The sequence below is a fragment of the Telopea speciosissima genome, chromosome 8 (genome assembly GCF_018873765.1).
Source record: "Telopea speciosissima isolate NSW1024214 ecotype Mountain lineage chromosome 8, Tspe_v1, whole genome shotgun sequence".
In the NCBI taxonomy this organism is placed as follows: Eukaryota; Viridiplantae; Streptophyta; class Magnoliopsida; order Proteales; family Proteaceae; genus Telopea; species Telopea speciosissima.
In genome coordinates this window covers 22,070,173-22,214,351 of record NC_057923.1, presented here as the reverse complement: position 1 = coordinate 22,214,351, position 144,179 = coordinate 22,070,173, and the positions used below count along the sequence as shown (strand labels likewise).

The window sequence follows — 144,179 nt, the reverse complement described above, 5'->3', positions numbered from 1 at the left end:
AATAGACATATGGAGCTGGTTGCTTATTCTGATGCTGATTGGGCAGGTTCTACTAGTGACCGTCGATCTACTACGGGATATTGTACTTTTATTGGGGGAAATCTAGTTACGTGGCGGAGCAAGAAACAAACCACGATTGCCAGATCCAGTGCTGAAGCTGAGTATAGAGCCAGGGCCCATACCACTGCAAAGCTGATGTGGGTTAGGTCCCTCCTTGAGATGGGGTTTTCTATTCCAACCCCAATGAAGATGTTTTGTGACAACCAGGCAACCATCTATATTGCTAGTAATCCCGTTTTTCATGAGAGAACTAAGCATATAGAAGTGGATTGTCACTTTGTTCGCAGTGCCGTTTTGAAGAAGCTGGTTCAGACACGTTTTGTCTCTTCATCTAATCAGATTGCTGATGTGTTCACAAAGTCCTTATTTGCTCCTACTTTTCGATCTTGTTGTAACAAGCTGAGCATGGGTGATATATATGCTCCAACTTGAGGGGGAGTGTTGAAGTCGATAGTTATATGGGCAAATAGGTCTTTGTGTCTTTATGTTATTTCTGGGTTTTTAGTATTTCAGCATATGTAAGGGCAGTTTGGTCCAAGTTATTTTATTTTATAAATAAACATTAAGTAACCTGCGAGAGAACATTCTGTTCTCCCACAGGTCTCCTCTTCCACGAGATTTGCTCTCCTCTTCTCCTCTTCTTTCTTCTTATTCCCTCTTCTCTTCTACTTTCTCTAATCTGATTTTCTAACTTCTGATATTATAACAGCCTGCAAGGTTCTGCAAGTTCTGCAATGGAATTGTATGCAATCTCCCCCTCACGTGTAGTAGTACATGGGGACAAATAATGGAGATGATGTAAAGGATAATGGCAAAAGTTGCAATTTTCCAGAATCTTCCAAAGGTGCTATGGGTAATTAAAAAGGAAGGAATGGCAAAATTATAATTTACCAAAAATTTCAAAGAGTTGTTATGGGTCAATAACAAGCAATGCAGATCTAAGGTTCCTAAAAGCCGACTCGAATCGCTTAGGGGCACACCCAATTAACAAATAGATCAGATTTAAGTAATAGTGGCAAACTGGTAAATAACCCGAATTTTCAAGAGGGCTATGGGTAATTGAAGAAGCAGTGGGACTTGATGGGAATTAAAATAATTGTAAGGGAAAAAACTAGGAAGGGCTGTAAATTATAGGCTAAGTGGAATAAAAAGAGAAATGAGGCATAATATAGGAAACCAGAATAAAAGAAAAGAAAGCCACTCACGTTACGAAGGTTGTCTTCAACCTTCAGTCACGAACAAACGCCCAGCAGAAAGAAGAAACTCAGATCAAGAGAAAATCCACTACAGATCTTTGTTTGGCCTAAAATTTCAGAGGTAGAGTCGCACTCCCAGGCCCTATTAAACCCAGGTGGTAGTTCCTACAAACAGCAAGCTCCACTCAAGTATTTAGAGCCCTGAAATTAGATCTGGCGGTAAAACAGGGAAGCAGGTCACGGCTTTGACTTAATCTTCAAAACAGAGGTTGGTTTGGGTGATGAAACCCTTGGATTAGGATCGCCTATGTGGGTACTGTCCTCAATTAGGATCTCAGCCCAAAACCAAAGAGCAGCAACGGAAATAATTGAAGAACCGATGAACCATCCAAAATCAAATAAATGGGGTTTCAATAACAGAAAAGCTCCAACATTAATCGACTCCAGCATGAACCAGCCGGAAACCAAATTCGAAAAAGGGGATGCGATAACCAAAGGCAGAAATATTGTCTTCAACCTCTGGACTCAACGAAACACCATCAAGCATAAAAAAATCATCAAAAGTTCAAAAGGAGAGCATGATTGTCTGTAGATCGATCAGCAAAATTTCTTCGATCAAACCAGAAGAAAACTTAGTTTGATCAATAGAAAGTAATAGCAGCCGAGGTATAAAAGCAAATCAGAGGCAGCGAGACCACGTCTCTCAAACAGAGGCAGCATACGATCGAGAACAACCCTCTTTCGATCACCAACATACTAAACCCTTACGAAACCTTAGTTCTTCTTCTTCTATGAACTAGGGTTTCCTTCTTCAAACGGGAAACCCAAGACGACTCTCAAAACGGCAATCTTGGAGAGAATCAATCACTGGTTGTGTTGAGAAGTGTACCACAATAGGGACACTTCTCAACAGGTTGTCTAGCTCTGATACTATGTAGAAAACCTTGGACTTGTAACCAGTAACTTTAGAGAGGAGAAAAGAGAGAAGAGAAGATGGAGAGAGTGGATGCAAGGGGAGGAGCTGTATGTGTTACTTTTCTTTCTTCCTCAAGTATCTTATTTATAATAAAACCATTACAACCATAAAAGGAAAAGGAAACTAAACCTAGTCTGAAATAGGTAACTAACTTAGACTAGGAAACTGACTCCTAACTCCTAACAATTAAGGAAACCATAATGGACTCAACCACAATAGGGACACTCCCCCTATTGTGGTACACTTCTCAACACTTCCCAACCATTTTTTATTGCTTTTCTTTTTCTTTAGGATAAACTCCCCCCCCCTCCCCTCATGGAGCCAAGGTTTTGCTTGCTTTGATAAAAGTGATAATAACTATTATTGTGGGCCTTGGCCTATGAAGGAATGTCAATGTGATGCATAGGGAAGCCATACTTTTTCTAGGGAAATTTAAGGAAATTCATCACAGCACCTCAGGGGGTGTTGTCATCCACTTTCCTTTCCCATTCCAAGTAAGAATATTGCACTGGATTCTACAAGTGATGGGGGTAAATGAAGTAATTTAATTTCTCATTCAATATTCATGCCAAATAAAAATCAGAGGAAAAAGGTAATCCTTGTCCCATCATCGTGAAGCCTAGCCATATCTGCTGGCCCGACCCTGTTTTAAGTTATACTTTAAAATATATATTGATATAGTATATATATTATAAACTTTAAATGTCACCCAAATTTTGTTATATAATATATTATATATGAAGATAATAAGTGATATAAACATTTTATTATAGTGTTATTTTAAGTAAACTTGATAATTTTCTCCCTGGCCCACTCCAGCCCATGCATCTCCCTTCTCCCTCCCCATGATCAGGGCCAATCAGGGTCAGCCCGGCCCGACCCTGAGGGCGGGTCAGGGTTGGATTTTTCAGGCCCTGAGTCAGGGTCGGGTTGGGCCTGGGCCCAGCTAAGGAGACTCAGGGTTGGGCTAGGGTTTTATAAAGCCCAACCCAACCCGACGCACTTGCACCCCTACTTGAAAGGGTGATACAGACTGGGATTGAGTTGAGATTGATTTGCTGGAGCTACAAATGGTGATCCCACTGTTGAAGAAGAATGGGCTTCCTGCCAACATAACAAGGAACACCTTTGAGGCCGTGAAGCTTATCTTCTTTAGAGAAGAATTTGAAGATGAAAAAGTCGTTATCTAGCAAGTAACTCTCTGTTGTCTTGCCTAATTTCCATTGTTTGGTTGATGGAAGGGACAGGGCGAGGGGAAGAGGTGAGAGATGGAGGGACTAGGTGGTGATGGCACCACCCCAGAGCTTCCATCCATGGCGGCTGGAAGGAGTGAGTGGGGCACTCATGGGAAAGAAGGGGGGGCATCCTCATGAAAGAAACGTTTTACCGAAATGTCATACATCCAACCTATGCTACATTTTTTTTAGTGAATAAAAAATTCATTACCAAAACCCCAGAGGGGAAAGGAATACACAGGGAAAGAGGGGGGGAGCTATACAAGCCTTAAGGCCTAGGAAGCCGGGCTAGGAGATTGCAAAAGAGAAGAATCTAGGCCCCAAGTAACAACAATGTGCCTGTTCCTTGGGGAATCTGTAAGAGAGCCATGGGGGAGCATATAAAGTCTAGAGCTGACATCAAAGAAGATGGTTTTCCAAATCAAGTCAATAATGTCCATCTTTGAAGATTCCGTTCCATCCAAATATGAGAGATAGCAGCCCCGAACACAAGCTTGCCGGCGGTGTCACATATAGAGCTACCTGAAAAGGACATATCCAGCTATACCCATTACTTGGAAGGATAGGGGACGCTTACTACGGGGCCAAATGGAATCTAAGACTTTCTTCCAAATAGTGAAGGCTAGTGGGCAAGAAAAGAAGAGGTGATCGATGTCCTCAACACCAGTCCAGCAAAGGATACAGGAAGGAGAGACAGGGATGTGGCGGAGAAGGAGAAATGATTGGGTGGGGAGGCAAAGGTTAAGGGTTCTCCAGATATTGAAAGAGTGTCGTGGAATGTGGCCTTTAAACCAAACTAATTTGTGCCAAGGGACTAAGGGGCCATTCGGTCTAACGAAATTCTAAGCAGAGCTAGAACTAAAAATACCATTAGGGGAGGGGAGCCAAATGACTTTGTTCGAATGAGAGGTCCAGGAGGGGTCTGCAGGCTGGGGAGCAGTCCAGATGGAGTGATCACAGAGGAGGTGGCACTATGCTGCATTTTATCAATTGTTCCCAGCAACATTATGCTGTTATCAGCAGTTCGCAAAAACTTATGCTATATTTTTACCAATAGTTCAGAATGACCTATGCTGCAACTTTTATCTGTCTTCTTTGTGAAGATTACTACTTGCCTTCCTTGAGAAGGACTTGTGATGTTTGCTGTTGCTGCTATGATACTTTGGATTGCAGTTGATATTCTCTACCGCTTATCTTGTTTGTTGTTGTCTGGATTTGCTCGACATAAAGATTTTTTCTCTACTATTGTTGTTGATGATTGGTGTGCTTGAATTGGTATTGCTACCGGAATCAAATTCTCTTTGTGCTCACTGTTCGAGTTATGTATTAAAGGTACTTTGGGAACTAGTTTAATTACTTTTTGTCTTACATTGTATTTAGGAGTTGTATGTAATTCTATATGTTATGTTAGTGAAGTAATATAGGTGTGGTAGAGATCATTTCTCTAACACAACATTCTACCATCATCTATCTTCTTCTCCAACCTTCCATTCTCATCTCTTTCCTTGTTCTACTCACAATCTGTTACTTCCAACTTGGTATCAAAGCACACTTTGTTGGTTTGAGAGTTGTGTTGCCTTCTTGTCCTCTTTTTTTCCTCTCTTTGGAACCCTAAGTTACAAGGAGGTTCCAAGGAAGGGACTATTATGTGAAAGGTTTGAAAAAATCTTGCAAGGAGCATGAATGAAGGCCATAGAGACATCAAAAGAAGGTCCCATTTGAAGGAATAAACATTTGGAGCTTATATCAAGCAAAACATTCATGCCCTAAGTTACCGTCAGTTTTTGGTATTGTCTCTCTCTCTCTCTCTCTCTCTCTTCCGGCAAGTATTGGAGCTGGTGTTGGGCTCTCTTGGATTGCCCTAGGGTATGTTTCATTCCCCCATGCTCTCGTTCCATTATCTTCAGAGTTGTTGCTTCACAACTCAACTTTTCCTTGAAAAAATGATACCGCTAGCTCTGTTTTTTCTCTAGTTTGCCTGTGATGGGGGTATGTGATGCTTCCAGTTGCTTTGTGGTTGTGAGGTAAACCATAATGTGGTTGTGAGGTAAACCACATTATATTTTGAATAATGTGGTTGAGTTGAGTTTCTTTGAGTTGTATGCCTTGTATACTTGCTGGATTTTGTTTTCCAGTGTTGAAAATGGATTTTTTGGGTTGAGAATATACTCTTCACTTGACTTTGGGTGTTACCCTACCTTGTAAGTATGTTTCTTCATCATGTCTGGGATCAGTGAATCGATAAAGGTTGTTTCGAGTAGTGCTCCTCCTACTCACGTGGTTTTTGAAAACCCAAATACCCATATTTCCATTGTGAAGTTGGACAATACCAACTACTTAGATTGGGCACATTCTGTGAAGCTTTCCCTCCGGAGTAGGGGAAGCTAGGGTATGTTACATGCACCATCAAAGCCCCCAATCCAAATAACCCAACGTTTCCAAAATGGGAGATTAAGAACTCTATGGTTATGACTTGGCTTATATTCTCTTTGAAGCTTGAGATTGGGAAGAGATTTATGAGAAAGGAAACCGCCAAGGACATCTGGGATTGTGTTTCCAAAACTTTTAACTGAGTTGGTGACTAGGCTAAGATGTATCAACTTCTCCAGAAGATCATAACATTGAAGCAAGGGGATAGATCTATTTCTGAATTTTATAATACTATCATTGGTCTGTGGGAAGAGTATGATCATTATAAGGATCTTCAACTATCCAACCCAGAAGATGAAGCTAAGGTTTACCGAACCCTTGAGAAGGAATGTGTTCTTATTCTTCTTGGTGGCTTGAACCCGGAGTATGAGCCATTCGTATATAAATCTTGGGCTGGTGTCCTCTTCCATCCTTAGATGAGGTGTGTAGTTATTTGCAAAGTGAGGAGACTCGTAGGGTAGCCATGCAACCTACTTCCTCCCTTGAGCTATCTACTCTTTCTTCGAGCTTCCACAGAGATTAGCGTGGTGGTGGCAGAGGCCAAGGGCCACCCCGTGGAGATGACATAGATAGGCCCAGATGTAACCATTGTGGGAAACTTGGGTACACTAGAGAGCATAGTTGTCAAGGCGTCGCCTAGGCGTCCAAGCGGATCTCTAGGGGCCTAGGCAATTACCGCCAAAGTGCAGGGCACCTTGCGCTGATTTAATTGGTATCGGACCAGGGTCTGGCACTTATTTATGCCAAATATCATTTTCATTTACTTAAGATATTATTCATAAATAAGCAAACACCCCCTATTTGAATCCAATAAAAATAGTTAAAAAATAAATTCGAAAAGGATAAAAAATCAACCTCCTAATTCAAGAACAAAAACTGGATTTTTTGCGGTAGGAGAAATTTTTAACTTTCTAATGCTGAGTTTTTTCTCAAATTTAAAAATTCCATAAAGCTTAATATGGCAACATGTTGCTAAAAACCCAAAGTGCGGTAAAATATTTATTTGTTTTGATATTTAAAAAAATATTTTCATTCAGAGTGATTGTGATAGCATTCACACAAACCAAATAAGGTTTGACCGGAACATAACTCCTTCAATATAAATCAAATTTAAACAATCTTGGATCTGTTGGAAAGCTGGTTTTGTGTTCTACCTAATACAAGAAGTCTCATGTAAAAATAAAATCATTTGATCAGTCAAACTTCTTAGAGAACAAGAGCATTTCTCTAATCGAGAGCAGTTTAATTACTTATTGATAAGATCATATTTCTAAGAACAGTATAAACCAAATTTATGTTTTGATTGTTTCAAACTTCCAATAGCATGCTTCTTCAGTTCTGCTGTCTTCTAGTTCCATGTTGATTTTTTATGACTTTATGTGGCTTAATATTGATTTTTTATTACTTAATGTGACTTAATATTGATTTGACTTGATGTTGCTTAGTATTGATTTTTTTATGACTTGATGTGGCTTAATGTTGATTTTTGATGATATAAGGTACATATTGTAGCATACTAAATAATGTTAGAAAAGAGGGGAAGTAAAAAATAACACTTAGGCACCTAGGCAACGCCTAGGCGGGCGCCTTGTCGCCTAAGCCCTTAGGCACCCCTCCACCGCCTTAGGTCGATGTGCCACTTTGACAACTATGCTAGAGAGAGGTGTTGGGTTCTTTATGGCCGTCCCATGGTACACGTGGTGGATCTACTGGTACGCGTGGTGGCCGTAGAGGGGGAGCTAGAGCACATTCCATGATGACTAATACTGATAATATGGAGTACCCACCTAGCATACAAGCTGATTCTAGCTCCCTCACTAGGCACGATATTGTAGCATTCTGCAGGTCATGTAATAGATGGGTAGCTCACCTTCTACACCTACAATGCCAGATTCCTCGTCTTTCGCTTTGCAGGCCTCCATATCCGCTCCTACCACAACCCCATCTTGGTTCATTGACTCTGGTGTTCACTGACCACATAACTGGTACACCCCACTATTATGATTCTTACTCCATTTGTTCTGGTAGGGATAAAGGTCAAGGTCGTTGATGGCTCCCTTTCCTCCATTTTTGGTAAGGGTAGTATTCCTATTACATCTTCCATTTCCTTTGATTCCGTTCTTCATGTTCCTAACTTTGCCACTAATCTTTTATCTGTGAGTCACTTAACTGAATCCTTGAATTGTTGTTGTTTTTATTTTTTTTTTCCTTCCCACTATCTTTTTTAGGATTTAGTGACGAAGAGGATTATTGGCAGTGGACGTGAGGAGAAAGGGCTCTATCTTCTTGAAACTCAACCACATTTTTTGCGCACAACTCAATCTTATGTGTGTGGACGTAGTGATAGTAGTTCTGTGGATTTTGTAATGCTATGGGATCAACGCCTTGACCATCCATCTTTTGTTGTAATGAGGAAACAGTTACCTCATTTATTTATTCATTTTCTTCTTCCCTATGTCTTTCAATGTGAACTATGTATTGCCAAACGTTGTCATTCGTCTTATCCATGTTATGGTAATAGATCTATTGTTACTTTTCATATTGTGCATGCTGATGTTTGGGGACCCTCTCCCACTACCTATTTATTTGGCTATCTCTACTTTGTTTCATTTGTTGATGATTATTCCCATACTACTTAGACTATTCTGATGAAACATAAGAGTAATGTCTGTGATACATTCAAGAATTTTTATCAAATGATTCTACTCAGTTTGAAACTAAAATCAAAATTGTTCGTTCTGATAAAGGAGGGGAGTACATGTTTGGTGGCCTCCAAAACTTCTTTACTAATAATGGCATTATCCATCAGCAAGCTTGTATTGACACACCCCAACAGAATGAGGTAGCTGAGAGGAAAAATCGCCATTTATTGGAGGTTACTCGGAGTCTTTTATTGAGCTGCATGTTCCTAAAACTTTTTGGTATGATGCTCTTCTTACTGCTACTTTTCTAATCAACCGCATGCCTACAAAACTCCTTGGTTCCAAATCTCCTTTGGAAACCTTGTCTCCTCAGGTTTCTACTTTCTCCCTTCTTCCCAAGGTCTTTGGGTTTATTTGTTATGTTCATGTTAACAAATCTTCTCGGACTAAACTTGGCCCCAAGGCTCTCAAATGCCTCTTCCTTGGGTATTCCTCTGCTACCAAAGGCTACAAGTGCTACCATCCTTCCTCCCGCAGTCGTCTCCTCTCCAAAGATGTCACATTTCTTGAATCTGTGCCCTTCTTTGATCCACATCAGCATCCTCTTCAGTGGGAGAATAGTGGGATTGAAAAACTTGTTGATGATATTCCCCTTCTTTCACCTCTACCCATTTCTCCTTTTATGCTTGACATTGGGAAACACAAAAAAGTAGATGTGGTTGATATTGGTGATCATTCAAGTGGTGGTTCTGTTAATAAGGAGCTAATTATGTACAAGAGAAAGAAAAAACAAAAAAAAAGACTTGCCAAGAGCCTTCCTTGGATCCACATCCTGAGATACATCATCCTCAGTCAGGTGACACCCCTGCTCTTCTTTCTGATTTAGAGCTTCCTATTGCTGTTAGAAAGGGAAAGACAGTTTGCAATCCTATAGCCTAATTTGTTTCCCATGTTTCTCTCTCTCCCACTCTCTCTCTCCTATAGGTGTTGCTTTTATTGTTGCCCTCTCTTCGGTTCTCATTCCCAAGAATGTCACTGAAGCTATGTCTGACCCCAAGCAGAAGCAATTCATGTCTAAGAAGAACTATACTTGGAAACTGGTAGATCTCCCCAAGGGAAGAGTTCCAGCTGGCTGCAGGTGGGTCTACGCAATCAAGTACCTATCAGATAGTACAGTTGAGAGGTATAAGGAAAGGTTGGTGGCTAAAGGGTATAGTCAAGTATATGAGATTGACTATTATGAGACATTTTCTCCTGTGGCTAAGCATAATTCTATAAGGGTCCTCTTATCATTGGCGGCCAATAGAGATTGGCCATTATATCAGTTAGATGGGAAAAATGCCTTCCTCCATGGTGACTTGGAAGAGGAAGTGTACTTACAGACTCCACTCGGCTTCAAGCTTCTTTCAACTAAAGAGAAAGTGTGTCTTCTCAAGAAGGCACTATATGGTCTCAAACATACTCAAAGGCATCGTTTGAGCGGCTCAGGAAGGCTATTCTGAAGAATGGGTATTCCCAGAGTCAAGGTGACCACACCTTATTTACTAGGCAAGGTAATGGCACCATTACAACCCTAATTGTCCATGTTGATGACAGGGTAGAGATAGCTAGGTTGAAGACCTATTTGGCCCAACAGTTTGAAATCAAATATCTGGGACCCTTGAAGTATTTCTTAGGATTTGAATTGTCAAGGTCCAAGAAGGGATTCAATATATGTTAAAGGAAGTTTGTTTTAGACTTGTTGAAAGAAACATGGATTTTGGGTTGCAAACCAGCAAGTTCTCCTATTGAGCAGAACCACAGGCTAGGAGAAGACTGTGACCCTTCTCTTGTTGATGCAGGAAAATACCAAAGGCTGGTAGGGAAGCTGATCTATCTCTCTTTGACTCGCCCAAATATCACCTATGGAGTTGGGGTGGTTAGTCAGTTTATGCATGCCCCAAGAGTGGGCACTTGGATGCTGTGTATCGTATCCTCAGGTACTTGAAGTTCACCCCAAGAAAAGGACTATTATATGGCAGGCACAATCATTTGAGGGTAGAGGGCTACACTGATGTAGATTGGGCTGGTTCAGTTTTTGACAAACGGTCTACATCAGGATATTGTACATTTGTGGGAGGTACCTGGTTACATGGAGGAGTAAAAAACAGCTGGTTGTAGCTCGATCAAATGCAGAGACAGAATTTAGAGTCATGGCTCATGGAGTATGTGAACTTCTATGGTTGAGGAGGCTAGTCCAAGAGTTGGGGTTTGATACTGAGGTACCCATGCGTCTCTATTTTGACAACAAGGCTGCTATTAGCTTTGCTCACAATCTAGTGCAACATGATCAGACGAAGCACATAGAGGTGGACAGACACTTCATCAAGGAGAAGATTGACTCTAGCTGCATATGCACCTCTCTTGTAAGGACTGGTGATCAGTTGACAGATTTCTTTACAAATAGGCTCATTCATCATCTGTTCAGTACCCTGTCGTGCAAGCTGGAAATGTATGACATTTATTCTCCAGTTTGAGGGGGGCGTGTTAGAGTTATGTATTAAGGATACTTTGGGAACTTGTTTAGTTACTTATTGTCTTACATTGTATTTATCCTTTTTTACCTTTTTACCTCCCTAGGGAGTTGTATGTAATTTTATATGTTATGTTAGTGAAGTAATATAGGTGTGGTAGAGATCATTTCTCTAACACACAACATTCTACCATCATCTCTCTTCTTCTCCAACCTTCCATTCTCATCTCTTTCCTTGTTCTCTCACAATCTTTAACTTCCAACTCCCACTGGCATCTACAACTACTATATATGTTCAAGACTAGTTCTGCTGTTAATATCTATTGTTCCAAGCTGGAGCCTTTTGATATATATACACACACACACACTCCAGCTTGAGGGGGAGTGTCTTGTGTTGAGTTGTAGAGTTTAGGTTTATGTCTATGTTTCCCTTTAGTTATTTATTTTATAGTTGTTTACTTTAAGTGTAATTGTATAATTGGACATTGACTCTTACTAGGTTTCCTACTAAGAGCCCATTACTGAAATACATTATAAAGGGTAAGGCTGGACCACGATAGGACAATCTGAGTCATATTGTGTTCCAGCATTCTTTTTGTTCTTTTTCCTTGATCCTGGTATTCTAGATCAAGTTTTTGTCATGCCCCTCTTTGTGGGGCTGTCTTCTTGGGTTTTCGATGGCCCCTATCGAATTGAGTTTCCCCTGTTTTCCATGAATTTAAAAAGGGCACTCTAATGACACAAGTATAAATTAGATTTGCCTAAAATTCAGTCCATGGCTAGATGTGGACAACATGTTCACCAAATTTGGGGCTAATTGAATTGCCACAGGTCCATATGGCAGTTATGAAGATAGAAGCTTGTGGTGACGGCATGTCGGAACCCTGCTCTCTTTTTCTTCCCTCCGGCGGTAGTTTTGATTTCCTTATTAATCATAGTTATTGCTTTTTTTCGTACAGTGCTTTTCTTTTGCAAACTTTTCTTTTTCTCTTACCTAGTCAAGGCCTTCTACTATTTGTGAGGTTGTGATCTTTTACAATTGTTCACAGAAGCTTAAACAATGATTATTCCCTATTATCTTTAACAGTTAACAATCTCCTTGTTGCATGCGTTATATCTATTGTTGTAGTAATGGTATGCTCTGTTATCAGATATGGCTCAATAATAGTTGGGGCAATTCGTTCTAAATTTTCTGGTAGAAAGGAAGAAAATGGGGCAAGGAGAAATTCTTCAGGGAAAAGGAAGGGTCAGCGTGGCTCATTTTCATTTCAGGGAGGGATGCAGGTATAGAGAATTATTATTCATTTAACAGAGACGCTTTGATGATTTGGCCAGGGTTTAATGTATTCAAGGCTTTGTACGGGTGTGTGGAACTTCTTTAGTATTTCTTATTTAGATTTTGGCCTCTTAGTTAGAAGATGTGGCTGTCAGTTGTAGTATTTTGCATTTTGGTGATTAAATTTGGAGTGAACCTTTGATAATAGGGCAATGAATTATTATGCCTTCTCCTTGTGCTTACCTTACACTAATTATTTGGTGGAGATGCTCAGTTAGGGTGCTTTTCCCATAAAAAATTATATGATCAGCAACTTTTTCCCTTCAGAACAGGATAAAATGTGCTCGATTGGGTTCTTGAATTTTAGTTTTTGGTGGAATGAGAACCAAAGGAGTCTGAAAAGGCAACTTGTGGACTGAATATAATATATCACAGACGTGTGCCAATGACTGATCTTTTTAGTCGATGGGGTATGCGTGCAGGTTCAGGGAATCACAGAAGGAAATTCACTGAAACCTAATTCTGGAAGCATAAAACCCTTTGCATTAATGGATTTTTTGTTTATTGATTTAAATACTCTTGAAGCTACTTTATATGCTGGTTCAGCTTGGTACTTAAAGACCCTGCTGTTCCATTTACAGTATAGGGGGCCTTTTCTTTTATTCTAATTAGTTTCCTAAAAAAAAAATCCCTTTTTTCCCTTTTTCATATCGAGGTTTGTATTTATTTATTTCTCTATTTCTGCAGACACTCACTGACACCTTATGCAATGTGCTTGGTGAAGATAGTCTGAAACTGAAGTCAAAAGTACTGTCATTGTCTTACAACCACGATGTGAACTCCGCCTCCAACAACTGGTCAATTTCTTATGCTACAAAACATAGTCAGACCTCACAACATCAGTCTTTCGATGCAGTCATTGTCACGGTGAGTTGTTGTGTTCTGCATGTAACTGCTAGCATGATAATGAAAATGACACAACCATGATGGAACTCTTCCTTGGACACTTGGAGGAGTTACTCATGCTGCAAAACACAATTCAATCCTTGTAACTTTCTAATCTGGTTAGTTTACAGTTTTGTTATTCATTCCTTGCTAGAACCCTACCTGTGTTTCAATTCCCACCAGATTCCTTTCAAGAGTTGTTTGTGTTGCTTTTGATATTCAGTGTTCATTTTTTAATCTCTGCAGTTTGTACAAACTTGTTTGAGTCAAGAATTTCTTCTTTTTATATTTTGGGTTAGGTTTCAAACCCCTATTTCTGTTTGGATTTATGAATCCAGTTCTAGAGTTGGAATTCCTCTGCACCAGCATCAAATGAAGAATCTATACATACTCTGGACCAGTATAAAGTGAAGAATTTCTTTCTTCTGGATTAGGTTCCAATCCTCATATTTTCAGTTGGGTTCAAGAATTCAGTCTTGCAGATGGCATTCATTTCTGGTCACAGTTTTTAGCCTGATTTTGATTCCAAATCTGTTAAACTTTTTCCCTTGCAGAAATAATTGTTTCTTGAATTACTATTCATTGTGGGTCCATACCAACAGGTCTATTATGTGTATTTCTGGTCCTAAATCCATGTCACTATGTGGGATATGGCTTGCTACTGCGCCATATTTTTATTGCTCTGCTTTTTTTTTTTCAAAAATTTTTAAAAAATTTTTCATATTGGCGATAAGAAAAAAGTTTTCATTGCTTTCTTATTAAAGATTAGCATTGTTCAAGTATATAATCCATTGTAAATATTTCAGCCATATAAACAGAGGGAAGTTTTTATTGCCTCCTGGATTTTGGTGTCACTCGGTCACTGTTAAATTTTAGATTAGGACTCAAAGTGCTGGGAAATTGGGAATCCCATATGTAGGGCTACCATTATTATTTTTTATATATAATAAACAAAGAGTAAGTGCTTTTGCTGGTGTTGAGAGAACAACTAGTTGATTAATGCTTAAGTGATTAATCCTATCACTTAGCCCTTTATTTATAGTAATAGAATCAAAGAGTACAACTCCTAATCAAAGTAGGAATGCTAATAACAGAAATAGAAACAACTAAGAATACACACTCCTAGTCAAACTAGGAGTGCTCCCCTTGTCTATTCTAATAGAGATCGACAAGGGGAAAAATACAGAAATAAAAGGCAAATTACAGAATAATAAAAACAGAAAATAAAGAGGGAGAAAGTGGGAGATAAAGACCAGAATACCCCTACGGTATTCTGGCCCATATATTCTAACACTCCCCCTCAAGTTGGTGCAAAGATGTCGCACATGCCCCACTTGGCTAGAAAAGGACGAAACACTTTGCCACTCAGACCCTTTGTGAACACATCAGCCAGTTGATCAGTAGACTTCACATAGGGAACACAGATTAGTCCAGCTTCAAGTTTCTCCTTGATGAAATGTCGGTCTACCTCCACATGTTTTGTACGATCATGTTGGACAGGATTATGAGCGATGCTTATGGCAGCCTTATTGTCACAATATAACATCATTGGAAGTTGGACAGCAACCCCAATATCTTGCAACAACCCTTTAAGCCACAACAATTCACAGATGCCATGCGCCATTGCACGGAATTCAGCCTCAGCACTGGACCTAGCCACCACATTCTGTTTCTTACTACGCCAGGTGACGAGGTTACCTCCTACAAAAGAGCAATATCCAGAGATGGACTTCCGATCACATAAATCAGCCCAATCTGCATCAGTGTATGCTTCAACCTTCATATGACCATTGGAAGATAAAAGAATTCCTTGTCCCGGAGCAGACTTCAAGTATCGTAAGATGCGAAGAACCACCTCCATATGAGAAGAATAAGGGTCATGCATAAACTGGCTGACCATACTAACTGCAATGGCAATGTCTGGCCGAGTGTGAGATAGGTAGATAAGTTTGCCGACCAACCGCTGATAACGACCTTTGTCAACTGGTGTGCCTTCTTTCTCCTTGAGTCTTGTCGTAGCTTCTATGGGAATGTCTGAAGGATGACACCCTAGCAGCCCAGTTTCAGATAGTAGATCCAGGACATACTTTCTCTGAGACAGAAATATGCCCTTTGAAGAGCGAGCAACCTCTATCCCTAGAAAATATTTTAGAGTCCCCAGATCCTTAATTTCAAACTCACGGCTAAGAAACAGCTTCAACCTTTTTATCTCATCACCATCATTGCCGGTCACTACAATATCATCAACATAAACTATGAGGAGAGTAACCCTATCACCCATACGTTTGATGAACAAGGTATGATCAGCATTGCTTTGCTGGTAGCCCACTGAAAGCATAGCCCTGTGAAATCTACCGAACCAAGCTCTTGGTGACTGCTTCAAGCCATAGAGTGTACGCTTCAGTTGACAAACCTTACCCTTGGTAGCAGGACTTGAAAAACCTGGAGGAATGTCCATATATACCTCTTCTCTTAGTTCACCATGGAGGAAGGCATTCTTCACATCCAACTGCTGAAGATCCCATCCAAGGTTCACAACACAGGATAGCAATACCCTGACAGTATTGAGTTTTGCTACTGGTGCGAAAGTCTCCTGGTAGTCAATGCCATATGTCTGAGTGAAGCCTTTAGCAACTAGACGTGCCTTGTACCGATCCACTGTACCATCTGCCTTCTGCTTGACCACAAACACCCATTTACAACCCACTGGTTTTTTCCCTGGAGGAAGAACTACAAGATCCCACGTATTGTTTTTGTTCAATGCTCTCATTTCTTCTAACATTGCTGCATTCCACTTCCCATCTGCAGATGCTTCCTACCAATTTTTAGGAATGGAAACAGAAGAAAGGGAAGAAACAAAAGTACGAAAAGAAGGAGAAAGAGAACTATAAGAAACAAAACGGGAAATAGGATGTAAACTGTAGGTCCTGGTACCTTTGCGATGTGCGATGGGTAGATCAGAAGAGGAGGGCTCACTAGGAGGAGGATCTGGATCCGAGGCGGCAACGGATGGGTATCGGTGCTGCAGAGAGGCTGATTCTGCCCTCTGTTAGAACATCTCCGGTTATAAGTGAGAATGGTGGAATTGTCAATGGTCCTCGAAAGTTACGAATGGTCCTCAGTCTGAGTCGGCTCCCCCTGAGTAGGAACATTACCACCACCTATTTCCAAGGTCTCCCCTTGTATTGGAATCCCCCCAGGTGAAGGGACAACAGCCTCGGGAGGCTGGACAGCAGCCACTGGAGGCTGGGCAACAGCCATGGGAGGCTGGGCAGCAGCCATGGGAGGCTGGACAGCAACCTCGGGAGGCTGGACAGCAGTTATGGGAGGCTGGTTGGTGGCTATAGGTGATGCTGGGAAGGGAAACCCAAGAGGATGAACCACATCTTCACTAGAGTGCTCCCCCTGAAGAGGCGGGGAAGAATAATAGGAAAGGGTTTCATGGAAAACCACATCCATACTGACCATAGTATGGCGGGTAGGAGGGTGGTAACACTTGTAACCTTTCTGGGTTGGAGAATAACCCAAAAAAATACACCTCAACCCCCGGGGTTCAAGTTTGCCAGGGGAATGAGTATCCCTAGCATAACAGACACAACCAAAGACCTTGGGAGGGACCACAAAAGAGGAATCACCAAGTAAAAGGTCAGCGGGGCTACGGGAATCCAGAACCCGTGAAGGTAACTTATTAATAAGGTAAGCTGCAGTGAGAACAGCATCACCCCAATATTGGGATGGAACATGGCGAGCAAACATTAAAGCCCGGGCCACTTCCAACAAGTGGCGATTCTTTCTTTCAGCCACGCCATTTTGGGCTGGGGTATCAACACAACTAGTCTGATGTATAATCCCATGATCAGCAAGGTACTGTTGAAATTGGGATTCTTTATATTCAGTGCCATTATCACTCCGTAAAACCTTAAGAGTGGCCTGGAATTGGGTCTGGATGTGGTATTAGAGCTGTTGTAACCAGTGATTGATTCTCTCCAAGATCTGCAATTTTGAGAGTCGTTTCAAGGTTCTCTGATTTATTGAGAAACCCTAGTTCATAGAAAGAAAAGAAGAACTAGGGTTTCCTGCTTGTTTCATCCTTGTAATTTTATTTATTTGGAAATCATAGGGTTATACATTGAAGGCTTGTGGTTTCCAGTTTTGGAAAATTTTCTGCAGTTATGTTGCTGTTTTTTCCTTTCAATGAAGGTTGGAGATCATCATCTGCTGCCTCTGTTTGAGAGTCGTGATCTACATTGAAGATCAATTCTTCCCTTTTGAGGAGATTAAAAGCTGCATCAATTCTTTCTTTTTTTCCAGATTCAATCTGAATTTTTTTCATTGAAGACAAAGGATCTGTTTATTGCAGATCTATTTCTGATTGGAGACTTATTTATCTGCTGGCCAGCCAATATGAAGATCGATGAACGCAAGTTTTTTGAAGATTATTCTGCCTTATCAAGAATCGATTCTTCCCTCTAGAATATCGACTTCTGCAGATCATCTCAAGTTGCTGATCATGGTTGTTCAGATTTAAAGTTTTTTTTCAGTTTGTGGAGATCGATTCTGGTCATCATTCTACAGATCAGATTTTTTATCTTCGATTGCAGAAATCGATGGTGCCTCTCTTTATTTTTTGAAGCCCGCCCTTGGCCTACGATCCTATAAAGTCCTTCCCTAGTATCAATCAACCTCAAGGAGGAGATGCTGTTTCCGCCTCTGGTTCTACATCTCCGGCTGCCGCTGCTATGGCTCTGGTATTTCCTGGCTTGAAGGATTGGTTGATGGCTTATTTGGTTTCAAGGGTTGATTCTTGTTGGCTTCGATTCCCTCAACACTTACTACTTTGGTTACCGCCCCCAATCTTACTGCCGTGGTGTTCAAGCCTCTGTTCCAGCAAAGTGTTTGGGTTTGCCTTGGGTGTTATGTCGTGGAGAAGAAGGGTACTTCAGCATAATGACAAGTATGCCCATATTCACTATGAGTAGAGTCCTATTCACCCTCTTATGGTATTAAATTTACGTAGTTAACCACTAGTCCTTTAGTTATTTGGTTTCCCCTTTACTGTTTGGTTAATTACAACTATGCCATCCCTTTTTAACTGTGCTATTTACAATTCTGCCATCTTCCCTTATCCTCCCTTGTCCTTATTTTACTTTTCATTCCCAGTTTACCCTTTTTCCTAGTTGGGTTTATAATTAGATTTCAATTTAATTGCAATTCTGCCATTCCCCAACCAATAAATGTTAATTCCCTTCATGTCCCCTTGCTTCATTATTTTCCAATAACCCCTTGAAAATTCTGGTTATTTACCAGATTGCCACTCTCCATAGCCATTATTTTACTTATTGCATCCCATTGCTTTTTGTTTACCAAAAAGGCCCTTGCAAAATTCTGGAACTGCCATACATTCCCCTATTTGACTACCCAATTGACCCTTGAAAATTCTGGTTTATTACCAGTTTACCCTTTGGCTTGGATTGTATTTAAAAATGGATTTCCACCGAATTACAGCCATGCCATCCTTTTTTTTTCCCAACACCGTTCCCTTTTAATAATTCTAATTCCTTCCATATCCCATACCTTTGGCATATACCCATAACTACTTTGGACGATAATGGTATTCTCTAATTTGCCATTTCTTCCTTTTTCATTACCCTTAGCACCTCTTGGAAAATTTTGGAATATTATGTTTTTGCCCTATCTCTTACATCATCTCTGTTATGTCCACGTGTACTACACGTGAGGGGGGATTATGTACAATACACCTGCAGACATTGCAGAACGCAAAACTTGCAGGAACATTGGTGCAAAACATAGAAGATCAGTTTTCTCCACCATTGCCATTGGGTATCCTTCGTTTTTGGATTGAGTTTGCCGTAAGGGGGAGATTGAAGTATTGAAGAGTATTAAAGATATTGGTTGCTGCCTATTTGAGGACTTTCAGTTGGGTTGATACAGTGTTTTTCCGCTGCCTAATTCAGCTCGTTTCCGCTACTTATTGCTCTAGTTATTTAACTTCAAGATTTTATGTCATTATGACAATCTGAGATTCATCACTGGTTAGCTATTGAAGATCGTTAAAAGCTGCCTTTTTTTGGAAGAAATTCTAGTCCCGGTTTGCTGATCATGTCTGTCTAGGCTTTGAAGATCAATTATTTCAAGTTCTTGAAGGTTTATTTGGGAGCTACATTCATTTATCAAGCTGGATTCTGCTGCAACTTAGTTTCTTCTCATTTTGTTCAAGTTGGGCATTAATACCTTGTATGCGCCAACTTGAGGGGGAGTGTTTGCATTATTATGGAGTTTTTTTTTTTTCCTTTTAGTTCAAGCTGGATCTTCTTTCTTTACTTATTTGTATTATCCAGCTTGAGGGGGAGTATTGAAGTACGATTCATGTGACACTGTTCACATGAACAGTGATTTGGTTGATATGTGTATCTTCTATTTTCCTAGTCCTAGTTGGAGTCCTAGTTTCTAATTATGTTAAGTCCTAATTCTACTGTGAGTTGTTAGTCTTAGATACCATGTTGGATGAACCGTGGGTCAGAGAGAGGGAATAAAATAATGGAATTGCTTGTATTAATGAGAGAAAGGCCCCTCTATTTATAATAGAGGGGAAGTTACAAATAATAGAAGCTAGGCGATGTGGGACTAAAACCCACATAGCCGACATAAGCTAATAACACTTAATAACATAAAATTAACCTTAAAAGGACCAGAATACCCCCACGGTATTCTGGAGTACATATATTCCAACACTCCCCCTCACGCTGGATTATACAAATATGAAAGAAGGAAGATCCAGCGTGGACTAAAGAAAAAAACTCTCTCCATAACAATGCTAACACTCCCCCTCAAGTTGGCGCATACAAGGTAATAATGCCCAACTTGAATAAAATGGGAAAAATAAGTTGTAACAGATTCCAGCTTCAAAATGAATGCAGCTCCCAAATAGACCTTCAAGAACTTGAAAAAAATAGACCTTCAAACTTGGACAGACTTGATCAGCAAAAAGGCATCTCTCACCAATCTTTGTCCAATAATGAATCTCTGTATTATAATCTTGAAGATAAGTAACTAGGGTAGTTGTCAGATGAGTCAAGCAGCTTTTTGGTAATGGTGAAACCTCTGACCTTCTATGTTTTGCACCAAGTAAGTGTCCCTGCATGTTCTGCTCTCTGCAATGGCTGTAGGTATACCGTATATAATCCCCCCTCACGTGTAGTGCACATGGACATAAGAGAGATGATTGCAAAACATAACATTCCAGAGTTTGGCAATGGCTGCCAAGTGTAATGGAAAAAGAAGAAAAGGCAAACAAGAGAATACCATGATCTTCCAAAGTGTTTATGGGGAATGCCAAGGTATGTTTCGGGAGGTGATGAAGGAAAAATAGCAGTGAGATACTGAAGTAGGAGCAAATGATGCAATATATAAAGTTCCAACCATCTTCCATCGATCAAACAAACACTTTTGATGGAAACCCCTGCAGGGGAGAAACTCCTAACTCCAATGGTCAAATCTGAGAAGTATACAGATCTGATTTGAAGTAAGGAAATGCTCCATCTTTCAAGGCTTGATCAATCTTCAAACAAGGAGGAGCAATTGTGCGAAAAACTCCAAGGTAGAAACTCCCACATGCTAAACAGTACTAATGAAGATATCCGGACAGCGTGGACTAAAGAAAAAAGCCAAGGAATTGGCAGTAGCAGCGGAAGACTTGAGTACACGCAGGAAAGCCTGTAGATCATCTTGGGATAGACCAATGTCCGTAGCTGGGGCTGGAGCAACAGATTCAGATTGATGTGCCTTGCTCTTAGGTTTTTTCTTGGTAGCCCGCTTGGCTTCAAAGTCAGCCGGTTTCCCATGAAGCTTCCAGCATTTGTCCTTGGTGTGATAAGGCTTGTGACAGTGGTCACATGTAATAGGACTGGAAGTAGAACTACCAACAGATAATGTACCAATAGGGGCAGCAGTCTGGAGAGCTGATCTGTCCGAAACAGGAAGATGTAACATAGCAGCCCTGCGGTTTTCTTCTGAAGAGACCAGGGCATAGGATTGTTCAAGTGTGGGAAAAGGTGAATGGCCCAACACCTGAACACGTATCTGGTCATTTTCAACATTCAACCCAGCCAAGAAGTCATAAACCCAAATCTTGTCAACATGCTTCTTATATGCAACTATGTTGGCAGCGGTATCAGGGTGATAATCTGAAAAATGGTCCAATTGCTGCCAAAGGCTGCGGAGAGTGGCATAATATTTAGACACAGTGAGGTCCCCTTGAGTAGTATGAAGAACCTTCTTGCGAAGCTCATAAACCTGAGCATCATTACCAAGCTGCCCATATGTCTCCTTACATGCTGCCCAAATCTGAGAAGCCGTATCAAGTAAAAGAAAACCCTGTGCAAGATCCGAAGTCATAGAACCAACCAAATAGGACATAAGAAGACCATTGTGGGCTAGCCATTTAGTCCGGGCAGCACCAGGGGTAGTCGTCATTGGAATAATCCCATCAATATAATCAGTGAGGCCACGACCAGCAATAGGAAAAGAGGCTGATCGAGACCATAGAAGATAGTTGCTGCCGTCTAACTTGATAGGGTTAGGGTGGAGATCACGAAAATCAGACTTGTCATTGGTAACCTGATCAGATGTGGCAGTGGAGATATCAGTGGAGTCACCCATAGTGCAGAGAGGAGCTGATCAGCAGAGAAAGCCACTGAAGAAGCCAAACAAGGGATGGAAAACACACCACCCAAAAAAGCAGCAGCAAACAAGGAGCCCTCCCCAATATTGATTAAGTTAGGGTTTGGAAAAAACCCAAAAAAAAGCAATCGATGGGGGGAGAGGAAACCAAAACTATGCTGCAGATGAAGCCAGGTGAATCAGTCCAAGAGCCTGCAGGGTATGCCTTTGATGAAGAATAAAACCAAAAACAAACAGCAACTGTAATCAGCCCTAATCCCAATATCGATAAGGCTCAGGGTTTTGTTGTAGGAAAACCCTGAAAATAAGAGATCGAGTGGGAGAAGGGGTCTTCAGTACCAATATGAGGCTGGAAAACAGCAGTCCAGTGTCGCAGAAGTGCTCCAATATAGGGAGAAGCAGTCCCAATAAACTCAGGCCTGATCTGCAATAAAATAGGGAAGCTCCAATTTCCGCAAGAGGGAACCAGCAGCAGCCATCGAACTGGAAAATTAGGTCATGAATTAGGAAAAAAAAGAGGTGAGAAGGGGCAGCAACTAGATCATAAGATCACCTCTGTAGTGCTGCCCTTAGAAAAGGAGAAGAAGCAAGGAGAAGGAAGAGAAAAGAGATCGAGAGAGAGGGGAAAGAGAAGAGAACACAATGGGAGGGTGGGAAAAAAAAAAATTTAGGTTAGATCAATTCGTAGCTGTGATACCATGTTGAGAGAACAACTAGTTGATTAATGCTTAAGTGATTAATCCTATCACTTAGCCCTTTATTTATAGTAATAGAATCAAAGAGTACAACTCCTAATCAAAGTAGGAATGCTAATAACAGAAATAGAAACAACTAGGAATGCACACTCCTAGTCAAACTAGGAGTGCTCCCCTTGTCTATTCTAATAGAGATCGACAAGGGGAAAAATACAGAAATAAAAGGCAAATTACAGAATAATAAAAACAGAAAATAAAGAGGGAGAAAGTGGGAGATAAAGTGGGAAAAAAGACCAGAATACCCCTACGGTATTCTGGCCCATATATTCTAACAGCTGGTTTTGGTGTTCCTTTAAAATATGTGGATGTATGATGCTGTTTTATCTTCTTCTAGTGAAATTCCTTGAAAACCTTTTCCCGTAATACTTGCATACTTATTCCCTTTACTTCTCTTGTTTTTCCCTATTTAATTTCCATATTATTTGCTGATAATTTTCTTATCCACTTTCAAATTCCTACCTCCAACCATAGTTTCATGCTAAACCTTCATAAGCCTCCACTAACCAGCCTTCAATTTCATTTTCTGACAACGTTTTTATAAATAGACCACCCATCAGACTGCAAAGGCAAAAAATTGGTAATCCAGCGGTCCAAATGATCCTAGTTAGTTAGTTTTGTGTTTAAATAATAATCTTTACATTGTTGCAATACCAAATCAACAGTGACCAATCAACAACAAGCCATATATATTAAAAAAAAAATCTTACGTGAAATTACAGTAAAACCCAAGAACTTAATTGACAACTTATAATAATACCCTATATGCCCATGGAACATAAAACAATGACAACTAAACCCCAAGCCCATGCAGTATAATAAAAGGAATATTAACACTCGCCCTCAAGTTAGAGCATAAATATCACCCATGCTAGCTTGGAACAACCGTCAAGAAAAGCAGGTCGAAATAAGGCTCTGGTGAACATATTACCCAGCTGGTCACCAGAACGAACAAAGGGATTAGAGATCAACTTTCTCATTACAACATTTCTCACAAAATGGTAGTCAGCCTCAATATGCTTAGTCCATTCATAGAAGACCGGATTACTAGCAATATAGATAGCAGTCTGGTTATCACAGTAAATGTTCATAAGCTTATTAACCAACAAAACTGAGCTCCTGAACAAGAGATTTTAGCCTCATTAATTCAGTTGCAGTATGTTCCATAGCCCTATATCAGCCTCAACATTAGACCGAGCCACTGTAGTCTACTTCTTACTCTTCCATGTAACAAGACTACCACAACAAATGCATGACACTTGGTAGCAGACCTTCGATCAACATCGGCACCAGTTCAGTTAGCATCAGAATAACCGGTAACATTAGTATGACTATGATGATGACATCCCCTCCCTGCTTGTGCAGGCCCACTCGCACTCACACACACAGCTCTGCACGTGACACATTCACGTGGCACCAAGGTGGTACAACGCGTAGGGGCAGAACAATACATAACACAAACCCTTGCACTTACTAGGGGTCGAACACCCGACCTCCTGGCTCTGATACCATGTTGCAATACCAGATCAACAGTGACCAACAACCAGAATAATAATAAGAAGAGAAACCGTAGAGAAAAAAATATCTATCAAAATAGGGAGAATACTAACGCTATCATCAGCAAGCCATATATATATAACAATCTTAAGTGAAATTACAATGAAATCCAACAACTTATGATAATACCTATATTCCCATGGAACATAAAAACAATGACTACTAAACCCCAAACCCCAAACCCCTGCGGTAATAAAAGGAACATTAACAATCATCACAATGGTAAAGCTGTTCTTGTGATGAGAAGGGTCTTAGGTTTGAGTCTTCCTGCCATCACATTTTTGTTGAATGCATTAAAAATATCATTATGTGATCCACCGACTTATTGACGGTCTGAATTGGCTGACTGACGCTCCCTGACTAATCAATGCTTATGGAGAAAGTCTGGTCAGGTCAATGGATAATTCATCCAAGATGGTCGACAGTCCGAATAATCTGCCTGCCCAGTCCAAGTATCCTTAGAAACAGTGTTTCCTAGCCTATTTATTCCATCTACCATGCAATCCTCCATTTACTTTTTGTCCATCAAACCCTATTGTCCTATGCAACCTTCACTCTTCTTGATTGCTCCTGCTGCCATATTTTTGGCTATCAGTTGGTTATCCACTTTCAAAGAAATGCACCATGTGTTTGATAAAGCGAGGACTTCATCTGTTCCTGGGCGGTTAATCACAAAGACTTTTATGGTCTAGCAATGTGACATTAGAATGAGGTAGAACTGTCTATTCAACAGCCTGCAGGCTTTCATTTATGGACATTTCTTTAGCTTTTATTGGAGGGCCAATCCTTGGTATTGTCATGGTAGTAGCAGGAGTACTAGTATTAATGTTAAAGATGATCATTTTGGTTAGTTTCATTGCGCTGCTTTTATTTCTTAAAATTGTCCTGCTATTAAATTTCAGTGCCGGTTAAGAAGCATAAACAAAGCATTTGTGTTTTATAGGCTCCCCTATGTGACGTTAAAGAAATGGAGATTAAAAGAATAGGAAATCCATTTCTGCTTGATTTTCTCCCAGTGGTATGTGCTCTTGGTTCTTAATTAGCAAAATTTTTTCTACCTGCTTATTTACATTGTTAAGTGATCATGTTGACCTTCAACATAAAAGACATTCAATTCTGGACATGAGTAAACACATTTGGATGGACATACTAATAGCATTCATCCTAACTAAGCAGTAAGGAAAAGCAGTTCCTAATATGGCATGCACAAACAATTTGTTCTTCCGCAGAAGCTTACTGTCACACATATTGCATGGGTTTCAGGTGCTGGTTGGGGGGAGGGGGTTGTGGGTTTGTATCTAGGATTTTGATCCATACAATAGAGACTCAGGTAATATGGATCTTTCAACCGGGCATTTGCACATGAGTACATCATACATTAACTTCTCAGTTAGTGAGTTAATAAATGTGAGCAGTTGGGGAAAACATGCAATTTTATAAGTCTACAGCCTATACGTGCAGACAGGCATAAATTTGTTACAATAAAATCCTTAGTTTACCTCCCCTCCGTCCCACAAAGACTGTCAATTTTGACAAATCTCACTTTTCAAGGAGAGTTTGTTATTGCAATTGCCTATATATCTTTCACTATTCCAAATTACCCTTCATAGATCTACTACCACTACATTAAATTCTACATTATTGGGACAGAAAAATTCCAAAACAGATAGACAGAGGGTATATTCTGGACTGTTTCTCTATCCTCTGATGCCTCCTGGGTCTGACGGAAGATCTTAGCTGCTCGCTCCCTAGTCCAAGGTTCTATCTGCTCCCGTATTGGCAATGGCTCATCTACCTCCTTCTGGCTTGATTATTGGCACCCTTTGGGCATCCTTCTCCACCTAGGTTTCCACCAGAGATTTTTATAGATTGGGCCTCACTAGACAATCCAAGGTTGCAAATATCCTTGGCAGCAATGGTTGGACTCCGCCACCTTCTTCTCATCAGTCACTTAACAGCATTTGGGCGGCCCTCCCCTCTATCCCTAGAAGTCCTCCAGGGAGAAACGATTATGTTATTTGGGTTCATTCTTCCTCCGGCTGCTTTAGTGCAAAAGCTGCCTGGGATCATATCCGCTCCAAAAGTGCCTGGGCTCCTTGGAGAAATCTCCTTTGGTTCAAGCATCACATCCCCTGTCACTGCTTCATGGCCTGGAGAACCCTATCAAACTGCCTCCCAACGTAGTCCTTCCTCCGTCATCGTCACATACAAGCCCCTCCCTCATGCTGCCTTTGTTGGAACAATACTAAAGACATTGAGCATCTTTTCTTCACATGTCCTTTCTCTTCGGCTATCTGGAAGGGAGCTCTAGCAAAATGCTGGCCTTCCCCTAGAAGAATTCTTCCTTTCAGTAGAGAGTGGCTATGGATTGACATGACCTTTGCGGGTTCCTCTATTTGCGACACTGTTGGAAAGTTAGTTTTTTGTGCCACGATCAACCACATCTAGATGAAGCGTAATCTAAGGAAATGGACCTCCAAATCATGAACTCATCAGCAAATTTGGGATGCCATTTCCTTCGAGATTAATGCTAAGCTATCTTTGGCTCCCCCCTCTTTTTGTAATGACACCCCAAGGAACAGGCTTATTGTTGTCTCCTGGGGCCTCTCCTCTACCTCCCTCTGATCCTCCTCCTCCTGAGGATTCGGGTCCTCTCCTTGTTCTTCTTTGCTCCCTAAGGGAGCTGCTGTATTTTTTTTTACTCTTTGGTAATGATTTTTTCTATTCACCCAAAAAAAAAAAAAAAACCATTACCTGGCCTTTTAGAACTTGGAAAACTTAGGAGTGGAATGGGAGACAGCTTTTCTTGTTTTATCCGTTAGTTTGAGCTATAAGTTATAGTGTTAAATTTTTTTTCCTATGCCTGAAATTCTTGACAGTTGGTTTTTTCACATTTACATTGCTTTGATTAAAGTATCATTGATCCGTAAATGTCAGCTTGAAAGTAGTAATGATAAGAGTGTTAGAGTTGTTAGAATATCTTGTATAGGGGTAGTTCTGTCATTGTCTAGTTATAAGACATGACTAAGTTGTATTTTTATTTTATTGTCTTATTTCTCCTTACCTCCCTAGGGAGGCTTGTGTAATTTGGAAGACTTAATGAATGAAGCTAATATGTGTGTTGAGAATCACTCTCAACACACATAATCGATTCTCCCATTCTCTCCTTCTTCTTCTTCTTCTTCTTCTTGCTGTAAACTTCTTCTCTTACCAGATTCGATCTACCTTTGAGTTTCAACTTGGTATCAGAGCCAACATCTCTGGTTTGAGAGTCGGCTGAGCTCAGTCCTCATCTTCTCCTCTCTTTGGAACCCTATAAATGTAAAGGGGGTTCCATTGGAGGCTGTATATGTGAAACCTATACTCCTTACAGTCTTGGGAGTGGTATTCCCTAAGTTGGAGAGAGTTTCAGAGCTGCTGAAGGTGACTTGAAGCTATGGAGGAAGACTGGCAAGTTACCGCCAGCTTGTGAAGCTTCTTCTTGGTTCTCCTTCTCTTCTCCACATCTTGGCATGAGACCTATTGGAGTTGCATCGCCTAGGGGTGTTGTTTCAGACCCCAAAGCTCTTGTTTGTTGAAAAAGAAATGGTGCCTTGCTGCTAGATGTTTTGAAGACTTGAAACCAGGCTCTGTTTTTCCGCCAGCCTAGGAGTGTCTCAGTTTCGATTCTGCCTTTGGCAGCTTGGATGACCTTGGAACTTGTCCCATTTGTGTCGTATGGGAGTGCTTTTTGAAGCCCTAAGAGCCTGCCCTTGAAGGTGGAGAGTCGAGGACTCATTCTTTTTTTCTCTTGCTACAGGTATCGGCTACTCTGTTTTTTTGTCTTCTCTGAGGTCTGCTGTATTGGATGGCTGAATGTGATAGTATTACATCTTGATACACTTATTGGGTGTTATGGACTAAAGGTTCTTGGCTACTAGCAGAATTTGGTTTGAGTTATACAAGTTTTTGCTCTTCATATGCTTGCTGTTTTTTAGGCTTGGCCTCAGCCTTGTGGTTTGGTTGATTTGGGACTTTTTTTTGTATTGGTCTGTCTCCTTGTTTTGGGTTGAGTATACTCCCCACTTGCGCAAACAATTTATATTGATTGTTGAAGTATTTGCCTATTATGTCCACTGTGTCTGGACATGATTCTGAGGTCAGTGGACCAATTACAGCCGGCAGCCCAAGTGGTGGTTTCCCAACCATGGCTTCCTTTGATAACCCCAACACCCAGATCTCAGTTGTGAAGTTGGACAATACCAACTATTTGGATTGGTCCCGTTCCGTGAAGTTGTCCCTACGTAGTAGGGGGAAGTTGGGGTACATTACTGGGTCTATCACAGCTCCTGCTACTACTGATGCAGGCTATCTCAAGTGGGAGACTGAAAACTCCACTGTCATGACTTGGCTGATCTTTTCCATGAAACCTGAGATAGGTCGGAGATTTATGAGTAAGGAGACTGCTAAAGATATTTGGGACGGTGTATCCAGAATTTTTGATAGAGTTGGAGATTCCACGAAAGTGTATCAAATTCTCCAAAAAATCATTCATATGAAACAAGGGTGATAGGAGTATATCTGAGTACTACAACTCGTTATTAGCTTGTGGGAGGAGTATGATCATTATACCAATCTCCAGTTGTCCAATGCTGAGGATCAGGCAAAAGTCTACAGGAGCCAAGAAAAGGAAAGGATCCTTATTTTGCTTGGTGGTCTTAACTCTGAATATGAACCCCTTCGCCTGCAAATCTTAGGGAGGTCTCCATTTCCATCTCTGGATGATGTGTGCAGTTATTTGCAAAGTGAGGAAACCCGGAGGACCACTATGGATATTGTACCCTCAATAGAGAGGTCTGCTCTTGTTTCCAGTTCCCAAAAAGACTGGAAAAGTGGGGGGAAAGGCCGTGAGAGATACAAATGTGACCATTGTGGCAAGCTTGGACATACCAAGGACCGGTGCTGGGATCTTCATGGGCAGCCCCCTGGGATGCGTGGTAGTTCATCTCATGCCCGTGGAGGCAAGCGAGGGGGAGCTAAGGCTCATTCTGTGACATCTCGAGTCCGAGCCACTGGACCGCACTGCTCCCGATTCCCTCTCACAGAAGATATTGCAGCCCTACGTCGGTTGATGTCTCACCTTGGAGGGTCGCCATCGGTTCTAGCTCGGAGGGTTGACTACTTCGCCTCGCTCTGCAGGTCTCATCTCGCTACCCCTACGCATCCACTGGATCATTGACTCGGAGCCTCCGATCACATGACTGGTATGTCCCAGTACTATGATTCCTATTCCATTTGTTCTGGCCGGGACAAGGTAAGGGTTGCTGATGGTTCCCTTTCCTCTGTCTCTGGTAAGGGTAATGTGCGGGTTACTCCTTCTATTTCCCTTGAGTCTGTCCTTCATGTTCCTGACTTTGCTACTAACCTATTATCAGTGAGTCACCTAACCAAATCCTTACATTGTTGTGTCACTTTCTTTCCTTCTTATTGTGTCTTTCAGGATTTGGAGACAAAGAGGGTTATTGGCAGTGGGACTGAGAAAGGAGGACTCTATCTTCTTGAGCCACAGTCACCTGCTCAATCTACTGCTGCAGCTTATGTTTGTGGTCGGCATGACCGGAGTGCTTTGAGTCCGTTATGCTTTGGCATCAACGTTTGGGTCATCCCTCTTTTGTTGTTATGAGGAGACACTTACCCCACTTGTTTACTTCCTTTCCTGCATCTTATGTTTTTCAGTGTGAATCTTGTATTTTTGCTAAACATTGTCGCACATCTTATCCTTATCGTGGTAATAGATCTACTGCACCTTTTTCCCTTGTTCATACTGATGTTTGGGGGCCTTCTCCTACTACTTCCTTATCTGGTTTTCGTTATTTTGTTTCATTTGTGGATGACTATTCTCGGTCTACTTGGACTGTTTTGTTAAAACAAAAGAGTGATGTTTGTGATGCTTTTAAGGAGTTTTATCACTTTATCAGTACTCAATTTGGTACTCACATCAAAATTGTTAGATCTGATAAGGGGGGTGAGTACATGTATGGGGGGCTCCAACATTTCTTTTCTGATAAGGGCATCATCCATCAACTGGCTTGTGTTGACACCCCACAGCAAAATGGGGTGGCTGAACGCAAAAACCGCCATTTGCTGGAAATCACCAGGAGTCTTCTCTTTGGTATGCACGTGCCTAAGACCTTCTGGTCTGATGCCCTTCTTACCGCTGCCTTTCTTATTAACCGGATGCCAAGTCCACTCCTTGGCTCCAAATCCCCCTTGGCTCTTCTTTCTCTTCAATCCTCAGTTTTTTCCTTATCTCCACGCGTCTTTGGTTGTGTTTGTTATGTACATGTCAACAAATCAGCCCGCACCAAGCTTGATCCCAAAGCTCTCAAGTGCATCTTCTTAGGCTACTCTGATTCCACTAAAGGGTATAAGTGCTACCATCCTTCTTCCCGAAGGCGATTTCTCTCCAAAGATGTCACCTTCTTTGAGTCTATTCCTTTTTTTTCTTCTTCCCCTCGCCATTCTGTTCAGGGGGAGAGTATTAGCAGTGAACAGAATGCGGATGTCATTCCCTTCCTATCCCCTTTGCCTACCTCCACTTCCCCATTTCTATTTGATATTGGAAAGTACAAAGAAGTGGATGTTGTGGATGATGTTGATGTTGATGGTATTGGTGATGGTGATGCTAGCAGACAAAAGGAATACAAGGGGATAAGATTCAAAGAAGATGGTGTATTCACAAGAGGTGAATGCTTGTTGAAGGAAAAAGGGAAGCAACCATGGTACAAGCGACCCTGCCAAAACCCCTCTTTGGATCCACATCCTCAGCCTCATCCTCTTCAGTCAGGTAATCCCTCTCCTTCTGAATTAGATCTTCCCATTGCTATTAGAAAGGGGAAGAGAACCTGTACTAATCCCATAGCCCAGTTTGTTTCCTATGACTCCATTTCTCCTACAGGTGTTGCTTTTTCCACTGCCCTTGAGTCTTCTTCTATTCCCAAAAATGTCACAGAGGCCTTATCCAATCCAAAATGGATGCAAGCAATGACTGAGGAAATGGTGGCTCTAGAGAAGAACAATACTTGGACACTTGTTGATCTTCCCAGGGGGAGAACTCCAGTTGGATGTAGATGGGTTTATACAATCAAGTATAGATCCGATGGTACAGTGGAAAGGTACAAAGCTCGGTTGGTTGCAAAAGGGTATAGTCAGGTGTATGGCATTGACTACCAGGAGACTTTTGCCCCTGTAGCCAAGCATAACTCCATCAGGGTTCTTCTTTCAGTAGCAGCCAATAAAGATTGGCTTGTGTACCAATTAGATGTGAAGAATGCATTTCTTCATGGAGATTTAGCGTGTTGTGTACATGCAGCCTCCACTTGGTTTTAAGTGTCCCTCACCAAGGGAAAGTGTGTTTGTTGAAGAAAGCTCTTTATGGCCTAAAGCAGTCTCCTAAGGCCTGGTTTGAGAGATTTAGACAAGCCATTCGAAGAATGGGTATTCCCAGAGTCACGCTGACCACACCTTGTTTATCAGGAGAGGTAATGGTACAGTTACAGCTCTCATTGTCTATGTTGATGACATTGTGGTGACTGGGAATGATGTTGCTGAGATAGATAGATTGAAGTCTTATCTGGCTAAACAGTTTGAGATCAAAGACCTTGGAATCTTAAAATACTTCTTGGGTATTGAGGTATCTAGATCAAGGAAAGGGATCAACATTTGCCAAAGGAAATTTGTCTTGGATCTTCTGAAAGAGACAGGGGATGATGGGGGTGCAAACCAGCCACTTCCCCCATTGATCCGAATCATAAACTTGGTGATGAATGTGGTTCTTCTCTTATAGATGCAAGCAAGTACCAGAGGTTAGTTGGGAAACTAATCTATCTCTCCCTAACTCGACCAGACATATCTTATGCAGTTGGAGTGGTGAGTCAATTCATGCATGCTCCCAGGGGTGGACATCTGGATGCAGTATATCGCATCATCAAATACTTGAAATCCTGTCCAGGAAAGGGCCTTCTATTTGCCAGGCATGACCATTTGCAGATTGAAGGCTACACAGATGCTGATTGGGCTGGTTCAGTCTCTGACAGGAGATCTACTTCTGGGTATTGTACCTTCTTGGGTGGTAATCTAGTTACCTGGAGGAGCAAGAAACAACCAGTTGTTGCTCGATCTAGTGCTGAGGCCGAGTTTAGGGCCATGGCCCATGGAGTATGTGAGCTTATATGGCTAAAACGACTTCTTCACGATTTGAGCTTTGAAACTGAAGGGCCAATGAGACTTTATTGTGACAACAAAGCTGCCATAAGCATTGCCCATAATCCGGTTCAACATGATCGAACCAAGCATATTGAGGTCGATCGTCACTTCATTAAAGAAAAGTTGGATTCTGGGTGCATTTGTACTCCCTTTGTGAAAACAGGTGATCAAGTAGCAGATATCTTCACCAAGGGTCTCTCTTCTAGTCTATTTAGTACTCTATTGTACAAGCTGGGAATGTATGACATTTATTCTCCAGCTTGAGGGGGAGTGTTAGAGTTGTTAGAATATCTTGTATAGGGGTAGTTCTGTCATTGTCTAGTTATAAGACATGACTAAGTTGTATTTTTATTTTATTGTCTTATTTCTCCTTACCTCCCTAGGGAGGCTTGTGTAATTTGGAAGACTTAATGAATGAAGCTAATATGTGTGTTGAGAATCACTCTCAACACACATAATCGATTCTCCCATTCTCTCCTTCTTCTTCTTCTTCTTCTTCTTGCTGTAAACTTCTTCTCTTACCAGATTCGATCTACCTTTGAGTTTCAACTAAGAGGTCATGACTTTTCCAATGTATGAAATTTTCTATTACTACATTCATATTTTTTTTATTTTTTTTTGATTACCAGTCGAATGACAATAGGCAAGATGATAGAGCTTCTTGGTGGCAAAGCCGGGGTTTCAAGTGGTAGATTTCATTATGGAAGTGCCTTTGGTGAACCTAGTGGCCATGCAGACAGAGTTGAAACCATAAGGTACTCTGTTCCTTCTTCCCTAGTAAACATCCCCAATAATTCTTCATTAATCTATGCTTGACACGTTTTATTCATTTGTGTTTTGACAGTGAAACACTTGTGAACCATGGCTTTAGCTACAATGGCAAAGACTTCTTCTATTCAGGTTTGCTACTTCTCTGAAAGTTTTAAGACATCAAGTACTGTGTTAAGGAATGATAATTTCTGTTTTCAAAGATGAAAACCTCAAATTAGACACATAGGTCTCCAATGGCCTACCAATGACATAAAGCTTCAGGCACTAAGCAAATCACATGGCCCGCAACTTTCCCCTAGAAGAAAAACAAATAAGTACTAAAACCCACCTAATAATGCAGGCCCAAGTGTTGATCTGCTATGGTGGGCTTCACATAGGGAACAATAGAAGAATGAGAAGAATGAGAAAGAGGGTAAAGGGAAGAGCGAACTCACTCTCACACACATTCACACTGAGCTTCACAAATAAACTTCATTAATCAAATCTTCAAGTTGCTCTCCTACAATTCCAATGAATAAATAGAAAATAGCTTTGCATAGGAATAGAAACCTAACTAAAATAGAAATAACTCAAAAAGGAAACTACCTGTTGAATTATGTACACCAGAATACCCCCACCCCCACGGTATTCTGGTCTTTTTACCTCTTTATTGCTCTTCATTATTCATTCTAGTATGTAAGGGCAATTCTGTCCATGTAATGTTTTGGATTATTATAAATATAGAGTTTGGGGTCTGTCTTCTACATCCAAGCATTCACTTTTCCTAATTCTAATCTCTCAACATGGCATCAGAGCTGGTTTGAATTAGGGAGTTTTTTTCCATTCTCGATTTTCCCCCTCCTCCCTTTCACTCTCGATCTCTTCTTCCCAGCCCCCTCTTCTGTTTTGATCTTCTCTCTCCATCATTCTCCCACTAGGGCAGCACTGATGAGGTGATCGACAGATCCAGTTGCTGCCCTCCTTTACCTCATCCTATGATAAGGTTTTTTGAGTGATAGGGACAAGTTCTTGCTGCCTGCGATATTTGCTTCTTCAGTTTTTTTTGAATTGCTTCCACTTCTTTCCAAGGGACCAATCTACCTCATTGAAGACTCAAGAACTGCGGCAGTGTTTACTTCTTTGGATCAGTTCCTATCTCCAACAAGATTGAAGACCTCCTAGATCGATTTCTTTTCATCAAATCAGGGTTTTCTCAAAACCTTGACAAATATCGATTTAGGAGTTTCAGGTTTCCATTGGGGCTGGTTTTTGGAGGAGTACTTCAGTCCTATTAGGAGCACACTCGATCCAAGTTTCAGCTCTATCAGGTTTTTTTTGTCAGCAATCAGCCCTCCATCGATTTCACCAAAATCAGGGTTTTTTTCAAAACCCTGAAAAAAGTCGATCTCAAGGATTTCTCTGTCCAATGCTGCTGGTTTTTTGAGACATCGCTTCCTATATTTAAAGAGGTCCCCCCTCCAATTTTCAGCCATTATCTTGGAGTTTTTATTGGGTTTCTCATCACCTCAATCCATCTCTGCGAATTGTTTTTGCTGCTGCATAATGGGTGACTCTGAAGTCTCTACTGGTACTTCTGCTGCTGATATGTACAGTAGGAATGAACCCCGTGATCTTCTTCCCAATCCTATCAAACTGGATGGGAGCAATTACCTGATATGGTCTCGCTCTGCCTACTTTGCCATTGCTGGCCATGGGCTTACTGGCCATATTGATGGTACTACTGTTATGCCAACTGAAGCTGGCCCTTCTCTGACCAGGTGGATCTCTAATAATGGTATTCTTATGTCTTATCTGATTGGCTCCATGCAATCAGACCTTGCGGGTGGATTTCTTCTTCTTGATAATGCTCCCCAGATATGGTCTGCCTGCAAGGAAACTTATGGACAGCTTGGCAATGATGCCCAGGTTTATGAACTCCGGAAGAAGGTCCTTCATACCATCCAAGGGGAATTGACTGTCTCCAAGTACTATGCTACTCTTCACAGTCTTTGGCTACAGTTGGACCATTTTTCTGATTTCCATCCTTCCACTCCTGGTGATATTGCCTCTTACAAGAAGCATGTTGACAACATACGAGTTTATGACTTCTTGGTTGGATTAAATGTGGATTATGATCAGATTAGAGTTCAAGTGTTGGGTCACTCTCCTTTTCCCACACTTGAACAGTCTTATGCCTTGGTCTCCTCTGAAGAGAACCGTAGGGCTGCCATGCTCCATCCTCCCTCTACTGAGAGATCAACTCTCCAGACTGCTTCCACGGCTGTTCTTATGACTGTTGGTTCTCCCCCTTCTGGTGTGAGCATTGTAATAGGCCCTCCCACACCAAGGACAAATGTTGGAAACTTCACGGGAAACCAGCTGACTTTGAAGCCAAACGGGCTGCCAAGAAGAATCCAAACAAGAAGGCCCATCACTCTGAGTCTGTTGCTACAGCCCTTACTACTGACACTGGCTTATCTCAGGAGGATCTACAGGCATTTCTACGTGTGCTCAAGTCTTCCGCTGTTGTTGCCTCTACTACATCAGCTACTGCCAATTAACCTACCCCTTCAGGTTCAAACTTTGCTCGGTCAGGTATTTCATTTGGTGGTCATTGTGCTTTAATAGCTTCCCATCCTTGGATCATTGATCTAGAGCTACCGATTACATGACCGGGTCCTCTAGTCTTTTCCATCGTTATTATCCTACTTCTGGGAAAGCCAAAGTCAAAGTACCTGATGGTTTCCTTTCTTCCATCTCTGGAAAAGGAATCATCAACTGCGCTTCCTCTCTTCCTTTGTCTTCTGTTTTGCATATTCCTAATTTTACTACTAACCTTCTTTCTATTAGTAGTATTACTCGTGATCTTAATTGTAAAGTAACTTTTTTTCCTTCCCATTGTGTTTTTCAGGATCTGACCTCTGGGAAGACGATTGGATTGGGTAAAGTGCATGGTGGCTTGTACCTGCTTGATGATGGTCGTCTCACTCCACCCCCATTACCATCTCCACATCATAACTCCTTAGTCTCTTCTTAAATTTACCAGTGGCACTCTAGACTAGGTCATCCTCCATTAGAAATTTTAGCATCTTTATTTCCTACTTTGGTAAAAAACTGTGATAAGACCAACTTTTTTTGTGAGGCTTGTGTTCTGGCCAAACAGACACGTTCAACTTATTCCATTTTTAATAAAAGGAGTTCTTCACTTTTCCATTTGGTGCATTCTGATGTTTGGGGCCCGAGTCGTAAGACTTCCCTTTCTGGTAATCGGTGGTTTGTTTCATTTATTGGTTGTCACTCTATACACACATGGGTTTACCTTATGCATACCAAAAACCTAGTGTTTTCATGTTTTCAGCATTTTCATAAAATGGTTCAAACTCAGTTCCAGGCTACTCTCAAAATTTTGAGAAGTGATAATGGAACCAAGTATACAGAAAAACAATTTCAAAAGTATTTTGCTGATCATGGGATCATTTACCAGACCAGTTGTGTTGATACCCCAGCCCAAAATGGTGTCGTTGAACGGAAGAACCGTCATTTATTGGAAGTGGCCCGAGCTTCGATGTTTGCTCGACATGTTCCGTCCCAATATTGGGGGAATGTTGTCCTCACTACAACCTATCTCATTAACCGGTTACGTTCTCGTGTCCTTGACTCCCGCAGTCCTACTGAGATTTTACATGGGCATTCCTCCTTTGTGGTTCCCCCCAAGGTATTTGGTTGTGTGTGTTATGCTAGGGATACACGATCTCCAGGCAAACTCGAACCTCGTGGGTTGAGGTGCATCTTTTTGGGTTATTCTCCAACCCTGAAGGGTTATAAGTGTTACCATCGACCTTCCCGTCGTACTCTGGTCAGTATGGATGTCGTTTTTCATGAGGGTCTTTCATATTATTCTTCACCACCTCTTCAGGGGGAGAGCTCTAGTGAAGATGTGTTTCCTCTATTAGATGTCCCTTCATTTCCTCCTCCATCTCTTGCTGCCCCATCTCCTTTAGTTGCTGCCCCATCTCCTTTAGCTGCTGCCCATCTCCAATGATTGCTGGCCCATCTCCATTGGCTGCTACCCCTTCATCCGAAGGGAATCCTTTACAGGGGGAGCTCGTAGGGAATAATGGTGGTAATGTTCCTAGTCAGGGGGAGCTGACTCCAGTCCAGAAAACCATCAGTGAATTTCAGAAGAGAATTGACAACTCTAACATCATCACCTATACAAAGGGATGTACCAAAAGAGGGCAGCATCAATCCACTGTGGCTCCAATACCTATCTAGTTGCCGGCTCAGGAACCAGATCCTCCTCCTCCTGGTAAGACCTCTCCTTCTGATCTACCTATTGCTCATCGCAAGGGTACTAGAACTTGCACCCAACATCCTATTTCTCGTTTTGTTTCTTATAGTTCTCTTTCTCCATCTTTCGTGCATTTGTGTCCTCTCTTTCTTCTGTTTCCATTCCTAAAAATTGGCAAGAAGCTTACACAGATGGAAAGTGGAAGGCAACAATGTTGGAAGAAATGAGCGCTTTGAAGAAAAATAATACTTGGGATCTTGTAGCCCTTCCTCCATGAAAAAAAACAGTGGGATGTGAGTGTTTGTGGTCAAACAAAAGGCTGATGGGTCTGTGGATCGATATAAGGCACGTCTAGTTGCAAAAGGCTTCACACATACATATGGGATCGACTACCTGGAGACCTTTGCTCCTGTTGCAAAGTTAAATACAATTCGGGTTTTTCTATCTTGTGCAGTCAATCTTGGATGGGATGTACAACAACTGGATGTGAAGAATGCCTTCTTAAATGGAGAACTTGGTGAGGAGGTGTACATGGATATTCCACCAGGTTTTTCTTGTAACAGTAATAAAGGTAAAGTGTGCAAACTGAAACGAGCAATTTACGGGTTGAAGCAGTCACCTCGAGCATGGTTTGGGCGATTCACAAGGCTATGATCTCTGTGGGCTATAAGCAGAGTAATACTGATCATACTCTCTTTGTAAAGAGGGCTGGTGAAAAACTCACTGTTCGTATAGTCTATGTGGATGACATTGTGGTTACTGGTAACAATGGTAATGAGATCAACCGGTTGAAGCAGTTTCTTGGCCAAGAGTTTGAGATTAAAGATCTAGGGAAGCTACGGTACTTTCTTGGGATTGAAGTTGCCAGATCTTCTAAAGGCATCTTTCTTTCCCAAAGGAAGTATGTCCCAGACTTGTTGGCTGAAACTGGTTTGTTAGGGTGTCAACCATCCGATACTCCTATGGAGGCTATTGTCCATCTTAAAGAAAAGGAGGGTGAACCTGTTGATAAAGGCCGGTACCAAAGACTAGTGGGGAAGCTAATTGATCTCTCACATACACATCCAGACATTGGTGTTGTTGTGAGTACTGTGAGTCAATTCATGCATGACTCTTATTCTTCTCATATGGCGGCTGTTCTTCGGACTCTTCACTACTTGAAGTCAGCTCCTGGAAAAGGCATTCTTTTGTCTCCTAATGGTCACCTACAGATAGAGGCATATACCGATGCTGACTGGGCTGGTTCTAACTGATCGGAAGTCTATCTCTGGGTATTGCTCTTTTGTAGGAGGCAATCTTGTCACTTGGCGTAGCAAGAAGCAAAATGTGGTTGCTCGTCCTAGTGCTGAAGCATAGTTTTGTGCTATGACACAGGGCATTTGTGAGTTACTTTGGCTGAAAGGCTTGCTACAAGACCTTGGTGTTCCTGTTCATCTTCCTATGATGTTGTACTGTGACAACAAAGCTGCAATCAGCATTGCACACAACCCGGTACAGTATGATCGCACCAAACATGTTGAAGTGGACAGGCATTTCATCAAGGAGAAATTGGAAGAAGGGTTGATTTGTGTTCCCTTTGTGAAGTCTACTGATCAGGTTGCTGATATTTTCACCAAAGGATTGTCTGGGAAGCTGTTCTATCCTATTCTAGTCAAGTTGGGCATGATTGACATATTTGCTCCAACTTGAAGAGGAGTGTTGAATTATGTACACCAGAATACTGTGGGGGTATTCTGGTCTTTTTACCTCTTTATTGCTCTTCATTATTCATTCTAGTATGTAAGGGCAATTCTGTCCATGTAATGTTTTGGATTATTATAAATATAGAGCTTGGGGTCTATCTTAGACATCCAAGCATTCACTTTTCCTAATTCTAATCTCTCAACACTACCTAAGAAGCTCCTAAGTAATCCACCCATGAAATAAAATAAACTAAACTAAATATTGCAGCCTAAGTGAACTACTAGCCCTTGCCAGACCAGAAAACAGGTTTAGGACCAGTTTTTGGTTAGGGCCTCCAAAGCAGGTCATGTTGGTCCAGCCAGGCTAAGGCAACTGCATCATATAGATTCTGGTTTGTGTTCTCTTTGGATTTGTCATATATATATATATATATATATATATATAAATATAATAGAAAAAAAAAACATGCAGTAAGGCGTCCGCCCCAGCCACAAGGTGTCCAAGGTGTCACCCAGGACATCAAATGAATCGTGTTGTCGCCTTCAACCCATGACCGTGCCTGGACCCCTAGGCGATGCCTTGACAATAAAGCTATCAATCATCACCCTTCAGTCAATTTAGGCAGCTCATTTGTCTTTCAGCAATGGCTGCATTTCTCAAGATGATTCTTCTTTTACCGAGGGCTCTCAGTGCTCAAAACCAAATACTAATCATTCATTAATTGGGAACTGCAATCACTTAATACAACTTAAAAGATATTATAATTGCAAAAATATGCACCACATAACTTGGTATTAGTTGCAGTACACCATAACAGTTAATGGTTTTAACTATAAGCAATTAGAATCAGGGGGGAAAATTCAATCCCTCTGCACTTAAAAGATCATTAATGTTAACGAGGCCTCCTCCTGCACCTGAATGCCATGCCTCTTCCACCTGTGACAATATGGAATATTTTATGATGACATATGTTTATGAGCAGTATCATAAGGACATAGAGGAAGAACAAATACAGAAGAAAATATGTAGGAGTCAAATTGGTGTAGAACCAGGAGATGATAGGATGAATGGGAGCTGAACAACTTCCACCTAAATTTACAAAGGAGTTCATGTAGAAGTCCACAAGGAAAGATCAGTTTTCATTTCTTTGTGTCATAGCAGAACTGTTACGTAAATGTAGAGTTGTTCTGCCGGATCGGTCGCTCAAGATCTTTGGTCTCTACCCGGACCCAATGAAAAAAATTGGATGACTTCTTATGGATTCGTTGAGAATGATTTTGATCTAGTTTATGGCCTATCAGAAGTAGAAGGCATTCTGGTGGGATCCTCAGGGACAGAAAAAGATTGCTGTTGGTTTAATAATGATCGAGTGACATTGCTTCTTCGGTCCGAACCAAGGAATCCCTTCCAAATGGGATAAGAGAATTCCTACTATTACTATTCTCTTTCTTTCTCTTAATTGAAGAAATACTTGGAAAATAAAACTGCAAGTACAAAAATGAGTAATGACCCCCAGTAGAGACTGGTACGATTTAATTCAACATTTTGTTCGTTCGGATTTTGTTGTGTCATAGCTCTATAATTCAGATTTATAGGTAATTTGAGTTATAACTTATAAGGGGATTTTTAAGTGGAATCTCTGAAAACACCTGAGATTACTAGCTGCTTCCATTGTCCCAAGGCACAAAAAAAAAATTTAGAGAGGACTAAAGAAAAATTCATAGAAAGGCACCAATTACTTGGGTGTTTCCTCCAAACCAATCTCTTGAATCTTCATTTTTTTTATTTTTTTTATTTATTTATGGGAAAGAGAATGCCACCCAGTCGTGCAGCACACGCCACCCCTGCACCATGACACAGTGGAGAGCAAAAAGACCGCCGGGTGCGGCGGTCATTTTATGCGTCCCTGTGTCAGGGTGCAGGGGCGGTGTGTCTGGCGCGACAGGGTGGCGTTCTTTCTCCCAATAATTATTTGTTTCTTTGTTTTCTTTCTCCAGTTGCTCCCATAATCTGTATTCTCATGTGTCATCCTTCTTTTCCCCCTTACGATTTGATTTTCCAGGCATCAAAGGGTGTCCACTGCAAACCTATATATTCATGGGGCCAATCTACTACCAGAAATTAAAACACATGGTAAAACTTTAATCCTCTAAATTTCAGACCATGCATGTGTTTTTCCCTTTGACAAAGTAAAGGTTCCCAAGATCCTTTCGGTTTAGCTTGTGAAATTGCTTTGATAATGTTGTATGAGTAACAACTTACAGTGTAATGCTCAGGGCAATTATCACAGAGTAATTACTATCTTTTTTTTCAATGAATCAGACCGCTTAATAAAACTTCTATCTTTAAGACATGCTTTGTACAATCTGAATGACTTTATTGTCCAATTCCAATATCCTTTTATTTTTCTGAGTAGAATGTTGGAGTTGAGTTCTTATTGTTTATCATTGTCAGGATTTCTTTGACCCCCCAGCCATTGCTCTCTAAAGTCACCACTTTTTTAGACAATAGGATAAAAGTTTTATCTTTAAGACATGGTTTGTACAATCTGAATGACTTTATTTTCCAATTTCAATGTTCTTTTATTTTTCTTAGAATGTTGGAGTTGAGTTTTTATTGTTTATCATTGTCAAGATTCCTTTGACCACCAGCCATTGCTCTCTAAAGTCACCACTCTGAGAGCTGGTTTAAGTACCCCACAAGCCAATACAGATTACAGCATTTTATCTATATGCTCATATCTATCTTGACGGTAGAAACATGTGACCAGTGAACCAAAAATTTTGGGGTCAGAAGATTGAAGAATGGAGGTGAAAATAATGCCCTGGTGATACAACACTACATGCTAGATAATGTCACATAACATGAGCATGGACATGTGTCAGTGTTGACCCAGATTAGAGGTGTCTGACATGGCAAACCAAAAAACTTGACATGGAGGCACTTCCATTAGTGTATTTTTTAGTTCTGTTTTTTCAGGAGGAAATTTATTAGGTACAAATACAGTTTTGTATATGCAACATACGAAGTATTCATAGCATAGTTGTCATGGCAACTAGGTGACCCAAGGCATTGAGGGGCGACAAGGTACCCGCCTAGGCGTCGTCTAGGCGCCCTAGACGTGCAATAGATGACTGTCTGTAATATAAAACAATGATAATTTTATATAATTATGGAGGGCAGGCACGGTAAAGGTTGCTCCATTGTGACCAAGTGGTCACGGGTTCGAATCTGGAAACAGCCTCTCTGCGAAAGCAGGGGGAAGGCTGCGTACATTATGACCCTCCCTAAACCCGGCAGTGGCGGGAGCCTTGTGCACTGGGTACACCCTTTTTTTTAATTTTATATAATTATGCTTATATGCAACATAGAAACCATATCAATGCATTGCAATATGATATAATTATACTAGTAATGACCCTATATGAGAAAAACTAACATATAATAAACAAAGCATAGGATATAATATAAGCATTTTCATTATAAAAAAAACAAAATAATAAACATAAATCAACATAAACTCATAAAGTGTCAACAAGTCGTGCATCGCCTTGGACCCAAGAAAGAGCCTGGTCGCTTAGGCAATGCCGTGACAGCTATCATTCATAGTTAAGTTTATTTTTCCAGGCGAACTTTCCCTCCCTTCCCTCATTCCCTCTTCCATTCATTTTTTATTTCATCTTAGAATTTAACATATGAAGTGGCCAGCGGCATCAACATGTAGTCCTCATTGAACAGTGGTCATTTGCCAAATTTGCAACCATATTGTATGTGATTCATGGACTCGGATTCCCTCTGGTACCTCCTTGGAATTTCTTAGCACTACTATTGTTATTCTTTTGTTGGGTTTATCATTCTCATTGCCAGTACCATCTTTGTGAAAACTGACATTGTTATCCTCCCCCATCTTTTAGGTCTTATAAATTGGGTAGATGTCCATTTCTTTCTCATAATGTATCATCTCATTGCCTTTCCATTCCCACCTCCCCTAGTTCTCTGCATTATGTGATTTGCGTTATTTATGTTAATATCCTCTTCTTTAACTGATATTAAATGATGCAGTATCACTTCTGTGGACCAGTCCGAACCCATTTGGGAGTCCAGACGTGGTCCAATCTGGGTTTTTTGGGGGGAGATAGTTACATAGTTGTTTTAAGTTTCCTAGATTGAGTTAGTTTACATTTTCTGTTGGGAGTCTTTCTTATTTATATGGAAGTAACCAACACAATTTGTAGTAGATTGAATGTGAAATACTGAGTTTTGTTGAGTGTGCCTGTGCGCTCTCTCTCTTCCCCTTCTTCCCTGCATTTCAGAACCTCCTATCACAGGAGTGTTCTTCATCCCTGCTTCCTTCTTCCTCCTTTCTCTCCTTCCTTTTCCTTTTATTTTCCTTATTTTTTTCCTCCTGCTTTCTTCTTTATTTCTTCTGTCCTTGTTCCCTTCTTCTATTTTCTGTTACTGTTACCTTTACCTTGTTCTGGGTGATAGTTGCAGTCCCTATGCAATTGACTGATCCCCTTTGTACACGATCTATTTGGCCTAATATTTTGGGAGTAAGTCCCACTATCCTAGATGGTCTTAATCCTTGGGTCTCACCTTCTACAAACCCTCCTACCACGAGAAACAAGCTTTGCATCACTGCTGAAACTGTAACTACCGCCTGGTAGTATTTGCAGGGCTTGGACCAGTCTCATCCCCCTCAGTCTAGGTTAGTGTTGGTGTTCAATCATACGGTCTACTCATTGTAGACCCTCCCTTGCAATCTCAATGACATGCCCTTTGAAGTGTGGTTGTTTTCCGCCTCCTGCTTTGGCTGGAGGTAGAAGACGACCCCCCCCCTCTTTTTTTCCTCATGCTAATTTATCCTTATTCATTTTATATTCCAGCATTACACCTCCACCTTTGTAACTATTTCCATTTAAATCTTCATCTTATTTTTTGTAGCCTTAACTTCTATTTAATTACAGAACTGCCATTCCCTCTACTATTTGGGTTGTGTAGCATCCTAATGGGCCCATAGCGATTCCGAATACGCTTTTCGAATCCGGGGTCGCATCATGCTTTTCATGCTCGCTAAACCATATGATGTTCATCATATCCCTTTGTTTTCTTTGGAATTAGGTTCTCGATAAGATGCATGCCCGTGCTAGGGGACCCCGTGTCATGCTAACCAGACAACCTACTGAAGGAAGAAGCCGTGATGGAGGTACTGCATACTTAAATATAATATTTCCGTTTTTACTCTTTTACTATTAAACAAGTGCTCTTGTGTTTTAATTTTTGAAAATTTTCAGGACTACGACTTGGAGAAATGGAACGTGATTGCTTGATTGCTTATGGTGCTAGTATGTTGATTTTTGAACGCTTAATGATCTCTAGTGATCCATTTGAAGTTCAGGTATTAAGACAACTATGAAATCTTTGCCTATTCTAGTATATATGCGTATAGGCTAGATCACACTCAGAGTGCTACAGTATTATTGAATCAATAAGAGCTCAACTGATGTTCTGTTTTTACAAGCATGTTTATAGGCTACTAAACAGTCTAATCTCAAGTAAGTTGAATTAGATATATTGATTTGGCCTTTAATACCTTCTTTTATCTTCTTAACCTGTTCCCGCCTTTGATCTGTTTTCTGGAAAAACATAACATATCTGCTTTGTATGATAAAAGCTATGGTTAAGAGGATAAGGACCAGATCACCAGTAAGGATAAAATTCATTTTTTCTTGATATATGAATACGTGAATTTATCATCTAGCTTTTGAGTGCAAGTTAATTAAAACAGTCCAACAGAATCCACTGAATTGGATAATCATGCTTGGTTGATACTAGGAGCTTAAATCAGCTGGGTCAATTGGTTGATCATACCTAGAAGTATTGGGTTGTTGTAATCAATCTAGTGGTATCCTTGACCATTTACTGGCTGACCCTTGTGGCAATACAATGGTCATAACTTTCTTGTTAATATCCAAATTAGCACAATCTTATGTTTTGTTGGAATGCCTATTCACAGACCTTTCAATTTGCATGTATAACTATTTAGTGCTCAAAAGGAGGTTTTAGTTAATTTGTAGTACTCAGCCTAAAGGTTAATGTGGTTTTGGGCATTGATTTCAATTCATGGGTAATTCCTACGTGTTTATTGTTCTCAGAATCCCCTTCCCAGTGATACTTGGTTCATGTGACAATGACTCTCCTTGGCAAAGGTTATTGCTATTTAAGTGTAGCACGATGATTTTGGAAGAATACTTAAATTATGCCATGTTGGGATGGTAAAACAAAGTGCCTACAAAAATACATGCCCATCGTTGACCTGGAACATCCATCCCAAAGGAGAAGTGCTCCATAGCCATTAGATGAAATTTTGTATTGGCCTGAAAAAGGGGATTTTTACAGTGTAAACTAAATTGTCAATGGAAAGTACCATGTTTTTTCCTTTGTTTGGGGAGTGGTAAGGGGAAAAATGTATAATAAGGTACGGTTGTCTTTCCCCCCTGAGTCTGTTTCATCTTAAATGTGGGTCCTACGAGGGGACGATGAGTCATAACCTCTTCCCAACAACAGCCTTGAATACTGTAAAAACTGTACAATAGATCCGAAGTGCAATGCAAAAAGACGAGAGAAAGGGGGGTGGGAGAGGGAGGTGTTTATCTTGGAATTGGTGGGAAGAAGGAACTGAGTAGATGAGTGAGAGAGAGAGAGAGATTTGGAGAGTCAATTCACCTTGAGCTCGCTCCAGAAACCGTTAAGGTTTGTCCCATGATCCCACACTCTGACCTGTTTCTGACTCCTGCTCGGCCTCTATGGTTAAGTACTAGCTGTACATGTGCTATTTGTGTTTTGAAATGCAGTTACCATAATACGTCCACATATCGACATGCATCTTGACAATGCCACAAAAGCAGAAAAAATGAAATATAAAAACTGTTTCCAAAAGTTACGTTGTTCTGCTTAAAAAATTTCTTGTTTTTCTAATTTTTTGTCATCAGAATGTCTAAAGATGGATCTATAATCAAACGTTGTTTTTTGCATCCCTCCCATTTTTCTGCTTTTAAAAATACGAAAAAAAAAATGGTTTTCAAAAAGTGTAACCAAAAGTTGCCTAAGCAGCTGATTACCGCCAAGGTTTAAAGTATCTGTACCAGGTATCGCATCGGAAGGGTGATTTTGAGAGATGTATCATATCGATCCAAGAGACGCTAGATATGTATGGAAATGGTCAAGAAGCATATGGAAATGCTTAGGATATATGCAAAATACAATTTTGAACCATAAAATACTATAAATAAGTAATATGTAAAATAACTCATGTATAATCGTATCAAAATAATAAATCATGTATAAAACAAGTGCATTCAATTGATTTTATATGAAGGATGAGATTTCTTACATGTACTAATACGTATTGGTTAGTATCGGCAGATGCGGATGGATACTTAAAACCTTGTATTTACTGCCTTAGAAATTAGAATATGTAAAGCTCTCCAAAAAACAGACAGAAAATTTACTCAACTATGCAGCGAGGACTTTAACTGAAGAATAAGCATTACTAAGCTGTTCTCAAATCAATGTAAATGCATAAACTGCTCCTATTTCCCATGAAATTAATAAGGACCTGTGCCCCCTAAATTGGGGACATGTTGCATTTTTTAAACAGAGTTCACAAACAAAGGTTGTTCTCTTCAAATAGACTGTAGCACCTAGCTGAGTTGACTCGCGTTTGTGAATGAAAATTTTCAAATATGGTGTTATATTTTCTTAGCACATAAATACTCTCCCTCTGGTTCACAGGTTTGCAGGGTTTGTGGATTGCTGGGTTATTACAACCATAAGCTGAGAACTGGCATCTGTTCCACTTGCAAAAATGGAGATAATATCTCTACCATGAAACTGCCTTACGCTTGCAAACTCTTATTCCAGGTTAGTTTTGACAGTTCTTGAGCTAAGTGTCTATACATAACTAATCACATTTTTTGTAGACATGCATAGAGGATGGTTACTCATGCATATCCCCAACATCTACCGTTCCTTCTTCTTAGTATATCCAATGAATACTTTAGTTTCAATTTATTTTGGTTGCTACTACCGTATATGTTGTGCTTAAGTGGCAATATTCACCTGCAGAGGCTTTGAATAATATAAAGTCAATTAAAGAACTTGCTGATGCATATCAGTAACCTTTAGATAGATGGCAAGTTCAATTGTCTTTCTTGATTTCTCAATAGGTCATTGTCATCTTTCATCAATCATTGCTTTCTATTTTTCTTTTCTTTTATCAGTAACATTTCTCACTATATAAGAATAGAAAAAGATCTATAGAAGTTGAAATGAGATAAGTATTCGAAAATGGGATAGGAAACCCTCCCCAGACCCCCCCCCCCCCAAAAAAAATATGGAAACTAAATACTAAAAATGATACAAAAACATAGTTGTTAATAGAAAAGGAATTATTGAAGGGTGTTGCTGCCAAAGAGGAACAAACCCAGGTTTGGCAAAGTTTGTTTTCTGTCCAATGGGGCATAGCTAACAGGGCGGGTAGGGTGAGATTTGCAAATGCCATGACCGACTATTAAATATTTTTCAACCCTAACCTGCCCCACCTTATGAAACGTGCATTGGGTTCATCAATGCATCCTTGTAGTATGACTTTTCAAGGGGTCATGTCTCCGTCTGGAAAAGTATGAACATATTAAAAGCATCCTTTGAGTGACAGGTTGTCAAGGAGTGAAGCCCTCGGATGCTTGCCCCTAAACTGAAGGCCCATCATTGTTACACTCTTCGCCTGGTGATCCCCTTTAGAGCTAGGTTGTAATGTCTTTTGTTGAGCAACTGGATCATGGGTTGTAATTGTTGGCAACTTGTCTGGCAGTGTTTGGTGATGTTCCGATGATATTTGGATGATGCACATGGGTTGTGGCAGCTCAGGTAATGACTGGACAATGCAGACAGGTCAGATTCAGTGTATACAGTGTTGGGCAGGTTCCAGAGGCTTCCAGGCACATGGAAGGTTATATCAGTGTATATTGATGACTTCGCAGACTTGGAATGGTCAGAATATGAGTTGGCAGACCTGGAATAGTTAGAATGTGACGTGGTAATGTTACAGGGTCAAATGGCAGTTTGGCACACATTCTGAGGCTTCTGGGCATGAGGGAAAGCTTTGGAAGGCTTATTATAGCCTTACACAATGTTTGGCTGAAGCTCGAAGCAGCAGGTGAAGGGCCCGTATATTAAAAGTGTTCAATTCATAGATTCATGCATTGGCAGTGTGTTCAGAGCTAATTTCAGAGGGCTTAATGGCAGAATTGGGCAAAGTGATCTACATGAAACTTGTAGTTCGTTGAGTCTTGGTTCCAACGTAATTGGTTAAGCGTCGTTTGATACCAGATGAGAAAGTTAGTGTTTTTCGTATCGTAGCATGAAACGGAGCAAATTGGGAGAGTTGACGAATTTTTACGAAGCATTCTCTGGGTTTGTCCTGCGATATGATATGTGGAATTAACGTCCTCCTCGTCATGAGCCTGGTGCCTCAAACTACCCTCAAAACTTCTTTATATCAAGGGAGATATAGCCAAGATACCGTTCTGGCTTTCTGGTAGGTCAGGTGTACCAAGTTCTGGTACATGAGCATTACATAGAATTTTGAACTGCCAGGAATAATGTAGAGCCAACTAAAAGAGCTCGTCCACTTATAAGAGCCCTTTTGAGATTGGTATTGGTCAACAACCACTTTCACTTGTGCCCTACATGTCAGCCGTTGATTACAAAGGGTACAGCCCCACAGCTTACAGATCTTAGCGATGTGTGAAGACCAGCATGAAAATGCTGAAGTTTTAAGGCCTACCTTGAGAAGGCCACTAAGCACATGAAGAATTGGACCAATCAGAAAAGGAGACCGACAAGTTCAACATCCACCTTGTGAAGCTACTTTCGGAGTGATTGAAGCTTCTTCGTGGGACACATGAGAAGCTAGTTAATCAATATAAAGGACCTTTCCTACTATCGGTCGAGTTTCCTACAAGGTGAACTCCCTATTTGGCTCAAGCACCTTCGCCCTGTTTTTCATACCAGTTCCTTGAAGCCTTACCATGCAAATCCGGATGATCCCACTTGAAACATCTCATAGTGTCTGCCTGCTATTATGAAGTCCCCACTAGCAAGAGAAGTCAAATATGTATTACAGTCGAGTGCTGAATGCAAGCATTACACAACAAGCCGAAGCAACGTGGGAACCCGCATTTTCCATACTTCCATTCCTCGACAAGATTGAAGAGTGCCTACAAGAGAAGTTGATGTGGGCATCAACATTACAAATGGGGGAGAATGTCACGGCCGTTTCGTCTAGCGTTGTTTGCATGGCCTATGGTTATGGCATTGGTGGGGCTTGAGGGATAGCATGGGTGGTGCATAATAGAATAATGTTTAGCATGACGTTTTAGGTCTCCTGGAAAATTATGAAAAGCTTAAAAGCATCCTTGCAGGGGAGTGACAGGTTGTTAAGGAGTGTAGCCCTTGATGCCCACCCTTACACTAGAGGCCCATGGTTGCTACACAGTTCGCCTAGTGATACCCTTTAGAGCTAGGTTGTGATGCTTTTTACTAGTCAATGAATGTGCTTTGCTTTCGCACCACTTGTGTGTAAATGTGCTTGGCTTTCTTTTCCTTGTTTTGTGTTAGCTTTTAGAGTGGAAGAAGAAGAAGAGAAGAAACTTCAAGAGAGCAGCCACGGTTTTGGTTTGGTGTTTTATGTCTCAAAACAAGAAACTAACATGCTTATATTGAAAAGAATATATAATTACACATAGGCCCTTGGCCTCATACAAATGACACAAAGAATACATAAAAGAGGGGTTATGTACATATATACCCCTGATACAGTTATTCTTAACACTCCCCCTCAAGCTGGGTGGTATATGTCATACATACCCAGCTTGTCTAACATAAAACTAAAGTGATGAGAGCTAAGTCCTTTGGTGAAGATGTCTGCCACTTGTTCATTTGTCTTCACAAAAGGAGTACAAATAGTCTTAGAGTCTATCTTCTCCTTGATGAAGTGTCTGTCAACCTCAACATGCTTTGTCCTGTCATGTTGAACTGGGTTGTGAGAAATACTTATGGCTGCCTTGTTATCGCAATATAGACTCATAGGTTCAGTCGTCTCAAATCCCAATTCTTGAACAAGTTTCTTCAACCACAAGATTTCACACATACCATGAGCCATGGCTCTAAACTCTGCTTCAACACTTGACATAGTTACCACAGGTTGCTTCTTACTTCTCCAGGTGACTAAATTTCCCCCAACAAAGGTATAGTATCCAGAGGTGGATCTTCTATCAGAAATAGACCCAGCTCAATCAGCATCTATATACACTTCAATTCTCAAGTGACCATTCCTAGAGAAGAGAAGGCCTTTTCCAGGGCATAACTTCAAATACCTGAGGATCCTGTAAACTGCATCAAGATGTCCCATCTTGGGTGCATGCATAAGCTGACTCACCACTCCAACAGCGTAGGTGATGTCAGGCCGGATGAGGGAGAGATAGATTAGCTTACCTACTAATCTCTGATACTTTTCAGCATCCACAAGAGGTTCACCACAATCTTCCCCTAGTTTTTGGTTCTTCTCAATAGGGGAGGAGATTGGTTTGCACCCTAAGTAGCCTGTCTCTGTAAGTAGATCAAGAACAAACTTCCTTTGGCAAACATTGATCCCTTGCTTGGATCTTGAAACTTCAATCCCCATAAAATACTTCAATGGACCGAGATCTTTGATCTCAAACTGCCGAGCTAAATAAAGCTTAAGCTTTGAGATTTCAGCTTCACTATTGCCCGTGACCACAATGTCATCAACATAAACAATGAGAGTCGTAATAGTGCTGCCCTTCCTTTGTATAAACAATGTGTGATCAGTTTGACTTTAAGTATATCCATTTTGCAGGAGGGCTTGTCTGAACCTCTCAAACCAAGCCTTAGGAGACTGTTTGAGTCCATAGAGAGCCTTCCTAAGACGACACACTTTCCCATTGTTGCCAGGATGCTTGAACCCAGGAGGAGAGTGCATATATACCTCTTCTTCTAGGTCACCATGTAAGAATGCATTCTTTACATCAAGCTGGTACAATGGCCAATCAAGGTTTGCAGCCATTGAGAGAAGTACATGAATGGAGTTATGCTTGGCCACCGGAGCAAAGGTTTCCTGATAGGCAATGCCATACACCTGTGTATAACCCTTGGCGACAAGTCTTGCCTTATACCTCTCCGCAATACCATCAGACTTGAACTTGACTGTGAATACCCATCTGCATCCAACAGGGATTCTCCCTTTAGGGAGTTCAACAAGGTCCCAAGTGTGATTCTTCTCAAGAGCCAACATCTCTGTATTCATTGCTTCTCTCCATTGTGGATCTGCCATAGCCTCTGCTACAGTCTTGGGAATAGATATGGATGAGATAGCTACAGTGAAGGCTATACATGTAAGGGAGATAGAATCATAGGAAACAAACTTGGCAATGGGATTAGTATATGCCCGAGTTCCCTTGCGGTGAGCAATGGGAAGATCTAAGTCTGAGGATGTAGAAGTAGAGGGAGGTATACCTGTCTCGATGGATGGAGGCTCAGGATGAGGAGACGAAGAAGGATTTTGGCAAGTCTTCTTTATAGGAAGCCATGAAGAAGGATTTCTCCTATCCTTCGTATACACCAGTAGCTCCCCCTGTTCTCTGTTCACCTGTGCACTAGGAGGCTCCCCCTCAACAACAGTATCCACAGAATTGTTCCTTCCCTTGTCAATCTGAAAAGGGGAAATAGGGACAAGAGAGGAGAAAGAAAATGAAACAAACTCGGGAACCTCTTAACCCTCAACACCACCACAAAGAGATGAACACTCCCCCTGAAGAGGTGACTGAAAATACGGTATGGTTTCAAAGAAATGGACATCTTTGGAGAGAAGCCACCGACGAGTAGGAGGATGATAGCATTTATACCCTTTGGAGGTGGAGGAATACCCAAGAAAGATGCACTTTAGAGCTTTAGGATCCAATTTAGTGCGGGCAGATTTGCTAATATGTACATAGCAAATACAACCAAACACCCTGGGAGGAAGAGAAAAGGAAGAAGACCGTGAGGGTAAGACATCAAGAGGAACCTTAAAGTTCAAGACACTAGACGGCATGTGATTAATAAGAAAGACAGCAGTGAATAGAGCATCAGACCAAAAAATTTTTGGAACATGCATGGTAAACCAAAGGGATCTAGCCACTTCAAGGAGATGGCGATTTTTTCTTTCAGCCACCCGATTTTGTTGTGGGGTATCAACACAAACCACCTGATGAAAAATGTCATGGTCAGAAAAAAAGGTTTCCAAACCACTATACATATACTCCCCACCTTTGTTCGAACGAACAATTTGGATCCGAGTTTGAAATTGGGTATACACTAACTCATAAAAATTTTTAAATGCAACATAGACATCACTCTTGTGTTTCAAAAGGTAAACCCAAGTAACCCGAGAATAGTCATCAATGAAAGAAACAAAGTAGCAGAAGCCACGCAAAGAGGTAACAGGGGAAGGCCCCCAAACATCAGTATGGATAAGATGAAAAGATGAAGTAGATCTATTACCATTAGATGCATAAACTGTTTTACAACTTTTGGCAAATAAACAAGGTTCACAATGAAAAACATAAGTGACAGGAAAAGAAGTAAATAAATGTGGCAACAGTTTCCTTATAATAGAAAAAGAAGGGTGCCCCAAATGACGATGCCAAAGCAAAATATCCTCCTGAGTACGTCCACCTTCTTGCCCACAAACATAGGACTGAGCTTGCACAACAGGGGAAGCACCAGTCTCCAAAACATACAAACCGTTAGTTTCATGACCACTGCCAATCACCCTCCTCGTCACCAAATCCTGAAAAAGACAATGGGTAGGAAAGAAGGTGACAAAGCAGTTTAAAGATTTAGTCAATTGGCTAACTGAAAGAAGATTAGTGGCAAAGTTGGGAACATGAAAGACAAACTTCAAGGGTAAAAGTGGTGTAACCTGGATATCTCCCTTACCAGAAATGGAAGAGAAGGAACCATCAGCAATTTTTACCTTATCTTTCCCAAAACAAACAGAATAGGAATTATACAGCTGAGACCTACCAGTCATATGATCCGTGGCACCTGAGTCAATGACCCAAGGTATGGTGCCGGAGGAGGAAGAGGCCTGTAGTGCAGTGGAAGTAGGAGTAGCAGAGGAACCATCCAGGTGGACCACAATCTGGCGAAATGCAGCAATGTCTTCTTTGGAAAGAGAGGATGGATCAGATTCAATGACTCCAACATGAGCCTTAGGCCCCTTCTTCTGTTGTCCCTTCAGTCCCCCTTCAGTCCCCCAGAGGAACCAGAAGGGGGCTTCCCATGGAGATCCCAACAAAAGTCTTTGGTATGCCCAGATTTGCCACAATGGTCACATAAGAATCGGCCCTTCGCAGCTCCCTTATCAGCTCCCTTATTGGAGTCCTGAGGGGTGGAAGAAACAAGAGCAGAGCGCTCAACAGTGGGAGTAGTCCCCATGGCACCCCTACGGGTCTCCTCACTCTATAGATATCCACACACCTCCTCCAGTGAGGGAAGACTTGGTCGGCCAAGGATTTGTACCCTAAAAGGCTCAAAGTCGGAATTAAGGCCGCCAAGAAGAAATAAGACCCTCTCTTTCTCAAACAACCGGTGTACCTTGATCTCATCATCAGGACACAACTGAAGATCTCTATAGTGATCATACTCCTCCCACAAGCCCACAACAAAACTATAGTAGTCAGAAATGCTTCTATCACCCTGGCGTAGGCTAACAATCTGTTGGAGAAGTTGGTACACCTTTGTAGAGTTCCCAACCCGATCAAAGATACGGGCCATACTGTCCCAAATGTCTTTGGCAGTCTCCTTGCCCATAAACCTTCTTCCAATCTCAAACTTCATTGAGAAAAGAAGCCAAGCCATCACAAGAGAATTCTCAATATCCTATTGGGAGTACCCTTGCTCGGTAGGAAGGGGGGCCTTGATGCTACCATTTATGTACCCCATCTTCCCCCTACACCAAAGAATCAATTTCATGGATCGGGGCCAATCCAAATAGTTGTGGTTCTCAAGCTTGGCAATAGGAAGTTGGATATTGGGGCTCTCAAAGGAAGAAGGGAGAGATGGAGCTGTTTCACAAGGGGCAAGGGTGTCTCGACATTTTTCCCACCCATATTTGATCTCAAATCAGCCACTTAAAAGGAGTAAACAGAAGCACTTCAAGCAAACAGGTTTGTCTCAAAACAGTAGGCACAAAAACAGGGCCAACAATAGCCAAAAAAGGCTAGAAACACTTGTAGATCTTCAGAAAATACTCAAACTGCAGCGGAGTAAAGATGAGTAATGCTCCTTACCCAAAAACGATGCAAATGGACCATAAAAAATGGCCAAACAAGGCTCTATTGTAGAGCAGGTGCCAAACAAGAACTCTAGCTGGCGGAAATTCTGGGCAGAACAGCCAAACTTAGATGCAATGGGAATGAATGGGTGCTTGCAGAAGGTTAAAGAGAAGCAAAGGAGATCAAAGAGGACCCCCAAACGAAACTAGAGCACCAAGAAGCACTCCATTTGGATTCCAAACGAGAGAGAAACAAGCTGGAGAAGATGACCTAACCAGTCCTTCGAACAGCAGCAGAAAACAGGTGAATGAAACCCTTCTTCACACTCCAAACTTCCTTAAAACACTTGCAAACAGCAGGATCAATGCTTTGATACCATGTTAGCTTTTATAGTGGAAGAAGAAGAAAAGAAGAAACTTCAAGAGAGCAGCCACGGTTTTGGTTTGGTGTGTTATGTCTCAAAACAAGAGACTAACATGCTTATATTGAAAAGAATATATAATTACACACAGGCCCTTGGCCTCATACAAATGACACAAAGAATACATAAAAGAGGGGTTATGTACATATATACCCCTGATACAGCTATTCTTAACATTTTGACCATTAGCTTAGGCTGACAAGTGCCACACGGACGCTTACTTGAGTTTGTCCGTGACATGCTGCCCCCATTTCAAATATGATCTATACATAAAAATCAAAATTTAAGATGCCCCCCTGGCTCCACCCAAGGCATAGGTATATCTATGTTGTTTCCATATTTCAACTGTCACCATATTCCAGGTAAAGTTTCCTTCATCTTCTGGATTTGCACACCTTAATGCATAAGCCAACTATTTCCTTGGATCAAGGGTTGTCTTGTCACCTAGACCACATACTCTCTCTCTCTCTCTCTCTCTCTCAGGTGGCCATTCATGTGCTTTAGGAACTTATAGTTTCTAAAGTGACTCATGCCTCCACCCACCTCCCTTGCCCTAGCCCCAAGAGAAAAGGAGGTCCATGCAAAATTATTTTTCCTTACATTGTCGGCAGCCTATGCACAAGGGGATTGGATTCCACGAGAGAGAGGGAAATTAGGAGAGCGGATGCTGCGCAAAGTGAAGTTGAAGTTGAGTTTGATCTGGGACTTGGCTACAACCAGCACAGAGTCCTTGCTTTTTTAGCAGGCAATTTCTGACTTCATTCAGGACTGGCAAGAAAATTGATATCTTACATTGGACTTTGCTTTCTGGATATTTATCCTCAATTTGAATAGCATTTCTTTGTTATCTACTATTATAAATCTTCTGTAATTCAATTGTTTCCCTTTAATGACTTTCTTTTTGTCAATCCCACCAAGGATCGACTTGCAGAAAATGATAATAATTGCTTTAGTAGTAGACTTTTCATAAATTTTGAATCATGAAGAATAGGTTTCTGTTGACATTCATAAAATGTTTTTTGTTTGTAATCATCTTGTTTGAAGCTCAGCAAGTTGCTGTTGCCTTGCTTTACTTTTCCAGTTTGAAATCTGGTGCTTTTTCGAAAATCTTAAGGAAAAACCAGGCCCCTTCCAGTAGGAGTGGAGGTTTTATTGCCCTTCCAGTAGGACGAAACTGTGTTTGGTTTTTTGTCAAATGTACTTGCATTTTTTTTAATGAATAATATATCCCAAAATGTGTATATGTTGTCCACATCACGTCAAGGTTTAGTAAATTAAACTTCTCCATATGTTCATAAGGTTTGAAAAATAAATGAAATAAAAGGAGATAAGGAAAGAAGGAAACAACTAAACTTACAGTGATCAATTATTGTAATTGTCTAACTCCCCCCTCACCCACCCCCTGGAAGAAAAAAGAAAAGGAAAGAAACAAAATCCTTAAGTTAGTTCGCCAGAAAAATGCAGTGAGAAAAGAAAATAAAACCTTCTTATTGTTGTTTGGCTGTGTCTTAGATAGTACATTCCAAATGCTCTCTTTCTAAGAGAATTACCTTATTTTATTCCCTGCACTGCCAAGGTTAAAGCAAACAGAAATTTCCTTAATGTCCCTTTACTTGAATGATGAGAAATACTTGATTTGGAATGGATAATTTGTAATTGACAGGTAACGAGTTTGACTAATGGGGCCTCTCCTTTTCTGTCAACCCAAAATCAATATGTTACACTTTCATATTTTAGTTTCATCTTAAGCATGCCAATAACACATTGATACCTTTTATTTTAGCTATCCAATCTCCGTATAATGTCTCTCTCTCCCACCCTTTATTTTTTTGACAAAATTTTTCCTTCATGCCAATACTCAGAATCCTTCATCACGCTTCTTCTTTTTAGCCACGTGGACAAATGATTTGGCAGACCAACCGCTGGATAGATGAAGGACCTTCTAGCCATATGGTTGAACCTAGTTCCCCTCGTTATGGGGTTTTCTTCTTGGGTTTTCGATGGCCCCTATTGAACTGAGTTCCCCTGTCTTCCATGCATTTCTCTAGGTCACTATAATGACTCGAGTATACATTAGATTTGTCTGAAATTTAGTCTATGGCTAAATTTGGTCGACATTTCACCAAATTTGGGGGCCAACTGAATTGCCATGTGGTGGTTTTGGTGGTGTGAAGATAGGAGCTCGCGGTCATGGCATGTTGGAACCATGCTCCCTTTTCTCCCCTCCAGATGTAGTTTTGATTTCCTTATTTATCATAGTTATTGATTTGTTCCTACGGTGCTTTTCTTGTTTTTTGTACCTAGTCAAGGGCCTCAAGGCATGCTACCATTTGTGAGGTTTTGATCTTTTACAGTTAAAAATCTCCTTGTTGCATGCGTTATATCTATTTTTATATTTATGGTATGCTCTGTTTTCAGGTATGGCTCAATAATAGTTGGGGCAATTTGGTCTAAATTTTCTGGTAAAAGGAAAGAAAATAGGGCAAGGAGAAATTCTTCAGGGAAAAGGAGAGGTCAGCGTGGCTCATTTCATTTCAGGGAGGGATGTGGGCATAGAGCATTATTATTCACTTAACAGAGATGCCTTGATGCTTTTGTCAGGCTTTAATGTATTCGAGCTTTGTACTGGTGTGTAGAACTTCTTTAGAAATTCTTGTTTAGTTTTTGGCCCCTTAGTTAGAAGATGTGGCTATTAATAGGGCAATGAATTATTATGCCTTCTTGTGCTTCTACAGTAATTATTTAGAGGAGATGTTCAGTTACGGTGCTTTTCCCATCAAGAATGTATACGATCAGTAACTTTTCCCCTTCTGAACATGATAAAATGTGCTCGATTGAGTTCTAAGATTTTACTTTTGGTGGAATGAGTACCAAAGGAGTCTAAAAAGGCTGCATGTGGACTGAATGCAGTATATCACATTAAAAGTGGCAGACGTGCCAACGACCGGTCATTTTAGCAGACGGGGCAGACGTGCAGGTCTGGATGCCCGATTTGCATTGTCATCAGGATAATGCCAGTGATGTCTCTAGTTAATTAACCGTAACTATCTTCATCTGGTTTTAATTTTTATTCTGTTCTCTGTTTTCTTTCTGACGATATTGCAATAGATTTGACTTGATTTGATTATGCCATCTGTCTATTTTCAAGGAATATTGGATAAGTTTTAGGGAAACTAAGATGCTTTTCCTTTTAAATTTTATGAATGTCTATTCCCCCCCACCCCTTCGTTTTAGTTACCAGCACTACCGTTTTTGGATGTTGTTGGGATGAGTTGAAGTATGTGGTTACTTCAGACCTTAGAAAACTTCTGGGTGCAGAGGTAGTGCCTACTTTGTAAAGTATGAAACCTGTGAGCGCTTATTGCTTCTTCTTGGTGCTTGAAAGATTGGGGTTGAACCTGTTAATGTTTGCAATTGATGTGACGTAGTCATTAAAGAATTTCAATCGATATGATGTACTGTGCCTTGTACCATTTCATTTGTAAACTGCAGTTGGAGTAGAGCCTTTCCCTTGTATGGACATGGCTACGGTTAAGTTCTCAAAGCAGTAGACAAGATGGAAGAAAGTCTTCTGGGGTTTTGCTATGCAGGTAATTGAAAGAGCTGTTTTCCCAAATGCCTAATGTTCATTTTACATGTTCTGTATGATACAAGGCTGCTGACCTTGTAATCTCTTATCTCAACTGGCTTGATGGCAGTTGGCCTAGAGAGGAAAGCTCATAAGTGAAATAAGATATGTATTCCTGTTACCTGGTTTGATTATACATTTTCCTTTGGTGGTTTTTAATCATGTAAGAGTAGATGTTATGTACTTATGTATTGAATGTAGAAACTATCTCCTTCATATTCTGAGATGAGAGCCACATATGGTACCAGGCATTAAGATTTGATTGTAGGCACCAATGGGTGGTCAATAATTCATTCCAGCTATATCTATTAACTTTTTATGTAGAATGAAATGTGTCAAACCTGGGAGAATGATAGATCATTTGATCTCTCTCTTCTTCGTCATTTTTATGAATTGCTGATTGAGATGGTTTGTTGACTAGATGGTTAGGTTTATTGATGAGATTGGCATTGCTACTGTGACTCAAATGTTGAAATGTGATTTCAAAGAGAGATTAGTATATCAGCCAGTTAGTATCCGTTTAATGTTGCTTGTACTATGATGCATGCTTTCTATGCTGGCTCTTCCAGTCTTTACTTCTGTACAGTACATTGATATTTCATGTTGGAGTACATGGGCACCATCCAAAATCTTAGAAAAGCTGGTCATTCCCTTGACAAACCAGCTGACGGAAGCAACAGAAGAGATACTCAGTTGAACCATAGTTTTCAAAATTGGATTGGAGTTCATCTGAAAAACTGTCCATTTTGGTTCAATCCACTTCATAAAAGTTTTGACCAAAACAAATCATGGTCTTGACTAAAGGAGAAAGACACTAAATAAAGGATTAAGTTTTTCTCCACTTTGTGTACTGGACCTACTGGTGATGTAATTATGTGATTCGATTCTTGGGTCATCATTAACTCCCATCCTATTGTACAAGGTAGAAACTACCCTTTCCGAATTCGGCTCTCCTCTAGCCCTCCAGCTCCCACCAAAACAGGGGTGTTTGGATCATTTTGTAGGTGGGTCCCACCCTATGAAAGGACTAAACCCACCTTGTTTTGGCTGCATTGGATCCTCCAACTCCCATCATTGTTGGAGGAAAGCTAGGTTCACCCTTTCCCATGTCAAATTGACTATGCGTGTCAATTGGTCTGGTTCTTTAATGGTTCTGACCCCTAAAGAAATAAGGACCAAAGCCAAACCAATATGCTAATCAGTTTCAAACCTTAGATTGAAGTCCATTAACTAATGGGCAGGTCGGTCCTAATTCCTAATTAGTTCCAGGCAATCTAAGTTTTTTTTTTTTAATTCAATGACACATGTTATATATATATATTATTTTTTTGATAAACAATACTATATGTATTCAATAATAAAATAATAAGATTAATTTCAATCACATGAGATATGCAACTCACCATCAATTTTTCTCAAATCACGAGCTTGGTCCATATTAGTTCTTGTTTTATGTTCAATTAATAAGTGTGAACAAACTTTGGATTGAATTGGATTTAATGATTATGCCAACAAATTTGAGACCATGGTTTGTGTTGCAAGACTCGCTATTCCTTCAAATCTACTTTAATACTTTAATTTCACCACATGGAAAATCACACATTGCTATAGGAAAACAAATCCTATTGTTGATTTCTTAACAAAGGAGACGGCAAAGCTTGGGACTTCTACCACTATTGTTTTTCTATTTCACATTAAAGAGGAGCTCTTATATGATGCACAATGTAGACCTAGATAACGTTTTTTTTTAGGTAGGTTTTGACGAGGTCCTTCCTACTGATGGGCGTGTCGAGGGTGGGGTAGGGTTCAATCTATCTTGTGATTGTACTTGTCTGGCTATGCCTAGCTATTAATTCTTGTAATTTCTTTCAAAAATTTTGATACATCCTAATCTTATAAAAAAATATACAAACACCATTACCATTATAAACTAGAATTAATTTAATGCATCTCCTTAAGTTAGCATTTCCAAACCTCTAAATTAATAACCAAATCTTTAATAAATTAATATATGAGACAAGAGGTACCTTAACTATCATAACCTTAAGTCTTAAGAATTATATAATATTTAACGTTAGGATGTGGATTTGTATTGATTCCAATGATTCCTAGTTGGTCTCTATCGGTTCTAGAACTGTTGAGAGACCAATGACTTTTTTTTTCGGTTAATTGGGAGCTTTTACATATATAATTGATAGAAGGGGGGTGGGGGGTGGGGGGATCGAACCGGGGAGGGGATAAGATACCAGCCAAGAGACTCGAACTCGAAACCTCTTGGTGAGCATGGGCATGAAGCGCACCACAGCTCACCAACTGAGCTAAGGAGTTGTTGGTAGAGCGACCAACAACTTATTCATCAGATCCATAGACCAAAAAATCTCACCATCTCTTACATTTTGAATTCATGTGGATTACCTTTCAAATCCGCTATTTCAACGGCACAGAAGATCCGCAACGAGACCACAGAGAGACCAGACTCTGTCATTGAGCTGTTACAAACAAATGGAGTCACCAAGACCCACATTGTTAATCTGATAACGAAGTATCCACCGCTGCTTTTCGTCAATCCGGTCAAAACCCTTAAACCCAAGATCGAGTTCTTTCAATCTCCGGGCTTTTCAAGATCTGACATTGTGAACACGCGCCAGCAAACCGATAGGATTGCCAAGAAAGGTCTCATCTCTGATTCTAATTCTGGCAGAGAATCTTTTTCTTCCCAATCCCATTCCAATGGCAGTGACAGTACTCTAAGGAAAATCCTGCAGGTTATAAGAACAGAAGGTTGGGGAGGATTATACAGGGGACTCAAACCCTCACTGTTCGGCACTGCCGCTTCTCCGGGTAACTATTATTACTTCTACCAACTCTTCAAGAACAAGGCAGAGGCTCTTGCGGTTGCCCGGAAAAAGAAAGGTCTTGGTGATGGCACTGCTGGCATTTTCTCTTGGATTCTTGTCGCCGCCATTGCTGGTTCATTGAATGTCTCGATGACCATTCCTATTTGGGTTCTTGTGACTCGTATGCAAACTCATACTCAAGCCGAGATGATAATTATGGAAGCAAAAAAGGAAGCTATTTTGAGGGAATCTGCTGCTTCTGCTTCTGCTTCTTCTCCAACCAATTTGATGGATGTTTCTACACTTGATTCTATAAAACCTAGACCATATGAGACTGTTCAAGCTATGAGAGAGGTTTATTCTGAAGCAGGGATTAAGGGATTCTGGAAAGGCGTTGTACCTGCACTTGTCATGGTATGCAATCCATCTATTCAGTTTATGATCTATGAGAGCTTATTGAAGCATTTGAGAGCAAAACGTGTTGCTAGAAAGCAAAATTCAAAAGGGGTTTCTGCTTCAGAGGTTTTCTTGGTAGGGGCATTAGCAAAACTTGGAGCAACTGTTACTACCTACCCATTGTTAGTTGTCAAGTCAAGACTTCAAGCAAAGCCAGAGATAGGTGGTGACAACATTTCATTACGATATACAGGTACTATGGATGCCATTGTTAAGATGATCCGTTATGAAGGATTGTTTAGTTTTTATGAAGGGATGAGCACAAAGCTAGTTCAGAGTGTTTTGGCAACTTCAATCCTCTTCATGGTCAAGGAGGAACTAGTAAAAACATTTCTCATTCTAGCAGATAAGACCCCAAAAGTCATTCCTTACGGGTTCAAATGATCAATTAGATGTGCAGAGATCATGTTATCACAATTGCATTGCTCTTTGCTCATAATCCACAGTTGGGCAATTTGAGTAAAGCTTCTTGTGTGCATCTATTCTAGGTGATTAGCAAAATTAAGAATGGTTTCACCCCCCCCCCTCTTGGTGCGATGACGGAAGAGAAGCAGGGACAGAAGAAGAAGAAGACAAAGAAGGAAGAAAAAGCAAAAGAGAAGGAGAGAAGAAGAAATAAGTGGAAAGTGAGATTTTACTATTCATGTCCTTTACAATCGATCCATACACTATATAAAGCCATTTCTCAATCAAATTACCCAACTACCCTTAACTACTAATTACCCATCTACCCTTAACCACTAACAGAGTACCCTAAAGCCTATGATTGTAACATTACCATCCCCTTCGGACAGAACCTTGTCCTCAAGGTTCTACTAAGAATCCATGGACAACTGGAGCTGAAACTCCTCAAGGTTCTGCGGTAAAGCTTGTACATCGATCCCCGGATCAAACACAAAACGTATCATAATCGGCAGCTGGGTGGTGGCATTCATGGGGTTGTGGTATCCACCTAGATCAAAAGGCTGAAGGAGCTCGTTCAGTCCAACATTATCACAAACAAGTGGCGGTCGGGAAAGTTGCTGAAATTTCAAATGGAATGACGTTGATATATTGGGATCTCTAATTAATGAAGCCATTTCATTTGCAGCCTGTTCCTTAGGATCTTGAGACCTTTTCGCATCTATGATCCTGTGAAGTGCCAGAACATATCTAATAAACATGCAATTGGGATCCAATGGCACATTTTGAATAAAATCATGTGCTTCTTGTACCCACCCTGCCCTAGTAAGCAAATCAACAATGCCACCATAATGTTCTATCTTAGGCATGATCCCATATACTTCCCTCATCCTCTTGAAGTACTCAAATCCCTGATCCCCACCATAACTGCAAGCATACAAGATCCCAACAAAGGTAATCTCAGTGGGAACCAATCCCTCCCTGCACATCAGATAAAAGAGATCCAAAGCAACATTGACACTTCCATTCATCCCACACCCCAATATCAATGCAGCCCACAAAACCACATCTCTTCCTAAATACAATCCCAGCCACAGACGCCTCCCAATATTCCACCTGTGCACATTCTTACCATGTCTCAGCCAGCCTAATTGGCTACAAATAAAAAAACAAGCTAATCATAACCACAACATCAAGCTGAATACCTTCACCAACCATCTCCCTAAACACCATCAAACCCAAGACCAGTTTTCCCATATAAGCCATCATTATAGAGAAAAGCAGAACCCCTGTGAAGATGGATCCAACATTGCCCATGTGATTGCTCATCATCCAGCCCATAACACATGCACATAAGAAATATAGACTGATCCCAGTCAAGCACACCCCTAGGAACCGGAGTAGTAGAAGCAACACAAATGGTAGTTCAAATGATAAAATCAACGAAGCAAATATACTTACTGCTCCAAATCAGCCACCAACAATAGAAGCAATTACCCCCATCCCATCATTCAGCAATAGGGCAGAACAATCTTTGAATGGGCAGTAAAATATTTGGGGCTCACGAATTAAAGACTCACAGAGAGCAACCTTCCACTTTTCACATTCCTCGGGTGCAAGAATTAAAAGACATGATTCAAGCTCTAATGTTTCTTCACAACGCAACTCTGAGTACTTTATACTAGTTACCTTCTCTTCTAACTTGGATATCACATAATTGCTAATGCACTCACAACAGAATACATGGGTGCAACCAATTACGAAAAATGATTTGAAATCCCACCTGAGTTCAAAGCTGATTTCGCATTGGAAAGCTATTGCAGGAGAAGACAGTGGTGGTTCCGATGGAAGTCGAGGGTTCCAGTCCCCATCTCTCCCTGGCCCATCTTTCCCCAGCATTTCTGCAGAAGCTCCAAGCAAATCCTCCATCTCGACACGCTTCGATTCTCCTTCCTTGAAGAAACCATTTTTCCTCTATCGTTACTTCCTTGAGATGGGTACAGACTTGCCGAGTAAAGGATCTTTTCACTCTCCAATAGTCAAGTAAACAATCTTTCCCCAGCAAAATCAGAAGCTGTAAGGCCAAGGTGGCCCATATCGATAGATAGGTGCTGACCCAGAAGACTCGAGAAGAAGATCGAAGACAGACCCTCTAGGACCCAAGAAAATACCAGAAGACTTGTCTGCGCAACCGTGAAGCACTGTTGTTTCTTTCTTGCCTGTGCATAAGCAATAATCCTAGATTTCCAAGAAACCACATCCCTATTGAGAGTTTTCATGAACACCTTAAAAGCCTTATCCAATTCCCCGTATGCAGCATAGAAATGAATGAGAGAATTCAGGATGAAAATATCTGAACCCCAATAGGCTATAATGACCATGCCATGAAGCACTCTTCCCTCGCACAAAACTGAGAGCTCTGACGCTGCCTTGATTGCAATGGGGTAAGTGTATTTGTTGGGTGGGTGAAGACACTGATGGAGCATTTTGGAGAAGATAAGGAGGCTATGGTTGGGCATTGGACTGGGAGCGTATGCACGAATGAGGGTGCTCCAGGTGAAAACATTTGGTTGGGGAATCTGGTCGAATACCTTTCTAGAATAATCGAGACTCGAGAAGAGAGAGAAGGAACAGAGGAATGCAACGCCACAGCACCAGCTAAGTGGTGGCCATGGTGGTTCGCTTGAAATATCATTCCAACGATTCAGGGGTGGTGGCCATGGTGGAGAGAACGGAAAACCCCAAAAGTCTTCACCATTTGCATCCATGGGTGCTCCAAGAAACGGAGAGGGAATGAACAGATGATCCCCTTCAAACTCAACCAAGGTAGCGATCTTCAGTTGCAACGATTCCTGCAACAAGACTGCCATCGATCCCCTTTTTCTGAATCTTGCAAATCTCGCTGATGCAACTGGAACTTGGTTCGTGAAGACTGGAGCGACCTCTGAATCAGCAATCTCTAAAGCGACGATCTCCAAAGCAATTGGTCTCTGAACGATGAAGGCAGGACTGAGCTCTGATGCAACCGGAATCTGGCCCATGACGGCAGGAATCGAAGCCCCATCAAACTCAACCAACATAACGCCAGAATCGTCTTCTTGCTCCATAGATTCAGGATCTGCCATGCCGTTGGAATTTTCTTCATCGATTAATTCACGTATCAAACGCTGAAGTTCTTTTGATTGCTCATTGATTGTCGCAGAACTCAAACACAGATCTGCTATGTTGTTTTGCATCTTGAAACAGTTCTTCTTGCAATCAAACAACAAGGCACGAATGTCCTTCAATTCTTGAGCAAGGGTGAACAATGGGGTGAGGCGGAGTTCGTCAACCATGGTTGGTTGTCGATTTCTCTCAGTGAAAGCACCAATGTTAAGAACCTAGATCTGGGGAGAAAATGATCCGGCAGGTCGGACCAATGTTATGAATCTGATGAAGTGATGCGATGATGGAAGAGAAGCAGGGACAGAAGAAGAAGAAGACAAAGAAGGAAGAGAAAGCAAAAGAGAAGGAGAGAAGAAGAAATAAGTGGAAAGTGAGATTTTACTATTCATGTCCTTTACAATCGATCCATACACTAGATAAAGCCATTTCTCAATCAAATTACCCAACTACCCTTAACCACTAATTACCCATCTACCCTTAACCACTAACAGAGTACCCTAAAGCCTATGATTGTAACAGGAACTGGGAAGGGGAGGGGGTGGTTACTGGTTGGCCTGACTCTGGAGCTTAAATTCTCACTGGATGCGTCTTTTTAACCCCACAATATCACACTAGATTCTGAGAAGCTTAGCCGAACAAGCACTTAAAGGGGTTTGTACAAAGCTGTTGCCGGTAAGCTTACAGCTCATGCCTCATACCTCAAGGTTAAGAAGACTAGATGGTAATCTGATGGCTATTTCTAATCTTGTAAGTTTTTTGTTTTTCTACTATGAATATGTTCATAGAAGATTTGACTCATATTCAAAAGGTCTGGATTTCATTATTCTTATCCAGTGATTTCTTCGTAAATTGGCTGAAAATATTTCTATTCACCACGTAGTGAAGGCAAACTTAGTCCTACGAATTTTGGTTATTATTAGTGTTAATCGAACCTGGGCAGACTCGGTTTGGGTTTGGCGCCCACCCATGGGGCAGCCGATTGAACCAAAGTGGGTCGGCCACTTAAAAAGGTGGTCTTCTCCCTTTGGGTTTCTTCCCTTTTTGTGTTTCCTATTTTGAGTGAGATATTGTGAGGAGGAGGGGAATGATTATATTTATACATAATCAAATCATCCATAACCCCAATGGTATTATTGAGATCATAGTCTCTCTCTCTCTCAATCTTATTCTCTAAGTTACTAGTGTGTTCGCTGTAGGATTCCATCTGTTTCCAAGGATTTGCGGTGTGTTCTCCATAGAGAAGCCTTTCAAGATATCTAGAGATTAAAGAAGATCATTTGAGTTCGTAAAGTTTGTAACCAAATCCGTACAAGATCCTTCGGCTGAATTCCTATCTCCATTCAGGAAATGCCCTAACGGGTGGTGATTCGTTTACAATTAGAAAAAAGGATAGTTTTCCCTCACCACACATGAAGGGTTCAACCACCATCCTAGGGTCCTGAAAGATCCCCCTATTGGACAAAATCGATAATACCTTCCCCCTATTGCATGATACCCTCTCCCCCCATCTGAAAGTCGTAGTCAAGGGATTCCCCTTCTCTATGACCTAAGGAATACTGTCCAAAAAAATGTATATGATCTTGGCATTGAAACGCTAGATAGTAGGAGACGGAAATGATTGAATTTAATGATGAAATTTAACATGTAGAGAATCGAAATCATATATTTTCTATTCAAATGTTGGTTTGCCAACCATCCTTCCACATGGCAGTTTAGGTGATTTTTCATAGATGGACCAACCAAAAGAACTTTTACAAAACAACATATAGACTTTTCCCAATTATATGAAGTCGGCTACATGGATCCTTGCTCTCCAATCATATTCAAAGTCATACATGATATAAGTCCTAAGATATGCATGTCTTTTCTCACCATTCACCTATGGTTAATTTAGTCCTTTCCCTAGCTCTTTTAGTTCCTTCAATTTGACTTAAATCACTCCTTCGTACTAGAGAATCTCATGTGAAGGTTGGGGACAGGATTAGGTACGTGCTCCTTTTGCCAATGCATCGATTCTTGGCAGCTGACACTCTTCTCACCTATGCCTGGCTTCGTAGACTCCTTGGCCTCTACACATTATTGGAACTATGGCATTCCTATACCATGACAATCATACCCTTCCCAAATTCATTTTCTAAAGTTTTGGTTGATTCCAAATCGATCCCAACCGAATCTGATTTGAATAATTGAAGGCTGATCCCATATCTGATTTCAGGTTTTAAACCTTGCATCTTTCCCGGGGTTCAGCTCGGGCCCTAAGTTTAAAGCCCATCAGTAAGTTGGCCCAAAGTTCATGTCTTATCCAAACTGAGTTAGTTGTAGCCCATATGAACAGTAAAGAAATGGGGAGGCAACTGCTCAGGCCCAAGCCCATGTGAAGATGGGAGTGGACTGGGAGCGAAGCCATCTATGAAGTTGTGCCGACACCCAGAATCATGAATTACCGTTATAACTGTCATGGATCATGGCCCCACAATTGCAAATGTTAATTAAATATCTCTCTTAGGGTGTTTTGGTAATTTCAAAGCTCTAATCACTATCATTTGTCCTAAATGTGTTAATTTATTGAAAAAACTCGTTTTGGTTTGGTTTTGAACTGATAAATCTGTCAATTTTAAGCCGTTTAGAAACATTTAAAATGATACATCATCAAATTAAATTAAACTGAATAAAAATAAATACAGAACGAATCAATTGTTAAATTGAAAAGCCAAACCGATAAATCGAAAAAAACCGGCCACAGACTGTATAATAAGATATTGATTAATAATTAGGGAGAACCTAGGGGGCTATGGTGCGATCGCCCGTGATGTTGCGGGGACTCCAGCATTCACAATTACGAGTGCTACTAGTGATGACAGTATTCTACGTATGGAGCTCCTTGCGATCAAACAGGGTGTACTGAAGGCCAGCTCGCTAAGACACACCCACATTCAAGTTCGATTAGACTCAGTGTTTGCGATTCAGATGATAACGGGGCAATTCAAGGTTCCATGGAACATTATGGGCCTTGTGGAAGACATTTATGACCTATGTAGTAGCTTTCGCCGATGTGTCTTCACTCATCATGTGAGAGAGATCAATCGATGTGCTAATTTACTTGCCTGGTTCCTATTGTTGCATCGGAAAGGTCACTTGTGTATAGACAGTCTCCTAGAGGCTCTTACCAATATGATACGGGACGATGCCAATGAGAAGAAATTTTTTAGGATGTAAATATCCCATTCTTTTCTCTTAATATAATGTGTCCTTTCACTAAACAAAAGAATTGATTAATAATTGGTTCGATCAATCAATGACAATATTAAACGACTTGAACGGAACCGTCTAAACTGAAACCAAACCAACTAACACCCTTTGGGATCGAACCAAAACACCCCCCTTTGGGACACGTATCCATACAGTAATACCTTAGACGTGTAAGGGAGCCTAACCATTCATACCACGGAAATGGGAAGTCTCGTTCGTCTTCTTCTTCAGACGTGGGATTTGCTCATCCACTACTCGACAAATACGACCATTCTTCTTCTTCTTCTTTCATCACTTGGAAAAAGAACTTCAATTTATACTTTCTCCAAACAGAACCTTAATTTACATCACTACCAGCTTCCATGGCCAAGACGATTTTTACTGTGAATGCCTTAAGACTTCTGTTCTTTGTGTTGGGTTGCTTGATGTTGGCAACCCTCATCTACACTATCTCCACCGATGGTTCTCCATTCCGCAGAGAGCTCTTGACACCGTAAGCACTCTCTCTAAATTGCTGCCTCACTGGTTCTATTTTTCTTGCATTTTCCTTTTTTTTAATATTAATGAATTGTTCTTCATCCAAACAAAAAACTCGTTTCATGATATACTGTAATCTACTCTCTGGTTAATCTGTAATACTTTTAACCTAATGTTTGTTAATTCGTTCATAATTGAAGCTTCAGTAACTAGAATTAGCTACCCTTGAGTTTTAAAAATGGTAATTTAATAAAGAGTATTTTATGACCTCTGCAGGTGGATGACTGCAACCTTGATTGATTTCTATATCAATGTTATCACAATAGCGGTATGGTGCACCATTTGTATGCTTCTTTTCATTTTTATACCAGAAAAGTTTAAAGGGATATGGAGTTAATTGTTTAAGAACTAAAAAAAATAAAAAATTGTCAACTGAAGATGCAAAAACTATTGAGGTAAAATATCAGCTCAGTGATTCCCCTTTCTAGCAATTTTCACTATTATGACTTATTTTGCCGAGCTTAAGATACCTTGCTTATATCTGATGTTTTCAGTATGTGTTCATGAATCTTTGAATGATATGTGATTTTTAAATTTTATATTGGTTACCTTAATATGGTAAATTCTTTGCTGTAAGCTGGCTAAGAAATTTTTCTTTTCGTATTGGAGTACTGAGTTAATTTCTGACCAAACTACAATTGGTGCAGATACTTGGAGTACTGTCCTATAGGTTGGTGCATGATTTTAGGCCTGTTCTGGATGGGCTTATGTCTGAGTCCTCATCAAGTTTCTTGTTAGATAGTTAGAAGCAAATTCTAAGAATACTTAATGGCCTTCTTGCACTCATTAGAATTTTCTAAATGCTCCAGTTGGAAAGTTTTATGGTTCATTCTCATATTTTATTAAGAAGGATTTCATACACCAGGTCTTTAATACAATTAATCTGGGCCATGCTTCTATGTGACAAGATGTTCCCCTTTCCATTGAAAATGGGTCAATTGGTGCTCAAGTTAACTGCTCAAATTTTTGTACATATTTTATCGGCCGAGTGAATGTACATTGAAACTTTGGAAAATGAAAGTCAATGTTATGCAGTTTGATTGTAAAATACCATATTTGTAATTTTTGTTAGCATAGTTGTCAAGAGGGTGGGCCTTGGTGCAACGTTAAGGTTGCTCCATTGTGACCAAGTGGTCACGGGTTCGAGTCTGGAAACAGCCTCTCTGTGAAAGCAGGGGTAAGGCTGCGTATTATGACCCTCCCAAGACCCCGCAATGGAGGGAGTCTCGTGCACTGGGTACACCTTATAGTTGTCAAGGCGTCCCGGCCTCTTTATTTTTTGGCGCCTTGTTAGTGTCAATTTAGTTTTTTACCTCCTCGACCGCCTTTGTTCACCTAATCACCGTGACAACTATGCTTTTGATATTGAGTGATTAATGCATTGATATAATGATATACTGACTTTCAAAAGTGAGATCAATTATTGTTGATACATATTGAAGTGTTAGTGAGTCGCACTTTTGCTTCTTTAATCCAGAGCACGAGCTAGAAGAGAGCTGAAACATTTGGCTTCTAATGTGTATAAGAGTTCCTGCATCTAAGTGTGCGTAATTTTGTATGATGGCTAACAGTTGCTTATTCTTTGGACTGTAGTGAAGGTAGACTATAGATATTTCTTGTAATTTGTTTTACTTGGAAAAATCAGTTTTCACGTGTTATTATGGATCTGTCTAACATCTCAGGCTTGGGTTGCCTACAAGGAAGCAAACTGGATTAGTGGAGCACTCTGGATTATTCTATTAGTATGTTTTGGAAGGTAACCTTTATGTGTTCTTCCTTTCTTCTTTGCAGTGTGACACTGTGACAAGCATAGGTTCCTTTATTAAATAAAATGTATCCATCATTTACATTTTTCTTTTATCTTTCTGACTTCTTTGTGGCCACTGTCACAAAAATTTGATGTATGGTTTATCATTTTGGATAATTTCAAATTGTATTAGAAGTGTGGAAGAGCCTAGGAATCTATGGCCTATCCTAGCTAACCAAGCTGTTTAATAAAATTGTTTGCATTGGGAGAATGCCAGATGAATGGAGGAGAAACATTGTAGTCCCGATTTACAGAAGTAAATGCGATATCCAAAGATGCAACAACTATAGAGGCATAAAACTAATGAGTCATACTATGAAATTGTGGGAAAGGGTTATTGAGACACGCTTGAGAAAAGAGACCACTATTTCAGAGAACTAATTTGGTTTTATGCCAGGAAGATCCACACAACAGAAGCTATCCACCTACTTAGGAGACTAATGGAAAGATTTAGAGAGAGAAAAGAAGGATCTCCATATGGTCTTTATTGACCTAGAAAAAGCTTATGACAGAGTTCCTAGAGATTTAATCTAGCATATGCTACGAAAGAAAAGTGACGCAGATGGAATATTAGATCTGAAAAATAATGGATCAGATCTGAAATAAGAGGGTAAAAAAATAGAATAAAGAGGGGGAAAAGGTAACCGCAGGTGATGGAGAAGATGAAATGTCAGATGAAGTTACAGGTTTAATGGATGATGGTGTAGGTTCAAGAGAAGAAGAAGATAGGTTGAAGTTAAAGAAGATATGGGGAAGAAAATGTGGGAGAGAGAAAGAAAAATAGGGAGAGGGGAGGGATACAAGGTGATCAAACACACCTGCTGATTTCCAATGAAATCCAATATACAATTCATTCTTCAAATCTTTCTTCATTGTTGGATTACATGAGTATATAAAGAAAATAAATATGACTCTTGAACTTGAGCATAATCACCTAGAAGTTGACTACAATAAAGCATTGAATTACCTAGAAACTAATACCAAGTAAAATTAATTGGACTCCTACATAGAAACTTAAAAGACCCAACTTGAAAACTGAAAAGTCTAATTAAAGCACCTAGAAAAAGAAATCAACTCATTAACTAAGCCTAGGAAAATAAAAAGACATGTTGATATATTAAAGGACACTTTAAGAAAATTAAACTCAGGTCTAGTGGCTCTTTGGAGTCAACTTCATGGGCCCCACCAGAAATAATATCGTAGGGACTAACCTTGGCCAGCTTAACCCACGGCTGGGCTTAATTGAGGCTGGTTCTTGGCCCTACGGGTTGGCCTAGTTCTGATGTAGACCAAAACAGCATGATGGATCTTCTTCAGGCTTGATACTGCATTGAAAAGTGTTTCAAGTAAATATGCAGACATAATTAAAGATATGTATTATGGTCAAGGTTTTAAGTATCTTAACATATCCTCCGATACTAACTGATATGTATCTTATTTTTAAGGTACCGATACGATACGACACCGATATGATACTAAAAAAGGTATCAACTGTATAGAGTCGATATGTGACCCAATATGGTAATCAATTTTGTTTTGGCAAAATGAACCTGATGTAGTGTTGATTTCATCATCATTTGGTAACTAAACAGCCTGCAATAAAACTTTGAATTTTTTGGGATTTCATTGTAAGGGCCTAATTATAAAGTGGGTATAAAGTTAGTGGCTTAGCGCACAGGATTAGTAGTTTAGTTAAGTGTTTGAGTTAGATTAGAATACTTAATTGCTACAAAAAGTTCTGTTTTGAGTTTATTTACTTTATTGAGTGTGTGAGTTTGAATAGGAGTCCTTTTATGAGTCAAATTAGAAATTTGGGAGATATTTATATATGTAATACAAACTACTCATCAATTAGAGATGATTTGAATAAAGAATATGAATTTATATTAAGAGTTTTGGTGCTGTTGAGAAGTGCATACGGGATTGATATCCCAAACCTGGTTTCTTCTCTTCTCTTCTCCTCTCCTCTCTTCTTCCTCCCTATAAGATCGACCTCATCTCTGTCTTCTCCCCTTCCATCGATCTGATTTCTTTCCTTACCAATGCAATTTATCTCAGATCTGATCACAGATTTGATCATTGGGCATGCTTGCATCTGAGATCCATTGGATTTTCAGATTGCGCTAGAGACGTTCAAAACCCTGAGATGCATAGGATCTACAAACAATACAAGACCAAAACATCCCCCCCCCCCCCTCACCGCCAAAAAGAAAAGGGAACAAAAAAGGCAAGCCATTAACCACTAATCAACTTCAGATATGATGTAATATAGGGTCCTAATTTTACCTCTGAATTGCAGATGCTAAGCACTGCATGTATTGAAACTTCAGGACATGTGATGCATATATGAGTGTTGGGATCAGAACTTCGTGGTCCTGCCCTAGTGATCAGGGGTCAAAGTGCTGATCCTAGGGATTTAGACAATGCATCAGGCCTGTATTCTGGATTAATTTCTATTGGTTGATTCAGTTTTCAGAAAACCAATATTTTTCTGGATTGGCTATCATGTATGCATAATAGATCATATCAGTCCCCATCTGATCCCAATCCAGATCAGGATAGAAAGATCATCAAAATCCATGATCCTCTGCATATATGTTTTGTCCTGTCATACACTTTGGACGAACTGTTTATGAAACTTAAAATTATAGAACATAAACACTATCAGATGATATTGTTTTGATAGATGAGACAGTGGAAGGGATTAATGCGAAGCTGGAGTTATGGAGATCAAACTTGGAGTTAAGAGGTTTTAAGTTAAGCAGAACAAAGACAGAGTATATGATGTGTAACTTCAGTCAAACCAGGAGAAGTGATGAAGTGGTGAAACTTGAGGATCGAGAGCTACCACAAAATGAATGCTTTAGATACCTAGGGTCAACCATTAACAAAGAGGGTGACAGAGGATGATGTTTCCCACAGAATTAAAGTAGGATGGATGAAGTGGAGAGGAGCATCAGGAGTTTTATGTGACAAACGCATACCTATTAAGTTTGAAGGGAAATTTTGTAGGACAATAATAAGACCAGCAATGACATATGGAGCGGAATGTTGGGCAGTTAAGAAGAGTAATATAGATAAGATGAGTGTAGCGGAGATGAGGATGTTGAGGAGGATGTGCGGCATGACCAGGAGAGATAGAGTAAGGAATGTTTGTATTAGAACCGAATTGGGAGTTGCATCAATCCAGGACAAGTTTCGTGAGAACCGCTTGAGGTGGTTTGGTCATGTCCAAAGGAGACCCATGGATGCACCAGTAAGGAAGAGTGACTAGATTCAATTTGAAGGAGCTAAAAGAGGTAGGGGCAGGCCTAAAATGACTATTGGAGAAGTGGTAAGAAAGGATATGCATATGGGAGGGCTCGATCCTAGTATGACCGCAGATAGAGTTATTTGGAGGACAATGACCCATGTAGCCGACCCCTCGTGGGGGGATGTTCCTGGGATGCTGCTTTAACTATTGCGTAGACTTTTTCCTTTAGTAATTTTATTTTATTTTATTTATTATTATTTTTTTTAAACCCCTTTTTTACCTTTTTACTTCCTTCTGCTGCTCTTGTTTCTATTACTGTCATGGCCTCTTCGGATCCATGTAGCCGACCCCATTTGGTTGGGATAAGGTTGTGGTTATTGTTGTTGAACAATAGGGTTTGAAAGTTAATGTTGAACCCAAAGTACAATCACGACACTAGTGGAGAAGAAGGAAACACTATCAGCTGAGGATTTCTGCTTTACGATTTGCGTAATCCCCTCCAACTGCAATGAGTATAAATATTTGTACTGGTTTTATTTTTTAATTGTTTTGTTTGTTAGTTCTGATGTATTTTGATCCTTTTGTTAAAAAAAAAAAAAAGAGCATCCAGTGCACAAGGCTCCTGCTACTCCAGAGCCTGGGAGGGGCAAATGTACGCAGCCTTACCCCCTGTGTTGCTGGAGAGGTTGTTTCCAAGTTTTGAACCCACAACCAATAGGTTGCAATAGCACAACTTAACTGTTGCACCAAGGCTCGCCCACTCTTTTTATCCTTTTGTATCTTCAAATAATAGCTCATCACTTTCCATTAACCGAATCTTGCATGATAGTTTTGTTTGTACTTTGTTTCAACTTTTAATCTCATTACTGACTCTTTAATTCCGTTTCAGCATCACTACATGTGCCTATATTGTTGTCCAATTTTTCAAGGTCTCATCTCAAGATCCTTTACAAGACCCTATGTACCATGTTTTGTTGCGGCATTGGAACAAGTAAGCTCACTACAGGTACTTGTTAGAGATAAATTCTATAGCTCAAGAATATGATCCTTGTTTTACAAATTACCTTGATTGATATTTTTCTTTTTCTTTTTTTTTTCCCCATAATTACTGCAGTAAAGCTTTCTTTCAGTTGTCAGCATTCAGCTCCATCTTTTTGTTGAGTCATTTAACTTTCTGGTATCTTAGGTTCCATGATCCCAGAATCCATTTCACTAGTGGCTGTTAATTTAAACAACGATAAGTCCAAGAAGCCCTTGACATCATGCTTTTATTCTGCTGAGTGAAATTAAATAAATAGAACATAAATCATATTCAAGTCTCATTCATACTTTGTTAATGGAAAAGAAAAGGAGCTTTAGCCACATATAACTTAAATATCCCAATCAGACAATCTTCAGAAGAAGAAGATCGATGTGTTACGGAATCTAGAATGAAATCTAGAAAAACTCAAGGCTGCTGAAACACATTAGCAGTCCAGGATCAATAGAACAGGACAGGGATAGAATAGAGATATTAAATATCTTGCAATTCAATGGACAGATCTGGATGAAAACATGGTCGAATATAAAATTAGTGGATCCATTAACCATGATCAGAATCTTGAAAATCAGAGGTCAAGAAAGATGAAACTCAGCTTGCTTAAACTTCAAGTTAGATTCAATAACTGAGAAATTAAGAAAGATAGTGATGATCTGAAATCAGGGACTGATTAAATATGATGCAAACAGAAACCTGGATTTCAGACTTGAAGTTTAGAAGCAACAAGCAATCAGAGTTTTGAACCCAATATGCAGAATAGAAAAGATAGGAGAGAGAACAAGAGATTCAAGAAGAAAGAGAAGTAGAATGAGAAGAATATGAATAGTAGAAAGGTATCACCTGGTTGCAGTGGAACCAGAATTAGCAGAAGAATTGAGAGAAGCAATAGGTATTAGGCCAAGGAAGGTTCCTTCACCCATGTATGCACAGTTCAACAGCTCAAAAACTCTTTAAAATAACTCAATTTGATTGCTCAAATCATTCCATTTGATTGGGATTGTATACATATACGTTTTCAAAATTCCTTGACTCACAAAGGGACTTCAGTCACTCTCTCACACTGAGCTAACCTAATATACTCAAAACTGAACTCTATACTTACTAATGAATCCTAATCTAACTCAAACTTTTCTAACTTAGAAGCTAAGACATTATTCCAATCTGCAAACTTAATCTCCAATATATGGGCTCATAAATTAGGCCCGGTAAAGTGTGGGTGCACCCAGTGCACAAGGTTCCCGCCACTGCGGGGTCTGGGGAGGGTCATAATGTATGCAGCCTTACCCCTGGCTTTCGCAGTGGGTCATAATGTAGCAGGCCTAGTGGATCATGTCGATCCATCCAGTCAATGCTTTCTGTAAGGTTTGGGTTTCGTTCCCTATAGTACTGGATTTCTAGTTTTTTCTTTTTGGTGGGGGGGGGGGGGGTTGAATCAGTGGCATTTCGTTATCTCTTACTTGTTAGATCCTATCCTTTTTCCATTTCAACAGATTTCTTTTAAACTCAAAAAACACTGTGCTCTGCAAATTCAATGTCACAGAGGTGCTATTAACTCCTTTTACCAATAAACAAAAAGAAAAACAAAATCCAATTGACTAAGAACTCTGTAACAGCATCATAATTCATAAAGGTCACTTGGTAGTGAAATATGAAATTGGTTTTGATTTTGATGGTATTGTCAAGTTTCCAACTGCCTTATGGTGAAGCTAAAAAACAATTGGAGTGGTCGTAATAGTTTTCACTCCTTCCCTGGGCAAAGTTTCTTTCTTTATGTTGTTGGCCTCAAGTAGGTAAAAAGGTTTCGCCATATTTAACTCTTATCTCATTTGAAAAGTGATAGTCGTGTATCTAATCCTCCAAACTACTAATAAATGAACTATACCATTTGATCCCTCTCTTAGCAAAAAATTATAATAAATGCAGAGGGATTTGATTCGTTTTTCACTATGGAATGGAAGCCCTAACAAGATTTTGGTGAAAAATGGAGTTAAAATCCAAGTTTTCAAGGTTTTCACCTTGGCTAGAAGCTGGTTTTTCCGCCTTCTGCATTCTCTGGTTCGTGTTTTAGCCAAAAGTTAAGTTTAAGAAGTGTATCGATACTGGTCGATACGTATCAATACACTTAAAATCCAAAAAATAAAAAGGGTAAATAAAAGTATGTATCGAGTGTATCGATCGTATCGTATCGACTCGTATCGGTTGATACACATCGATACAATCTAATTTTTATTAAAAAAAAGAGACGTATTGGTCAGTATCGTATCAACATCGACCGATACCAATATGTATTGACCGATACGATACAGACCAATACTTTAATCCTTGATTGTGACAGTGTCTGCCACAACCTTGCTGCTTATCTTATTATCCATGCCCACATCAAATTTATGTGGAAGTATTACCATATTCTTGATGAGTGAATTGCTTTTGCTACTCCTTATGTTCAATTTATTCCCAATGAAGATTAAATCACAGACATTTTAACTAGAGAATTATCATTTTATTGTTTCCAACAATTGCATAGCAAGTGATGAGCACATTTATGTGTGAAATCTTAGGGCATAAAACATACATTTTACCACATTGGACAGAGTTACTTCGGTGCTTTCTTGTGCTTTTCAGGGCTAGGTGAATTCTTGTGAAAATGGAGGAGATGATGCTAAGGAAATGTTTTTAAGCTCTTTAGAGGTGTTAATAGTATGGATGCGTAGCCCATTGAGTCAGCTTTGCAACGGTTCAAACGACACTTGATTCTGAGTTGAAACGAAGAAGTTATGGCCGTTTTCGTAACGACGCGCGAAAATGGTCTGCAAGGGTTTGTTTGTAATTATTGAAAATCGGCCGGGGACAAAGTAAAGCGAAAATTCAGATTCGAGGGGTTTTAGCGCAATAATCAGAAGTTATCCTTGCTGTAGCCGAGAGATTCCATTTGGAAGGCTCTGGACAGTCCAACTTCAACTTGAGATATCTTGGGCTCCCGAACTCCAAATTGGACGAAATTTGGGTCTATTTTGGGTGATTTTTCGCAAGGAACACAATGGTGAGGCCTATATAAGCACCCCATGCTCCACGTTTTTTGAAGGACAGATTTGGCATTTCATTAATTATGAGTGGAATCCTAGTCATCATTCTCTCTCCCCTCCAACTTTCCAAGAGCACTTCTGGAATTCTACTTGGGATAGATTTATTTTGAAAGAAATTTTCTCATCTATGGAAGGTTGAAAAATCAAAGATGCTTTGATTTTATTGCTTGGAGAAGATATCTACAAAGAAAAGGAAGCACTTGTTAGAATTGGAAGTTTACTTTTCTAGAAATAGAAGGTCTATGTAAACAATCTTCTCTTCTTCTTCTTTCTATTTTTTTCTTTTTTCTTAGGATTCAAGGCATTGTAAACGAGGAAGGAGAAGAGAATATTCTCTTTTCTTAGGGAATATTTCTCCTACACTTCCCTCTTCTCTCTTCTCCTCCCTTCCCCCTATAAATACCCCTTGCCCTTTGGGTTGTAAGAGGTTAATTTTTTTTAGAGTTTTTTTTTTAGTTAGTTCTAGTTCAGTTTTTTTAAAGTTAGGTTTAGTTTAGTTTTAATTCATGTTTTTAGTTCAATTCATTAATGAAATTCCTTCTTTTCTCTTTCTAGTTTTTGCTTTCTAGTTGTTAGTTTTGATTTCATGCTTTCAATTCCATAGTGTAATGCTTTTTGATTCAAGCTTTAATTTTATGTCTTTAATATAGTCTTAATAATTCTAGTTTAGTTTTGTGCTTCTTAGTCTAAGTTCCTATGTTGATGACAAGACGTGGAGATTTAGAAGAGGAAGCCATGGTAAGTTTATTTAAGTATTCATCCAAGCAAGTTCAATTCGGTTCGGTTCACTTTGCATTACTTTTAAGATTAGTTAAATAGAGTGGCGTATATCTCCTCATGTTCGACCCGTAGCTACGATTGACCCGTATGCTTGCGGTTTTATTTTAACTCAAACAAGTTTCTGGCGTCATTGCCAGGGAGATTATTGACCACTTTATTTTTCTGATTTTTAAGTAGTTTGAAGTGCTTTAATTTACTCTCTTTCTCTTCCTCTTTTCTGGAAAAAAAAAACCAGTTTTTGAAAACCTCTTCTTGTTTCTCTTCTGTTTCAAATAGTGTGCGCCCAATCTAAAGTCCTTCATATGCTTCAACCCTCCATCTTTTGTTGTCCCTCATAGGATTAAGTTACCTATGACGCTACATCTTGACTTGGTTGGGTGGATTGGCATGTGACTTATCTTTGGAGGTGACCACTCTTGATAACAGGAAAGCGACATAGTGAGAGATTTTGGAAATAGAAACGTATAGTAGTCTTCCACCCTACATCAGAATCCACTAAGAGTCGCGCGTAGATGGCTCGTGAAGACTATACAGGTTCCCTTGCTGTCAACCTATATGGCAACCTTACAGCTTTGGAACCATTGTTTCGATTTTTGAGGGATAGATGCATTATCTACCTTGGGCTCTCTTTTGTTTTTAGTCTTTTATTTTTCTCTAATTTATTTTTTAGGAAGACCTCAATTTGGGATAGGTGGTTAGTTTAGAATTATGGGAGATACACTTCCATATATGACTTTGGGGGAAAGATGGAACTATGCTAAGACAACCATGATTTTGGATGAAATGTTTAAACAGGCTAGGGAAGCCAAAAGTAGTGAGATGGAGAACAATTTTGCACCACTCCAGTACAATTTTGCTCCCTAACCCAACCATGGGCTGTCGGGAAATTTTGATTGGTCACATCCCCAGATAATCCATGTTATGGAAGGATGTCCTAATCTTTATGGGGGTAGCTTTGTGGATGAGAATATGAGTCCTCTATTTCAATACAATTCTTTTGGCACTTACAATCAGGGGTGGAGTGAACATCCCAATTTCTCGTGGGATCAATGGAATAACCAAGCTGGACCACCTAATTTTCAGTATCATGGTCAGTTTGGTCCTCCAATGCCCAACCCTCCATTGAATCTCAATGGGCCACCTCTCCTTGAACCATATCACCAAACCCCTGAGTTTTAAAACATGGGTGAGGAGGCCAGAATGAGTGAGCTTGAGAGGAACGTTGCCCTTTACATAGAAAGAAGTAATACCATGGAGAAGCAACTCTCTCAACTAATCACCATGTTACAGGAGGAGGAAATGAGTACATTACCTAGTCAGCCTGAACCTAGTCTATGTTACCAGATTCCTATTCAGAATGAACCATCCCACCCCTAGTTTAACGATATTGAAAGTCCACCACCCCAGTTTGAGGTTAATGAAAGTCACTCCCAACAAGATGCTTTTCATAATGATTTATTTGTTGAGATTGAGTCTCCTACAGATATTAGTGAAACGAGGTTTGATGAGCTACCTAGGGAAGTTCAACTTTTGCTTGAAATTTCTGATTTTAGTGAGCCTAGTGTTTTTACTGATTTAGAATCTGATTTTCATGATAACATAGAAACCCAGGAAATTCGATCTCCCCCTCTCTCGTTGGAAAACCCAGTTGACTATCATTTTGAGGATTCCATTGTCTCACATGTTGATTTGTCCAAACCTCCTAGGTTTGATGATTTTATTGAGGAGGACAATGTTAGTCATGATGTTTTTCAAGCATATTTCCATGATCCTTATTTGGCAAACCAAGTTCTGCAAAGAGCGGATGGTTTTATTGTTAGGATTGATTTGAGTAAACCTCCCATTTTTTATGATTTTTTTGATGAGGTTATTCATAATCCTTTTTATGCTTATTGTGATCCATTTTTTATTGGTTTTTCAAAGAATGACAGGTGTTCTACATTGCAAACGGGAGAGAAGGGGAGGATTTATGGCCTGAATTTTAATGCCTTCATTTTCCGCTGTCCCATAAAGACAGATTTTTCTATTGGATATTTCTCAGTTGTGCTTAACTTCCATATTATTTCTTGCTTTACTAAAATTCATGGTCGAGTGTTTTCTGGGTCTGAAGCTATTTCTCCATTTGCCGGCCATAGATTGAGATTTCTTTTGCTGCTCCTAGCACTTTTTGTAGAGCTCATGACTCTTCATGATCCTCTTTGTTGATTATATCTGTAAGCCCCTGCATCTCGTCCCTTGTCCTTATTATTTCTTTTATGCATGCATTGAGGACACTGCATGAATTAAGTGTGGGGGGGATGTTGGGCTTAATTGGTAAATTTTGATTATGGCGGTAGTTTGGTGTTGTGCATACGTTCTTTGATTGCGAAGCGAGAGAGAGAGAGGGAATTAGGTGCCCTAGCATGCAAAATAATAAAAAATCCCTTTTCAAGGACGGTAATGGGTATGTATCCGGTGAGAGGGATTGAATTGGAAAATATGAGCGTTATTTCATTTGATGGCTAGATTTCTCTATGTGTTTATGGACCCCTTGATCTTTTGGCTAGCAGTTGAGACCAATTTGTTTGTGGTAAGGCAAGGTATGAAACTGAAAGTGAAAGAAAAAAAAAAGAGAAACAGAAAGAAAAGTGGAATTTCTTGGGACTAGACAGGGCACTGTGCCTCATGAAGCAGGGTGACTTGATCGAAATTCCTTGGGAGGAAACTTAAAAAAAAAAAAAAAGGAACTCTTGCATCAATGTCTCAATGTCTTATGGATATATGCAAAAAACGAAGCTACCAAGTATTTGGGTGTCTGGTGTATGCTCCACCATGTCATTCAGGGAACAGTAGTGGAGTAGAAATAAAGTTTATGGCTGAGAAAGAAGGAAAAAAAAAAAGAAAAAAGCTTTTGCCTTAATGCCTGAAAAGAAAGTATGGTAAAAAATACTCGATGCCTAAGTCTTTGGTTCCATCGATGCTATGAGTGATTTACTTGAAGGTGTTCAGAAGATAAAAGGAGATCCCTTAATCTTGATATATGCTAGTTGCTTGAATTGATGTGGGGTGATAAAATTCAAGTATAGGGGAACCTTTGGCTCCTTGATGTTTAGTTGAGCACTTTTTAGGACTATGTGCACTGTCCTACTTATGCCATGACTAAAATTTGCAGCATTCATTTACAATTGAATTTTGGGTGTATATTTACTGCAAACACCCACGAGACACAACTCGTCCACTAGGGGTAACCTAGGGGTTTAAAGGCTTGTTGCACATGCTAAGTGCAACCGTGATTCCTACGAAAGTGAGTTAGGATTTTTTGCATTCTAGGTTAGTTTTTCTTTTTGTTTACTTGAGGACAAGTAACGTTCAAGTGTGGGGGAATCTGATGAGCACATTTATGTGTGAAATCTTAGGGTATAAAACATACATTTTACCATATTGGACAGAGTTACTTCGGTGCTTTCTTGTGCTTTTCAGGGTTAGGTGAATTCTTGTGAAAATGGAGGAGATGATGCTAAGGAAATGTTTTTAAGCTCTTTAGAGGTGTTAATAGTATGGATGCGTAGCCCATTGAGTCAGCTTCGCAACGGTTCAAACAACACTTGATTCCGAGTTGAAACGAAGAAGTTATGGCCGTTTCCGTAACGACGGGCGAAAATGGTCTGCAAGGGTTTGTTTGTAATTATTAAAAATCGGCCGGGGACAAAGTAAAGCAAAAGTTCGGATTCAAGGGGTTTTAGCGCAATAATCAGAAGTTATCCTTGCTGTAGCCGAGAGATTCCATTTGGAAGGCTCTGGACAGTCCAACTTCAACTTGAGATATCTTGGGCTCCCGAACTCCAAATTGGACAAAATTTGGGTCTATTTTGGGTGATTTTTCGCAAGGAACACAACGGTGAGGCCTATATAAGCACCCCATGCTCCACGTTTTTTAAAGGACAGATTTGGCATTTCATTAATTATGAGTGGAATCCTAGTCATCATTCTCTCTCCCCTCCAACTTTCCAAGGGCACTTCTGAAATTCTACTTGGGATAGATTTATTTTGAAAGAAATTTTCTCATCTATGGAAGGTTGAAAAATCAAAGATGCTTTGATTTTATTGCTTGGAGAAGATATCTGCAAAGAAAATGAAGCACTTGTTAGAATTGGAAGTTTACTTTTCTAGAAATAGAAGGTCTATGTAAACAATTTTCTCTTCTTTTTTTTTCTATTTTTTTCTTTTTTCTTAGGATTCAAGGCATTGTAAAAGAGGAAGAAGAAGAGAATATTCTCTTTTCTTAGGGAATATTTCTCCTACACTTCCCTCTTCTCTCTTCTCCTCCCTTCCCCCTATAAATACCCCTTGCCCTTTGGGTTGTAAGAGGTTAATTTTTTTTAGAGTTTTTTGTTTAGTTAATTTTAAGTTAGTTCTAGTTCAGTTTTTTTAAAGTTAGTATTAGTTTAGTTTTAATTCATGTTTTTAGTTCAATTCATTAATGAAATTCCTTCTTTTCTCTTTCTAGTTTTGGCTTTCTAGCTGTTAGTTTTGATTTCATGCTTTCAATTCCATAGTATAATGCTTTTTGATTCAAACTTTAATTTTATGTCTTTAATATAGTCTTAATAATTCTAGTTTAGTTTTGTGCTTCCTAGTCTAAGTTCCTATGTTGATGACAAGACGTGGAGATTTAGAAGAGGAAGCCATGGTAAGTTTATTTAAGTATTCATGCAAGCAAGTTCAATTCGGTTCGGTTCACTTTGCATTACTTTTAAGATTAGTTAAATAGAGTGGCGTATATCTCCTCGTGTTCGACCCGTAGCTACGATTGACCTGTATGCTTGCGGTTTTATTTTAACTCAAACAGCAAGCTGTCCTATGTTCCATCCTTTATCTTGGGGAGGTTATATAGGAATACACAATTGTAATTTATATTTTTTCCTATGGGCTCCAAGAAGCAGACCAATTTTTCCAGATCAAATTTTGAGGTCCTTGTTCACACTGATATTACTTGGATTATTTTGCTTCTTTTTTCTATCAGCATCTTTCTTGCTTCTTTGTTGAAATTATACTGAGAGGAGTGTAATCTTCTATACTTTCTTTTAGTCGTATTCTATATGCTTATGCCAAACATTTGGAAATAGACGACCATTTCAATTTTCAATGATTACCAAGTTGTGCACTGTACCTTTTACATTCTTTGCCAGTGCTTTTGTGGAGATCAACTTGCAGGCATTTTCATCAAATGCTCTAAGCACTCTTAATCATGCTTAAGTTGATGATCGGATATCTCATAACACTCATTAACTATTATGATATATTTTTTTTATGTATTATGGGGGAATTACTATCACTCCCTTACACTTTGCCTATATTTACTAAAACTCCCCTACCTTAAACTTCTTTTCTGATACTCCCTTGCTTTTAAACTTTTACATCTCCTTCTCCCCTCATGTTTTTACATACCTAGGTTGCCCTTCCTTTTCACCTTGTAATCTGCTAATCTATTTATCCATTCTTAGTGAGTGGCTCACAAGTTGCTTTTACCGAACCAAGAAAGAACCAATCGGTTAACAAAAAATGACTTTCCCTCTCCCTCTCTCTCGGTTCATCTCCTTCCATCCTTCCCGCCATTGGAGAGCTTCAGAGGTCTGAAACCAGACCCGCGACCGTGCTAGAAGGGGCAACCCTCGAGGGTTTTTTGGGATTCAGACCAAAGATCTGCTAGAAGGGAACCTGCGATCTTCGTTCTTCCTGCCGGTATGAATCCTAACTGGTTCTCCCTTCTCTGCGTTTATTTTCTGAATCTGCCATAGTCTTGAGAATTTTACTAGGTGGCCATGTTTCTCCAGCTTCCTCTTCCTTAGGTTCTTCAAAGCTAGTTTCAGGGATGGGGTTCGAAGACCCTTCAAACCAAGGTTCGAGAACTCGCGAGATCTCGCCGAGATCTCGCCGAGTTTCTCGGTTTTGGACAAAACCGAGTCGAGTTGCTACCGGTTCTCAAAAGTGCACTTTCTCGACCGAGATCTCGGCGAGATCTCGGTGATATCTCGAAGGTGAAAATCAAGTTTTTTTTAGTACAAAAAAAACAATATCTCGGAGAGATCTCGGCGAGATCTCGAGATCTCGGCGATATCTCGGTTGGGCCCAAAGGGACTATTTACTTGTATTCACCCCAATTTTCACCAAAAACCCATTTCCAACATAAGAGAGAGCAGGAACAGAAGTTCTTAGGCTCTAAACCAAGGGGAAAAACACCTCTCCTTCAAATTTCTTCTTCTTTCTTTCGATTGTTGGATGGAATGCACTGTTTGGAGTTAGATTGAAGTGCCAAAGTGAAGATTCAAGTGCCAATTTGGAGCATCATCACCTATTTGCAAGATTTCGAAGGTGTTTTCTATTTCTTCCCCAAATCTATTTTTTCCAAAATTTTTTTTTGTAATCCTTGTTAGATTCATGTGGTTTTAATATATGTTGAACATCTTTGCCCGATCTATCACTTCATGGAGTCGGATTTATTTTTCAGTTAATAAATTATTTATTATAATTTCTGGAAAAATAAATGATTTATTTGAAAAAAGAAAATGAAAAAAATAGGATGAATAGTGATTGTTTGAAAATGATTTTGATATATGTTAAACTACTTGGGATGCTCTACAACCCCATAGATTAATTTTTTATTTTCACCCATTAAAAAAATTATTTTATTTTTCAGATTTAATAAATATATTATAAAAATTAAAAATATATATATAATATTAAGGAAAAATACTTATTGCTTATGGAAAATTATGTACAACACATGTACATAATATTCAACTTCAAATGGTGTCAAATTCATCATTACATTATATTTTTCTTATACTTTAAGGTATAAATAGTTTTAAAAAAAATTCAAAATATTATTTTTAATTAACAAATAAATACTAGGGTTAGGGGATAAATAAGAGATAGTTATTTCATAGTTCTAGTAGCTTGACATTACGTTTAAGAGTTATGAATAGCATACTTTAAGTCTTGAATACCTTACTTTAAGTGATCCATGGTTATTAATACATGCTTTTTTATGTAACAGTGTAAAACATAAGACATTTTGTATACAATGTCTGATATAGCATGGCAACATAGAGTTTCCATGTCCGCAGACAAAAAGAAGTCCAAATGCAATTATTGTGGGAAGTTGCTATCTGGAGGAGCCACCAGGTTAAAGCAACACTTGTCTGGTACAGGCAAGGATGTTTCATCATGCCCAAATGTTCCTATCCAAGTGAAAGTGGCAATGACACAACATTTGAAAGGAGGAAGATTAAAAAAATCTGAGGGAAAGAATGCAACAAGAGTTTAATGAGGCAATACTAGAGAGGGCTGGTGTAGAGGTCCGTGGCGAAGATGATACTGACATTGGGCCTCCACTTGGTGAGTTTCAATCAAAGGCTGAATGGAGAATTTACCAGCAGACTTTGGCTGAGAGTAGACAAAGTTTTCATTTTGATAATATAAGAGCATATGAGCAAGCAAGAGGAGTGGTGGATCTGGCTCAGTGCCGATCAAAGAAGATGAGAGGAGGAGAAGCACTGGGACAAGAAATATACCACGACCCCAAACCCGACCACGAGTACAAGGTCCAGAACCCATTTTTGAGCAGGATCCCACCACTTTTAGGCAACAAGATGCCTACCAGCCAACCATCCCATAAGTATTTGGTGGTAAACAAGAGAAAGCACGAAAAGCCTTCACCAAGTTCATGCTTTACCATGGCATTCCAGCCCAATGTAGCACAAGGAACATACTATAATGCATTCCTTGATGCTTGCGGGAGGGCTGGTGCGGGATGGAAGGACCTTCACCATTTGAATTATACAATGTATATTTGCCTCGGGAGGTAGAGAAGCTAAAAGAATACATTGATGGTTTGAAGCCAATGTGGGAGACATATGGGGTTACTCTTATGGTGATGGTTGGACTGGACCTACTAGGCTGTCCATCATAAATTTCATGGTGAGTTGCGAATGGAAAGACTATATTCTTGAAGTCTATCGATGCATCAAAGCATATAAAGGATGCATCATACTTGTATAAGGAGTTGAAGCAAGTGGTGGAGGAGGTAGGACGAGGAACGTTATCCAAATTGTGACGGATAACGGTTCCAACTATAAAAAGGCTGGAGAGAAGTTGATGAATAAGAAGAGTAAGAGGATCCGGCTCTTTTGGACCCCATGTGCAGCCCATTCTATTGATTTAATCTTTGAAGGACATGGGGAAAAAGACTTTGGTGGCGGGTGTGGTAAATAGGGCAAGACAAGTGACAACTTTTGTGTACAACCATTCTTATGCTTTAGCCTTGATGAGGGAGAAATGCAATGGAGATTTAGTGAGGCCTGGTGTCACTCGATTTGCCACCAATTACATTGCATTGAAGAGCTTTCAGAGTAAGGCGATAGGTCTAAGGTGTATGTTTGCAAGTCATGAATGGTTTGGTTGGCAAGGTTCTAAGTCAGAAGAAACAAAGGTAGCACAATGGACCATTGCGAATGATGGATTTTGGAAGGACTTGGGGAAAGTGGTTGGCATATTAGAGCCAGTGGTGGCGTCGAGGATGGTTGATACAGAGAAGAAGCCTACTTTGGGCCACATTTATGCTTGCCATCCAAAAATGAAGGAAATGGTTAGAGCTGCTATACCTCGAAGTGCAAAGTCCTACACTAACATCATTGATGAGCGGTGGGAGAAGCACTTGAGTCATCCATTGCATAAGGCTGGTGAGTTCAACATACTTTATACTTTAAATGTTATAACTTTTTTACATTTACATATTCAAAACCCTAAAGGCATTAAAGCGATTAAGTCACTAACAAATCATATTTGTGGTGTTTACTTTACCAGCATACTATTTGAATCCAAAGTATCACTACTCCCATGATCTTGGGCTAGACATAGAATTGTTAGAGGCAGTTCAAGCTGTTACTCAGAAGTTGGAGCCCCATCCAAAAACACAAGCTGCTTGCAACGATGAGGTGAGAGTATGGGACTTTGGCACTTTGGTAGTTAGTTTATGAATGTAATTACTAAATAGGAAATACTAATGCCTCAAATTGAAAATAGATCAAATACTTCAGAGAGGCCTCAGCAAGTTTCGGTCGACTAGCTGCAGTGGAGGGTAGACAAAAGTCAGACCCTGGTAGGTGGCATGATATTACATTTATGAATTATAATTTTATCTCTTTAGAATGTACATATTCTTACTATTCTATATTTGTAATGCGCAATGGTGGGTGCTTTATGGTACAAGTTCACCCAACCTGAGGAAGGTAGCGGTGAGAGTGCTCTCACAAACTTGTTCATCCTCCGGATGTGAGCGCAATCGAGTACATTCTCATTGATACATTCAAAGAGGGAATAGGTTGGGTAGCGAACGACGGAGCAACTTGTGTATGTGCGCTACAATATGAGATTAAGGATGAGGCACATACGTGAAGGAATTGAGGCCAATGATAAAGAACCCATTGAATCGTCCAACATTTTTCAAGAGGACTCGATGACGATGATGATCCCTATTCCAGGTGGGTGAGGATCGTGGTACACCGATATGGATCAATCTGGGGGGTAGGCCCGACCCCACCATTGCGTCTGTAACCGGCACTGATGTTGATGAATATATGTCGACGCAAGAGGGGCGTGCACATGCAGAGTCACCGAAACCTTTTGAGCCTGCTGTAGGAAGTCCTGCTGATGATGATGATGGTGGTGGTGATGACACTGGTGATGCTAGTGATGGTGATGGTGGTGAAGCTGCTGCTGCTAGTGGCATGCGGAGTGGCGGTTATTATGATGATCGTCATGAGGGGATGCGCGAGCAGTACGAGCAAGAAGTTGGAACGCAGGAGGACCCTGTGCGTTTCACCGGTGAGTCTCAGTTTACGCATGCCACTCAAGATCAAGACCATGGTGGCCACCCTAAAACATACAACAGAAAGAAGGGTCGCAAACACTCACATCAGTCATATGCTCAGGAGGAGGACAACAGCAGTATGAACACCATGCTTACAAGTTTCGGAAGCATGAGTATAGATACTACTAGTGAGCATCGATCATGGCAATCATCTCAAAGATCATCATGGCTATGACTATGGCCAGCAGAGCACCGGGTTCGATTATAGTGCCTATGGTCGGTATGGGCGATCGCTGAGTATGACAATCAAAGCTCTAGATCAGTGTTGAGTATACATTCCTAGTCCCAAACCAGTCATACATGCCTCAAACTCAATATGACAGTAGCAGTGGATCTTACACCTCATACCAACAGCCTCCCATGTACCCTAAGATAGGGAGATTGGTATATGTTGATCAGAAGACTTATATGGAAGCTGTGTCACACTATTTGCAACACTATAGCAATTCCATGACATGGGAATTCTATGTGGATCGATATAGGGATGAATTTCTTGTTCAATCTCATTTTATGTAACAAATTAAGTGAACATTGATGTAATGTACATTTTATTTGAATGTTTTGATTGATGTGTGCTAATTAGAATGTTTTGATTGCTAATTTGCTATGTTTTACTAAATTATATATAGATTATGTTGTTTTAGTACGACTCGTCGCCTACCAACCTATGGTCCAAAGTGAAACTCATATTTGGACTTGTTTTTTGGCAAATCTGGGCATGCCATTGTGTTTAAATGGCCTGAAATAGGCTGGATACCAAGTTTCAGACCCAAAATATGTGTACAACCCACCGAGTTCGGGGTCTGAGTCCAAAAAAAAAAAAATGCATCAACTCGCCGACGGCTCGACTCGGTTTCTGGCCTGGCCGAGATGCCACCGAGACCCGAGTTCTCGAACCTTGCTTCAAACTTGTAGTCCAGCCGAAGGGCTAAGCCTTCTTTTAATTTCTCATCCTCTTTATCTTTACTGGAGTTGTTATTCTTCTCATCCTTCTTGGGCTCACTTGAATTCCGTCCAAGGCTAAGTGAAAAATCTGGTTCTTCCATTTCTTGATTGGTAAGAATTGTATCTGTAGGTTTCTTGGTTTCTTCTTGTTAAGCCATGTTTGCGAGATGCATCTGCAGAGATTTTTATTCCTTCATAATTTGTGATAAAGTCAACTTCAATATTTCATTTTCTTCTTTCACTTTGCCCATTTCAGCTCTGGCAGATTCAAGCAGATCCGCCTAGATATCAACAAAAACAAAATCAGCAAATTTAAAGAGGATAAACGAAGAAAACTATTTTTTGATGGGTATAATATATAATCTAAGCTTCTTAGTTTGTAATATATTTCTTGAAGAAGCAAATAAAAGGACTACAAGTAAATTACCTGATCCGTTTTTATTGCAGATAATGCTCTTGAGGTGCTGTCCATAGATGCTCTTTCAACCACTGTTGGTATCTATCCAAGTATCAGATTTAAAATAACTCAACAAAGAAACAAGATGAACTGAAAGGAAAGTTCAAAGCAGCATTAATTGGTTATCAAATTAATTTTAAAATCTCCTCAGATTTTCTATTATTTTTCGCTGAAGAACTACTTGTGACCTTTAGAATGAGAAAAAAGAATGGTTTATAATTCAAACTTAGAGACTTTTTAACTCTTCAAGGGTGTCCTTCTAGCACGGTTGCAGGTTGGTTTCAGCGCAGTCCAATGGCAGGAAGGAGGGAAGGAGATGAACTGAGAGAGAGGGAGAGGGAAAGTCATTTTTTGTTAACCGGTTGGTTCTTTCTTGGTTCGGTAAAAGCAACTTGTGAGCCACTCACTAAGAATGGATAAATAGATTAGTCGGTTACCAGGTGAAAAGGAAGGGCAATCTAGGTATTTTAAAACATGAGGGGAGAAGGAGATGTAAAAGTTTAAAAGTGGAGTATCAGAAAAGAAGTTTAAGGTAGGGGAGTTTTAGTCAATATAGGTTAAGTGTAGGGGAGTGATAGTAATTCCCCCATGTATTATTAACTTTATTTAAAGAGTGGTATGTGGGCCTGAATTCAGAAAGGACCACACTCTTCTTTGTTTGAGCTGCTCCCACGCACGCAGACCAGAAGATCTCAGTTGTCCTGGACTGGACAAGTACGTAGATATCTTCACGGGACTTGGGAAGGAGCCTCAGTCGATCATTTCTAGGATGCCTTATCATGCCATACACAGAGATCTTTCCATTGATAGATAAGAGGGCTGCCCCCCCTTGAACAGACTCAACAAGACCACTAACGACTATGTGCTTGTGCTATATGTACTAGTTACAGGTGTGTGGGTTCCTTAAGTTACAGGGACAAACCCTGATGATGATGTAATGTCAGTTATTCCTTGTATAAAAACCTATGGTCCCCTTAAGCCTAAGGCTTCTATTGTGAATGTTGTTTTGGTGAATAACAGTAATTTCCTAAACTTTTGGTACATTTTTCTGTATATTATTTTCCTGTGAGTATGCTATAAATTCCTTCACTGGGCACACGTGAAAATATTTCAGGAAATCTGAATGGGAAGTGGATGTACTTTTGGTATTTCTTTGATCCTGTGTATATGTTCCATTTGTAATATATTTTCCTTTTACTTCATAAGTATTTTCACTAGAGTATGATTTGTGCACCAGTTGAAATTATTTTTTTCTAGGGGTGATGTTGAAAGAAATAGGACCATCTCCTTCGTCTTGGTTGCAAGAGTTTTTTTCAGCGTATTGGGTTGCATGATGTTGGCAACACTGATTTGCACCATATTGATTGATGGCCTTCCTTTCCGCAGAGAGCTATTGACACCGTAAGTAGTGCTTCATATTTCGATTAATCTTCTTCTGGACAAAAAGATAATATCTGAAAGATTGTATGTACAGATAAAGAGACCAACCTAGATTTGATAAGGAGACAGGTGTGGACTTCAAGGGTTATTTGGTTTTGTATTAATGGTTGTACCTCAAATTTAGGTGGTCCATTGTACAGCCCTGAGTATTGACTGACCATGGCACCCTGTAGAACAGAATGTTCAATCTGGAAGACAAAGTTTTGGCTTTTTAAATGAAATTCGAGAATATACAGGATCCCCTACCCCAACAACTGATTGTAAAAGATAATGGCAGACAGCTTAGGTTGGACCAAGAATGATCTGCATTTTGTCATAGCCTTCTCTCCTCACATATGAAGTTTCTATTCTGAAGCATTTTCCCATGCAGTGAAAATAAAGCCACCTTTTATTTTACCTGTCAACCTGTGTTTGACATCACCCCCCCCTCCAAAATTGGCCCATAACCCCCACCATCAGCCCATCAGGGGGAAAAGCAAAAAGTGATTATCTTGTTTGGAGAAATTACAAGGGGGAAATTCGAATACATCGTGGGCCATACGATTAGGTTCACCACACGAAATTTGGCTTGTGGCTCAATCCTTTGCCCCGTATGTATGAAAGATGTGATGGAGTTGTTGTACTCATTCTTCTAATTTCTCTTGAATTTTCTTCCACTTTTTCTTTTCTTTCTGTATTGTTTTCTTGTTTCTGTTGTCCTTAATTTATTCTCCGACCCATTTGCTAGCCTCTCCCATGAATTCCGATTTGTACCATTCAAGCACTTCACTTGTATTTACTTTGTAGACCCACTGTACATTTATGTGTATGCTGATGTACATGTAAACTTGAGTAAGTTTTGATTTTTGTTTTTTTATTTTTCGAACATGTTTGCAGATGGATGGCAGCAACACTGGTAGATTTTTATATTAATGTTGTGGCTATTGCGGTATGCTACGGCTACACTTTTTTTTTTTTTTTTGTAATATTGCTATGTGAGTGACTTCAATTTATTCTCTTGAGCATTTTTAGAATTGAAGAAAATATGTAGAGGAAATTGTTGGAAAATATTGATATTTATGGACTGTGAATGTGGAATTGAGTATGGAAGGTATAAGCAGGATAGGTAGATAACGTTGCGATTTCTTGGGATCCTATGTGATGCTGTCTGGCCCTGAACGGCATGATTGTACTTTCACAGTTATTTTGTTAATATGAAAGGGTATGTGGAGCATGGAGGCATAGGGTAAGGAACCTGATATAGAAAAATTAAATCTTTGGGTGTTTATGCTCCTCCACTCTGCTGGCTGGAGGCACTATGCAGTCACTCCGCCCATCGGCTGTCCTGTGCTTCTGTTTCTTTTGGGGAAGATAGAAACTTATGGGGTTCCATTCTGTGTCTGATTTCTTTCAGTTTCTTTAACCCTTCCAAGGGGGCGTACCCAATGCATGAGGCTCCTGCTTCTGCAGAGTCTGGGGAGGGTCATAATGTACGCAGCCTTACCCCTGCTTTCGCAGAGAACACTTCTCGGTAGTGTTCATAGCAGGGAAAAAGTGATCTGGTTGGTGGTGGCCAGACTTGAAGGGATCTTTTTCTTGAAGGTTAAATATAACCTAGTCGATGGTGGCCACAAAACTACAGGATAAAACTGAAAAGCAAAAAGAGGGAATCGAGTTCCTGCCTGTGTCGTTGGCAGGGGGAATTGTCATGCTGAGTTCAGGACAGTGAATCTCTCTCTGTTGGGAACTCTCCATTAAAGAAAAAAAGAAGCGGAGGAACAAGAAAGCAAAGGTATCTGCTTGTCTTTCGGTCATGCAGTGAAGAAGAAGGGGAAAGTGAATGATCTTACTTCTGCTCTTCTCTTAAAGATAATCGGGGGTTGGATTGGGTGCATCACGACCACATGTGATTGTGGTATACCACTATACCCCCACTGATCCAGATGGGTTGGGTGGGGTTGGTCATCCGATCCAAGTACATGATGTGAACCTGCCCAGTGAGTGACAATGGAGTCAACCGGGCAAGTTGACTCATCCAAAGAAAACAAAGAGCAAGCTATGGGTGACTTCATGCCGAGTTGGACCGAGTCATACCAAATTTTGATGGCGGTCCCTTGAAGATGTACAAGTGCTTGAAGCTGTGCAGCTGACTACCTGGAAGTGTTTGTGTGGGGTAGTAACATGTATGTGCCATTATGTACAGTACCTTCTGTGATGCCCAAGACAAGGAGGAGAAGCTTCCCCTTGGTTTTAAAGTCTTGTGTGGGGGAGTTGTATCTGCAAATTAGGTATGTGTTTCATCCATGTGCCAAGTTGATGGAGAGTAGTGGGGAATGTTCATGTTTATGGATTGTAATGACCCCATTCAAACCACAACATCCCACCTAGTTCTGGAGAATCATCCCATTTCCCAAATTCTTAGACCAATCCAACCTTCAGAAACATACCATACCTGAATCGAATTTCATTCCCTACACTAGGAATAATCGATCCAAACCCTAGCCCTAAATTACCATCCTAAACTCTAGATCCCCCTCTTTTCCCCTTTTCCAAAACTTGAAACCCTAAACCCTAAACCCTAAACCTAAGTTGCTGCCCATTCAAATTTACACACTTCCATCCATCAAAGCATCTCAGGACCTTCACTAATAGACTCCCCTACCTTGACTTGACATAACCCTAACATCAAACCCTAACCCTAATTTCACCTAAAACCCTATTTTGACCCAGCCGATTCACCAGTTCATCTCAGATCCTGGTTTACTGGCTCCGAGTTGGTCTCCTACCAGTGTAGGACTACATTACATTCTCTCTTCCTTCTACAATATAGCATAAACCAACTGAGATTTCACATAGAAGTAATTAGGTGTTCACCTTGAAGTATATCTGTGACATAACTAAAGACTTAATGGTTTTCTCATAGAAGCTTTCATAGAACTTCAGAACTAACGCAAACGTAGCACACAAATAATTCCTAACTCAGAAAATGCTAATTAACTCTTGGAACAATAGTATGGGGTTATGATTATTGCATCAATGGTAGCTTCTAGAACTGATTTCATATCTTACAGTTACAGAAACAATACAATCTATCAGTTCGTTAGATAATATTAGCATGACACATTTGATGATTGGCAATTTATGTCCTGTTCTTCAAGCATTTTCTCTTAGATGGTTAAAATCACTTATGAGTACAAAATTATAAGTGGTCTTTGGGTGATTGAAGAGGAAAAGAACAATTGTATGACTATGCCTACTAATGTTCAGTGAACCTGAGACCATTTTTGAATGGAAAGGAAAACTGTAATTACATGTGTGTAATGATAGCCCCCCTCCACCCCCCCCCCCCCACCCAAAAAAAAAAAAAAATTTGCTGGATCAGATTAATGAAAAATGTGGAGAAAGGCATGTATAACAAATCATATATGTTTATTAATAATTAAAAGCACACATAACAAATCATATTCAATATTTTAAGAAATTCTTAGTTTGATGCCTCCGCCGTCATATTTTATCCAAATAGAAAGCTTCTTGTTTGGTGGTATATGCTTACAACCTTAACCCTTAAAAATGTTAGCATATGATTTTACATGTGCCTATGTATGCATTTTTTTCATCTCAGTTTTGGATTGCTTACAAAGAATCGAGCTGGATAACTACACTCTTGTGGATAGTTCTATTGATATGTTTTGGCAGGTATCTCTTCCTTCAGTTTTCTGCTCCCACTTGCATCTGTAGATACTACGTGAAAAGATTATTATTATGTTTTCAAAATCAAGTTCATATTTATATGTTCCTTCACTGGACAAATTTTCACTGAAATGAAGTTCTCACTGTATAACTTGTAAGCAAAATTAGTCTTGTCTAATCCATAGCAGTTTTTCAACTGTGTCATATGATTCTGTAGTTCCTCTTAGCTTATCAAATAAGTTTGGGATAAAATCATATTTTTCAATTTTTTAGTTTGATGAGCCATTCTTTCAGTTAGTGATTAGCTCTTAAAAGGTTCATCAGACTGTTTGAGAGTAGTAATATTATGGATTTGATTCATAGTCAATAATTCCTTTTTCTTTCAAATCCCTGTAGATTCTGGATTTTTTGTGACAGTAACAGTAGCTATTGTGTATTATAGTAAAGGAAATTATTTCGTTCCCATGAAGTACAAAAACATGCGATTCCATTCTTGTTACCCATGAACTGAGCCAAACTGCTCATTCAGTGGCTGGCTTTTGTAGTAGCCTGGGGAAATGATATATATATGCAGTGATGTGGGTGCTAGCAGGTGCTGTTGATCCAGGAATGGACCCTTTGTCACACTCAGAAGGGGGTAACCCTCAGCGACCTACCGTTTTGCAGGTAGTCTTTTGCTGTGCTTTGATTAGGCGGCTGAGCCGGCCAAATAGATATGAAATATTTGAAATAAAATTTGAAATTTATATTAAAGGAGATCTTGAATTACAAACATGAACAACGAGATCTTGATACAAACTTAGGATTTGGAACGGAGATACATGAAACTTGATACAAACAAAGAACTTGGAAAAGTTTAACTTACTAGTACTTGGATGAACACTTGGAAGCTTGAGATAAAAGCTTACTGGACTTGGGACGAACTGGTACTTATTACAATCTTGGATCCTGGTGTAGAACTTGGGTTACAATTTGAAAAATAAAAAATGAAAAACTTGAAGAACTACTTAGTTCCTACTTTGTTGAAGATCTTCGAAGAGAGTTGCAGAGTGTCTGCTCTTGTGTCTCTCGAATTCTCCTCCCCTTGCTTGGAGACGAACGGGGTCCTTTATAGAGAGCTTGGTGCTTCTCCCTTGAACAAGAAATCTTATCCAGAGGGAATCTTGGATAGGGAGCACATGGGCTTGTCGGCAACTTTTGACTTTGGGGGCAAGTGGAGCCCAAGCACCGAAAGAAGAGATAAAATCTTTTGACTTTCGAGGCAAGAGGCACCGAAAGTAGTTTTGTCTTGGAGTGCTACAGTAAAATTGACTTTTACTATTTATAGAAGTGTCGGTGGAATCTTAGACGTTGGATCTTGGAGAGATCTTCAATAACCGTACCGAGGCATTCCACGTGTAAAAACACTGTTTTCCTCATTGGTTTGGTTAAGAGGTTCACTGAATTAGAGTAGGCCCAATGGTGGCTTGACTATTTATGACCAGAAATAGTGGCTGGGACACGTGTATTTAATCAGCCACGTGTCAAAAACTGAGCCATTTGTTTGCTGTCGTCATGGCTGACGATTTTCCAACATATGGGCTTGGAAACTAGCCCTTGGGCTTACCAGGGATTGTTCTGGAAGTTTGGCCCATTTGTCTCATGGATCTTCTAATGGATCTTGCAGAGGAAGAAGAGAACCGTTGGCTAATAAGGTCAAGCCCATCGTCTGGGTCTTGGGCAAATTGGCCTTCATGAAGATGATGGGTAACGGACCCAACACTTGAATGGGAATCAGCATCATCTTCTTCTTCAGTGTCGAGGGCAGCAAGCTGGGCTTCAATTTTGGCTTGTTTGGCCTTCAGTTGGAGACGTTTACTATCGCTGGACTTGTCGGAAGAAGCCAGTTGTGGTGTGGGCTTGAGAGCTGTTAAGGCTTTGATGAGGGCCTCTGTGGTGCATTTACTGAGGTCACATTTGTCCCACCACTTTACTCTGAATCCTCGGATGAGAATTGGGATGGACCAATCAGGAGTTTCCGCTCTTTCAACAGCATACTCCCAATACATGATCCAAGCCAATCGGCATTGGACAAAGAATCTGAGTAGGTCAGGTTGTTCAGGGATCTGTTCTTTGTGCTGGCAGAAAACATTGTAGGCCTCAAAAACCGGATCTGGTAAGATGTCAAGAATGGGGCCGAAAGCAGCCCACCATCTGGGAAACCAATACGGAATTGGACTGGAGAACTTGTAGTCGAAGCAAAAGAACCAGGAATGTTGGTTCTTACTGTTTTGGTATAGGAATGCATGATACCAGGCATCCATATAGTCAAAATAATGGTATTCTTGAGGTTGATAGATTTGGGAGAATTTTTTGGTAACAAGAGGGTGAGTGCCCCAATCTTTGGAGCTAAGGATCTGTAAAATAGTGACTGAAGTATGAGAGACTAGGTTAGGGTCATTTTTGTCAAAATTCTGTTTGAGTCTAATAGAATCAGTGTCTACTAAGATAAATTCATAAAATTCTTGGGTTTTTGAGCTGTTTGGGGAATAAAAGTGCCAGTCTTTGTAAAAGACTCTTTGAGCAATTTCAAGGGGGGTACTGCATCCTTTGGTAAATTGTTCATCAAGGGAAAAAAGGTCTTGGTAAAAGGACTTTTGAATATATTGGCTTTTGGGATTAGTTTGAGAGGGGCTTGGTTTGGAAACTGTGTTAGAAGAACTTGGTCGAGAAATGGATTGGGAAGACTTGGTAGCTAGGACTAATTGGGTGGAACTAGTAGCTACAATTTGACTGAAAGGAATGTTTGGGGCGACTTGTTTGGAAGGAGAGACTTTTACCAATTGGGTAAAAGGAACTGGCTTTGCATAGGAGGTTTTATATTTGATGGTAGGTTTTGGAGGCTCTTTTGGAGCCATAATGAGAGAAATGGTTTTTGGACCCTGCAGGAATTCACGGGTGAGGAAATCAGGGATAGAATTCATTTCTCCTTTGATATAAGTTATGTCAAAATCAAAACTTGATAAAAGTGCTTGCCATCTAGCAAAAATTTGTTTGGAAGCAATGTTTTGAACATCATTTTTTAAAACTTGTTTTGCTGCACTGCAGTCAACTCGAATAAGAAATTTTTTATTTAATAAATCACCTTGAAATTTTTGGATGCATAAAACAACTGATAAAACTTCCTTTTAATGGTGTTGTAATTTTGTTGAGCTTGGTTCCAAATTCCTGAAGTGTATTGGACAAGCAGTTCTTTGTCATCTTGGACTTGCTTAAGGATACCTCCATAGCCTAATTCTGATGCATCAGTTTCGACTATTTTGGGTAAGGTAGGATCCGCAAGATGGAGACAGGGGATTTCTTTGACAAGTTTTTTAATATTTTGGACAGCAGTAGTTTGGTCATTGGTCCAAGAAGGTGGTTTTTTCTTGAGTCTAGAATATAAGTTTTTACAGATGTGACTAATTTGGGGAATGAAATCTCGTACATAATTGAGACTTCCTAAAAACCTTTGGAGTTGTTTTTTGTCAAGAATTTGATCTGGAAATTTATTTGCAAAAGCAATGGATCTTTCAATAGGGATAATCTTGCCTTGGTGGATATAGTGTCCGAGAAAACGGATCTTTGTTTGAAATAGTTCCATTTTCTTCTGGGAGAGTACTAGGCCACTAATCTTCATTGTCTGGAAGAAACTTTTCAAGTGTTTGAAATGCTGTTCAATGGATGTGGAGAATATGAGGACATCATCATGTAGACAATTATGAAATTGCCAAATGGATTTAGGATGTCATTCATAATGGCCAAAGGGGGTGGTAAAAGCTGTTTTGTATCTGTCATCCTTGTGGATCTGGACTTGCCAGAAACTAGACTTCATATCAAATTTGGAGAATATGGTGGATTGATAGCGATTTTGGAGCAGGTCTTTTTTGTTAGGTATAGGGTAACAGATCCATTGTAGAGCATCATTGAGGGGTTTATAATTGATGACTAACTTGGGTGTTCCTCGTTCAATCTCAGCGTTTTTATTAACATAAAAAGCAGCACAACTCCAAGGAGACTTGCTCTTACTGATTAATTTTTTGTCAAGGAGGTCTTGTATTTCTTTTTTACAAGTTTCTTGAAGTTCTTGGTTCATTTGAATGGGTCTGGCTTTGGTAGGAATGTTTTTCTCAAGGAACCCTGGTTCATAAGGTAACCTAACATTGTGTTTATGTCGGTACCAAAAGGCATCAGGAAATTCAGAACAAAGGTCTTTTTCAAATCGTTTTTTGATATCGGCTATTTGTTTTTGTATAGTTTTGTCACAAAGTTTTTGCGAAACATGTCGGTGTGTTATTTCTTGTTTTAAGTAATCAAGATGCTTTTGTTTATTGTTGATTAAGTTAACAGTGGTCTAATTAGATATAGCAACAGATTTGAGAAGATCAATGTGTTTTGTCTGGGCTGGTTCAAGAAATTCAAAATCAACTGTGCGTCCAAGGATTTGGGTAGAAATTCCTTGGTTTGTTATTGTAAAAGGTTTTATGAGTTCAAGGAATTGTTGGCCTAAAATTACTTCAGTATTTAAGTCTTTTACAAGTATAAAAACTTGTTTGAGGCATGTTGCTTGGTTGCAGATGTGAACATCTGAAAGTTTATAATTAACGTTGAGTTTGGAACCATTTGCTCCAGTGAGTTTTTGTGTTGATTTCTCGAAATACTGTGTTGGGACTAATCCCTCCTGAATACAATTTAGTTGGGCTCCTGAATCAATTAATGCGACAGTGGTTATTTTATGTGAAGAAGAAATTACTAGTGTTATGTTTACGTACCATTGTTGGCATGGAACTTTGTTGATAATGGCAACAAAATCTTTTTCTTGTTCCATATTTATTTGTGGTTCTTCTTCATCTTCTTGTATGGATTGTTGAATTTGTTTGAGTTTTGCTATATCAGCTTTGATGTTTTTGATTTCAGTTTTAAGATCATTGGTGGTTGCTTCAAGATTTGTGATTCGGTTTTGATCTGGGGTTTGGGCAGCAATGGGAGTTTTCCCAAATCTTTTGTAAATTTGTTTGATATCATAAGAAATAGCTTTGGTTTGTGTATTAGTTGTAGATAATTGTTTCATTAGTCCTTGGGCATGTTGGAGGTATAAAGTTTTAGTATGCTTATCTTTGATTTGATCAACGAAATTAAGGAATTCTTCAGGTTTGTCAAAATTCCTCATCTCAGTATTTGAATGTATCATGTTAATGGACTTGGTTTCTTCAGAGTCATCACAGTTATTACCAAAGATACCTTAACTACAAGTGCAAGGGGAAATTTGTTCTTCGCTGTTTGATTGTATTTGGTTTACTTCTTTGTTTTCAGGCTCAGATTCTGAGTCGGAACTACTATCAGCTAGGTCAGCTAGAAGTTGGATCTTAGTATCATCAGGCATGATAAGGGAGTTTATCTTTTTGGCAAGTCTGCAGTATTTGGCAATGTGCCCTGGTTTGCCACAATTGTAACATCCTTGGGTTTGGGTAGGTTTTGTGTTTTGGAAAGATTTCTTATAGAATTTCTTTTGAGGTTTCCATGTTTTCTAATTATCATTTTCTTTTATTGGTACATGAGTCTTATTATGAAACCTATGTCTAGTTTTTCTGATATGGCGATGGGTTTTATGACTCTTGTGAGAGGTTTCTTTGGATGCAAGTCCAAATTGTTCACAAAATCCTCCTAGCTCTTTTTTATAAGATTTTGATTCTTTCCTGATTTGTTTTTTGAGTTTGATGTCTGTGCACAAGGCAAGTCCTTCCTTATGAACAAGACTTATAAGGTCACCATAGGTAAGGTTTTGGTAAGGGATAACAACATTGTTTTCTTCTCTTAATTTTTGTTTCAATTTTTCAGAAAATAGATTGGGAAGTCCTGGGATAAACTTTTCTTTCCAACATGGAAGATTTGCATCTTCCCTGGTTAGGACTTTTGTCATAAATGTGTCTTTATACCATTTGAAATCATGGAGTTTTTTACATTTGAGATTTGATAATTGTTCGGAGGATCTATCCTTGAGTCTGTCAGGATCTCCTAGGAAATACTTAGTGATACTAAAGATCAAGGTATTAACAGCATCTCCTATTGTTTGGTTGTTGACTATGATGGGAAGGCCTGTTTTAGTAGTTTGTATGGAGTCTAAAATATATTATTTTTCTGCTGGGCTAAGAACATTATCCCACCATTCTTTGAGTTGGCCGGTGAATCTAGAAATAAGGATTTCAGCAATGGCTTGGTCGGGTATGTTTTTGATACGATGGGCATTGCTGACCATAGTCATTTCTTGAAGTTTATTACTAAGATTGTAATCAGATATTCCATCTATATTCCATTCATAGATGATGCCGCTTTGATAATTGGCTTGGGAAAAGTCTTTTCTATTTTCAAGTTGGAGATCGGGGTAAGTAGGTCTGGGATAATAGTTTAGAGCCGTATAGGGACTGGTTATGGCATTGACATGTTCCTAATTATCACTTGAAGTTTTAGAGGAAGATTGTTGTTGTATGGTAGCAACAGTGCTACCTTGTGATTCCTTTTGGGCTGATTCCTTTTGAGGTGTTTCAGGGATAACTAAAGAAGATAATCTTGTGGAGACTTGTTCTAAGAAACTTTTTCCTTCTATGGTGTTGAGATTCTTTAAACTTTTATTTGAAATAGTGAAGGGTTTGAACAATGGAGTTGTAGAGGAGGTTTTTGTTGTGGGTTCAGGCTGTGAATCTTTTTGGACAAGATTTTATATTCTAACAAGTTGGTTCCCTATGGTTTGTAAATATTGATTTGTATAATTGACTTGTTCAATAATTTTTGTTGGTCCTCCAGTAACACCTTCAATAGATCTGAATGGTGTCGCCATGATTTCACCACCATTACTGGTTTTCAGTTTTATGTTTGTGATTGGAGGGTGAATGGATTCAATGGTTTTATCATCTGCCGTAGTGTAGGTACGGAAAACCTTCTTGTTCACACTAATGTTTGTGAAGGGATATTCAATATTTCTATTACTTGTATAGATGTCTAAGTATGTGAAGAACATAATATTGGTTTTAATAGTGTTCATTTTATCATACCAGAGACTTCTAATTTGTTTTTGTTGTTCATCGGAGAAGTAGTTAAAAAACCACTCTCTTTTTTCTTTGTTTTTGGGAAGAAGGAAATCTTGTCGGAGTTTTGGTTTGTCAATCTAGAAGTCTTCGACGGAAATAACAACAATTGAAGGGTCATGTTGCATTTCAGTTTGTGTTGGGGAGGAAGGTTTATGAGTAGGGGAAGAAGTTCGAGATCCTTCTTCATAAAATCCTTGGGCAACATTACTGTGGGTTTGTAATCCTAATAGTTTGAAAGTTTTTAGTTGTTCTTGTAACTTTTGATTTTCAAGGTGCAGGCTAGCTATGGTAGAAGCAGACGTGTTTGAAGTTGAAGCTCTGCTAGGTATTTGGCTGAGGTTTTCAAATTCCTCAAGGTTAGGTTGTGCTTTACTTTTGTGTCTTTGGAAAGTGATCGTGACAGTTCCATCGTGACTTTGGTTTATGGACTCAACTTCAGAATGAGGTTCAATGGGTGGTTCAGGGCATGGATACTGAAGACACCATTTGGGTGGAAATTTGACATCTTTCCAACTGATGGTCTTTGGTGGGATGGCATGAGAATGAACGAAATCAGTCTCAATAAACGTGGTCTGGCCTCTAGTAGTTCTTTTAAGGGCTCTAGATCTTATGGTTTTCATGGCCTTGTATTCGATGCGATGAACAATAGCAATGGGAATGGTTTCCATGTTTTCTTATTATCATTTTCTTTTATTGGTACATGAGTCTTATTATGAAACCTATGTCTAGTTTTTCTGATATAGCGATGGGTTTTATGACTCTTGTGAGAGGTTTCTTTGAATGCAAGTCCAAATTGTTCACAAAATCCTCCTAGCTCTTTTTTATAAGATTTTGATTCTTTCCTGATTTGTTTTCTGAGTTTGATGTCTGTGCACAAGGCAAGTCCTTCCTTATGAACAAGACTTATAAGGTCACCATAGGTAAGGTTATGGTAAGGGATAACACCATTGTTTTCTCCTATGATATCAAACAAATTTACAAAAGATTTGGGAAAACTCCCATTGCTGCCCAAACCCCAGATCAAAACCAAATCACAAATCTTGAAGCAACCACCAATGATCTTAAAACTGAAATAAAAAACATCAAAGCTGATATAGCAAAACTCAAACAAATTCAACAATCCATACAAGAAGATGAAGAAGAACCACAAATAACTATGGAACAAGAAAAAGATTTTGTTGCCATTATCAACAAAGTTCCATGCCAACAATGGTACGTAAACATAACACTAGTAATTTCTTCTTCACATAAAATAACCACTGTCGCATTAATTGATTCAGGAGCCCAACTAAATTGTATTAAGGAGGGATTAGTCCCAACACAGTATTTCGAGAAATCAACACAAAAACTCACTGGAGCAAATGGTTCCAAACTCAATGTTAATTATAAACTTTCAGATGTTCACATCTGCAACCAAGGAACATGCCTCAAACAAGTTTTTATACTTGTAAAAGACTTAAATACTGAAGTAATTTTAGGCCAACCATTCCTTGAACTCATAAAACCCTTTACAGTAACAAACCAAGGAATTTCTACCCAAATCCTTGGACGCACAGTTGATTTTGAATTTCTTGAACCAGCCTAGACAAAACACATTGATCTTCTCAAATCTGTTGCTATATCTAATCAGACCACTGTTAACTTAATCAACAATAAACAAAAGCATCTTGATTACTTAAAACAAGAAATAACACACCGACATGTTTCGCAAAAACTTTGTGACAGCTATACAGAAACAAATAGCCAATATCAAAAAACGATTTGAAAAAGACCTTTGTTCTGAATTTCCTGATGCCTTTTGGTACCGACATAAACACATTGTTAGGTTACCTTATGAACTAGGGTTCCTTGAGAAAAACATTCCTACCAAAGCCAGACCCATTCAAATGAACCAAGAACTTCAAGAAACTTGTAAAAAAGAAATACAAGACCTCCTTGTCAAAAAATTAATCAGTAAGAGCAAGTCTCCTTGGAGTTGTGCTGCTTTTTATGTTAATAAAAACGCTGAGATTGAACAAAGAACACCCAGGTTAGTCATCAATTATAAACCCCTCAATGATGCTTTACAATGGATCCGTTACCCTATACCTAACAAAAAAGACCTGCGCCAAAAACTCTATCAATCCACCATATTCTCCAAATTTGATATGAAGTCTGGTTTCTGGCAAGTCCAGATCCACTAGGATGACAGATACAAAACAGCTTTTACCACCCCCTTTGGCCATTATGAATGGAATGTCATGCCTTTTGGCCTCAAGAATGCCCCTAGTGAATTCCAAAACATTATGAATGACATCCTAAATCCATTTGGCAATTTCATAATTGTCTACATTGATGATGTCCTCATATTCTCCACATCCATTGAACAGCATTTCAAACACTTGAAAAGTTTCTTCCAGACAATGAAGATTAGTGGCCTAGTACTCTCCCAGAAGAAAATGGAACTATTTCAAACAAAGATCCGTTTTCTCGGACACTATATCCACCAAGGCAAGATTATCCCTATTGAAAGATCCATTGCTTTTGTAGATAAATTTCCAGACCAAATTCTTGACAAAAAACAACTCCAAAGGTTTTTAGGAAGTCTTAATTATGTACGAGATTTCATTCCCCAAATTAGTCACATCTGTAAAAACTTATATTCTAGACTCAAGAAAAAACCACCTTCTTGGACCAATGACCAAACTACTGCTGTCCAAAATATTAAAAAACTTGTCAAAGAAATCCCCTTCCTCCATCTTGCGGATCCTACCTTACCCAAAATAGTCGAAACTGATGCATCAGAATTAGGCTATGGAGGTATCCTTAAGCAAGTCCAAGATGTCAAAGAACTATATATATATATATATAATAGTCATTTGCATCAGGAATACCTAAGCTTCCTGTAGAAAACCTTGGACCTGTAAGTCTGTAACCAGTAACTCTAGAGAGAAAAGAGAGAAGAGAAGATGGAGAGAGTGGCTGCAAGGGGAGGAGCCGTATGTGTTACTTTGCTTTCTCCCTCAAGTATCTTATTTATAATAAAACCATTACATCCATAAAAGGAAAGGGAAACTAAGCCTAGTCTAAAATAGGTAACTAACTTAGACTAGGAAACTGAATCCTAACTCCTAACAATTAAAGACATAAAACAATAAAAGAAACCATAATGGACTCAACCACAATAGAGACACTCCCCCTATCGTGGTACACTTCTCAACACTCCCCCTCAGGCTGGAGTATACAGATATCAAAAGGAAGGCTCCAGCTTGGACCAAAAAGAATAGAAAATCAAACTCAACACCAGTCTTAAATAGCAATTGTAGACTTCAGTGAGCATAGAGGAAACTCCAATCTGCCATCATAAAACCAGTAGAAACATCAGCCCAAGCACTGGACGATAGATAACATCAACCGCAATCCAAAAACAGCAGATAGGTAACGATGACAGATGTTCTCCAATAATTGCGGAACTTGATTTCTAATAAGAGAAGACTCGATCTTCAAGCAAAGGAAGAATCAATTCAATCGCACAAAGTGGAATTTTCCTGTCGATCTTCAAAAACACTATATCATGCTTAAAAGATGAAGGACAGCAACTTCGGAGTTTCCCTTCAAAAGTAAAAAATCTTCACTGAAATAAATCTTGAGAAATCTTCACCAAAATATTCTTGAGAAAGGTAAGACTCTCCAATTGATGACTTATGCAGAGTAGATATGCAAATAGTAATATCCAATTCCAATCTCCCCCTCACGTGTAGCAGTACACGTGAACAAATAACGGCCAAATAATCAACATCTCCAAACACGGGCATCACAATAAATCCCATAAACAAGAGCACCGCAAATAACAGCCGTAGCTAAAAGAATCCCAATTTCTTCAATACTTAATTTCACCCTCACGGCAAATACAACTCAATAACTGATGATACCCAATGGCAATGGTGGAAAAAAATCTGGTCTTCAATTTTTTGCACAAATGTTTTGCAATGTCTGCAAGGTTCTGCAAGTTCTGCAATGCCTGCAAGGTTCTGCAAGTTCTGCAATGGAATTGTATATAATCTCCCCCTCATGTGTAGTAGTACACGGGGACAAATAATGGAGATGATGTAAGGGATAATGGCAAAAGTTGTAATTTTTCAGAATCTTCCAAAGGTGCTATGGGTAATTAAAAAGGAAGGAATCACAAAATTATAATTTACCAAAAATTTCCAAGAGTTGTTATGGACCTAAAAGCCGACTTGAATCGCCTAGGGGCACACCCAATTAACAAATAGATCAGATTTAAGTAATAGTGGCAATCTGGTAAATAACCAGAATTTTCAAGAGGGCTATGGGTAATTGAAGAAGCAGTGGGGCTTGATGGGAATTAAAATAATTGTAAGGGAAAAAACTAGGAAGGGCTGTAAATTATAGGCTAAGTGGAATAAAAAGAGAAAGGAGGGCTAATATAGGAAACCAGAATAAAAGAAAAGAAAGCCACTCACGTTACGAAGGTTGTCTTCAACCTTCAGTCACGGACAAACGCCCAGCAGAAAGAAGAAACTCAGATCGAGAGAAAATCCACGACAGATCTTTGTTTGGCCTAAAATTTCAGAGGTAGAGTTGCACTCCCAGGCCCTATTAAACCCAGGTGGTAGTTCCTACAAACAGCAAGCTCCACTCAAGTATTTCGAGCCCTGAAATTAGATCTGGCGGTTAAACAAGGAAGCAGGTCACGGCTTCGACTTAATCTTCAAAACAGAGGTTGGTTTGGGTGATGAAACCCTTGGATTAGGATCGCCTATGTGGGTACTGTCCTCAATTAGGATCTCAGCCCAAAACCAAAGAGCAGCAACAGAAATAATTGAAGAACCGATGAACCATCCAAAATCAAACAAAAGGGTTTTCAATAACAGAAAAGCTCCAACATTAATCTACTCCAGCATGAACCAGCCGGAAACCAAATTCGAAAAAGGGGAGGCGATAACCAAAGGCGGAAATTTTGTCTTCAACCTTTGGACTCAACGAAACACCATCAAGCAGAAAAAAATCATCAAAAGTTCAAAAAGGAGAGCATGACTGTCTGTAGATCGATCAGTAAAAGTTCTTCGATCAAACCAGAAAAAAACTTAGTTTGATCAACAGAAAGTAATAGCAGCTGAGGTATAAAAGCAAATCAGAGGCACCGAGACCACATCTCTCAAACAGAGGCAGCATACGATCGAGAACAACCCTCTTTCGATCACCAACATACAAAACCCTTATGAAACCCTAGTTCTTCTTCTTCTATGAACTAGGGTTTCCTTCTTCAAACGGGAAACCCAAGACGACTCTCAAAACGGCAATCTTGGAGAGAATCAGTCACTGGTTGTGTTGAGAAGTGTACCACAATAGGGACACTTCTCAACAGGTTGCCTAGCTCTGATACTATGTAGAAAACCTTGGACCTGTAACCAGTAACTTTAGAGAGGAGAAAAGAGAGAAGAGAAGATGGAGAGAGTAGATGCAAGGGGAGGAGCTGTATGTGTTACTTTTCTTTCTCCCTCAAGTATCTTATTTATAATAAAACCATTACAGCCATAAAAGGAAAAGCAAACTAAACCTAGTCTGAAATAGGTAACTTACTTAGACTAGGAAACTGACTCCTAACTCCTAACAATTAAGGAAACCATAATGGACTCATTCCCAACCATTTTTTATTGTTTTTCTTTTTCTTTAGGATAAACTCCCCCCCCCTCCCCTCATGGAGCCAAGGTTTTGCTTGCTTTGATAAAAGTGATAATAACTATTATTGTGGGCCTTGGCCTATGAAGGAATGTCAATGTGATGCATAGGGAAGCCATACTTTTTCTAGGGAAATTTAGGGAAATTCATCACAGCACCTCAGGGGGTGTCATCACCCACTTTCCTTTCCCATTCCAAGTAAGAATATTGCACTGGATTCTACAAGTGATGGGGGTAAATGAACTAATTTAATATCTCATTCGATATTCATGCCAAATAAAAATCAGAGGGAAAAAGGTAATCCTTGTCCCATCATCGTGAAGCCTAGCCATATCTGCTAGTCTTTCTTTTTCTTCCTCTGCTTCTCTGTTTTCTTAGCTAAATTTATATTTCTCCCCCTCCTCTGTTGTACTTTCTCCGCCTCTCCTTTCATCTATCGTCGTTCCAACAATGACTCTTGGCAAAACCACCACCAATTTAATAAAAAATTCTGCAGAACTCCTCAGATGGGCCCCACCTCAACCACTACCACTGGTGGCGCCACTACCTGCTTGCATCTCTTCTTGCTTCCAGACCGGAAGAACGAACCAGCTGGTCCAGATCCCAAGGCTTCAAGAGTCTCCAGGTCGTCTTTAGCTACTTAATCTTCTTCACCGATCTCACAAGCCTGGTTCTCTGACCTCCCATTCGCCTCCTTAGAAGACACTGCCACCAGCACATGAACTATTTGTGTTCGGGTGATTATTATTATTTTATTTTCAAATAAGTTGCAATTTATTTAGTAAACTAGCGTGATATCTTGGTAATTTGTGGCATTGCTTTTGTTGAGTTATGTAACCCGATAAAGGTATTTTGGTTTTTTTTTTTCTTTCTTTGTTTATTCCCCTGATATAAGCATGTTGGCTATATAGGGGCAATATTGTAATTCTGCTCATTAATAAAAGATATAAATGAAAAGGCCGTGAGTGAAGAAAACATGCTCAAGCCATTCTCCCATTCTCTGTTCAGCTAACATGGTATCAGAGCTAACCCTATTCTGATCCAAGCTTCCACATCCTTATTTGAAATAAAGGATCTAGGACAGCTCAGGTATTTTCTTAGGATTGAAGTTGCTTGTTTTCCCAAAGGCATCTTTCTCTCCCAAAGGTAATATGTTTTAGATTTACTTTGAGAGACTAGTTTGTTAGGATGTCACCCATGTGACACCCCTTTGGAGGCTACTACTCGTCTACAAGAGAAGGATAGTGATCCTGTTGATAAGGGGCGTTATCAAAGGTTGGTGGGAAAACTAATCTATCTCTCCCGCATCAGACCAGACGTTGCATTTGCTGTTAGTTTGGTCAGTCAGTTCATGCATGATCCCAACTCCACTCATATGGTCGTTGTTCTTCATATTCTCCACTATTTGAAATCAGCTCTAGGGAAAGGGATTCTCCTGTCTCCACATGATCACCTTCGCATTGAGGTGTACACAGATGCTGACTGGGGTGGTAACCCAGACAGAAAATCCACTACAGGTTATTGTACCTTTGTAGGAAGTAACAGTGTCACATGGCGAAGTAAAAAGCAAAATGTGGTGGCTAGGTCTAATGCTGAAGCAGAATTCCGTGCCATGGCCCACGGCATATGTGAACTATTGTGGCTTCAGAGTTTACTCCGGGATATTGGTTGTTCTGTTCATCGTCCAATCCAATGATGTTGTACTGTGACAACAAAGCAGCAATCAACATTGCTCACAATCCAGTGCAACATGACCGTACCAAGCATGTGGAGATCGACAGACACTTCATCAAGGAGAAGTTAGAAAGTGGGCAGATTTGTATACCCTTTGTGAAATCCAACGATCAACTTGCAGATGTATTCACTAAAGGGTGAAGTGAAGTTATTTCACCCTAGTCTAGTCAAGTTGGGCATGTGTGATATTTATGCACCAACTTGAGGGGGGGGTGTTGAGTTATGTAACCCGATAAGGGTATTTTGGGTGTTTTTTTCTTTCTTTGTTTATTCCCCTAATATAAGCATGTTGGCTATACAGGGGCAGTATTGTAATTCTGCTCATTAGTAAAAGATATAAATGAAAGGGCTGTGAGTGAAGAAAACACACTCAAGCTATTCTCCCATTCTCTGTTCAGCTAACAGCTTGGTTTACTTTTACTTTGTAATGGTAAATTATGATAATGCCCTCCGATTTGGGTCAAAGTCCAAATTAGACCAGAAGTGAGGAATCAAAGCATATTCCAATTTTACCACTGCCTTTAACTACACCGAAATAGGACAAAGGGCATTTCAGCCCAATAAAATTTGGGTTGCAACATAATTTGACACCAACAGAGGTGTCGATCAACCTGACCCTTAAATTTATTCATGATAGGTGCATAAATCTCATTTTTGTAACAATAATTATTTTGTTAATTGATGTAATATATTCTATTTAATGTCTTCCATAGCATTTGTCATATGTGTGGATTTATTACTGATTTTTTTTTGGCTCCAATTTGCAGCCTCACAACATGTGCCTTTATAGTCATGCATCTTGCCCACCTCTCGTCCCAAGATCCACTCTACCTAGTTTTGTTGAATGATCATAGCAGGCAAGTATTGAACACTTCCCTTGTTTTTTTTACCCTTTTTTTGTTATTACAATGAATTTAGACAATGCTCTTATTCTAATTGTACTTTCTAGTAATCCAGCTATCATCAAGCATGATGCATTTTGAACTGGAATCAACATACCAGAAAACTTGCTAAGCAGGGTTGCAAGTGTCAGTGGCTGAAGGGATGATGTTCCATGGTTTGGGAGTTCTTACCTTCTAACAGAATCAGCTTAATTGTCCACTCCAGTTGTGGAAGAGGCCAGTATGGTTTTTAGAGCTGTTCCAAAGAAGCGAGAGCGATGTATTTAAATTAGATAATCTGTTATGTGACATTGTGTGAGATCATAAATCTTTTAATTTTCGTGGTAGGGCAGCAAACATGTTGCAGAGAAGTAGTTTTGAGCTATAAGTTGGATGGAAACAAACATCTACAATTTAGAATGGGGTGATGAAAGAAAAGACCTGGACAATAGAGTAGACATTTACTGATACACACTCATTGCCACGGCAAATATTGATGCTCTTATCTTTTTTATTAGATATGAATATATGATTTGTTATCTGTAAAGAGCTTTGATCACCAATTCAGCATCAGATACAGTTCTACTCGCTTTTCTCCCATAAGCACTGATTCACAGGGTCCCTGTCAGATTGTATAGGTTTCTGTTCTTGTGCTGTTCCTGAAAATCCACAATGCAAATGAGCACAAGTAAATAAATGATATGTCCATTGGCCACATAAACAGATGCCCATCCAGCTTCCTTGGACTGGTTTTTGAAGCTTCCATCTGTGATGACTAAGAAGTGGTCCAATGTTGGCAGGGAATTAACAGCATGCAGGTATTCTTCTGGGTTTATAGTCATGGATGTGACAGCAGAAAAAGCCAGAATGTATAAAAAAGCCAAGATTATTGGTCTGCCGAAAGATGAGATGAATAAGCATCTGTGGATTCAGTTTCTCATGTTGGCAAGTACATTGATTTCTAGTAAAACAGAGAAAGTAACAGTTTATACTAATAATGCCAATGATAGAAGTTTACTCAGGGAGAGAGAGAGACTTGGAAATCCCCAAAAGAGTTGGCAGAAACCAATTGAGACCTTAAGCCCAAATTCTCTCAGAACAACTCACATGAGACAAACAGACACCACAAAGACTCAGCCTGATGGGAGCGAAGACAACAAGAATCCTCCACATTAAAAAATTTAGATAACACACTCTTAAGAGGAAAAAGACCCATGATAAGTTTCCACTGGAAAATTTGAAATTTTTGGTGATTCTTGAGCTTCCAGAACTTCAACCAGGGAAACTAGATCTGTTTTCAGTTCTCAGCAGCTTATGAAAGAACCAGTGTGCTCCAAAATTGGTCACAACATTACTTGGTTTGGTGTAGTAAGGCCTTGGGATTGAGTATCCCCTTCACCTATGAAGGGTTTTACTTCTTGAGGACGTACTACAATATAATATTATCTTGGGAAAATTACTTGTACACCCAATGTATTATGGCCCGAATGCTTGATACACCCAACTTTTCAAACAATTACTTTGAAGCCCCATGAAATTTGACGGTGTTAGTCTACTGTTAGTGGTTGAATGGAAAAGTTCATTTTACCTTTATAAGTTATTCAATTGCAACTTGTGAGTTAAAATGACTAACTTACCTTTCAAAGCCAAATCGATTTAATCCATCGCCGGCAAAGGTGAAGGTGAAGAAGACGACTGAAATTTTCAGCAAGGTGATAGCTAGTGAAAAATCCCAACTTTCCAGATCAAGATAAGCTTTTCCATTAATGTCTTTCACAGAGAAAAGTTCTGGGTACTTCGGAGTTTGGAATTAATGATTCCTTGAAGTTCCTAGGCAAACCAATTCTGATTCAATGAATTCAATTTTCTCTACTGGTTTCCTACATTCCATTGACATCAGTAACAACTTCCTCAGGTTCTTCACCAAAATGGGTTCCATCAGTTCTCTAGCATGAGCTTCTTCTGAAGCAACCTTTTCTGCCTTTTCCGTGAGCCTGACTGGAATGGGTGCTCTGTTTCCACCACCAACACGGAAGATTGTGGGATATTTTTCAATCACAGACATAAAGTTCCATTTTTTGAACAAACCCAACAACTGTCTTGAGGTCTCTGATGAGGAGAGAGTATTTTGTCTTTGGATGATGGCTTCTTCTGAATATCCATAACTCTGTCCAGATCATAAGACTCTCTGATAGATCTTCTTGTTTGGTCTTCCTTCACTAGACTTATACATGATTTGTATGGAGCAGCAAAGATATGGTCGGCAGTAGGATCACAAGGGTTGAGGTTTCCATTCAAGGCTTGCTTCGCCACAGCAGTAGCAGCAGAGTGGAGGGTGGCGGGCTTATTCACCGATGAAAAGAAAGGTACACTTTACTATGGCCAAATGGTAAATGGGTCACTTTACTACCCTTAAAGGGTAGTTTGGGCATTAGAATTTTTTTAATCAACCATCATCATTTAACGATGTAATTGTTTGAAAAGTTGAGTGTATCAAGCAATCGGCCATAGAACAAGGGTTTACAAGTAATTTTCCCTATTATCTTTCATATTTAAATAATACCAATAATAATGGGAACTCTATCTGTTGATGCGGCACACTACTCTGGAATAACTAGGGTATGTACGTCTACATACACCTTGATAGGAGATGCTAGAACCCAAATGATTCAAGTTTTGCCCAGCTTCGTACCCCAAAAAAATAAAAAAATTTGCCCAGCTTATCCAATTTGGATCCTCTACTACCGAGCTGTTCGGTAGGACCGCCTAGGGGTAAGGCGGTCATTTCCCACCTTGCTGTGTATGCGCAGCTCGGCAGTAGAGGATCAGGATCCCAGCTTATCCCAGCCTTGTCAGCTAAACCTAAACAAGTTTAATCTCATAAACCTACGAGGTTCTACTCATGGGTCAGTTTATAAAGCCCATCAGTAAGTTCAAACCCAGTCAACCTGAGCCCATGTGATAAGATAGGCATGATTGCGTGAAGACCTATATCACATGGACCCACCCATGGTTGTCAGGTACCATCCAAAATCACAAAACTTTTAGGGAGAAAGGACGCTAACCGGTCATGCGCCTAGCTTGGCTCCCACGTCTAGACATAGAAATTGCCCTGTCGCCTGGAAATGACTGCCTTATCCCCCATGGATTTCCACCTTTACATGCGGGCAAGGCAGTCATTTCCATGCGGTAGGGCGGTTTTTGTTTCTAGGCATGGGAGTCACACTAGGCACACAACCGGTTAGCATTCTCTCACCCAAACTTTTATTACAACTATCAAAGAAAACAATGCTTCCTACAACCTTCCCTCAAATTCATTTAATGGGAGCTAATCAATTAGTTAAGCAGCCTAAGCCTATGGTACCTTAAATTACAGGATCAAAAGAATTTAGGTACATTTAATTAGTTTCTCACACAATATTATGAGTGAGAAGTAGAAGCCGGCCTATAAAACTAGAGAGAAAAGCAGAAAATGGGGGTGTTTCCTAGGGCTCCCCCAGCCCCAACCCCATGTGGGGGAAAAAAAGAAATTCTAATGTCAATTTGTCATGGAATCTATTTTTCCAAAGCTTCCTATAGGAGAGGCATAAATAGGAGAAGCTCCCTCAAGCATGCACTTATGGGTCGTTTGATTAGATGTAAAGTGAATTGTAGTGATGTAAAATTAAAACAAAATAAAATAAAATATAAGGAAAAGAAGGCTGTCAGGTTGCGTGGCGTCTACGCCCAGACATAGAAAGGACAAAATTAATGACCATCCATGTCTCCCTTGAAATGAAAATCCACTCTTATTGGATGCTCTTGCACGCACTGTCATTGACCCCACGCTGGTGTAGGGGTCAAGCAGCGTGCCTGGCAGTGATCCCCTCCCATAAAATATATTAAATATGATAATTAAAAAAAAAAATCAATGATAAGAAAATTGAAGTAGAAATTATTGGGTGAGGGATTGTTGGTTGGTACGACTACAATTAGGGGCTTGCTTTGGGCGAATTTTGGACACAAGGTCGCAAGTTTAAAGTCATCTCAGACATTCGTAAATAGGAGCGAGAGTAATGATTTCAACTATGTAGACTACTAACTTGCCGCTCATGAAAACCTTTAGTTGCACCGTCGACCAACAAACTTTTCTTTGATTTTCTTAGTCAAAAAATCAATGGTCGATAATACAAAATGAAATGCTGTTTGGTGGTAGCACAATAAACCACGTAGTTAGAATAATTATTCTGATCCCTTATTTACAAATGTCCAAAATACCCTTAAACTTGCAACCTTGATCTAAAATGACATGAAAAGCGAGATGCCTCATTGTTTTTGTTTATAAGGCAACCCGTGACCGGGCCCACGCACAGAGAATCAAATGACCCTTAGAATCCCATCTCTAGATCTCTTGCTTCAAATAAACTACGACATCCTTATATGCCCTAATAATTTGAATAAACTAGATATGTTGAGGTCTGCATGTTTCTCAATCATTCACTGATACCAATCACTGCCTTATCCTTCTTCATATCTATGAGGAGTGCCATAGTCCATGTGTTTTTTTATCGGAAGAACCAAATTAGGAGTTCTCTACGGAGCAGTAGTGATTACTTTAGATCTGCACTTATTCAATGTGTCTTCTGAACTAAATGGAGAACCCCTTCACCATTGAAGTGTGAAGGAGAGAGTGCATACTCTTCCAATATGTTTTGCACTTTCTTCACCCATAGTTTGTTTTTACATAATTAAGAGAAAAAAGGAACATAATGTTAAAGTCAATAAAAATAATATAGGGATGTTGTTTACCCACAAATTTGGCAACAACGCGGCAGATTGTCGTGTGCCGGTTTGCCAAAGTCGTACGATTCAATGAAATGTGATGGAATAAAATCCAGCTTTTAACTAGGATGAAAATGCATGAGATCTTTCCAGTGTCTCGATTGCTCCAAGGATTTTAAGAAAAAGAAAATCGTAATGAAAGAAGAAGAGGAAGAACATAGAAAATCAAATTGATAATTTGCCAATAACATAGTCATTGAAAACGCTTATACCTAGCCGTCTAAGGACTGTTGAACACATACAACTTGGTGTTGAAATACACTAAACTACACTAACCACACCAAATCTTTTGTTGTCAGTAGCGCATCCGATGAAGTGCTCACCTCTTGTCCATCGATGAATTGTTGAAGTTTCCCAATTTAATTAGAACTATATTGTTGATGTTGACAACATAGCTAGTTGTAGACTCCAACCATTGATGATGTCAACTCTGAATTGGGAAGAAACAAGTATTTTATTGAATCAATATTAGTATATTCAAAGAACATTTCATTGAGAAAAATCAAAAGAAAAGCTTGATCAATGAGAAGACCAAATGGTCAAAGTAAAATTTGCACTAAGAAAAGAAAAGTAAGAGAAATTATAATGTCAAGTTATGCGTCGAGATCTTTTTTTTCACTGCATTCTCTTCTTTTATAATTGCTCCCTTGGTAGTTGTGAGTAGTTCCAACAACTACCATTTCTTATTTTGAATTTGAATTTGAATTTGAATATCTTTAGATGGTTAAGTAACTGTCCACAACTTTCTATACCATCTTCCCACTTTGTTGTTCAAATTCAAAAAAAGAACCCCTTTTCACGGCACATGCAATGCACGGCCCTAAAGATTTCATGGTGTTTCGTTCAAAGACCGAAAACAGAGTATAAACAATGTCCCTTGCAACCATTGTGACAATGCTCATAAAGTCCAAATGTGATTGCAAAGAAACTCTATCCCTATTCACACGGTCTCCTTTTGAGAACCTCCATTCTTGGGATATCATATCATCCATAAGTATGAGACTACATCTCCGATACGGCACCCGAGTCGTGGAGCGTCAAAGAAAGGACCCATCACCAAAGTGACCTAGACATGTCACTTAATTTCACCTACTCTCTGTCTCCATCTTAAGAATGGCATTCGGCCAACATTCTGGTTTCGGTCATTGCAACATGTGTCACATAAATTCAGGATTGCTCTATCTGAATTTCATTCCTCTGTAGACCGATCTTTCTTTGTTTCTCTTCTTCGTCTATTTTTGTACAAATCGAAATGCAAGCCACCAATAGGCGCGTGCAAAACCTTCTCACAATTACCTTGCTATTGACTCCATCTTTTGAAACGTACTGATAACTAAACCACTTTACCTATAACTCCTTAACTCCAACAATTGAATTCCACTGCCTTAGTGGCCATGTGTCACACTCTCAATATCTAGCCTCTCCAATGATGCCCCTCCAATGATGTTGATACTAAGTTGAAGAAGAGAGATGTTGACCAAATATAAGGAATGATTTTTAGGTGTTTTGAAGAGGACCTATTACCAAGTAAGTGGTCCATGACTAAGGGAATCTTTATCACCTTCAATTCTTGTCCGTTTTAATTTCCTCCGATTCCTTACATAGGAGTAGAAATGACCACCTTACCCACTGTCCAAGGTGGGATAGGGTGGTCATTTCTACTCCTATGTGAGGGATTGAAAGGAATTGAAGAAAACAACGAATTGAAAATGATAAAAATTCATGACTAAAGTGTCACATCTAGGAATTGACACTAGATGGTAGTGTTCCCTTATGTCCTGATCACGTAACGTAAGGTTGGACATCACGTACTCCAATTTGGTCGATCACGTCTATTATATCTTAGACCGATCCATTTGCTCGGTCACAATTAAACTGCGCCAGGACAGTTGGCACATGTCACATACCACTGGATTGCCCGTATTGGACGATAAATAACAGCATCAGAAGTCACCGATAGTGATACCTGGATGTGGTATCGGTGAAATAGTTCGGTCTAAGGGTAAAACAGAGGCATTTTTTTTTTATCCAATACAACCAATACGATACCAGTCCATAATCCATATCAGTATCGGAGCAGTTTTGGGGTTGGACGATACCTATTCCAATATTATATATGCACTACTTGGCTCTGCTTACAGAAGCCATTATCGATCTGGTAGACAATCATTAACTCTACTAGCCGCCTCTTCCTCCTTTACCTTCACCATTTCCTAAAAACTCATGTCCTAATTGGGTACAGATAATGAGGGTTGCATCTTGGATTTCACCTTATTTTCTGAATAAAGTGCAAAACATCTAACAATCAATATGAACTTTATAAAAAATGAAATTCATAAGGTTCATCCTCCCATCAATAGATATCAAAAGAGTTCACACCGGATCGGCATCTCCATCTCATAAAATGGATGTTTCAAGACACAATTTGTGTACAATTCGTATATCAATTTCGAGAGGCCATCCAAAACAACAACCGCTAGGCGGATTTGTCAACCATGGTTGAGCAAAAACATAATCATTTGCCCCTGGTTGAGCAACTGGGATTAAGAAACTCTTTTTTTTTTTTTTACTAGCATTCATCTTCCCCTGGTAAGAACACAAAAGATTTTGTAGGATTTTTTTTTGGTTGTTGGCCGGAAAATAAATTGTCAGCCATTCAAAACACCAGTAGTAAGGCTGGTATATTGTCATGCCCCCTGCCGATGGGTTACGGCTTCTCCGTGATCATTTACGGTGGGAATTGCCACTAGTTGAGCACATTTTCATTGTCTGATTCGAAAATGGATTCCCTAGCTTCAGCCGCATTCCTTTTTCCTCGAACCATCACGATTTCATTTTACCCCCCACCGAGCTTGTCAATTGTTTACCCACCAATTCGGTTACAACGCAACAGATTGTCATGTGCGGGTGTCCCAAAGGCGTACAACTCAATGAAATGTGATGGAATAAAATCCAATTTCTAACCAAGATGAAAATGAGATCTTTTGAGTGCCTCAATTGCTCCAAGGACTTTAAGAAAAAAAAAATCTCAATGGAAGAAGAAGAGGAAGAACATTGAAAATCAAATTGATACTTACCAGTTACATAGCCATTGAAAACGCTTGCACCAAATCTTTTGTTGTCAATAGCGCATCCGGTGAAGTGCTCGCCTCTTACCCAGCGATGAGCTGTTGAAGTTTCCCAACTTAACGTAGAATTGTATTGTTGATGTTGACAACATAGCTAGTTGTAGACTGCAACCATTGATGATGTCAACTATGCATTGGAAAGGAACAAGTATTCCATTGAATTCAATACTAGTACATTCAAAGAACATACCATTGAGAGAAATCAAAAGGCTTCATCAATGAGAAGACCAAATGGTCAAGGTAAATATTACACTAAGAGAAGAAAAGTAAAAGATAAATTGTAATGTAAAGACATGCATATGTTGATCGGGACCTATTTTTCATTGCATTCTCTTCTTTTATAATTGCTCCCTTGGTAGTTGTGGGTAGTTCCAATAACTTTCACTTACCATTTTGAATTTGAATTTGAACATCTTTAGGTGGTTAAGTAACTGTCCACAACTTCTTACACCACCTTCCCACTTTCTTGTTCAAATTCAAAAAAGAACTTCTTTCATGGCACGTGCAATGCACGATTTTAAAGCATGCATGGTGTTTCGATGAACGACCGAAAATAGGGTGTAAATAGATGTAAAGTATTTTTATTAGTTTTAATTTATAACAAATGGAGCTAGGTTCAAAATATATAGTTTCTTCAGTTTTTGGAGACCCTTAGGGTATGTATGGCAACCATTCTGTTTCAAAAAATTAGTTCTGAGTCAGAATCGACAGCAGTGCTGTTTGCACGCTTTTTTTCTTTCTCCCTTTCCTTAAAATATTCTCTCTAAGGTTTTAAACCCTAGATCACAAGAAGAAGAAGACGAGAAGTAGTAGTAGTAGTACAGAAGAAGAACAAAGGAAACATTACCTGAGTTGAAGGAGATGCAGATCTTCTCTTTTCCCTTCATTCGAACAAAGGTAGCAGATAGGTGAGCCTTAGACACAAATCGATGGAGAGTGGAGGGCTGGCGGTGTTATTTGTTTGAGCGTTGGAAGGCTTTGATTTAGGTTTTATTATGTTTTGATTGAAAATTCCAAAAATGCCCTCTTTAAATTAAAAGTCGATGTTGTTTTCCGATTTTTCATAGAATAGATTCTAAAATGTGAGATTCTCAAAAGCTTGCCAGAATCAATTATATCACCCGGTCCATTTAAAAAAATCACAGAAATGGATCGGACAACCCATACATAATCTGTTTTAATTTTTGCTCTTCTTTGTTTTTAACTTTTACAAGTCATAGTTGTTAGAGTTTTCTTTTTCGGACCATCGTGTTAGTCTTTGTAGGGATCTAATTGAGTGGATGATTATTGTGGGAGCTAGTGGGATGTTTTATTTTAGAAACCGATTAATAATGCTCCAAGTTGCATCATGGGGGTGTATACAATCTTAAGGAGAATGTCAAGTGGCACGACTCAACCCATCAATATTTGTAACATAATTTTTAGGAAAAATGTTCTCTGTGGGGGGGGGGGGGGGGTTGTAGGCCATGCCTCGATAGAGTGGGGGTGAAATGACTGCCCCATCCTACCCCCCCATAAAAAGTGGAACCTGTACCCGAGATGTCAATGCATGCGCTCTCATTCGCTGCCCTGCACGCGTGACCCTTGCGCTCCCCCTAATTTTTATTACAAGCTTTCAAAAGAGTTAATTTTGTATTCATTTAAGTTTGATATCTCAATATTCTAACATATATTTCCCATAATTTTTTCAACTTTATTTGCAAAATAAACCAATAGGTACCCGTTTTGTGCAAAGAGCATGTTAATATGTAACAACCCACTTCTGGTGCATGAAAAGTGCAAATTGCTTAGCGTCTAAATGGTCCATTTTCCTTACTGTATCCAGTGTATTGTCCCCTCACTTGGAGGCCACATCCTTTGTGTTCAAAACAATTAACTTTGATTGCCATGGACCCTTTCATCTGACCATGCCTCCATGAGACTGGAAGTACTGCATCTCTCTCTCTCTCTCCCCATCCCCATGTGCATCATGTGACTTCTACTAACAGAGCATGTGAAAGGGATCCACCAATAGCGGAAAATAGAAAACCAATTTCTCATCTTTTTTCTTAATAAATAAGATATGACTTCAAATGTCTATAATAATGGAAACAAACCTTTTAACATGTGGTTGGTTCTACAAGATTCTCCTCCATCCTTCCTCTTAATACCGTTATTATTCAAATCATAAATAAACAAGATACCCAACACCCCCCTCTTCAAACGCCTTGCCCGAGTGGAGTTAAGACAGTTATTGCACACAGCACCGTATCTGAACAGCACAGTCCTGCCGGATAGCTCGACAATAGAGGATTTGGATCCTCCCCAGCCACCCACCCACCCAAACAAAAATGGAAATATAAGCCGGCCTATCAGTGTTAAAGGATAAGTTCTACCTCAGCGCCTACAATAAAAAGTGCTTTTTAAGCTTACGTGGTTGATTTGGACTTTAGAACCACCAACCCACTAAGAGTTTCAGAAATTCTGAGCCTTAAAGTTCAACTACAACATAAAACCACGAAATATTAACAGTAAGGAAAGGTGCATGAATTCGCTACTTGTGTAGGTTCCACTCTTAAAAACTTACTTTCATCTTTGAATAAATTTCTTTAAACCTCTAAAGTCTAAACCCATGTGTGTGCCCATCTTATTTTTATGAATGCTTCTTGTTAGAAAAACAATACCCAGAATGACGGATTTTGCAGAAGAACAAATACAAGACAAGATTTACATAGTTCATCCCCAAGAAGGAAGGCTACATCTATGGCCGAGCGATAGAACGATTCCACTATTTCTATGAAACCAAATACAAACCCTTAATCTCACATCTCTCAAGAAGATAACAACATTATATAAGAAAACTCTAACTTAGAAAATACAGAACTGCCCCTAGAGACCCGTGCACTCGGTCTGATTGGCCATTTTGATGCGTTTCAAAGACAAAACGGTCCATCAAAAAAACACTTTCTGGACTTAAATAAGGCTTCACCAATAACACTTCTTACCTCTTCAGGTTTGTAGAAGGTTAGTTGAGAGGCTTAGATCTTGGAAGTCTTCTTTGATTGACTGTGTATTTGAATATTATAATTACTCTATATATATCCATATCAGTGGGAAAGAGAGAAATTTTCCCTCTTTCTTATATCATTAGTTTATGTGAGAACGGATAAGATATGTTAGTTGGCATGTGGCTTCTGAAGCCTAAAAAGAGACCTAGTCTTCGGCGGTCTGTCTGCCTTTGGAAGATTTGAATTCCCCTCCCAATGGTCCCAGAGCTCATGCCCTAATAAGGATAATTATTTATACACCCTATGGTATGCACTTCCTTAAACTAAGAATAGAATATAAAATGGAAGAAAATCAAGGAAGAAAAAAATTTTTTTGAAAAGATTTCATTCATATCTAGTTCTTTAAGTTCTAGGAGTTTTTTCATTCATTGTGTAGCTTAAGGTGTTTATAATATCATTTTCTTATTTAAAATCATGTGAAACTTTAATAAATTGATGATCATTACCTATAATTTTAGTGAATTTTCAATGGAAGTTGGGATTTGTTAGAAAAATAACGGTGCAATAGAATGGTGATTGTTGCAGAAGAAATGTAAAAAGAAAGAGAAATCAAACACACAAGACAAGATTTATGTGGCTCACCCTCAAGATGCTACATCCATGGTCGAGCAATAGAACGAATCCACTATTTCTATGAAGCAAAAACAAATCCTCAGTGTCACATCTTTCAAAATGATAACTACAATTTATAAGAAAACCGTAACCCAGAAAATATAAAACTGCCCTGGAGAACCACCCAGTCTAGTTTGGACCTCAACCACTATAGGGAACAACACCCATGGTGCTGAAGTATGCACTTTTTGCCTATTCTGGCATGTTTCGAAGGCAAAACGGCCTGCCGAAAAATCACCTCAGCACTTTCAATACTGAGGTCAAGTTTCACCAATAACAAGATTATCCATCCAAATAATGTGAAGAAGTTTTTTGATTTTAACTAAACAAGTGACAGTGTAAGTATGGCTATGGTCGAGAATTGAATGGAAAGAAATTGAAACTTGCTCTAGAAGTTTAGAATCATTTATGTTTACATTGTTTCTAGTTATTTGATCATTTTTTTTTTTTGATAATAAGAAAATTCATTCATGAGAATTTCGTGAAATACACAAAACCTCTTAAACAACTAACTCGTAAAACCAAAAACAATAAAGTGCGGCCAATCTATTGTACACAAAATTGACCGGCCTTTCTTGCCAAGGTATCTGGAATACCATTGAGTCATTTGATCATTGTTATAGACACTAAAGGTCAATTCTAGCTAAAGTTTTGTTGAGGAGAACCACTCATTATCACACTAGTCTAAGGTGGAAAGAAGAAGGGTTTTGTTGGACCCCATGCATCTACATCATTCATGATGTAGATTATGAAACACTAATCCAATCACCTTAATGATGCAAACACCATCTGATATCTAACTTTAGTAAAAACATGAGCATGTGCTACCAACTAATCACATTGATTATTGGGTAATTGGGTTTATGAGACCACTTTATATGATCTCATCAAGATTTCCAAGGTCATTTTAAAATCATTCCCCAATTATGAACCATTGTGGTGTAAAATTTTTGTGAAATACTTTTATTAATTTGATCTTTTCTTTACCCAAAAAAAAATTAAAAAGAGCTTTCTGAGTCATTGTTGACTCATCAAAGCTGAAGTACTCAAGATATTCAACAAAGCAATCTAGACCCTTCATTTGCCCTACTTTTCTTGAGATAGTAAATACTCTATTTATATATTTATAGTCATCTAACTACTACCTCTCCACATGCATTACCAGTTGAGAATATGAACTGGGTTTCCAAGCTTCACCACCAGAAACCTTGCTCTTGTATTGCCATGGATATAGGAAACTGGTGCAGTTCAGGCCATAGAAGCATCCAATTAGGCCGGAGATATATCGAAGGCGGCGATTATGATAACTTCATGTCTGCTACAAGATCAAGCATCCCAAGATGGAGAGTGTTGTGGATGAGAATTAAGAAAGAGAAGAAGAAGATCTTTTATTCATCATCATCAGCTCCAGTGCAGGTTTCTTATGATCCATACACTTATTCGCAGAATTTCGATCAAGGGTCAGCTTGGGCTGAGCCTGATAATCTCTCTAGATCATTCTCTGCCAGGTTTGCAGTTCCATCAAGGGTCTTCCAAAAGAATGTATTGATGAGCTAGTTAGCTACCTAGCTGATGAAGACTCTTTCTCTGTTAATAGTTTTCTGATCTAAAAGATCACAAAAATTATAAATTGTTATGTTCTGATATGATTCTTCTCATCCCTCTTAATTTCTTTGTCTTAATTAAAGATCCAATTTTGACATTAGAGTGATTAGAAGTGTATGAAATGGTAAGGAAATAGATGAAGTCTTTGTTTAACATTTCTCTTTCATCTCCACAATCTTTTTTTTTTTTTGTTTTTTTTCATGTTCTTGAGTTTGATTTCAATCTAATTTTTAACTTGAGAAACTAAATCAGTTCTTCTACTTCAAAGAACTAGCACAAAGATTTTAAAAAACAAAACAAAAAAAGAAGAAAAGAAAAGCTTGAAATGTTCTCTCAACTAGTCTACTTTTAAGTTGCTTTAGCCACAAGCATGGAAGATAAGATGCTTTAGGAAAAAGGGGAGGTGTGTGGCCTCAATCATCTAAGCTCTCATGGTCATTGATCCTTTCTTTTTTTTTATTGAAGTGGGAGACAACCCACTAATTAAAGGCAATGGGAATCTCACAGCATTTAATAATCTGGAAAAGTTGGGAGTGGGGACACTCTTAAGAGTCACTACATAGTAATATCAACGTAAGTAATTAATAAGATTTGTAGCCCCCACCAATGGGGGACCATTTAATAGAACCTAGATAGATCATAAAGAGTTGATTAGAATTCTAACCATCTAACTGGAAAACCCTGTATTTGGATTATTAGAAGTTCCAAGCCCACTCAATGCGAAAAGGGAATCCAAGGGTACTTAGTATTTGTTTTATGAGTAAAGAGACAAGGGACTCTCAGGTGTACAAGTGGGTATAGGCTTGTTAGTAGTCGATGTGAGACTAATTTTCCAACAATCTCCCGCCATGTGGCAGTCTGTACTGTGTACACATGCATATACTGAAAACCCGCTCTGATAACATGTAAAATTTGCTATCCAAAAAATTTGAATATATAAGGGGGGTATGGGCTTGTTAGTAGCTGATGTGGGATTAATCGATCTCCCAACATGTAGCCCGTGTGTGTGGAAACCAATGAGAGTATACACAGATGCATTGATTTGGAAGGGATTTGCGATTTTACTGTGGAGCTGAACAGTCTTATCGTGTACTCATATGTCTGGGTGTAGGAAATACGTCATCCATGCAACTAGGTATACTTCTTTTTCCCTTTTTTTATTTTTTATTTTTTTTACGGAATATAAAGAATACTTTGTTATTGATGACCAAAAAAGGAAAACTGTGTTATATAGAGCTGAAAGGCCAAACAAGAGAAGCCAAACTGTTTGCTATATAGAGATGTGAAAGGCCAAAGTTAAAGGTCTTTGTCATTACAACTATACAACCAAACTTTATAGATAGCTATTAAGGATATAAATGAAGAATCAAAACTTTTCTTGCGTCTCTCTCTCTCTCTCTCTCTCTTCTCTCTCTCTGTGTGTTTGGTATGATGGAGTGTCACATATCTGTTTCAACAAATGAGATAATCAAGAAGACGAAACTGATTATTTTATGATGAAAAAAAAGATCGATCTGGACAAAAATTCAAATCGATTGGAACGTAAGCCATAGCCAAATGTTGGGGAAACAGAAACCGAGAAATCAGACCGACCAATAATATAGTATAAGAGGCCTCACTTGGAACTACAACGTTCTTAATTTAGACGTTAACTACAAAGTAATAGAGTTGGATTTATGTAGAAAAGGTTTTCGAAGAATTCTTGGATAAGTTGGATTGCTAAAAGTTCATCTGATTGGGTTGAAGATATTAATTTTTTTACTCAATTGTCAACGATTATCATTTTTCGTTAGGATAAAATTATTGAAACCATAAATACCTTTTCGTAAAGGGCGGTCATTGCTCTATAGGTTGTCTAATCAATTCATTCATTGTATCCATAGATCATAGGATTCACAAACAAACTTTCGATCTGATACATTGGATTGATTTTTTAGAGCCAAATTCTCATGTTTAAGGGGCATACACAGCAGACAAAGTTTTGTGTGTGATTTCAAGAAATTAGTTTTTTATTTTATTTTTCTATAATATTTTGTTTTCTATCTGTTTTATTTAGATTTCATTTTCTTTTGTAATCCGACCTCTTATATATATACTTGTCGTTTTGCATGAAATAAAATATTTTGAAGTTTATGAACGAAATTGTGTTGTTTGCTTTTCTTCCTCCTTAGAATTAAGGTTTTCTTTACCTTTAGGATTTGAGGGTCGTGAGCATTAGAACAAGATCTAGCCCCCATACTTCCTATTGCATCATGAATATCATAGGCATAGGATATGAACAACTAGATCTATCATCATAGATCTATTTACTAATCACCTACGTCTAGCCCAGGAAGGTGGGATTTGTCCCAGTAAAGTGCCTCAAAGTTCAAATCAAGGATATATAGTTCACGGTATTGGCACTGGTCTCAGTTGCCAACGATATCAACACCGATATTGATATGTATCAATTGTATTGGGCTGATATGATATGACGATATCAATGCAGAATTTTTTTCAAAACAAAAGGATATCTGTATCGTATCATATTGATATTGATTGTGATTAATACATATAAATCGACTGATACAACCGATCCAATACCGATACCTAAAACCGTCACTTGCAGTCATAGCCTTATTAGATTATAATCAGTATTAGTCATCTTATATTATATATTATCGCCACCGATGACGGGTCAGGATTCCATAATAATGTGTTACTCTCTATTAATATGATCACGTTAGATAACAAGCCCTAATGAGCTTTTTGAGAGAGTGGAAAACCCATAAGGGTGAGTTCGTATTACAAATTTGCTGATGGATGAACATGTGGTACGTGTACCTATTATATCATCTTTATTCTTCCATATGACCCAACGAAATGCAAAATAATATATGCTAATTAACCTCGGTTTAGATAGATAGCTCTAGGCTCTAGCTCGCTTAATTGGAAACTTCATTGTATGAAATTATTATTCTTATTATTAAATTTTTTTTTTGGGGGAGGGGGGGGGGGGGATGAGATGATTGTATGAAATTAGAGAGAAAGAATGTCACCCGATCGTGTGTTGTAGCGTGGACCTACGCTTAGAGAGTTTCATATGACACCACAGTGCAGTACTTTTGCACCAATAGGAGGGAAGGGTCACGAATCATCTAATATTTCGTTAAGGCTCTATTATGGTTCTAAGGGGGAAAAATATCATCTCAATTTGTCTGACCGTCGATGTCCTCAATTCCCTCTAATAGAGGGAGGTGGACCCCACCCCAGGTAGTGTGTTCGGGCAAGGGGTAAGGTGGTCATTTCTGTCCCCTTATTAGATGGAATTGAGGAAATTGAGGGGATAAAGATCCGTTCTAAGGGTGGGCCTTCGTGCAACTATAATGTTGCTCCATTGTGACCAAGTGATCATGGGTTCGAGTCTGGAAACAATTTTTTTGTGAAAACAGGGATAAAACTATATACATTATGACCCTTCCCAAACCCCGGAGTAACGTGAACCAGTGTACTAGAAGACTTTTTTTCATATTTTCAAACCCGCAACCTGATGGTTGGAATAGCCAATTCAACAACTACAAAAGCAAGATAAATTTTCCAATTGTGGGTTCCAACAGATATGATTGCGAAATGAGGTCCCCGGTCCTAACAATATTCAAACCTAACGTAATTTACCTTACTTTTTTTTGTCCAGAGCCCATGTGCCATTATGGTCAACGACGACTCCAGAGATTATATGAACTTTTGATCAGCCAGCCCATCATGATTAAAGGCTACTTGTCCTTTCATGCTGAATCTCAAAATCCTTCCCTTTTGATCCTCCAATATGTTAATAGGCCAGGATTACATCCTCTGTGATTGGTTCCAAGTAAAGCCTAGTGGAATCACTTTTTAAAAAGCAAAAAAGAGAGTTTTTTTAATCATGATCTCTTATCATATTTAATATTATTTGATAGGCCAAGAGATCATTGCTTGGTTGTATAGCTTTCGCACCAAAGTGAGGACCAATGAAAACATGCACAAAGGCATAAACATTGATGGGGATTTTTATTTCATAAGAGAAATGACAGTAATTTCGTGTGCTCATGTACCTTAATGTAGGGGCACGCATCCAGATAACTTTCTTTTTTCCTATTTGATAAATAGGATTGAGTTCCTTATCCAATTGCATAATGTACATTAGCGGCTCATGTGTCTATTTCTCTCCTCCCACAATAGAAGGGCAGACATGTCATTTCATAGGAGGGAGGCTAGAGATAGACACAAGGAGACACTAATGTGATGTAAAATTTTAAATCAATGGAATTTGATTATAAAATAAAATAAAATTTAATAACCAAAATTGATATGTTTTAGAATTAATAACATCATCACACGAGATAGTAAGCAAAAAAATTTCCACTTTAGTATTAATCTGGACTCACTTCTCTTTCCTTTGTTTCCTTTGCAACCAAAGAAGGGAGCCGAAGTAAATTCTCTTTCCCTCACCAAACCCACCGGCCAAGCATCCATATAAGCAATCACAAGGCCTAACCACTACATTTAAGTTCACCAGGCACTCCCTCTGAAATGTACTTTTCCCATCAAAGTCTTCACAATGAGTTGTGTGAGGGCCATTCTCCAAGGAGCCCACCCTATCCAAAACATTATTGGATGGGATTGGAAGAGGGAACAGTTCCAGTGTTTGAGCTAATACATAAACAGGTATGCATTTTTAGTAATGCAGAGAGCCCTTACAATCCATGGGAAACATCTTTCATCTTCCAATAAACCATAAGGAATTTGTAGGGACAAACACTGGTACCATTAAACAATTGAGGAGGGAAGCAAAAGGAAACATGTAAGCTTTTGAAACTTATTTGATGGGGATGATTATGAATTATGTTTTCCATCATATATGAAAATGTAGGATAAATTTATGTGTGGTGGGAATAAGAAGATTCCACAGTTAAATATTTATGAAGCAGCTGGCTTGTTTGCCCCATGTTTACAGGGAGGGACTCCTTGGTTTTGTTTTTACTCATCACCAGCAACAAGAAAAAATGCAGTATGCCTGAAAAAAAAAAAACAAAGTCATGAGAGACTTAGTGATTCCACAGTAAAAATTGTTGAGGCTTGGTCACAAATTGTCGAGTCAAATAAGACTCGGTATTTTTACCTAAGTCATGAGAGACTTAGCGAATTTATGTTTTTTAAAAAACCATAAAGCTGATTCACTTAGAAACTAAGTTGAGTAAAATAGTAAATCTATATTTTAAAATAGTAAGAAACCCTTAACTCCTCATTTCCCTTCTCTTGTTCAATGGTGTAAACCCAAAATACATTGATATGTGATTTCTGGATTTATTTTTTTCCCCTGGTTTTCCCATATTTTCTGTACTTTTTTCTGAATTTTTACTAATCTATACATATTTATTGCATTAAAAAAAAAAAAAAAAAAAAAACGTGTCTTGCCTTGACCGGGTTTGACATGGTTGAGTCACCAGGTTTTTTTGGAAGACGAGTCGAGTCAGAAACCTGGTTTTTCCAACTATGCTATGAAATAGGAAAAAAAAAATCTATAATAAGAAATACTTCAACAAAATAGAAACATTACTAAAATTCATAAAAGTATTTCTATTATTAAAAAATATGTTTGGTAACGTTGAAATACTTCTCTCTTTTTTTTTTTTTTTTTTTTTTGGAATTGGAGAGCTTTGATAGGGGGGAGGGGTAGGCAAGATTCTAAAACTCGGGTTTCGACTATGTTTCGACCAGCCAGAAATCGAGTTTGTCTCGATTTCGACCATATCTCGGTCGAAACCTAAGACTTTCTCTAGGCTAACTCGAACCTTGGTTTCGAGGCCTAGAAGTTGTTTTTTTTTTTTTTTGGGTCCTGATTCTTGTTGTGCTGCCTATTTTTGACATTTTAAACGCAATCCATGCATTAGTTTCACATAGATCGTAACTTGCAACTCTGGAGGTTTCGATTGAGGATGAAAACAAAGCACTATTGTTGTTAGCATCACTTCCAGCATCGTATGAACATCTAGTAACGACTCTCTTGTACGGGAAAGAGACCCTTGAAACAGATGAAGTCATGACTACGCTTATGTCTAATGAAACAAAGAAGAGGGCCAGTGGTACTAAATCCCAATTAGAAGATCTCTTTGGGAATGTCAAGGAGCAGGAAAGGGGGAGATCAAATCAGAAGGGATCTAGGAGCAGAGGTTGATCGAAATCAAAAGGAGGAAAAACAAAGTTGTCTTGTTACTACTGCAAGAAGGAAGGCCATCTGAAGAGAGATTGTATAAAGAAGAAGGCGGACATGAAGAAGAAAGGTGTAGATAAGGCATCTAAGGAATTGATTTGATACATACAAATCATATAGTGGTGGATCTGTTCAATTGGGTAATGATGTGGTGTGCAAGACCATTGGGATAAGTACTATCAAAATCAAGATGTTTAATAGGATAGTAAGAACTCTATCAGATGTGAGACATGTTTAAGAATTAAAGAAGAACTAGTATCTTTGGAGACAATAGACTCCAACGGTTGCAGGTATACAACAGTAGATGGAGTTCTCAAAGTTATTAAGGGAGCTATGGTTGTCACGAAAGGGCAGATAATAGAAAACCTATATAGACTCATAGGGAGTATAATGATAAGTGGAGCACCTGTGACTACAGATGCAGAGTCTGATACAGATGACACTCATTTGTGGCATATGTGGCTAGGGCATAAGAGGTATGATGAAGCTTCACAAAAGGAAACTGTTGAAGGGGGTAAAAACTTGCAAATTGAATTTCTGCAAATATTGTGTACTCGAAAAACAGTGCAAGGTTAGTTTCAGAGCTATAAAACACACGAGCAAGGGTGTGCTTGATTGTGACACAGTCTGTCTCGATTAGAACAAGAGAGAAGCGTTTCAATGATTAAGATACATTATTGTAAAATCAACGATTATCTATAAAAATAATTCCGACCAAGTTAATCTCCCAAACGCACTGCAACTCTTTTAATATAATTTTTAGGGCGAATTTTTTTGGGAGGCGGGGTTGGAACTGCGACTTGGGAGTAGCGAGTTCAAGTACAAATAGATGATAGGAAGACCCTATTCAAACGGGATCCTTATCACAACAGGAAACCAACGATTCCTATAGTGTCACTTTATAAGTAAGGGTACAAAGTACAAACTAAGAATTAGGACAAAAAAATATTACATGAATTTGATAGCGAGAGATTGAAGAGTTGTAAAGGTGAAATTCAAAAAAAAATCTTATGCACATGGAGCCTTCAAATTATGGTAAGATTTTCATCTTTTTGTTTTTATTTCTGTTTATAGCCAATTTTGCTTATCTTGATTCTCTTTTTTTTTTTTTTTTTTTTTTTTCTTTATTTCTTTTAATCTTTCCATACTAAATACCATTATCTTTGTTACCTTTAATATGAAATCTTCAAATTATTTCATTAGAGTTTGATAATTTCTTGAGATATAATATTTCAGTTCTTTTTTTGTGGAAAGGATGTTATTAGTGTGCTATTAGTAATGATTATTTATCTTGACTCTTGATTCACCTAAACCTAAAGGATGTTAGTGTACTTTTAAACACTGTTAATGCTATGTTTTTTCTTGATATTTATTATAACTGTTAATGCTATTTTTACCGTAACTGGTAATACTATGTTCTCTCTTTCTTAAGGTGGGGCAGAATATTTTGTGACCTTTGTTGATGATTACTCAAGGAAAGTCTGGGTCTACTTCATGAAGCATAAGAATGAGGTGTTCACCAAATTTAAAGAATGAAAGGCTGAGTAGAAAGGAAGACATCCAGGAAAGAAAATTAAGTACTTGAGAACAGACAATGGGAGAGTACAGGTACAAGCCGTTTCTAGAATTGTGCAAGGATGAAGGGATTACACATCACTTCACAATGTCATATACACCACAGCAAAACAGTGTAGCTTAGAGGATGAATAGGACACTTCTAGAAAGAGCTCGAAGTTTGACGCTGAATGCATGACTAAGCAAGATTTTTTGGATAAAAATAGTGAAAATGGCATGTTTTCACATCAACAGGTCTCCATCAAAAGCAATTGATTGCAAAATGCCCGAAAAGGTATGGACAGGAAAACCAGTAGATTATTTTGTTTTGAAAATATTTGGTTGTCCAACCTATGTTCATGTGCAGAGTGGGAAACGTTTCAAGTTAGACTCAAAGCCTAAGCAATGTACTTTTCTTGGTTTTAAGAAAAGTGTAAAGAGATTCAAGCTGTGAGATCCTAGTTCACAGAAAATTATAAAATGTTTGATGAATCTCACATAATGAAGTCAGAAGAAGATGACGGAAAGAAAGAAAGATTTGTTGTGTCGGTGGAGTTAGATGAGTCAGAAACAACAGGAGAGAAATAGTCATCCAATGGCTTACCAAAACAATAGGAAACAATAGATGATCCTTATACCGTGGCAAAGGGTAAAGCGAAATGTACTCACAAAGCACCTGTGATATACGGGTTTGAGGACATTGTTGTTTATGTCCTCATTGTAGTTACAGGTGATCCATCTTCCTACCATGATGCTATAAATGATGACCAATGTGATAAATGAATGACAACTATGATGGAGGAAATGGAGTCTCTACAGAAGAACAAGACTTGGGAGATCATTGAAAAACGCAAGGGAAGAAAAATCATTAGGTGTAAATGGGTCTTTCGTAAAAAAGAGGGAACGTCGGAGAAGGAGCGTGAAAGATTTAAGGCCAGACTTGTAGCCAAGGGCTACACATAGAAGGAGGAGATGGATTACAATGAAATATTCTCTTCGGTGGTGAAGCACTCTTCTGTTCGGGTACTACTTACTTTGGTAGATATGTTTGATTTTGAACTTGAACAGCTTGATGTAAAGACAATGTTTCTTCATGGAGACCTGGAGGAACAGATTTACATAGAGCAACCTGAAGGTTTCAAGGTGTAGGGAAAAGAAGATCATGTTTGTCTGCTTAAATGGTTGGTTTAAGGTCTTAAGCAATCTCCTAGGCAGTAGTACAAGCGCTTTGCCTCCTACATGGTGCAAATTGGCTACACAAGAAGTATGACTGCTGTGTACTAGTGTCAGATGATAATTCTATCATTCTTTTGATGCTTTATATTGATGACATGCTCAAGAATAAACATGAATTTATCTCTTTAAAGTCTTTCTTGAGTGTTGAATTTGATATGAAGGATCTTGGTGCTATGAAAAAGATCTTTGGCATGAAAATCCTTAGAGTTAGAAGTGCAAGTAAACTTTGGGTAACTCAGAAGCTGTATGTTGAAAAGGTGTTAGAGCATTTCAACATGAAAAAGGCTAAATCGGTTAGCACTTCAAGTTATCTGAAAAGTAACGCCCTACAACACATGAGGAGGTGAATCAGATGTCTCTAGTTCCCTATGCTAGCGCAGTTGGGAGTCTCATGTATGCTACGGTATGTAGTAGGCCAGATTTGTCTCATGCAGTCAACGTTGTTAGCCAATACATAAGTAATGTAGGGAAGGAACATCGGAATGCAATTAAGTGGATCTTCAGATATCTGAGCAAGACTACAAGTTTGGGTATTATGTAGGGCAGGAACAGGGTCGGGTTGGGCCGGGCTTTATAGAACCCTAGCCCAACCCTAAGTCCCCTTAGCTGGGCCCTGGCCCGACCCAACCCTGACTCAGGGCCAGAAAAATCCAACCCTGACCCGTCCTCAGAGTCGAGCCGGGCTGACCTTGATTGGCCCTGATCATGAGGAGGAAGGAAATGCATGGGCTAGAACGGGCCGGGGAGAAAATTATCAATTTAACATAAATTAACATTCTAATAAAATGTATTTTATCACTTATTGCCTTCATATATAATATATTATATAACAAAATGTGGGTGACATATAAAGTTTATAATATATATATTATATCAATATATATTTTATAGTATAACTTAAAACAGGGCCGGCCCTAGCCTGGCCAAACTTAGCCCGAGGCCTTAACCTTGGCCGATCCGACCCTGACTCAGGGCCAGAAATTTCCAGCCCTGATCTGCCCTCATAGCCAAATATCTCAGCCCAGGCCCTGTTCGGGCTCGCCAGGGCGGGTTCGGGTCAACAGGGCCAAACTTGTACCCCTAGTATTATGTTCAGTGGTAAAAGAAGTTCCAAAGAGCTGACAAGCTATGTTGATTTTGTTTATGTCGATGACTTAGACAGGAGGAGGTCTACTGCGGGTTATGTGTTTACATTAGCTGGTGTACCCATCTCATGGAGGGCGATGCTTTAGTCCACAATTGCATTGTCCACTACAGAGCCAAAGTACATGGCTACGGTTGAGGTAGCCAAAGAAGGAATTTGGTTGACTAGGTTGGTTCGTGAGTTAGGGTTGAAGCAAAGAGGTACGGTACAAAGAATCAAGTGTTTCATGCAAGAATAAAGCATATTGATGTGAGGTTTCACAAGATCAGGGAGCTTGTGTCAGAAGACAGTATTCACTTGAGGAGAGGGATGCACCAGAGAAGTTCAAGTCTTGTTTGGACTTTATCAATATTACTTATTGTTGAAGGAGAGGGACATACCAGACGAGTGTGAGTTTGTACCTCTATGGAGGTATGGGGATGAAGGCATTTACAAGTTATCTTTATAGGGTTTCGCTACAAGTATGTAGCAAGGGCTCTTTATCTGTAACACAATCTGAGAGAGGTGTGAGGACGAGCGGCTGTAACCCTATTCTCCATTGATAGTGAAACAGATCTCATCTCAATGTGTATGTAGACAATCTTACCGAACCACGTAAATCCTTGTGTTCATTGTGTGATTATTGTTTGCAATTCCCATTCTTTTCTACATTGTGTTAGGTTTCTTTTTTTTCAACATTTTGGAACCAGTACAATAATGTATGGGAATTGTTGAGGACGGAGGAGTCCAATCACAATATCACTTCACCAATGGAGAGGAGATTCTGTATTCTCTACGAGGAAAGAAAACATAATCCATTATACTATAAGCATACTTAACATGTAATGAGGGTAATTTTTCCCCCCCTATCTAAGTACTTAAGGGGTTATGGAGGATGTAAACAACTCATATGTACGAATGGAGGAAGGTACAAAAAGTCTTTTTTGTGTAGTCACTTTAGTGGCTATTCATTATGGGTGTCAAAACCTAGCCTGAACCGTTGAGAGCTGTTGAAACCAACTGAAAAAACCTGTACTGAAACGAACTGATTCGATTCTTATTGAATTTGTTTGGGACTGTGGTATGATAGTACTAGTTGAAAACCCAATCGCATTGAATTGATCGATTTCCAAACCCAAAATCTAACCAAATTAACCCGATAAAAATTGAGTATAAGATTGAATAGGTGAGTTAATTATCCATTAATTTTAATATTAGTGAGCAAATTTCAGATTCTAAAGGGAATTGTTACAAATCACCGAGTATGAGGTTATGAATTTGTAACAAAGCTTCTTCCACTGATCTCCTTGTTCACTATACAAAATTAGTTGGATTGTCAAATAAATAATTTGATAGTAGGATTTCATTTTGTACTGTAACTATTAAGGAATACTCTCGACTACTTATCCCTATTTCATTATTTTGCAGTATTAGCAAAGAAAGTAAGAGTAAGTATAACTTGAATACTCTAGCTGATGTAGTACTTTTTATTAAGGATGATACATGAACAGTAGGGGTGTCAACCGATCGCACCACGATCGCCCGTTTAAGTTTTCGGGCCGGACTTGGTCGGTCTCGATCGGGCTTTGGGCTATAATCGGGCCATAACCGGCCTGTGGCCTTGTTTACCTCTAAATAGGCCTTAATTGGGCTCTAAACGGTGCAGCAACAGAGGGCTGAAGAAAAAAAATTAAAAAATGAGCACCACCATTCAAATTATAGACCCATTTCATCTTGATCAAGTCAATTTTAAATATAATGGGCTTATTAAAATAAGATATAATTTGTGGACTATAAAGTAGAAAACAACATATAACAAGATCATTTTATACTCGAGCAAATTTCATTTGTGAACTATGAGCTTATTACTCAAGACATAATATGATGAGAAGAAAACAACATATAATAAGATCAGACACAACCACACAGGGGAAACCGGGAGAGGGCAGGGGAGGGAAATTTTAAAGTTATAAGGTTAGGCTAGGTCAGACTGTAACCAGGCAGGCTAGGTCGGGCTTGGAATCGATTGGTCTGTTTGAGCGCCCGACGGACTAAAACCCCACACCAGGACTGACATGTTTAGTAAACAAGCCGGGCTGGGCCTAGCCTGAATTGACGTCCCTAATTTAGACCAATTGTGAGGCATGACTCAAAGGTCTTATTAGTGGCCATGGTCAGCATTTACTATTTTACTAGACACTGGACATAGCCATTTATTAATGTATGTGATAGCTAGGAATACTCAGACTAGGACATTTAGGGTTAGTGGTTTCCATTATTTTCTTTTCTACCAAACAAAAAGAGTGACAAATAAGGGAGTGGTTTCCATTATTTTCTTTTGTACCCAAAAAAAAGAAAAAAAAGAAAGTGACAAATAAAGGCAACTACAAATTAAATTCAGAAATAAAACCCAGTAAACTTGAAGCCAATCTGAAAATAAAGTCTACTTAGAGAATGAAACCATATGTTATTCTGGCATTGCGGCATGAACACATACAGCCTTGCTTCACTATTCTACAGAAAATGAAATCCCTGGGGGTGATGTAATCTAATAGTTCTACCCAGCACAAGCAGTTCCTAAAAACTGAGAAGCAACGTATACGAAGATGGAACATGGAAAAAAAAGTCACATATTCCTCAGGGTAAAACATCCACTTATTTTGTCAAGAGGCAACAAAAAATCCCCGTGCATGAGGCACCTATTGACATAAGAAAGCTCTAAAATCCAATGAACTTTCAAATCAAAACTGAAAACTATCAAAATTACTAATAAATACGAGTAAAGAAACATCAAATCATCAGGAGCATTAAAATCTGCAAAACCATAAAAATCATAAAACAAAATTCGGCAATAGAAGAGAGAGGGGGGGAGAAGGGAAAAAGTTATTAGAGAAAGATCACTTTCTTTTTAGCATAAGCAATTAATATTGTTCTCAATTCCATCATTCTTAAATGAGCAGCACATTCTTTTTTTTTGGTAAATATCAGCAATGTTTATATTACAAATATAATGAAAAGATTACATGAGGAAGGAAGAAAGAAAACAGCGCCAAATCTGGCCATTCATATACATCCTTATCATTCCCAAAGCAAACACTTCCTTCCTTCTAACTGGAGTCATGGCAGAATCTGTAGTAGGGCCTATCCAATGCTTCCCACTCAATTGCCTGTTGAACGAAAGAAGGGGCAGTGGCCATGAGCAGCACATTCAATACCACAACAGTAATAAAAGTCTACAATGTAACGAAACATAAATAGATCCCATAAGAAGTTGGTAGTTTTTTTTTTTTGAAATAACTAAAGAATTTATTGATGATTAAAAGGAGGCAAACAAGCCTAAAGACAGACTAAAAACAAAGAAAGCTAAAACTTAAAAAGGGGGGACTCCGTCCTAAAACATATTGGCAATAAAATAAGGCTACGGGGGATCTGTGAGGCACCCGCAAGAAGTTGGTAGTTAATCAAAGCAAACCTGCAAAAGTACATCCAATCGAAAATTCAAAGAAACCCCCTCATTCAAACTTTCAAGCATTTTATCCACATGTCCTTGTAGGATAGTCCAACTTTAGATATTGAAGATTCCAAAGTCAACCTGAAGAGGAAACATAAGGTTCAACTCCAACTTTAAGGTCACTATATCAATAAAAAATCATAACTCAAACCCAAAATCTATTTAAATCTTTGGACACTTGAATGAGTTTGATGTCTTGAAGAACAACACCCCCCCCCCTCCTAGTTTCATTAACCATGCACTGCTCCGTGTGTCATGCGTCATGTTTCTATATTTGTGTATCATAAATCAAACAATTAAGCGTATTAAACAAAGCAATGACATCTTGCATCACAAAAATGAAGTAATCAATCAGGACAGAAACAAACAAGATTCACATATGGGTCAAGATGAACAGATTCAATGGGCCTGAACCGTAAACCCGGGCAGATTCAAGGGTTTCTTTGTTAGAAAAAAAACAGAAGAAAAAAGGTCACTCACTTTTTGGAGCATAAGCCAAGAGTCATTAATATTTCTCTCAATTCAAAACATTCCTAAAGCAGAAACAAATTCGAGTAACAAGTTCAAACTGCACCATTAACATAGTTCAAAATTTTACCAGTTTCAACATGCCCAATACAAATGAGGCGGCGAAACCCAGAAACAGCATAATATCGGTAAAGATTTTGCTATTTTCGGTCACAGAAATGCACAATTTCATCACAATTCAACCACTTCTGTTGAAAATTTGTCATTTTCCCCCACCCCCTAAATGACCAAGCAAAACACTGTTTTGGCCGAAAAGTAAATCATTTTGTTCCGAAATACGAGTTTGAAATATGACCATTATGAGTTCACAGTATAGAATCAGAAATTGATCCCACAACAAGTTTGTACTTACTTAATCAATGAAAAACTTAATCAATGAAAAATGCATCTCAACTTAAATTTGAAAGAACAAACCAACCCCCCACCCCCAAAAAAAAAAAAAAAAAAAAAAAAAACCAAAGAAACCTTCAAACTCTAAAGCATTATATATCCACATGTCCTCGTAGCATAATCCAACTTCAAATATTCAAGATTCCAAACTCAACCTGAAGAGGAAACAAATTCAATGGTTCAACACCAACTTTAAGATCATATATCAATAAGAAATCATAACTCAACCCAAATATCTATTTAAAAAAGTAGAAACAAGGATGAGTTTGATATGTCCTAAAGAAGACCTCTCAGTCAGTCTCATTAACCATGCAACTCCTCAATCCTGTGTCATGTATAATGTTCCTATGCAAATCACAATGTATCATAAATAAAAATAGAATGCCTCTCATCTGACAAACTCAGAGACTGGAAAAAAAATTAGAAGATTGGACAAGGTAAATAATAATACTATAGAAAGCTATCCTCATTATGTCCACACTGCTGGCTTAAGTACACCCCATACCCATCTCCTGGACTCCAGGTCAGAGGCGCTCATTCTCAATATTGTTTTAGCGAACAAGACACTGGTGGACTAGTAAAGGAGGGAGTAGAACTAGGGAGATTATTTTTTTTTTTTCAAGAAAAAAAAGTGCAAACTTATTTTTTCTGGTATATAACCACTTGTTTTGTTAGGGGCACCAACAAATCCCTGGGCACCCAATAATGTAAGAAAGAAAACGAAAAACCATTAAACCAAGAAATCAAAACTTAATTATTAAAATTAAAAAAATGGATAAATAAGGAGAATAAAAATCAATTGTTTCTAAGGTCACAATCTCAAGCATTAATCTGCAAAACCATTTCAAAGTCAACAATCAAAATCAAGGACCGGGATGAATGAAAAAAGGTAGCTGGAGAAGGGTCAATCATCCTTTGTAGTATTTGCAAACAGCTGTTAATGCCGTTCCAAAATCCATCCATTCCTAAGGGAACTGAACAAATTCAATGCTTCAATAGACCTGTATACCAATAATCAAAGCAATTATAAATTTCAAGGAGACCTCCCAAATACTTGAACAATTTTGAAGCATGACAGCTGTGTGTCCAAGAAGAACTCAACCTCATAGAAAAACCCAACAATAAGCATTCCGGGATCGAAGACCCAACTTGAAGAGGAAACAAATTTAATAGAACAAGATTGAACAAAACTCTTAAACTCCTAAACCTATCAAAACATTTCAAAAGAACATCCCTCTCAGCCAATCTCATTAACCACATAATTATCAATTAAGTGTCATGCACCTGATCTCCACACTCATCAGAATGTACGCTCAGTGTACCAAACCATTATGTCTCATATCCATAAAGTAATGATATCTTGCACACATCAAGACCTCAATAACAAATAAGGGTAAAACAAATTATATGAAAAAAAATAACACCGATAAAATTGAACCAAATTAGAAAAAAAGTCTACTTAGGTAACATAAAATCAGGAAAAAGAAAAAAAAGAAATCCCTTTCACCAAGCTCTTCAACCAGAAACCACACGTGATTCAGACAGAACACATACAGCCTTGCTTCACAATTCAAAAGAAAATGAAACCCCTGGTGAGATATTATCTTTTTCTGCCCAATACAAGCAGTTCTTATAAAAACTGAAAAGCCACTTAATCCAACAACTACACTACTCCTTGACATATTAAGAGGAGTAGGGGTGAGGAGAATTAGGGAGATGAAACAAGAAAAAAAGTCCCATATTCCTCGGGGTGTAAATCCACTTATATCATTAAAAGGAAACAAAAAATCCCAGAATATGAGCCACATCAATGACAATCAAAACTAAAAACCAAGGTTTAAAGTATTGGTATCGAATATCGTATCGGTCGGGTGATTTTAAGAGACGTATCGCATTGTATCGTATCATTTCAGAGATACGTATCGAACAATACAGATACGCATAGAAATGATCAAAATACACATGAAAATACACTTTTGGAACAAAAAAATAATATAAATAAGCAATATATAATAAGTGTCATGCATACACCTTAAATGGTGAATAATGTATAACCAAACAAGTGCATTAAATTGAAATTGTTATAAAAGATGAGGTTTCTTACATGTAATCGTCTATAGCTATGAAGAGTATTGGATGATGCAAAGGATGATCTTGTTACACTCTTTGATTCGTTTTTTTAGTTTAAAAGTGTGAAAAACCAAGATTAAATGCAAGATTTTAGACTCTTGGTTGAGAGTATTCTTTCATTTTTTTTGTTAGATTAAGAGTTGTATCGAGTTTGAGTGAAAATGGCTTTTTTTATGGAATGTATCGATGGTATTGGTACGTATCGATGCGTATCGGTATGTATTGGTACGTATCGATAATGTATCGATATGTATCGAGTCATATCGACTGATACATATTGATATGTATTAAACCAGCCACAAAACCCTTTACTGGATGTATCGATGATATCGATACATATCGATCGTATCGTATCGTATTGGCCCGTATCGATCGATACAATTCAAGACAGTTCATTTAAAAAAAAAAAGGAGACGTATCGATCCATATCATATCGTATCGTATCGTATCGATCGATACTTTAAATCATATTAAAAACTATACAATAATTCAGTCTTATCCCAACTAAATGGGATCGATAAGGTTCTAAAATCCATGTAAAAGGGTTTAGCCAAGGTTTTTTACGATGCCCGCTGCCAATCTGATGCACCAACCCTCCTCCTTTATCCGGGCTTGGGACCGGCAGCAAACACTGGCGGAGTTCAAAACTAAAAACTATCAAAGTTCAAATAGTGTTAAATGCGAGTAAAGAAACATCAAATCAACAACATGCCACATCCCAAGTAGAAACGTCAAATCGGAACAACATGCCACATCCCGAGCATTAAATCTGCAAAACCATAAAAATTAAAACAACATTTAACTATAGAAGAGTGGGAGGAGAAACCAAAAAAAAAATAAGGTACCTGAGAAAGGTCATTCAAATCTTTGGAGCATTAGGAGTCATTAATATTGTTCTAAATTCTTTCTTTCCGCAGCAAACTCAATATTGCACCAGTAAAGATTCGACAAAGAATGGAATAAAAAATGGATCCCAAAAACAAGTTTATAGATAGTCAAGGCAAGAGTACATCAAATCAGAACTTGAAGGTAACACCCTCTTTTTACTCTGAAGCATTATATCTGCATGTGCTTATAGGATAAGTCCACCTTAAGATTCAATATTCCAAACTGGACCAGAGGAGGACACAGATGCATTGGCCAACTTTACGATCACTATATTAATAAGAAATCATAGCCCAACCGCAAAATCTATCTATTTAAAAAATATGGAAACAAGGATGAGTTTGATGTGTCCTAAAGAAGACCCCTCAACTACTCTCATTAATCATGCACCGCTCAATCTTAAGTCGTGTGTTATGTTTCTATGTGCATCACTATGTAAACACTGCATATCATAATCAAACAATTAAGCCTCTCATCCAACGAAGCAATGACATCTTGCATTGCAAAAACAAACCAATCAAAAGAGAAACAAAAAATATTAATAGAACGATCAAGAAAAACAGTACTACAGAAAGTTATCCTCATTCTGTGTTGCACTACCCCTTAAGTACACCCATAACCACGTTCTGGACTCACGACCAACCCTAAAAAACAAAATATATTGAACGTATTTCTATCGATTGGTCATGTCATATAGGCCCGAGTCGGACATCCAATTGCTTCAATTTGAATTATCCGGAGGATACCTTATATATATTAAAAGATGTACAATCAAACCTATTTCTCGATTCAATAGAAGCCCCAAGAAGTGAATATGGTACCCAAATAACGAGAGATGTAAAAAGCAGGTTTAATATTAAAAAATGAATATGAATTTAAAGTAATAAATTAATAAAAAGACTAACACATAAAATAAATACAAGAAAAGATAAGAAGAAATTCGCCCATTACCTATATATTTAATCCCTTCTCCTACAAAGAAACTTGTAACACCAATACCATTCGTAATGCCATCAATTACTCATCTATCGAAAAAATAAATTAATTCTTGTTGAAACTTCTCCAGATAAATACATATCCATCCAAATATTAAATATAATATAAATAAAAAATAAAGTATAGATTACTATTGATTAAGCCAATGACTATTCATGATTCTGTATTCAATCAATTCCATGCCGGTTCAAAATTAGAGGAATGTTATTGTAAAACTTCGTTTGAAACGATGCGGTAGAAAGCAACGTGTGACTTGAAGACCTTTTCTTTTGTACAACCACGAGAAGGGATTTCTATATTTCATTTCGCATCTAATTAAATTGTGTTGTGATAATATGATAATCTCTTTTATGAATTATTAGAACCCAGCTCGTCGCACTCACACTTTACCAGATCTTCAGTTTCTAGTTGGAAGCTAGTAATACAAAAAAATCCTAATTCCTGATCTCTCTCAATTCGAAGATCCAGGATTCGAATTGATGTCCTTTCACTGATTCCTGTTTCATTGATTCCGATTCCTCCTAAAGATTTCATTTCAATTGGAATTTGGTTATTCACGATGTACTATGATCCTGGTTAAACATCCATGGCTGAAAGGTTACTTTTCCTCTATCACCCCCAAAAAACCAAACTCTACCTTACGTAAAGTTGCCAGAGTACGATTAACCTCTGCATTTGAAATCACTGCTTATATACCTGGTATTGGCTATAATTCATAAGAACATTCTGTAGTCTTAGTAAGAGGACCGAGTTCGGGTTATGGAAGAAGGAACCGAGAAGAAGGTATCAGCAACAAATGGTTTTATTACGGGACAGTTCATGATGTTCATATCGATCTATTATGTGCCTCTACATCTAGCATTGGGTAGACCTCATACAATAATTGTCCTAGTTCTACCGTATCTTTTGTTTCATTTCTTCTGGAACAATCACAAACACTTTTTTGATTATGGATCTACTACCAGAATTGCTAGTTGTACCTCGTAAAAAAGACTTCTTTCGTGGAATTAACCATTCCATTTCTTTTAGAAAGAAATTCTGTTCAACTAAGCAAATATGACATGGTTACAGGAGTCTATCATCGCATATAGTCATGACTATGCTACATATTTATCCGTCTGGGTATCTAGAGATATATCCCTATAGCATATAGTATAGTAGATGGGTAAAGAGTATATAATCGGTAAAGAAAAGAATTAGATTATGTTTCCTCTTCTTTCTCAATACTGTTTTAAATGAACAAGACACTAAAG

The 144,179-nt window shown here is 39.1% G+C and overlaps 3 protein-coding genes across 6 annotated transcripts; all 3 read left to right on the top strand.

Moving 5' to 3' along the window:
- The first annotated feature begins 33,122 nt into the window (after window positions 1–33,122).
- On the top strand, window positions 33,123–47,193 carry LOC122670410 (DNA-directed RNA polymerase III subunit 2-like). Its single transcript, XM_043867274.1, has 6 exons — window positions 33,123–33,280; window positions 33,370–33,425; window positions 41,312–41,382; window positions 44,371–44,455; window positions 44,544–44,647; window positions 47,044–47,193. The coding sequence occupies exons 1-6, from the start codon at window positions 33,159–33,161 to the stop codon at window positions 47,191–47,193; spliced, it is 588 nt and encodes a 195-aa protein (XP_043723209.1). The 5' UTR covers window positions 33,123–33,158.
- An 11,462-nt stretch (window positions 47,194–58,655) lies between these two features.
- LOC122672156 (peroxisomal nicotinamide adenine dinucleotide carrier-like) lies at window positions 58,656–62,464 on the top strand. The gene is made up of 3 exons (XM_043869654.1): window positions 58,656–58,661; window positions 59,024–59,107; window positions 61,144–62,464. Exons 1-3 carry the CDS (start codon window positions 58,656–58,658, stop codon window positions 62,374–62,376), a joined length of 1,323 nt encoding a protein of 440 aa, XP_043725589.1. The 3' UTR covers window positions 62,377–62,464.
- Window positions 62,465–69,115: 6,651 nt separating this feature from the next.
- Window positions 69,116–111,719, top strand: LOC122670521. Of its 4 annotated transcripts, none has more exons than XM_043867433.1 (9): window positions 69,116–69,301; window positions 69,562–69,613; window positions 71,028–71,101; window positions 75,295–75,396; window positions 91,877–92,020; window positions 92,936–92,987; window positions 95,661–95,734; window positions 111,018–111,107; window positions 111,485–111,719. In XM_043867433.1, exons 1-9 carry the CDS (start codon window positions 69,171–69,173, stop codon window positions 111,504–111,506), a joined length of 741 nt encoding a protein of 246 aa, XP_043723368.1. In that variant the 5' UTR covers window positions 69,116–69,170; the 3' UTR covers window positions 111,507–111,719. The 4 variants fall into 4 exon arrangements, with proteins under 4 accessions (XP_043723368.1, XP_043723370.1, XP_043723369.1 ...); XM_043867435.1 differs by lacking the exon at window positions 111,485–111,719 and adding an exon at window positions 111,200–111,415 and having other exon boundaries at window positions 111,018–111,111; XM_043867434.1 differs by lacking the exon at window positions 111,485–111,719 and adding an exon at window positions 111,208–111,415 and having other exon boundaries at window positions 69,117–69,301.
- Window positions 111,720–144,179: the final 32,460 nt, after the last annotated feature.

What these genes read in the sequence shown, in the direction of transcription:
- LOC122670410 (XM_043867274.1), top strand. Translation starts at nt 33,159, where the DNA reads ATGACAATAGGCAAGATGATAGAGCTTCTTGGTGGCAAAGCCGGGGTT. An exon ending in GACAGAGTTGAAACCATAAG is followed by an intron (nt 33,281 to 33,369) that starts GTACTCTGTTCC and finishes GTGTTTTGACAG; the next exon opens with TGAAACACTTGTGAACCATG. An exon ending in ACCAGAAATTAAAACACATG is followed by an intron (nt 41,383 to 44,370) that starts GTAAAACTTTAA and finishes CTTTGGAATTAG; the next exon opens with GTTCTCGATAAGATGCATGC.
- LOC122672156 (XM_043869654.1), top strand. An exon ending in ATGAATTGCTGATTGAGATG is followed by an intron (nt 59,108 to 61,143) that starts GTTTGTTGACTA and finishes TCAACGGCACAG; the next exon opens with AAGATCCGCAACGAGACCAC.
- LOC122670521 (XM_043867432.1), top strand. Translation starts at nt 69,171, where the DNA reads ATGGCCAAGACGATTTTTACTGTGAATGCCTTAAGACTTCTGTTCTTT. An exon ending in CGCAGAGAGCTCTTGACACC is followed by an intron (nt 69,302 to 69,561) that starts GTAAGCACTCTC and finishes TGACCTCTGCAG; the next exon opens with GTGGATGACTGCAACCTTGA. An exon ending in CGCAGAGAGCTATTGACACC is followed by an intron (nt 92,021 to 92,935) that starts GTAAGTAGTGCT and finishes ACATGTTTGCAG; the next exon opens with ATGGATGGCAGCAACACTGG.